Consider the following 144,179-nt stretch of genomic DNA (forward strand, 5'->3'; position numbering starts at 1 on the left):
GTAAATATTTTACTGAGCATCTTCTGAGTAAAAGTGTAGAATATATTTCTCAGGAGATTAAAATAAACCAATGTACAGTACAGACCAAAAGTTTGGACACACCTTCTCATTCAAAGAGTTTTCTTTATTTTCATGACTATGAATATTGTAGCTTCACACTGAAGGCATCAAAACTATGAATTAACACATGTGGAATTATATACTGAACAAAAAAGTCTGAAACAACTGAAAATATGTCTTATATTCTAGGTTCTTCAAAGTAGCCACCTTTTGCTTTGATTACTGCTCCGCACACTCTTGGCATTCTGTTGATGAGCTTCAAGAGGTAGTCACCTGAAATGGTTTTCCAACAGTCTTGAAGGAGTTCCCAGAGATGCTTAGCACTTGTTGGCCCTTTTGCCTTCACTCTGCGGTCCAGCTCACCCAAACCATCTCGATTGGGTTCAGGTCCGGTGACCGTGGAGGCCAGGTCATCTGGCGCAGCACCCCATCACTCTCCTTCTTGGTCAAATAGCCTTACACAGCCTGGAGGCGTGTTTGGGGTCATTGTCCTGTTGAAAAATAAATGATGGTCCAACTAAACGCAAACCGGATGGAATAGCATGCCGCTGCAAGATGCTGTGGTAGCCATGCTGGTTCAGTATGCCTTCAATTTTGAATAAATCCCCAACAGTATCACCAGCAAAGCACCCCCACACCATCACACCTCCTCCTCCATGCTTCACGGTGGGAACCAGGCATCTAGAGTCCATCCGTTCACCTCTTCTGCGCCGCGCAAAGACATGGTGGTTGGAACCAAAGATCTCAAACTTGGACTCATCAGACCAAAGCACAGATTTCCACTGGTCTAATGTCTATTCCTTGTGTTCTTTAGCCCAAACAAGTCTCTTCTGCTTGTTGCCTGTCCTCAGCAGTGGTTTCCTAGCAGCTATTTTATCATGACGGCCTGATTCACACAGTCTCCTCTTAACAGTTGTTCTAGAGATGTCTCTGCTGCTAGAACTCTGTGTGGCATTGACCTGTTCTCTAATCTGAACTGCTGTTAACCTGTGATTTCTGAGGCTGGTGACTCAGATTAACTTATCGTCCGCAGCAGAGGTGACTCTTGGTCTTCCTTTCCTGGGGCGGTCCTCATGTGAGCCAGTTTCTTTGTAGTGCTTGATGGTTTTTGCGAATGCACTTGGAGACACTTTCAAAGTTTTCCCACTTGTTCGGACTGACTGACCTTAATTTCTTAAAGTAATGATGGCCACTCGTTTTTCTTTACTTAGCTGCTTTTTTCTTGCCATAATACAAATTCTAACAGTCTATTCAGTAGGACTATCAGCTGTGTACTGTATCCACCTCCTGCACAACACAACTGATGGTCCCAACCCCATTTATATGGCTTGAAATCCCACTTATTAAACTTGACAGGGCACACCTGTGAAGTGAAAACCATTTCAGGTGACTACCTCTTGAAGCTCATCAACAGAATACCAAGAGTGTGCGGAGCAGTAATCAAAGCAAAAGGTGGCTACTTTGAAGAACCTAGAATATAAGACATATTTTCAGTTGTTTCAGACTTTTTTGTTCAGTATATAATTCCACATGTGTTGATTCATAGTTTTGATGCCTTCAGTGTGAAGCTACAATATTCATAGTCATGAAAATAAAGACAACTCTTTGAATGAGAAGGTGTGTCCAAACCTTTGGTCTGTACTGTATATTGTTTTTATATTACATTAATCAGAAACATAGGGAGCATATTTTGCAATATAGAATCCTTGTAAAAAATTTTACTTCTGTTTTTAAGGTGGTGGAAACCCAGATGAGAAAAAAAATAGAGCAACTTAAGGAACTATTTTTGGAAAGTGAGGATGTGTATAAGCAGATGATGGCCACTATGGGACAAATTACTGAAAGGATGACAGAGTCTCTCAACTCCCTCCAGAAGATTCAAGAGTCCCTCCACAGTCTTTCTGGTCCAGATGTTGCAACAGTTCTGGCAAAACTTAAGGTAACTGCTTAAATGAGTGAAAAACTTAATGACTACTGACATATTTGTTAACTTTTGGTGTTGTGTTGGGTAGGAACATAAACTGCTTAACTTACTTTCTGCTTTTTGAAACTTCCACCTGAAAAACCTCTTTAAATGTATGATATTTAAGATCTGTAAGCTGAACTCAGCAGCTGTGGAGATTAAGTAGGAGCCTTCTGTAATGGTAACATCTATCTCTGCAGGAATTATGTCGACAGCTCCACACTGAAGATGAGCAGGTGCATAGGTTGCTTGAGGATGTGCAGGTTCTGGCCTCCATAGCCAGTCCTGGGAGCCTCCAGAGTCTGTCCGTTAGTGGGATTCAGCTGGAGGAGAAGGTCAGAAACACCCATCAGCTCTTCTCTGAAGTGGAGGAGCAGACTGAGAGGAATATCCGACATCTTGACACGTAAGTTCACATTTACATTCAGCTTTAATGTTCTTGGAACACATGGATGTAATCATTTAAATGCCATTATGTACAAATTGAATAAGAATCCATATGTATCAGGATAATCTACCTCAGTGGCCACATTATTGTTTTGTTTTCTTTTATCTACAACGGCCCTAACCCTCCTACGTAATAATCGTACTTTCTAACAAAGGTGTAACTGCAATTTAGTCGTTTTTGTCTGAATTTGTTAAATTGGATGCTACGTGTTTTTTATATGCTTTTATGTATATTTCTTAATTAGAAAAGAGTTGACCTTGAAGCTGCCATTAATATTTAAACTTTTTACACACAAGCTGTAAAAACTAGAGTCTGACAGGAATACAGGTGAAATGGGAGATTAAAACAGAGCCTGGGCAAGTTGAACTTGTTTTTTGGACTAGGTCCTATTTTATGTAGCAAAGTCTTTCCTCTTTGTAATCATTCCAATGTATTGTATATTGTGTGATCTGTGGATTAAGCTTGTGACCTTTGCATGTTTTTTATGTGCTACAGGCTGCAAACAGAGAAAGAGCAGCTGGAAAAGTGGCTTCATGAAGCTGCGGAAAATGCACTGAAGGTGAAGGATTGTACTCTTCTACAAGAAGAAGCACTTCATCAAAGGTAAACTGCTCTGTAGTTTTTAAAGTTAAAAAAACAAAAAATCAAAATGCTGAGTTGTAACTAATCAATATTATTGGTTAAAATTTATATTTAAAAAAACATATACCACATGATTGACAGTGCTGCAATATATTGCATAAATGTATTCAAATGTACAAAATCATTAGATATTTAACTCATTTTCTTTAAACAAATATGACATTTGGATTAAATTTGTACCACCTTAAATAAATATTCAACTCCAGATGCTTCTGCTTTTGGCATAAACCATATTTCCGTATTTTTTAAATACGATAAATTACATTTACTGTAAATATTTAGTAAAACTATTTTATTTAGATAACCAGAGATGCTCACAACATCTGAGAAGTGTTCATGTAGCAAATGAAGAGCTTCCATTCAGCAATAAGCAGTGTTTGTAATTAAAATGTATGCCTCTATGACTAGAATTTGTTTGCCCCCTAATCTGCTTATTAAAAGAAAACCCCAACATGAGAAAGCTTCACTGTTTTCTCTTTAATCACATTGAGAGTCTGATTGATGGGTATATGACTATGATTTGTTTTTCTGTGCTCTGCAGAGGGAGGACAGAGCTTGTTTCTGAGCTTGTATCATCTTTAAGAAGCAGCAACCTTCAGCAGTCAGTGCTGCTGGAGCAGAGCTGTGAACTGGTTGAGCAATACCAGAACTTCTACACAAACATTGGAGGTGGCTCAGAAGAGGTGACACCCTCGCTGAGAAAGGATTTTGAAGGATTTCAGAGTTTGGTTAAATCCATTCAGTCATGGATTGAAGATCTGAGAACGAATGTGGACTTGTCTCTTGGGGAAAATAGTGAAATTAGGACTTCAGCAGAGCAACAACTTCATCGTGCTCAGGTAAGAAACGACAAGCCTTCTCAAAATATTCTGCAATAAAAAACATAAGTTTTTCAGTGTCATGTAAAGGTGTTTGGACAGCCTAAAATAACACAAAATTAACTGCCAAACTTTTTTAACTATTAGTTTTTCACCATTCAGCCTCTACTTTATAACGGTCTTTATAAGAGGCCATTATAACTGACGTTATAATACTTGGCCATTTGTGAATCTTATATGAAAAATATCACCTTCTGATATCAATTGAATTCACCTTAACCGTCTGGTGGCAGAAACCATAAGACTGACTTTCTGGCAGCAATGGTTGAGTTATTCCGGGTTAGGCAGGTATACCTACATTTTGCATAATAAATTATGTAATATTGATTGCGCCGTACTTCAAAAATATTTGTCAGCACCACCTTTCAGTCCTCTGTGAAATGTGGTGGGGGCAGCATCATACTGCGGGCATGCTGTTTTTCAGCAGGAACAGGAAAGCTGGTCAAGGTTGGTGGGAAGATGAGTAGAGCTAAATAAAGGGCAATCCTGGAAGAAAACCTGGTAAAGGTGTGAGACTGGGTGGGAGGTTCACAAAGACCCTAAACATATAGCAAGAACTATGGAATGATCTAGATCACAGCATGTTTGACAGAATGGCCAAGTCAAAGTACAGACCTAAATCTAACTGAAACTCTGTGAAGACTTGAATATTGATTTTGATAGACACTCTTGTCCCAGCTTTACTGAGCTTAAATTATTCTGCTGAGAAAAAATGGTTATAATTTCTTGCCAGTAAGTCGGACATTGGCGTGCCTTTCCTCCCCTGTCCTCATCTCTAGGATCTGCAGGGGTAGAGAACGAGGTGTGGCTGGGAAAGTGATTTTGTTAGTGGCTGCTTGACATTATGAGGATTCTAGCTGTGACTCCTCCTTCCTGGGCTGGACTGTTAGTTTAATGTTGTAGTTAAAGATGCTGAGTTTTCTACCAGCGTCTTTGTTTGTGTGCAGTTCAGAGTGTTTTAATCCATGGCTGGAGCACAACACATTTATTATTTCCTTCCACTTCACAATTACGGCTACTTTTTGTTGGTCTGACATGTTAATGTGAAAAATTTCAAGGAATATCAATATGTTTGCAAAGCTAAAGTTGGTCCAGCTTTTTCTAAGCTAAGTTGTATCCATGTACTCTGCATAAATGATACTAAAGTGACTCATAAGCTGAACAAACTGGGATTGCCAGTTAGAGTCGATGTACAGTAATCTGTTAAATAAACAGAGTCAAAGTGGCTTTCTGTCACTTCTCATTCTGCTTACATCTGAATTTTCGGAAACGTCTGTGATTTATTAAAAACTGTTTTATTTTCAGGATGTGTTAAATGCAACAACAGAAGCAGAGGATCGCCTGGAGGAGCTCAGAGTTACTGGAGACACTCTAAGCCAAAGACTGTTGCACAGAGAAGACCTGAAGCAGGAGGTTCAGGTGAAGATTCAGAAAACAGAAGAACACTGGAAGAACCTTTTAGAATTGGTTCAGCCTTATTACAGGTGACAAGAGCCAGAAATATCTCTTCAAAATCTCAGAATATTAAAGCATTCAAATTCAAAACACAAACAGTGGAAACAACACCTTCTGTATTATTAAGGAGCTTTTTGAATTTCCTCTCCTTCTGGTGCCATAGAGTGCTGCAAGATGATTTAGAGCTCACCTCTCTCTTCTTGACGAGTAGACAGGAGGCTTGCTACAGAGTGGAGGAGCTGCAGCACCAAGCTGAGCAGCTTCCTTCTTTATTCCCCTGGCCTGGCACAGCTGAGCGTGCACAGGCCTGCCTTCTTGCCCGTCAGCTGCAGACTGAATCTGATACACTGAAAGTAACCCTCATCAACCTGGATGAGAGGAGGATGGACCTAGCTGAGAAAACCAGGAACGCCATCTGGAAAGATGCCTCCTGGGATAAGTTAGATACCCATTGGTCAGCGCTTATGGCAGAAGTAAAGGTGAAAAGTTTTTTGTTGTGATCACCATGCAGTTGTGTTAATATGATAATGCATTATAGACTTATTTAAATGACATCTTTGTCATTGATTTCTCACGTTGTTTTTTTTTTTTTACAAGTTCACAGATCTTTTGAGGTTTTCATAGTCAATAACTGAGAACCTACAGATAAACCCACATATCTTAGTTTTGTTCATGCATGATTTTACTTTCTAACAAACGGGAGTTGGTCACCACACATTGATGTCAGACGTTGCTAAAGAGGCCATGATGAACAGGTTTAAAGTTGTTTTTCTAAAGAGCCTTTATAAAATGATTTGAAATTTAAACATTTGTAACATACCATTTTAGAAAAATCTAAGAGAAATATGAGTCCTCTAACTGTTGCCTGATCTGCCTGAAATGTCCACAGGGTTTGTGCACCAACCTTGAGAAAGGTTTGAGTAATGAGGAACACTTTGACCAGTTGCTGCAGGACTGCCACCATCATTTGACAACCCTTCATGAGAGGATGACAGCTTGCCAAGCCCAAAAAGACAACTCAGCTAGTCTGAACCCTGATGCAGCAGCCCTGGAGGTACGACTCTTCAAGACACCGTGCTCATTCTGTTCACGCTCACTTAATTAAACACATTATGTTCCTTTGATAATAAATCCTCAAATTAAGGGAGGAATTTAAACACTATTCCACCTATATCACACATTTATCCTTCTCTCTTTCCCCTTCCCAGGCTTTGCTGAAACAAGTAGCAGAAGTTGAAAAATACCTTTTAGCCCTTGAAACGCTCAGGGACTCCCTCACAGGCGATTCCACAGCAGAGGCCCAAGCCAGGCTTTCAGAGCAGGTCAGTGATCTCCAAAACCACAAGAGGGCGATAGAGTGTGGCATCAAAGAACAACTGGCATCCCTTCTACAGAATGAAGGACTTCAGCAAGTTAGGAAAGAAGCCTCCCTTTTACTGACAGATCTAAGTGAGCTTGCCAAAGATGTGGAGGAGCTTTTTGTGTTGGCAGATATCTGCCAGCTGACACAGCAGTGGTGTGCAGTACAGGTAACATTAATGAATGTTGTAAATTGTCACTATATCCCCAAATAACATATGTCAAAAAATACACGTGTGCTTTCAATAAAACAGGCATTTGTGTTTCTCAGGAGTGTGATAAACAGATGACAGAGTTGGATTTCAGAGTTAATGACCTGCAGAGGATGAGAGAAACACAGGAAACGCTTCCGGCTGATGCCACTTTTGCTGTCAGTGCTGTTGTGAAAAACTTCCTCAGGTACACTGTCTCAATTTATGACAGACATAGTTGTACAGTCATGTATTTTGACGAAAAGCAGATAATGCAATTTAGTTCGCTGGAAAAATCCAGCTTTAATTAAATTATGTTCCTCACTCTGTTGTTGTTGTTTGGTTAGTTTTTTAGTTATTCTAACAAAACAAATTCTTTAGCGCAAAGTTGATCAAATTTGCCTCTCATTAGGCTCATCAAAAATTACATAGCCTTCACGGCAGAGAGTAACAGAGTTCATAAATGATGTAGGTTCTGTTACAATAAGCAAGAGTAAATTCACTTTTATTACAGCATTTTTCACATGATTTTGTGTCCCAAATCTAGCCTCAGGTCTGTTTTTAACCTGAAGAAGCAAGGATGTGTAGAAGTAACTGCTGAGACAGTAGGAGGACTCATCGGAGATCTTCAGCAGTGGATCCAAACAGTACAAGTTCAGACATCATCATCCAGTCAGGTAAAATACAAACATGTCCATCTGTACGGTCTGAACTAAGCATAAGCCAGGTTGACATTTAGCAAAAAAGAAAATACCATCTAACAGTATATACACAAAAAATTAAGAAACAAATGCTCCTAAATTAAAACATTGCAAAAGTGATCGCTAAAGTTTGTAAGATTTTTGACAAAAACAGTCACATTGAAGCTTTTTCTTGATAAGATATTATTTAAATTTAGCTTCAGCTTCAACAGGCTTTCTGTGCTTTTGTCATTTAAAAAAGCAACAGCCTCAAAAAGCTTCTCTGGGCATACACTTTGTATTAATATAACATTACATTTTGTGAAGCTCAGACAATACCACAGATTTCTCTCAAAAGAATGTTTTTTTTTATTCTTTTATTTCATTAGGCTTTAAAATGCCACATTTAATACAAGAGAAATACCTCTCTTCTCCTCTTTATTTCTTGGTAAATATAAAAGACGGGATTTTGCTAATTCCAATTTGCTCAAGGTTTGCTTTTGGACTGTGATAAAGAACATCCATGTAGAATCAGGTATAAACAAAAGCACTGAACCTTATTACAAATAGCTAAAACAATTTTTATTTATGTTTTTGTTCTCTCATAGGCTGCTCTGGATAAAGGTTACCAGCTTCAACAAGCACTTTGTGATGTACTCGCCCAACAGAGCATTCTTATAAATTGTCTAGGAGAAGAAGTGACGACGACTCTGGTGAAAAGTGCTTCAGAGGTTCTGCGTGAAAGCCAACGAGCAAGTGACTCTATTTCTAAACACCTGGTGAGAATATTCTCATTTCAAGAATTCAACAGCTATATGCACGTAACATTAATATGTTGGGACAATTTGACAGTTGTTGTTTAATGGATTTAACAGGTTTGCCATGATCAAATGCAAACAGATATGCCAAACCGAGCTGGAACTGCAAATTCAAATTCAGACGTCAGAGCTCGAGATGCCTGGGATCCTATCTCGTCCACTGCAACAGACAAGAAAGACTCAGACAGTCACCAAGAGGGCAACAAAAGTGAAAACCAGGAAACGCTCAGCATTTTAACGAAACCGCAAACCTGTTTATTACAAGCATCAAAGGATGAAACTGACGCCACTAAACCAAATCAAGAAGACATCTCTTTTAGATGCACAACAGGGAGAATCATGGAGGTGAACAAAGAAGATGCTTTTTGTGCAGATAGCCTAGATGCTTTAGGATCAAAAGTGCCTCAATCAGCTTCAGGAGAAATTGACCATCAGACTTCTATTGAGTCAAAGGATGAGAATGGTACTCAAAGCAGTTTGCATGAGATAGTTTCTGGAAATACTACAAAGACTTTCATATCCAACTCGATAAACACTGAAGCATTGCACAGAGACTGTTCCTCAGCCTTGGTCTTAGATCTGTCTGATTCAGACAACCCCAAAGAAGTCAGTAAATTACCCAGTGTCACATCCCTAAGAGAATCAACTGAAGCAACCATTCCTGCCATTAACGTGCCGAATCTTCTCGTAACACAATCAGAGAGGTTTGATGCCTTAAATGAAAATCTTTCTGAGAGAACAACACAAGTTTTTACAGTTGAACCTGTGGTTGAGAGACAAAAAACACAGCAACTGGAAAACACTGGTGCCTACAGTCCAGATGTACTCAGGTGCAATCAGGAAGAAGAGCTCACTGAATTCCTCGAGAAGGCAACTAGATTTTCCACAGTTTCAGCCCGTCCAGAGTCAGACAAAACTCCAATGGAATCCTGCATAACAGCTGCACAACCAGAGACTTTTAAGGCAGGTACTGATGCAACAGAACAAGATGAGCATAGCAGGCAAGTTAGAGGAAGCCCAGATAAAGTGTTCACCGTAGTGTTGGAGCTGCAGTCATGGAACATACAACAAAGTGGATATATTGGAGCCAGCAGGCCAGATGGTTTTAGGTGGTCACAAGAAACTCAGCATGATAATACAAAGCTGGAAGAAACTTCAAACACAGGATTTCCTGAGATGAAATCAAGATTCTCACCCACTTTAGGCAGCCCGGATTTACATGAAAAAGAATCTGATTCTGAATCAACCCCCCTGGTCTTCGAACATGCAGAAGAGAAAGGTTTAAGTGGCCAATCAGAAAGCAAAGAGAATCATACAACCCACATAATAAACAATGGTGAGGCACTGACTCTGTCTAAATCATGTTGCACTGACACCAAATGTCAGGTCAGTGTTGAGCATTCAGCTGAAATGACATTCCCAGTCAGCAAAACAGAGGCGACTATCTGTCAGTCTGAGGGAAAAACTAAGAGCCCTGTTCTGTGCTCTGCAGAGGATTCGATGCCAAATCCAGATGAAACTGAAACAGTGAAACTAATTGTTGCAACTGACGAAAAACCACTCACAACTGCTCACGCAATGAACATAGGTGCAGCAGGTGAGGGGGCGGCACAAGGAGGAGCGAATGATTCTGGATGTACAGATGGGAAACACTATGCTATAACAGCAGGACAAGAAAATGCTTCTCTGCTAAATGAAGAAAAGAAATGGAGACGAAATAGAGTTCTGAAAGAAACGGTGTTGCCACTGGAAAAGGTAAGCTGGATGGATTAATGTATTATTTAGCACATTTGTTCTATTCAGTTTTTTACAGTGTATTACTTTGACAGCATTACAAAAATGTTTTGCATTTAAACTGTAGGTGATAAACAGTTTCTGTGTCTCTCAGCAACCTGCCTATACAAGCAATTTGGTGGTGGGGATGCTTCTTTTCAGCTGGGAGCTAAGATCATACTAATCTTTATGTGCATGGGCCCTGATCATGGCACTGTATTTACAGTCGTCTAGTTTGAGGATTGTTCGTTTTATGCCACATGATAGATAATCATGTCGATTTTTGACCCGATCCTCCCTTTGTGACCATCTTAAGGTCACCCTGATTATCGAGATGGCTTTACAGATAATCTACTGAGATATTCCTGCTGTGTGTGGTGTGTTAAGAGTGATCTAGTCTGCTTAGAAGGACCCCAGGACCAACATGTTGGATTGTCTTGGCCCAATCTCCTGGTGTGTGGTTGATGTATCTCGAGGACAAACAAACATGCAGCCTGTTGAATGTGACATGTAGCCAATCAGAAAGCAAGGTGACGAAGTTCCCCGTGAAAAAACAAACACAACTCACCTCCATATCATAGTGTAGCAAGTAGAGCCCCTGCTCACACTGTCTCCATTCCTTTAACCAACGCCTTTTCTTTTTGTAATGTTTTTTTTCTGTTAGAATTAGTCCACAAACTATCTTTGTTGCTTCTTCCTAATCAGCATGTTTATTTACTCTGATTTCATCTTTGATCTCGAGAGGTTTTGCAGGATATCCTGTCTGACTTCTGAATGTTTGAGAGTGAAATCTGTTCATGTGTCTGTACACCACACACTGTAGAACCAAAACTTTTATATCTACAGTTTTTTTATCGTCATGTGTAGCGTCTCTTAGGTTTGGAAAATTAACTGACAATTTTAAAACCTCGCCGTGTGAACCAGGCGTTATTTGGTTGGTGATGGCCTATTGTTACTCCTGTGAAAGCAGTGGACCAGCAAGAGCATTGTTGTTAATCCGACCAGAGCAGTTTGGGCGTGATGAAGTTGTAGCCTTGGTATGAGGCCTACATGGTTGGTTCTGCTTCATATTCTCAGACTAATCCACTCTGATGTGTGTGGAGACTGTCATGGTTAAGCTGTCACTGCCTCTACCAGGTGTCCCCAGGCTACAACTGGAACCCTGAAATACTGCCATCCTGATAATGAAGCATTACATCTCACCACTGGAGTTTTGCGCAGAGGAAATCTTCATCTGTCTGTGGTTCAGTGATTCTTAGTGTTTGTGTTATAGTCTGGTGTGAATGGAGCTTTAACAGGAAGCCATCACAGAGGCCATAATGTCCAATTCAAATCGGTGTAATAGGGCATTAATTACAAAGGTTAAAAATGACCAAGTTAAACTCTCTGTAACTTCTGGATAAATGTATTTTTTACGTATTGATAACTTGGATGTTGCAGATGAATACATCAAGTTGTCCTCAATCAACCTGTCCTGAAGCAAGGTTGTCTTTGACATTTACAAAGACATCTTGCAGTCAAGTATGAGTGAGAGACCAAGAGAGCACATAAATGACATTTTAAAGCTGTAATTTTATGTTAAATTATATGCTGGTTTTAGCACATTTTTGTTTTTTTCCTTCCCTTACTATTTACCATTTGAATGTCATCCATCTGCTAAAGTTCGTTTTGAAGCAAAAAGTAGCTAAGATTTTAGATAAATGGTAGACACGTTGGGGTCAATGCTAAGGAACATTTTTTTGAAAGTCTACTTCCTAACACCCTTTCCTGCCATAACAAAGTAGCTATCATTTCTTTCAGTTAAAGTTTCCACATGCATGAAATATTTCTTTAGGAATTTGTCAGTAAGACAATTTGTCATTACATCGTCATTCTTTGTCCCAGTTAACAAATGGTTTCAAACAGAAACCAGTTGTGAACTAAACCGTGGTCTGTTATATGACACCAGTTCATGTTTTAAAGTTACATTTTGTAGTTTTACCAGAGTTTCAGCTGGAGCTTCTAGCCTGTCTTCCTCAATTACAAATGCAAGTATGTGAAAGCGATGTAAGACATATTTGCATTTGAACAGCTAGACAAGTACCTGGTGTACAAGGGGTTTACATCGCAATTAGAGGAATTTCTGCTGTTGTGCAGGTTCAACAGAGAGCCAAGATGCACATGTGCATATATGAAATACATCCCTAACACCAGCAAATTAGCTTTGTGTTCTTTTGCATTTTGAATCTATCAGCTGACAAATCAGAGACCAAGAGTTCTCTTAAAGGGACAGGAACAGGATTGTAGTACTACTGTTTAGGATATCTAAATAGTTGTTTTTTTTCAAACAAGTAAACCTCTGCTACTACACAAGACCAAACAGATTTTACCTCTAAAAGTTCATTTCGCATACTTTATTTAAAAGAGACATCTTTAAGTATTTTTCTAATTAAAGGACTACTTATAACCATTTTTGAATTGCTGTATTTTCAACTTTCAGCAAAATCTAGAATCTAATTACTTAAACTAAAAATTATTTTTTAAATTAGGTCTTCTTTTAGGTTTTTTAGCCATATCAATATTAAAAATACAGTTTTTCCAAACTTCTAAAGTGGAAGATATTTTTTGGTTTTCCATTTCCTTGTTGCAAATCTGAACCATGTTTTCATATCCTGTTCTCACACCGTATAGAAACCAGCCACACTGCAAACCTTAGCGGTGCCCCTGATATTTAGCAAGGCACCTCCCTTTTTGTAATCTAGTAAACTTATCAGTTCATTTCCAGTTTTTGGTGTCAGTCTAGTCTGGCCGTGCTGTGAGAAATCTTATGTTGGTTTTATGTGATCAAAGGGAATCCTTCAGCCCCAGGGCACCCTACTCTTCCTCACTCACTCGGGCACATTCTTGTGTTAACTGTACTGACTCGCCTGGCCACTGACAGCCTGATTTGTGCCGTGGTGGAGGCGGGAAAAAAGAACAGGAAGCCCTGCTATTATCTGTGGACAAACATGGTGAAGAAAGGCAAAAATGTGATGCCACCCTGGCTTCTTTCTGTGTAGCCTCAGAACCAAGACATCATGGAGCCTGAGAGGACTACGCCAGGGTTACCATGTGATCCCGGTGCTGAAGACTTGACACATGGACCACCAGGAACCTACAACTACAGGTCCAGCTTGCAGGAAAGTTTATGTGAGATTCAGGGCTTGGTGGAGCAAAGTAGCCTGATAAAGGTGAGTAATAACTGGTTGTTAAACAGGTCTGTTGCTAAAATGTAAAAAGCTTCTGTTCTAAACTGACTGGATGAAAAAAAGAAAGACTGAATGAGTCACAAATGTTTTCACTTATAATTTTGTGTACACGGTATACACAATCTGACAATTGTATCTCTAAATGAAATACTTTTTAAAAATGTGGTTTGGCGACTTTAAACAAGTTCAGATCTTTGTTTCCAAATGAAGCAAGAAGGAATTTCTGAATGCATGTCGCAGTGAAGAGAAAAGAGTAAGAGTGTTTTGACTGATGTTCATGTATTCCCATGATGCTGCCAAAAGGAGTACCAACAGGAAGGATTTATGAGATAGAGCCATTTCCTGTGGGGTCATTAGAGGATCTAATCACACTTTATATGGACTGAGAGAAATGAACACAGTTATGTTAGAATATTTAAATTCTTTGTTTACCTTTACAAGATGTTGATGTTTTTGCTTTTTTTGATAAATTATCGCAATGGTATTACTTGACTTATTTATGTGTAGTCAATTGCAAAGGTATTTTTGCACAATTTGCACATCCATAAACGTCAGGATATTTTATTAGGATTTTGTGAGATATACCAACACAAAGCACTGCTTAACTGAGTGGAAAATGATTCCCGGTTTTCAAAATATTTTCTAAAAACAAAATCTAAAACGTGTGGTGTGCATTTTCATTCACCTTTGCTTATTCAATACTTTGTCGAGCTGCCTTTTGCTGCAGTTAAAGCTTTTTGTGTATGCCCATTTTTCTTACCTCAAATTTAGTAAGATCAAATGGAGCACATTTGTCATTATCAAATTAGGTTTGGGTTTTGACTAGGCCATCCCTTGGTAGGCTCGCAAATGTTCAATACTCTACATTTTCAAATGATGGATTAAAAATTTTTCTGTGAGATGTTCAAAGGTTGTTTCATCACCTAAACCTGCTTTAAACTTCTCAACAATTTTATCTCTAACCTGCTTGGGCTTTATGACCACGCAGGCTGTTTATTCACTAATGTTCTCTAACAAACCTCTGAGGCCATCACACAACAACTGGAGTTACACTGGGAATAAAGTACCACAACATACATTCTATAATTATGCGACCTTCAATGGCAATTTGTTTCACCTGGTTTTTTTAGGGGAATCGGAGAGATGGAGGTTTAATCCAAATGCAGGCTATGCATTTTAGATTTTTATTTGTAAAAAATGTGATAGTCATGTAGAATGTTTCTTCCACTTCAATTTTGCACTACTTTCTTTTGGGCTATGGCATAAAATCCCAATATAATATTTTGAAGTTCTTATTTGTAACATTCCAATGTGGAAAATTCCCATCATCTATATCAAATAATATGAATGTCACTTGCATTTCTTTAATTTAGAGAATGCCCCATATGGATCTAAAATGTTACCTGAAGTCCTTCCCTGGTGATGCAGACAGTCGATTAGCGCGGACAGTTCAACATATTCTGGCTTGCAGATATCAGTCAGCACGACTTAATGCCGCAGCTATGGCTAAACAGTTGGAAGAAGCACAGGTATGTGAAGCACATCTGAGTTATTCCATCAAAAAAGATATTTTATAAATGTGAATGAAAAAGAATGTTGTGACTGAAGATTTTATGTTTGCCTACTTTGTCAAACCTGTTGCCCTTAAAAAATTATTTTTTAATTTTACAGGGTCTGTCAATGGGTAAAGATCCAGAACTACTGTTAAATAAGAGCATTTCAGAAAGGCTGACTCGTTAAAACCATAAATTTAGAGCGAATTCACCTCTTTGTTGACAGTTGAGGCATAAACGTACATACAAGTATTGAAATGAAGACACTTAAAGTGGGCACCACTGTCAAGGTGAAACATGAAAAAGCAATTTTCAGTGTATATACATTGACCTCTACAATTAAAGGTGTCTAAAAACCGTCAAATTATTTAAATCTTTTTATTGGCACGGCATTATCTCACATGGAAAATTGTAGCTAAATATTTCAACCTTGCTGAGCACGTTTATTCAGTGGAAAAAAAATAACACACTAACAAATTATTATTTTTAATAAAACATTTATATAAATAAATGTAACTCCATATGTAACTTTTGCTAAGTTACAAGTGCGTAGGAAGTTGAATGTTGAACACTCTTCATAATGGGAAAGACAAGAGATTATGCCAATCAAATAAGGTAGATGTGCGTTTAGTTTCATAAACTACAAAGCTGCTACAAGAAAATGGCTACTCACCTAAACATGCCTATATCTGCAGTCAGAGAAATAATTAAAAACTGTAAAACTACTGGAACTGTTACAGTGAAGGCTGGAAGAGGCCCCAAGTTTAATTTGCCACTATATACAAGGAGCAGGGGCCAATAACCTGGCACTGTAGTAATATGGTCTTGTCAGAGATTGACTTTAATTTTGTACGTCTTTTTTACATATGTACTGTGAATTATTTAGAAATCATGTTCCCTTTTAATAAAATTTTAAAACAGCAGCAGCCAATGTTTACAAGCTACAAAAGCTTTTGCTTACAGAAGCAGAGTTAATTTAGATTTCACCAAACTAATCTTCAGCAATACGTTTCATCTCCTATTTATTGTGTTTATTGTAGGAGTACAGGCGATCTGTGCAGGAGCAAGTGGCTGCTATTCAAAGCAATACGACAAAGAATTCAGACCCAAACACTTTAGAAAGAGCTGAGGGAGAATGGACCTCAGCCCTGCTGGATGCCTCTGCCACCGTGCAGGTCAAAGCAGCTCAGCTGGATCAGGTCAAGCAATATCACATGCAGAAGAAGATCACCAGAGTTTTCCTTGAGGTTATAAGAGCGGAGAAGGAAAAAATGAGCCTGTAAGCAAACTGTTTTAAATTATCTTATTACGCCTTTCATACTGAACATGTGTTAATTTAACATCATTTTGTGTTGAATTTTACTTTTTTTTAGAAGTGCTTTGGGAAGCACTTCCATTCAAACTGAAAAACTGCATACACTGCTGCAAACCATGGAGCAGAAGAAATCAATGATAGATGATCTGCACCGCTTAAGTAGCCAGTTGTCAGTCCACCTGAGTGATGTGGAGAGTTCAGGTGTTCTTCCTGCTCAGCTCGGGGACATCCAGGAGGAATGGAGGCTCCTTAAAGGAAGCATCAAAAGAGCTTATCAACGGGCGTCAAATTCAGCAAATCAGTCAAAGCTTGTTTTAAAAGAGGCTGGAGAGCTTAAAGCCAAACTTCAAGCTCTTTTGAAATTTGAAACTGCCAACATAAGTTCTTTAGATTTAGTTTCTCTGACTGCAGACCTAAAAGTGTACAACCAACTCTACCTACAGTTACAGTCCCAGGCCAACGCACTCACACGTCTTTCTCTGGGTCAGAAGGAAAAGGATGCGATTGAAGAAAACCTTTATGCGCTGAAAACTTTGCTCGGTGTCACTAAAGAGAATTTCGGCTCTTTGGTTGAAAGCTGTGGGAGCGGATCTGCAAGTGAAATCAACAAGCAACTACAAGACCTGATCGTTTTGACAAAACAAGCAGAAAACCAATTTTTTGGGGGGAAAAAGTTATCTGTTTTTCCTGAGCAATCTTGTCCTCAGATGGCTGAAATGAGGAAATTTCATATGGAAACTTTGTCTAGACGAAGCAAGTTGCAAATGCAGGTTGCAGAGCTGAAAAATAAAGTTACTAAAATGGAAAAGGAAGACCATGAAGTATTGAAGACTATACACCTGTATGAAACTGTTGCAGACACCCTGGATTACATTCTTGAAACAATGAAAAAGGGCCTTGATGAAAGAAAGAAGGTTTTGTGTGAGTTTGCCAGCTTGGAGGGCTGGGTAGCAGAAATGCATGTGAAAAGAGACTCCTGCATCCATCTTGAGAATGCTGCAAAAGCTGACTTTAGTAAATTAGAACATTTGCTCAAACATCATCAATCAGCAACAGTAGAGTTTGAGAACCAACTCAAATTAATGGATGCACTTTCTGAAAGTTGCACAAAATTAGCCGCTGAGCTGAGTCCTGGCGAGGGCCGCTACCTCGTCAACAGGCTTTCAGGCCTTTGGGCAGATGTAGATGGACTGCTAGCTCATAAGAAAGCCACCTGCTGGGAGTTAGAGGAGATAATTCATGAGAGAACATTTTCTAATGAGGAGTTATCTACCATCCAGACTAACTTAGAGCAAACATGTGCTGACCTGGAGAAGCAGAAGTTCCATTTGACAAAAGAGACCCTGTCAATTATTACACATTTAGAGCACATCCTAATTAAGCATCAGTGGGAAGTTCAAGAGCTTCAGCATTGCCAGGAGGACCAGCGAAACTCTGTGCTTTGTTCCATTGGTGAACTACAAGACAAGTGCAAAGTTCTCAGAAAAAATGCTGTGGAACAAGACAGATATCTGCACCTCATAGGACAAATGGAGGGATCCATGGATATTGCCAAAAGGCAAATCCAGGAGGCTAAAAAGCAATCAGTGAGCATGGCTGAGAGGTTTAAACTGTGTCAAACATTGCTGGTTGAACTCGCTCTGGTCAACACCCAATGTCAAGAAGCAGCAGATCAGCTGGAAGTTATAGCCGATGAGTTGGATCCCTCTGAGCTTAATTCAGAGAGGGAAATGCTCCATCACATAGTGACAACGTTCAACTCCCTGGAGCATTCTGTCACAGATGATATCAAAGATCTGGAGGCCAAGATGTTGCCAGGTCTTCAGTTTACATTTGAGCTTCCTGCATTGATGGAGCTGTTACAGAGAGCTAAAGGGAAGCTGGGGGAAGCCAAACAAGTCAAACCAGATGAGAAAGCCATAGATAATGCAATGTTACAGTGCTGGGTCATCAGGAGAAATGTAGAGGCTGGGATGCGAGTGTTGGAAGGTCTGGCTCAGAAAGAGAGTGTTAACCTGGAGGACCACAGTGAGCTGTATTCTCTCAGGAATGCTGTAATGGAAGAGTGCCACTCATGGACGGTAAGCTAATTACTACATTTAATAGTTTTTTTGATTCATCCATTTGGATGTTTTTTTGAACATTTTGTATTTGTCCAACAGGTCAGTCTGTCTCAGGCCAGGGAATCATTGAAAGATTATCAGTGGGCTGTTCAAGGTGCAATTGGTTTCCTTCATAATGCTGAGGCAACCTTCTTATCAGCTCCCGGAGGGTTTTTGGATTGTACCCAAGAGCAAAGACAAACCCAACAGGCTTTAGAAGTTCTTGAAGATGGCTTTCAAGCTCATATTTTCCATCTTATGGAACGGGTGCCCCAACAACACTGCCTCTCATGGCCAGAGACTGAGCTCCTTCATATCAGCATTCTCGGCCAGTTGTTAGTTGGAAGAGCTGTACTGGAAGCTCAGGCAAAACTCAGACTGGAGTGCTTGCAAAGGTACTGAGGGTACTACATATTTTGATAGATATCTAAGCATACGTTTTTATTTTTATTGTATTTTTTTGATGGTTTTATTTACACTTCCTGTTATCTCAGATGTGGATTAAGACAAAAAACCCATAAAAAGTGGTATGAAGACATAAAACAGGAAGTCTTACAGTCTGAAGCCAAGCTTTCAGAATGTGCATCAGAGCAAGTGGCATCTTATGATGAGTGTGTGTCTCAGCAGAAAATAGCTAAGGTATGTCAGAAGTAGCTTTTTCTGCTGAAGATGGATCTGATAGAACCTTGAATTACTCGTTTAATTCAGGTCTAATCTCTTCATGAAGGTTCTGACGAAAAATCTTCAAAACCTAGCTGGGAAGATGGTTGACCTGAGAGCTGGATGTCCAATGCAGGGTTGTGGAGTTGGAAAGGATGGCGAGCTCGGCGCCCTCTGGAGGCGCTGGACGTCATTACGACGAGATGTGGGCCTCTTGTTGACACACACAGAGCAGAAGGGAGAGGAATGGAAGGACATCACGACAAGTGTGAGTGTTCTCATTCACAAATAATTTCAGGTAGAAGGTAATGGTAATGCAAACAAGTTGTTGGATTCCTATAATAAAGACACAATCTGCACTACTTGAGATATAAGCCAACTCTGTTATGACTTTTTTAGACTAAAGAAAGTAATCGATGTACAACATAATTATTGAAGGTTCCAATTTACTTTCCTTAGATCGAGGAGAGTTACAGCTATTTGGCCAGTCTTCAGGCTGAGCTTCCAGACCCCTCCACTGTGAGTTTCTCTCAAAAAGAACCCCAGGAGATTCTGACCCAAGTGGAGCAGCACCAGGCTGCTTTGGAACAGGAGCAGCAGGCTTTATTTTCCCTGGGACTTCGGCTCGAGCATGCTTTGGGCTTTTCCTTTTCTCAGGATTCCATCAGCCCTGAACCCTCAAGAAAAGCACTGGAAAAGATTGAAGAGAGCATCAGGAGGTGGCATTTGTTAAATATGGGTATTTAAAATGATAGAGACAGCTGTAAGATGGATGTTTAAACATTATTGATCCTCACAGCTTGAAGGAGAGAAACCTGCTTCTCATGGCTGCAGCAGAGGAAGAGCAGAAAGAGAGAGAGCAAGTTCAAAAACGAATACAAGATGTAGAAAACAATTTGTTTGCGATCTTACCAGAGCTGGAAATGAGTTCAAATCCAGGCAAAAAACAGGTCAGCTATTTTATTATGCTTCACCGGTTTGTAAACATAGCATTTGATATCTTTTAGGGAAGAAAACTTTTACATAAATAAAATGTATATATTAAGTTAATATTTTACTGGAAAATAAATGGAAAATTTAAACAATTTAATAAATTTAATGCATTTTGTGAAGATGATTTAGTTAAATAGAATCTGTCTCACCTTGTTTAGTGTCTCACATTACTCTTGTTTTTCTGCATAAAAAGGAGCTCCAAGAGAACTTTTTCTCTCTGAAGAGCCAACTTAAACATATAATGGACAGCCTGGAGAGCCGATATGCTGAAATCCCGTCTGATATTTCAAGCAAGATGCAAAATGTTGAACAATCTGTACAGAAAGCAGAAGAAATGGTGACAGTAACCTTCATCATTACTGGTGCATGCATTTTTTTTCGCCAAGACCTTTTTTTTGTAAATTACATGTTTCTGTTCAACAGCTTTTGGAGTGGGACAACCCAGTGAGGAAACTTTCACGAAGAGCGAGGGACCTGGGTTCTGGTCTGGAGAGAGTAAAAGCATTAATAGAGCAGAGAAGTCCAACAATCACAGAATCTCAACATGTCCTGAAGGTCTTTATGTATTGATTTTGTGTGTTTGTTTCTGTTTGCATGAAAACATTTTGATAATTCATTATTTCTTTAATATTTTAGGTCTTTTCCACATACTCAGATTTCTTTACCTGCTTTTTTTACCAATGGATTACACTTTTTATTCACTTTAGCAGACCTTGAGTAAAAGCAAGGTTTTGGACATACATTTTTTGCTTTGGATATATCTAATTACTTACAAAAAAGACCAAAGAAATGTAAACCAAATATGATCCGCATCATTGTGACAGAGCTTATGTATTGTCCTGCAGTGTGTGTGGGATGAATTGGATGAATGGCACAGCAGCTTAATGCTCCTTGAAAGTGAAGTGCAGGACCTTGCAGAGAACCAGCCAAATGAAGCCCAGCTTCTTATGGACCAGCTCACAGAACCATTACAGCTCTATCAGAATGCATCCCGGATGGCTGAGAACCGCACCACCTTCCTCAGCAAGGTTTCCTTCTTCTTGCATTACTTGTTTAGATATCTACCTGGAGCTCATGACATCATGCTCAACAAGCACTGAAAATCACTGCAAAGACATATAAAAGTGGATGCTTATGTTTTCTGCCTTTTCTCTGATGTTAGATTCCTGCCTGCCTTCAGGAGTTTGAAGACATTTCTCACAGAGCATCCTGCTGGTTAGATGAAGCCCAATCATGGCTCAGCGCTCCCTGCACGTTTACAACAGCCAAAAGTCTTCACAATCATGTCAAGTATTTACAGGTCAGAGGTCCCATGTTCCACACAAACTCTCTCTGGTTTACAAATGTCAAACATGTATTGTGCTATAACTTTTGACTTATATGAAAATGTTCAAATTCGATTCAGACTCATTAAAAACACAGAACAGTCCTTTAACTTGCCACCGAAGCATAAGCTTCACATCAGATACCAAATTCAGCATCATTAACCACCCTGCATACAAGCACCCCCAGTTGTGTGCAAAGTGTGCTGGATTTGGTCGTGGCATCCTTCAGGCCACGCCGCCCTGAGCGGAGAGTAATATTGACCATATCAACAACTGCCACTGGCTGTAATACATTATTTTAATTGTGTGATGCAGCAATTTCTTCAGACATTTTAATCTGGCTGTTATATTTAACTTTTTTATCTTCAATTTCTGAAATAGGTGGTCCTGGATGACTCCGAGAGGATCAGACACACCCTGAAGGTCTATAAATCAGTGCTGGAGGAGATCTCTGTTGTGTGTGACGTCAGCACTCAGGAAGAGAGGCTGGACCAAAGAGACCAACAGGTTCAGGAAATGCAACAGATCATCACTGAGCCACTCGACCAGCTCCAGGAAGCTTTTGGGGTAAAAATCCAAGATAAAAGAGATTGTTTATGTTTAGTCATGCTCAAGAAAACTTAATCATGATTTGAATTCACATGGGTTTAGACTCAAAACATGCTTAATGTGTATTGTTTACTAGATGTGAGGTTCCCAATCAATTAAAATACTTTTAAGTTGATGTCATCTTTTCTTTCAGATAGTGGACGTGGTTGAAACTGACATTAAGGCTATGGAGAAGAACGTCTCGCAGATCAGAACCATTTTAGACTCGCAGGAGAATGCAGACATAACACAGGCAGAAAAACTTTACCTTTGCGAGGTAAAACACAGCTGATGCATATCTGACTGTCCTTACCAGTATGGTTATGTAGAATCTTTGGTTTTTTATTGTTTGTTACTAATGGTTGATTAAAAACTGGAGTCTAATTTTTGCAAGAGCAAAGACTAGACAACTTCTGCATGATTGCCTGTTAATATTAGCTCCATCAGCTTGGTCAGAACTTATTACTTATCAGACATTTAAAGTAAATGAACACAAGCCTAAATTTAAAATATTATGTAACCTGACTAATATGGATACTTTCAATCTAGTTTAAAAGTGCAATTTATATTTTTAGGAGATCCTGATCCAGATTCGGTCAATGCAGAAGAGGTTAGAAGACCTGGAGACCTGGAAAGGCGAGATCCACCTCCCTGAAGGAGCAGAAAACCTTGTGGTCCTCTCCAAAGCCAGCCTGCTGGTTGAACAGCTGGATGAGCTGGAACAAATCACCAGGGAGCAAATGTCTCTGCTGGAGGTATGACTATACCCACCTGAATCCCACATCGTGTGTTCAAATAGGGATTATGTTATGTACGAACAAAAAGGGTAAAGCCAAAATGTTTGTGCAAAGTTGGTGCCTCTTATGCTTATATACCTAACCTTGGATGACAGGTTGGGATGGCAACAAAGAAGTAAAGCCAAAATTTGTGTCTTTCCAGTTTCCTCAAACAGTACAACAGATATCCTCTGCATTTTACTAAAACAAGTGTGGTAATTTATCTTTTTTTAATGCTCCTTTACAAACGCAGAACAAAAGAGAAGAAGAAAAACCTGAGAATCTTGATATTATTTCAGTTTCCGATTCTCCTGAAGAGATGCAATCCCTGGAGAACCCAGGACATAGACGCTTTTCCCAGGTAACAATAATAGCAATTATTTTCAGGTAAAAAAAAACAACTCACAATTAAATCAGTCATAGACCTCTGATAAATGCGAGTTATTTACTTCATCATTGTGTGGGAAATGTAATTATTTACTATCTTAAAAGTAAACTAATAAATAATGTTACACCAAAGTAACATGGTTTTAACCATTTAACTTTCATATTGTGCTCCAAATGTGAGTAAAATTATTTTAAAATCACATTGATCCATGAAAGAAGCACTGACTTAACGACACGTACACAGTGATTAGAAAGACAGATTATTGTTCCATTTTTATTCAGCTCACATGTTTGGTGGTTTATTAACTCTCATCCCTGAAATCAGGAGCCTTTTGAGGTGTCTTGTCCAGAGGAAGAGGAGGATGAGGGAGATGAGAGTTGTCATTCTTCTTCCTCTGACACACTAACATGCAGTATTCCAGAGGTAAATCTGAAAAATTATTGAAATATGAGCATGGCTCAATGTAGCTCTATCTTTGGGCTTCATTCGTAATGTCTTCATCTTTACTTTACATCTTCTGTTATTTTCATTCAACTATTTCAACCATAGCAAACACAAAGTATAATATTTGTATCCCTGAAGATGAATAAAAATGCTGTTTGGGATGAAAATGTATTTTCTTAGGCTTCTTTTTATGCATCTTTGTGTTTTTATTGACCTAATTATTTTCAAATGAAATTCAGGCATGTGTTCTTCGCTATTAATTAAATTAACCGATTGTTGCATGAAATGAAGCTGCACTAGACAGGTTTTTGTTCTACCTTATAAACCCACTCCTCCACTGTCAAGAGCAGCTGCTTAAAATGCTCCTCAGAAACCCCTTTCATCCATACACTCAAAATAAGAAGAGCTTATGTTCAAATAAATGTGTGGGCATGGACTTTAGTTGCATCTTTATATTCACAAATCCACTAGGACCTGGTGGAGACGATTAATCTTTTGGATGAGCAGAGGGAGGATATGTCTGAACTGAAGCCTCAGAAAATTGTGAAGGTACAAATATTGGACATGTCTTTAAAAACTGGTGAGATTTTAGACTAAAGTATTTAATTTGTCTTTCAGGAGGTGGAGAGCAAGGGTCATCAAGGAGAAAACTGTTCAGAAGAACCTGGAAACAGTATTTCATGTGTGAAGCCTGAGCTTGATGACTTTGGATCTCAGAATACTGGACCCGGATCTCCAAAACTGGGCTTTAAAGCAGACGTTTGCCAAACCTTCAGTTTTGAAACCGTGATGGATGATGATATAGATGATGAACATGTTACAGCAGCTGCTGCAGCCCAGCAAGAACCATCAAAACAGGAAATCTTTGACATCAAGCCACAAATAAGCTCCACTGTGGTGGAAGCTGTAGTGGGAGACACAAGGCTGATTCCTTCAAGACCTATAACTCCATTTTGTACCAAAAAAGCATCAGATGAGCTCATCGAGGAGGAAGATAAACATCTGTCTTTGTCCTCGGTTAACTTTTCACATCAAGTGAGTGCCCAAGAATAATTAATACTAAAAGTGATGCAACCTTGCCTACATTTGAGGTAAAATATGGCCGCTTTTGAAACCCGAATGCGTGAATATGGTTGTTTTTCACTTTCATTTTTAGGGTGCCTTTAACAGACTGAAAGAGCAAAAAGAAGTCAGTCCAAGTCCCTTTAGTGGTTTGACTGGATCTCAAAAACCTGAAGAGATTCCCAAAGCAGCAATTGGGTAACAGACTGCAAAAGAGAAAACTCCTGTTTGTAGATATTTTAGTTTGTTCAAGCATACTATACACCTGTCCTCATTTTGTGTCCCTTAGCTCTCCTGGTCATGAAGATGATGATGTGGAGAATCAGCGTTGGGGTCTTCTTTGTATCTATATCTCCAAAAAACTGCACTCCTTGAGAAAGATTTTGGAGGAGCAGCAAAACGTGATCAGCACACAAGATGGAGGGAAAAGAAAAAAGGTAAGAACATACAGGAGAAATATTTGTGGTTTGAGGATGCTGAGGTCCTCTATCACAAAGTACCAGTTTACACTACTTTTTAAAAAATGTTTTTCATCTGTTGAGATCCTGATTTCTGTTATTTGTATAAAGTTTTCACACATAAAGAGCCTTTAGCTACAAATTTAAGGTTGGCAAGGTGTGTAGTTGTGTAGGCCAAATAAAGCAGGGTTAAAGAAAGAGCAAGGGGAATAAATGAATCTATCCAAAACTCAAAGAAATGTCTAGAAGATGAATTACTATCAGGAATCACCCTTTATGTTTTTGTGCAGGTTCCAGAAGAAAGTTCTGTGCCAACAGGATTTGCTTCATCAGTTCTTCAGCAAATACATGACACCATCGCTATGCTGAGGCAAATGTTATATGAGGTACAAAGAGTTTAATCTGAAAATGTCATTCTCAAACTCTTTTGTAAGCTCTCTTGATTATGTCCAACAACCAAAATTTTATGAAATCTAACAAGATAATAAGGAAGCTATGATGATATGTAAAGGATTAATTAGATTTAATTTTGGACACTTTTATATAGCTGACAAGTGACATGCATAAACTAAATAATAGGGATTTAGCCCTACGGGGTTTCTTTAAGTTTACATAGATCCAGAAAAGTAAGCATTTAATAAATTACTTTGTTTTTTCTCCTGTAACTCTGATAGCAAGTTTGTATGAAACAACATATGAGTGTTTTTCATTACAGTACCTTTTAAATTAATTCATAACCCTTACATTTTTACAGTTGGAAACTTCAATTCATTTATTTGGGATATTATGTGACCATCAACAACAATTATGTGGAATGAAAGTGATCCATTGTCTACAAAATGTCTTAAATCTATGAAGTGTGGAGTACATTTCTATTCTGCCCCTTTTATTCTGATTAGTAAACAGTTAGTAAATTAGTAAACAGAGTCCAGTTATGTATCATTTAATCTGAGTATAAATCCACCTCTTCTTTGAAGGCCTCAGAACTTTTTTAGAGATAATTAATGAACCAACTGCATCATGAAGACTAAGGATCCCAGCTAGCAGGTCAGAGAGAATATTGTAAACAAGTTTAAAGCACGGTTGGTTCTAAATCAGTGTCACAAGCACTGAACATCTCACAGAGCTATTTTACAAAAAAGAATGGACATAAATTTCATTCTAAAAATAAAAAAAGAGACATCCTCAAAAGTCTTGCAGCTACAGCTGCAAATGCAACAAAAGGTGGTTCTAAAAAGTATATCCAGGAAGCCTGGATTTGTAAAGGATTTGAGAACTATTGAGACATTTTCTTCCACTTCATGGTTTTGCACTTCTTTCTGCTGGACTACCATTTGTGGTTGTAATGTGGCACAATATCAGTTTTAACAATGATGCATCCTTTCTACTTTAGTAAGGCACTAAAGATTAGTGGAGAATGTGTAAAAGTGACTGTTATCTTTGGTTATTCCCAGGTGAAATCCTCAGGTTCTTCTCATCCAGGGGTGAAAAAGAAGTTGTATGAGGCAGTACAGAGGGTCCTCCTTTGTGTCGACTCATCAGCCGACCTTTTGACTCACGATGAAACCATAGAAGAGGATCCTCAGTTGAGGCTGCTGCAGCAGGAGGTGGCTGTCCACCAAACTATTTAAGAACACATTTACAATTTTATCAACAAACCCAAAAAATCTGCTGTCTAAATAAAACATTTTATTTTTGTTTTTGTGATATAATTCAATTTTTTTATTTTCACCTCTGTGTTGAATTTCTACTTCATCAAATCCCTCTCTGATCAGGCTTCTTTGTATCTCTTCACATTCTGCTGCAGTGTTTATCAGCTCAATTGATCACTCTGGCTGAGCTTGTGGCTAAAGTGGAAGCGCAGATCAAACCTGATCTCCTGATGGAAGAATCAGATCCTCACAGCTGTTTGACATCCCTTCAGGACTATCTTCATACGGTCCAGCTTCTCTTCACCTCCTCCCACAATCAGCTGATTGAGCACTCAGGACTGCAACATCAGGTTTGATACGTTGCAAATTGATGCCAACCTTTTCTAGAAGTGTAGCCATGGGTGAAATGAAATACTCCTTTCAAAAATAACGGCATACCAGAAAAGCTGTGCAGGAGTTCACCCCATGATCAGCTTTTACAACCATCTTCGGCAGAGATAACAATAACTAACTCGTTTTTTTTGCATTACTTCATCTGTTTCTCGCTTTTTTGTGAAGGAATTTGGGACACTACTCTCAATAACATTACTTCATTTCAATTAGGTTTGCTTTATTTCTGTACAGCTCTTTTCAGGTCCCAAACATTCAATTAGGATGAGGTCTGGACTCATCTAGTTATCGTCCTGATGATGAACCGCTTTCAGCCAAGCTTTAGCTGTCTGACTAAGGCCCTCACATCTGCCTCTAGCCTACTTTGGCACACAGAGGAGTTCATGGTCCACTCAATGACCAAAAGGAAGCCAGTTCCTCTACTTCAGAGACAGTTGCTTCTTGAATGCTATTGCTGATGTCTTCCCTTTTGGAATTGTGTTGAGAGATATCTGTAACAGCGCTGGTGGTGCAGGGGATTGAGCGCACCACCCACGTACAGAGGTTTTGGTTCTTGACACGGCCCCGGTGGCATTTGCCGCATGTCTTCCCCCTCTCTCCACCCTCATTTCCTGTCTGCCTACTTTTACAAAGGAAATACTGGAAAAATAAAGGCCACCAGTGCAGGAAAATACATTTAAAAGAAACAAAAGACATATCTGTAAGATCCAGAGCAGCAAACTGCCAAAACATTTGCTTTGTCTATGATTAGTGTATCGATGCAGTGCGTTTGCAGTAGCTGGTTGCTACTTTCACACTTCAGTCTTCTGGAAGCAGCAAGTTAGGTGTTTAACACAACAGGAGCTGCAGATACAATACTTTTGATTTAATAATCTAACCCATTGCTTTAAGCTGAAATAATACCTTGTCAGAAACATCAACCAAATAATCCAGTAGTTTTTGATTAATGTTAAAATAAGAGTTTACTGTTAAGAACTTGCTAAGAATCAATGCCATGTTTTTTTTCTGTCCATAGACACTCCCCTCCAACATACCATGTCTCCTGGATGCATTTGACACAGGACAGTGTGAGATCTTCCCAAATCTAAAGGGTGCTCTCACTTTAGAGGTAACAGCAGCCACTGCAATTTAGCAGATTTGATCAGAACAACATTTCTGCAACAAAACTTGGGAAAAGAGGGTTTTACCAACCTGCTTCCCATTTTAATATATTTTTTAAACTTTTTCTGAATGTTCAGCAAAAATATTGTAAGCATTCAGGATTCATTTTTTAACCTGTTTCTGTATTCAGCTAAACATCTGCTCCTGTCTATCACCTCAGTGTGCGCTGGGCAGATATCTGAGACCGAGTAGTGGGGAAAAAGATGAACTACAACACGCCTCTCAATCCTTGCTTCAGGGGATAGCTCTCCTCTTGAAAGAGGGTGAAGAGAGTTTAACAGAAAACTGGACGAGCCATATTCCCAACCGCGGCACACTTCAAAATAGTCTCTGCAGACGAAAGGTATCCCATGATGCAGTTCTTCAATATGCTGGCAAAGCCCAGATTTAAGTTAGAAACTCTACTTTTCCTTTAAAGTTAAGGAAACCTCCAAGAGTTTATCATCAAGTTTTCCAAATGTCAGTAATCTCTTGTTTGTGAAATAATTTAATGTGTAATTTACTTTTGTCATAAACCCAAACCCTTATTATTTAGAAACTCCTCCAGGTCCTCAGATCCCAGCTGTCTTTTCTCCAGTATGTATTTCAACATGAACCCAATGCACTTAAGAGCCAAGGTGATGAATGGGTGCATCTGGAAGTCAGGGCCAAGGCTCTGCAGGAACGCATTCTGGAAGAAGTAGTGGCTTCTCAAAAGAAGCTTCAGGTTTGTAATGTTTGTTTGCTGAAGGCCATATATGTTTATGTACACATAAATGTGCACCTTTGTTGTATAAAAAATCTGTTCTGGGGCTTACTGAAATGCATGGGTTTGTGTTTGCCTGTGCTTTAGGACTGGATCCACTGGGATCATCTTTGTGGTCAACTTGGCAAGGTGTTGGATGAGTCTGAAGCCTTTATTAGCAGTGGAGAACCTGAGGGAGATGATGATAAGGAGACGGTAGAGCGAAGATTGCATGCCTGCAAGGTAAGTACTGTAAAAACTTTTTGTTATGTCTTCTCTCAGGTTGCCTACTTACTCCTTTTCCCAATAAAAATAACACAACTGATCTGAAAATACGGATTTTTGAGAGATAAAAAAACAGCAACAAAAATCAAACTAAACTTTTAAGAACACTGTAAAAGGAAAAAGAGGCACATATAAGAAAATACTACAATAGTGATAAAATAATAGCAAATAATGCAATATTTAAAATGCAAGAAAAAAACAAGCACAAAACAATTCACATTTAAAAAGTACAGGGCAATGAGATTGTAAGAACACCCCAAGCACTGCTTTAAAAAGGGGAGGAAATATCCTTATGAAATAATAAAACAATTTCTCATAAAAGTGTATTTTTCAGTCCTGGACATGTTGTTGTGTTTTCTGTTTTTTTGTTTCTTCTGGTGAATTTGTCTTCCTCCTTGTATTGTTAAACCAACAAAATAAAAATGCCATTCACATATCTACAAGTATAGAAATAGCAATTAATTGAATTATTCAGTATTAAACATATTTAAACTTTAGGAAGGGTCTGGATCAGGGCACATCAACATACCTTTGTCCACTATAACCATTTTTTCCAGAATAACTAGTTTATTGTTATGGTCTTTGAATTGTGATTTGAGGTTGATATAACTGAATTGTTTGTTAAGAAGAAACTTAAGTATTTTTTTCTGTGTTTTGAAAAGAGTTTATAAGAACTGTATGCAATTGTCAATGTGTCAGGAGTATTTAGAAGTTGTGCAGACAAGTAATGGTGTTCAAGCATATTAGTGATTGCTGAGGCTTTCATTGTTTAACTCATTACCTTCATGCTTTAAACCCAACATGAAACCCGTTTTACAGCAAGCTCTGCTCCAGTTGGATGAGAGCAGGACTGTGTTGGGAACGCTTCTGGATCACAGGGCGGTGCTGCAGGCAGAGCCATGGTTCGGTGCCTCAGTCAGACAGGCAGGGGGCGCGCTAGAGCTGCGATGGAAAGGTGCCTACAGACGTACTGAGCAAGAGGTCCTGCGACTAAGAAACATCCAGGAAAGCAGGGCCAGGTGGGGAAGATTCAGTATTACCAATCTGAAGCATGTATTCAGGAGGAAGAATAGTAGCATCCTATTTTACAAGAATCAGATATGTGGAAATATTATTGCAATAGACAGATATCAAACTTGGACCTCATTTTGTTAAGTAATCACGTTTAGCATAAATCACACCCCTTATATCAGTTCAGTTTGAGATTACTTATTATTCAAATTCAATTCAATTCAAATTCAAAATGCCCTTTATTAATCCCAAAGGGAAATTAAATGTTGTTGTAGCTCATATTAACCCTAACCCTATTATTCATAATTTATTGTATAACTCAGTGTTGTCTGGACTTTTTGCTGCATGGAAAAGAATTTGCAACTTGAAATCACTCATAGAGGCTGTAATTTTTTTGTGCTTTAGTAAAAACACAAAATAATTTTATTGTAAATTGTTTCCTTTTTACCTTCTCAGCATTTAATTTTTATAGGTTTGAAAAAGAGTCTCAAACAGTCAGTCAGTCATTTTCTACCACTTATTCCATAGTGGGTTATGGGGGAGCTGGTGCCTATCTCCAGCAGTCTATGGGCGAGAGGCAGGGTACACCCTGGACAGGTCGCCAGTCTATCTCAGGGCAACACACAAACAACCATGTACACACTCATTCATACACCTAAGGGCAATTTAGAGTGATCAATTAACCTAACAGACATGTCTTTGGACTGTGGGAGGAAGCCAGAATACCCGGTGAGAACCCACACATGCACAGGGAGAACATGCAAACTCCATGCAGAAAGACCCCAGGCTGCGACCTTCTTGCTGCAAGGCAACAGTGCTACCAACTGTGCCACCGTGCAGCCCGAGTCTCAAACATTTGCCTTAAAAAATAAAGTTCCAGAAAACGTATTTAGTATATTCCCAGCAATAAAAATGAAAATTATCTTCCAGAACCCTTGCTGTGTTCATGTTCAATGAATGGGTGCACCCACGTCTGTTTTTGAGTACAAAGGAGCTGAATATTAAACTTACCTTTTAAAAATTAAAGCAAAACAAACATGACTAATAAAAGGGAAATACTTTGTGTTGTACCTATCTTTTTCCATTTAAGAACATATACATTTCAAAATGTCATCTTAAAAATTACAAACTGTCCATCTGCATCAGCTCCATTTTCTTGAGGGCCAAATTTGTCTCCATTCTTGAACTGCACGTTGGGGCCACACAAGATTTTTCCAAGGGGGACAAATGGCCCTTGGGTTGCACTATAAGTAATAAATTTTACCTTACTTTTACAGGAATAAGTAATATCATGCTTATTTGCGATCTGTTTATTTTGTAGTGGCCCTTACATGTGGTAAGTATTCCATCAATAGTGTCTGAAGTTACAGTGACTTCACCTGTGTGTGGAGTCATTATTAATATCTTTGATAGCACTTCACTTGAGAATCCATTATGTGTATAATATGTTTACAAAGAGGAGCATCCATAAATCATGATGGTTAAGTTAACTGAGGACTTTTTAAAATCTGACAAAAGACAATTTGAAGCAGCTTAAAAACTTTGATCCTGAAAGAATCCAAGCCAGATAATATCACTGGGTTTCAGTTTGTACATTTGATAGGCACACAGCCTATCAAATGCCTATGAATATGAACTAAAAGTCCCCCTTAATGAATTAAAAAAGGTTTAAATATTAAGGCTGCATTTGACGTCACAAGGCAGGTTGTCTATGGGAGGAATTCATAAATTTCCTGTTCATCATATTTCTGAATTCATAACAACAGACCGAAAAAAAGTTAAAAGGGAAGTCAGGTTAAAAAAAAGCAAGCTTATCTTCTATTTTCATTTTTGCCTTTGGACATTTGCCAAAGTTTGGCTTTCCTCTGTCTGAGGGTGCCTTCATGTTCTGCGCCACTGGTTGATCTATCAGTCTTTCCTGTCCTCCCCACAGATTCCAGACTGACTTTACTTTGGTCAGTGAACGTCTCCTTGGTGCCAGCAAACACCTGAAGACTTTTTCAAACCTGGCAGAGTCCTCAGACCTGAGTCAGGAGTCTGTTCAAAGACGTTTGGTTGAGCTGCTGGTAAGGCTTTTATTTACTGCTCAGACGACCTTTGACCTGATTGCTGTCAGTCTGGTGCTTTAAGTTCCCAAGATTTGTTACAAGTATTAGTTTGTTATGATAAGCTTTGAACCATCTTCAGTTCATTAATGTTTCATTTTTTTTCTTTAAATTCATAAAAAATTAAATGTTTTTACAGTATAAAATGATCCATCCATCCATCCATCCATCCTCTTTCAATCTGTAGGTTCTATATTTAAAGCCTAGCTACTGTATATTCATTCAAATATTTGGGAATTTAATAAAAAATCTGCAAAGACCCTGTAAAAAACATGACAGACTACAGCTAAAGTATGCATTCATTCCTTCATTCATTGATAACTTTTATTTATACTGGTGAGTTTTATTGAGACACAATGTTTGAACCATCGGATGCTATAAAATGCAATACTTTAAATCCATGTATCAAGCTGGCTAGATCAAATAATTAAAAGCAAGATAAGATTTTATCAGGTGCCCTAAGTATATTAGGACCCAAAACAATGTTACAGACAGAGAAAAATATTTTTTCTAACGTTGTCAACTTTTTTCCTAGGACCTCTCGTTGGAGCTGGAAGCCACATTTGCATATAGGCGGTCAGTTTCCAACGAGGCCGCTCGACTTCTCCACCTAATGGAAGTTGATTGTCCTCGACTGAGAAGTCAGGTCTCACAGCTGGAGGCCAGCTGCAGTCGACTGACCTCTGACCTTTCCAGTATGCTGGAGCATCAGATGCAGGTTCAGCATTGTAGTTCTTGAAGAAACTAATGTTTAAATTAAAATTAAGAGAAATAGCAATGGTCACAGCTCCCTTTGAATCGGGAATGCGGCCGCCGTAGTGATCTTCAGAATGTGTCAAATTTCATGTAAGTGCTGTTTGTTTTCAGAAATAATTAGACACTGAGAACCCTGCTCTATTGAGGGGAGTATAAACCTAAACCCATCTGAAAAATACCTTTTGGGACAATCAGAGAGGGGAGGAATCGAAAGGAAGGTCACGCTTAATGTTTTCTCTCCATTCATCACCAATGACTGGAAACAGATATTTGGCATCACTATAATTAGTTGGATTTTGTCCGTTTTTTTCTTCTGGATGGTAGAGTTTGAAGTCTTACAATCTAGAAACCACTTCAGTAGATGATATACTGATCTTATCTTCCGAAGAGTGATTTAATAATGTGAACATTAACAATGTTCTCCTTAGAACAGACCAGATGTTTCATGCAGAATTACCTTGACTAAGAGCAATAAAATTAATGAAAAAAGCATCAGAAAGAATGGATGTTTATGTGAAATTAAAATCCATTAATGTTATGTTGAATTATGCTTGTTAGCGTCTGCTGGCTGCCCAGCCGCCAGTAAAGCTGCTGTCTGAACTGGAGAACTGGCTGAAACAAATGGAAACTCAACTGACCCAGGACAAAGAAAGAGTCCTCAAGGCCAAAAATGCTGCTGCAATGGCTGAAATTCTGCAGCACTGTCAGGTATTTCTGCCTCCTATTTGATTGTTTCATGAGTTTTGATTCTAATAGTAACTTAACAAAAGATTATTATTAGCTGGAACTCTTGTTTGAAGTTGATTTCCAGCTTGAAATAGAATACATGTATGTAACTTCTTTACATTTTGGCACTTTATTATCACAAACATAACTTAATTTTATTGGGATTTTATGTGATAGACCAACACAAAGTAGGCCAGACTGCAAAGTCTGAAAGGAAAACAAAGCAAGATTTTACAAATGAAAACGGTATTGTGAGCATTTTTACTCGGTCTCCCTGAATTAAAATCAATTTTCAAGTCTTGTCACAGATTCTATTGGATTTAGTTCTGGTTGAATGTTTAAGGTCTCTGTCCTGTCGGAAGGTCAACTGCTACCCCAGTCTCGAAATTATGACAAACTCAAAGAGGTTTTCCCCCAGGATTACCTTGTACTTAGCGCCATCCATCTTCTAGTCAACTATAACTAGCTTCCTTGTCCCTATTAAAGAAAATAATTGCCTCAGCATAATGCTGACACAACCATGTGAAATCTTAGTTTTGCAGACATAGCAATTAACATGTAGGTCAAAAAGTCGATTTCTGGTCTTATCTGACCAGAGCCACATCTTTCACAATTTATTCCCTACATGACAGCAAATGGGTCATTCTATGGTCCTTCACATTGCCCTGTCAACAGATTCACCCACCTGAGTTGTAGATCTCTGTGGCTCCTCTAGAGTCACAGTGGACCTCTTGGCTGCTTCTAAGATTAATATTCTTCTTGTTTAGGTGATCTGCAGTTAACCTGACCTTCCTTTAAATGTTTCCAGAACATTATCTGCCCTTCTGTGTTTCTTTTTACTCTATGATGCTGTTATTCACTAATATTCCCTAACTAACCTTTAAGGGTTTCATAGAGAAGCAGGATTTATTAAATCATACACATGCAGATGCTGTTTACTAATTTGGTGTATTCTAAGAAGAATGGTTGCACTGGATTTTATTTAGGATTTTATTGGTGGAAAGGGGGCTGAATGGACCCACAAAAATGTCTTTGTCCCTCAACTTTACAATTATGCGATTCTTTGTCATGGTCTACTACATAAAATCTCAAGACAAAAATTAAACTTTTTGTTATAATGTGACAATATGTGGAAAAAGTGATGATCTTAATTTATTGTTCTATGCAAAGTTTCAAAAGAAGGAAATTATTGTAAAATTAAAAGAACATCTTATTTATCACATGAATACGCGTGAAAACTGCTTCTTTTATGATTAAAAATAGATTCTTCATGCCTCTTATTTTGCAGGTGTTAAGGACGGCTGTGGACAATTGTCAGCAAGTCCTGGATTTGATGTCCCAGCTTGGTCCTAAAATGGTGGAAGCAGAGGTTCCGGCTTACCGATTGGAGCGCACAACCTTCGCAGAGAACCTTGGCAGCATCAGACTTCAGTGGCTGCTCCTTCAGAGGGAGCTGGACAGCCAGGTCAGTGCCTAGTTTTTAAAAATAGGAGGAATAATACTAGTAAGGGAGAAATAATCTTTAAAGCTTCTTGTGTTTTATCAGCTCATACATTAAATATATTAATATACATTTTATGAAACTGTGTGCAAAAACTCCATCTATAGTAACGACACAAATGAAACTGTCTTTTCCCTGTGTGTCATGCATTGTTCTTTGTTTATATGAATTGGCTCTACCTCTCTCTACTTTGCCAGATTCATGAAGTTGAACACATCTATCAGACTTGTGCAGAACGAGAGAGACATTTGCAGAGACTTCACAACTGGACAGAACAGCAGAAAAAGAGGCTGATTCAGTGGAGACAGCCCGCCAGTCAAACTTTGGCTCGCTCTGCTCTTCTAGAGGTGGAGGTATGATGATCGGAAGAATACAGATGAATGTATGTGTTGTGGAGATTTTCCTACAGTGAGCTCTTCTCTGATCCAAGGTGACCATTTGTTCTCCAGGGTGATGTACGTAGAATCCAGGAGGTTTCTGCAGCTCTGCAGGAACTGAAAAAAGTACGAGTACATTACGAAAAGGAAGAGAAGCTCCAGTGTGATGCGATCTTCTCTGACGAAGCAGAGAGTGTGAGAAATGCTTGTGGGGATCTTTATCAACAGGTGAAAGCAACCTCATGTCAAATTCAAACCTTTCCAGACCGAGTAGAAACCATGCTGACTAAGTATTTTAAAGGTCTGGAGTGGTATGGTATTCTGTAGCCCATCCATCCATCCATACATCCATACATCTTTCTATCAATCAATCATTCATTTCTTCATCCATCCATCCATAAAAAGTATATAATTTAGACTTGAGAAGTGTCCTGGAACCCTTAAAATCAGGGCCAGAATAAAGTGTTTTAAAGCGCTACAAGTTATGGCAAGTTTAAAATATTGTGCTGATTGTAAGACACACCGGCATCTTAAACACCTAAAAATCATTGCATTTTTAGTTAATTTTAAATTCAGTCCAACCCCAAAACATGAAAAGTGTAATGATGACTGAGACAGAGCGTATTTACATTTTAAACTCTTATATTCTGGCTTCCTTATCTGGTATTAGGGCAGTAAAATTACAAAAGAGGGAAGGATATCTATCAAAAAGTAGAACATAAAATCTCCAGACTGTCGAATTTTTATTTTATTTTGAATTACCAGTAAGTTTTGCTTCTGCCGTTTTTCAGATGGAAGATCTCAGACCAGCTCTCCAACAGACTGTGGAGAAGTGGACATGTTTCCAAAGAGCTCTAAGGGATTTTACCTTGTATACCACTAGGGTGCGCTGTGCCCTGCAGCACCAGCAAGAACCTTTATTCACCCCGCAGCAGGCTGAAGTATATTCAGACTTCCTCCAGGTGAGAAAGGGCTATCACTCAAAAAAACAAATAAAAGCTACAAAAGGATACATTTTATCATCAGAATCTTTTACAGTAGTTATACTATCACTTTTAAGCAAATAACCATAAGTCTGAAAGACTGAGCACATTGAAGGAGACAGTTAAAGAAGCCATAATAAAAAGCCATAATAAAACTTTAGTGTTTCTGAAGAACAGCAAGCTGTAACTGCAGTTAAAAGCTACTGAGTCCAGCTTTGACAGATTTTAGTAAGAGTGTGGGCCTTGACAGACTTCAAGCTGTCAACTCTTTTCAGTTCTCGTTCCTACTTTTTAGCAAAGAAAATACACTTCCACAGCGTGAGCATGAAAGGAAAAGTGTTTTTCATTTTACACAGGACCTCCAGGCAAAGGTGGAGGCAGAGGAAGAACAATTTTCAAAGGCTGTACACAAATCCTACAAGAGGCTTGTGGAGACTCTCCATGATGGATCAGCACAGCCACTTAGTGATCAAATAGAGGCGCAGCGAACAGGGTCAGTGGAGTAATATGGTTCACATGTTCAGATAAGGGAACGTTACTGTTAATGTTGTTTAATCTGCACAATTAATTTTTTCATCAAACTGAAAATATGTTCTTCCATCTGACCATCCATCCAACTGTTTCCCCATCTATCCATCTGAACATCTGTTTGTCCTTCCTTCCTTCCTATTTCTGAGCTGTAAATTATTCCTAGAACTTTTTGCTTGATAAAATCATAACACACTGATTAACAGATTACTTTTGTGTTTTCTACATCAGGTGGAAGGACACACTCCGGGAGATAACAGAGGAGCATAAAAAGATTAGAGAGATATTCTCCCTCTGGCATGAATACGCCAACCTTTCTGATGGCTTTTCTCATCGCCTGCAACACCTGTGGAATGAGTGGGAGGAGTTGTCAAGCTCTTCATGTGGAAATGATACAAAAGCATCAGTTTGCTCACTAAAGGTAAGTCTTGAGTGTCATTATCAAGGCTGAGGAGTTGCAATCACTTTAGAAACAGGACTCAGCCTTTAAACAAAATTGCAAAGTGATTACCCATTTAAAAAGACCTATGATTTATAATTGTTTCCATAAGTTCACACATAATGAAAAGTGAGGTTTTCCAAATACTAATTATACTCTGTTAATTTAATCTAAAAGGGTTTCCTCCATCTCTTTATGCTTCATCTGCTTAAAACTTGCAAGAGAATGCCCAAACACACAAATAGGCCCTTAAGGCCTGAATATACCAAGTACCAAAATTTTACCGGGATTACAGACTCTGTTTTTCAGCTTCAAATGCATGTTTTTTTTCAGTTTCATCCCTGCTTGACTCATCTGTTCCAGGTGCAGGTTCGGGGAGTCCATGCATTACGTTCACATTTTAATTAAATGTTTTTCTCAATATCTACTCTTCTATTCGTGGAAATGATGAGGTTGCATGTACTTCTATTGAGAAACTTCAATGATGGTCTGGCTTCAGTTGGTACACCTGACCTCTCTTTTCTTTTGCGTAATGCTGATGACGTGTTGTTTTGTCATTTGACCAAAGGAAAATGTTTTTGGGCTTTCATTTATATTTTTTTCCTCTCCAGTTCATTCCTCTCCAAATTGCACAGGAAGAAGCATTTTGATAAAACCTTTTACTGCATCAGGCTGCTTTACGAAAACAAGAGTTTTGTTTTCCCACAATGTTGAAGCATCAGTTTATTTTAATCTAACAGGTGGAAAGATTATCTAAACAAAAACTTTTATTTACTATTTTAACAAACCATTTTTAGTTGCTTCATATAAAGCTACATTTGCCCTTACCGTTTCTCTACCTAACTCCTCGTTTAACAATCTAGAGGTTGCTGGATGATGCTGAAGAGCTGCAAAACAATGCAGGAGATGTGCTGGCAGCATCCAAGGGACTTCTTGGACGACTTGAACCATTGTCTGCAAATTTAATTAAATCAGAAGCTAGATTGTTGACTCGTGATATTCTGCTGCTGAACCAAGTAATATCAGGAACAAAGAAAAATCTGGAGGTGAGATATTTTGAATTTCACATCTTAAACAATATTGTAGATATGTTTTATTTTATGTGTTGTCCATAAGTTAAATATTGCTTAATTCTTTCAATAAGTATTCTTCCCTATGTGCAGGAGGATTTGAAACAAGAGAGCTGTGACACATGTGATGCAGTCACTCTAAAGGTTTTCTATTCATGAGCTTCTCCTCTATATTGTGTTTTTTTATTGTACATCAACCTAAAACAATCTTCTTTATACTTTTGTACTTTGTCTTAAATTTTCAGCAGGTGCTTTTGGAGCACAGCAACATGATTCCATCACTAGTTGACATTAAAGCCATCAACAACGAGGAGATGGAGAGAGTTCAGTTACTTAACAGACAGTTGGTGGAAACCATTACTCAGGCAACAGATGAAAACAAGTAAGAACGCTTGAACTACAACTAATAATTATTGCTATCTATAATGCAAGTTATAATGAAAATTAGTTTGTTTGAATGCGCTATTTTAGAAAAACTGATAATCACAGCACTGTCAAAACTGTAAAGATAAAGACCTTGCTTTAATATTTAGTCATTTTGATCCAACACAGTTAAAGGCAAAGAATACTATCAGTTAAAACACCAAACAAACAAAGCAACAGGGTACCTTAATGTGCTCTGCAGGAAAAAAACAATTGTTCTGTCAATGACTCCACCCAAGGAAGAAGTGCAGCCAAGCACAAATTCTCAGATCTAAGCATGCTTTCTGTGGAAAGAAAAAACAGTGCATAAACATATATGTCGAAACAGCAACATGTTGCAGTGTAGATTAGTGCTATTTTAAATCACACCACTATATAGTTTATTAACTAAATTAGTCCTGTGTGTTTTACTTTAATTAAACAATCTAATTATCAATCTGATGTGACCTATTTTCCTTTGCCATTGATCAAGAAGTAATATACAATAAAATAAAAGAGGTTATCTGTTTTTCAGCACTGTAATTTGTTTCCTTCAAAGATAAGGGGATGTCACCCAAGGCCAGAGGCCAGAATAAAATATAACTGTATCTTTACTGATAAGAAACAAAAGCAACAAACTGGACTAACATAAAAAAGACAAACAACAAAAAATGCATAATCTAATTTATTGATCAGAGTTTAAAGGACTTTGGCTCGAATGATGAATGAACTTTTGGCAACTGATCAGTTAAATAATATTCAATTCAAGCTCTAAGAGCTGTAAGACCTTTCCAACGTTTCCTCAACTATGTGTGGAAAAGCCTCCTTTGGTTCTCTGAGTATCTAGCTAACTCGAAGTCCATTCAGGTAGATTTCCTTGTTTGTTAATTTGTGTGGGAGAATACGTCAGGCCTCTTCGTTCAGGGGTCACATGTTGGCAGCCTGCTCCAGTGACTGAGCGCTGTCTCTCTAGGCTAGAAAATATTCTTTGAGTCAGCCGTGGGGATCACTCCACAGAGGCGCAGCCCCCGCTTTATACCTGCTTCAGCACAGGTGTACGCTTGGTCTGATGTGACTGTCTACAAAATGAGTGAATTTTTTGCCTTAATATTAACAAATTGAAAAATAGAAAGCATCTTTCTTCTGAAGGGTGGGATGACAAACAGCATTTTTTTTCGTAACGAGTCACCCACAGGTGACATGTTCTTGTTGAAGTTGGGAGCTCTGACAGCTATCGATGCGTCTCTAGCTTGTCAGCTAGAAAAAGCTCCAAAATCATTAAGTCAAACACTACAAGATTAGAAAATGTAAACTTTCATTTGCAAAGAAATATTATAGCATGACAATAAAAAAAAACTTTCAATTCAAAATAAAATTACAGTCATTTACGGTGTAATTAAAGTTTCAACTAGCAATAAATTTAATGATTCCATATTTGATATTTGTTAGATAGAGTTTGGAGAGAAATCAAAGTTATTCCCTGGAAAAACACAATATACTGCAGGTGACACTGTGCAAGACCTGAAAGGGGAATGCTGTCACATTTTGGGGATCCCTCTATGTTACAATACTGGAAGAAGCAGTTTAAAAAACAGGCAAATATAAAATATAAATAATGTTAATCAAAGGTAACACCACAAATTTTTAAATAAGCCCTTGAGGCCAAATTAATGCCACATCACGTAAATTTACCTCTCTCTCTCTCTCTCTCTCTCTATATATATATATATATATATATATATATATATATATATCAGCATAACAACTGCCATAGCATCAGGTTCTGTGGAAAGGTGACTATTTGTCTCTAAAGTCTTTGTGTTCTCTTTTTTTGTTTTATAGAGTTTTGCATAATAAGCTTCAGAGCTCCCTTGACTTTCAAGAAAAATATGAAAAACTGAAATCTATCCAGGAGAACTTGGAGCAAGAATGGCTATGCAGAAAAGCCCTGAGTTACTCATACTTTCAAGAGATGCTGTCTGACCATCAGGTATAATAGACCTTACAAAGTTCTGTCATTTCTTGCATTTTACCAGCATTAATTAGAAGCAGTACATTTTTAACCCTTAGATAATCAGCATAGAAGAATTGAGATGCTATTATGTTATCTCTTAGTTATCACAGGAAAGTGAAAGATCTGTCCATAAATAAATAATTGTTCTACACCAAACTGGCATCAGAGCCAGTACCGGTAATTAAACATAGCATGCCTTTTCACTGTGTAATCATAAGCTAATTTGTTAAAAAAGGCAGTGAGGAATGAATGTCCTTATGGTCTTTATCCTGGTGTAACTTACTCCCACAGAAGCTTCAGGCTGAGGTCATAAATGGGCACCAGCTCCTTCAGGGTCTTCTCTGTGATGCAATCAAGTCCATGGAAAAGGAAACTGGTGAGAAAAGGTAAGAAATGGTGAATATCCTCAAATGAATTAGAAGATCTTTAAATACCTACAGTTGTCTTAAACTGATTCAGGACTTTTAGAAAAAGGTGTGTTTGAACTGAAGGGAAGGTAGATGGATAGAATTTCAACTAAAACCAAAAATGTGATGATTGATTAGCATGTCATTTAGGGAAATAAGCATTGAATCCCTAAGAAAAATAAGCCTTAGAAACCCTTATTAGATATCACATATAAATCCTTTAGATAGGTTTTTGCTTGGCAGCTCAATAATTGAGCTCCATCTGTCTAATAGATCCTGGTCTATTAGACTGACGAGGCAACTTCATGACTTTAATTTGCTTCTTAGCTACTCCTTTATTGCCATTGCAATATATTTCCAGTCATTATGATGTAGGAATACCCATCCATCACCCATCTTCAGTGTCCTGGATAAATGAAGATGCCATGATTTAAAAATGTTTACTTTGGGTTTTTCTCTGTTCACGATTATGTTCTTCAGGTGGTGTTTTTGTTCATTCTGTAGGTTTAGTTCCTTAATTCTTGTATTCTGATCATGATGGACGTAAGTTGATGTTCTGTAAGATTTTTCCGATTTTTTAGGTCATACTCAGCAGTTTTCCTGCCCAAAGTTTTATTCTTGACTCCTTTGACTACAACACTTTCTCCCAAGACCTACTTAGGTCTTACAGATGTTCACTGGAAGTAAATACAGGTACTTTCAGTAGAACATGGCTGCAACTGTTTAGTTAGTTATACCATTTTGTGTGTTATCAATAGTGTTCTTGGTAAAAGTGGCCACAACTGCTTTTAGGCCAATAAAAAGCTCCACCGAAGTCGTTGTGGACAGACAGACTCCTCACTTTTCTCATGATCATCTTTACCCAATGAGGAAACATCTTACATGGCACTTCAGAGTCAGGGTGGTTGGTGCTCATTTTATGTTTCGTTCAATTTCACATATAAGTGCACCAACAGTGGTGCCTCTCGCACCAACTTCATGCTGATGGTTTTGTAAGCCATTCCAGCCGTGTGCAGATCTATCCCTATTTATCCCTGACATGCTTTGACAGCTCTCTGGTCTTGCCTTTGGCGTTGGAGAGGTTGGAATGTAAGAAAGTACTTTGTGGACAGGTGGGATTTATACAAGGAATCAGTTGAGATCAGGAGCATTGATTGCTTAACTTATCTGTGTGGCACAAAAATGATCTATTGGGGCCAGAATTCAGAATTGTTTATCAGAGATCAAATGGTCATTTCACTCAGTGAAAAGAAAACATTTTGTTTAACTTAATGTAATGTCTTTTTTTCTGGATTCATCAATGCTCACTATATAACCATCTGCTCTTATTATTTTAATTTTGTGGAATTGCCAAATGTATGCATTTGGGTTGATTTCAGGGATTTCTCCAAATAAAATGGAGAAACCTAACCTCTTTTCTCACTTCATATTCAGATCTGAGCTTATGGTTCAAGTGACCTATCTAAAGAAGAGCTGGTCCAATTCTGTTGCTCTAGCTACATACAACTGGACATTAACAAAGGAGCATCTGCAGCAGTGGAGAATATACCATTGCGGCTTGAAATCTCTGAAGAAGCTGTTTAGAGAAGTGGACCCTTTTCTGCCCCCTACAGGACCATGTCTTTACACGGTGCAGCAGCTGCAGAACTGCACACATGTAAACCAGGTCAGTGTGCTTGGATATAGATCAAAGTGAAATCTATTATTTTAATTATTTGATATGCTATTGACAAATGGTTCCTTTCCTTTTCCCTATTTTCCAAAGCTCATTGAAGACGCTATAAGTCTGCACTCCTCTGTGTACACCCAGACTGTTGAAGCAGGAAAACATTTGTGCGAAAATGTGATAGAGTCAGAGAGTCAGCATCAACTGCAATCAGAGCTTCAGGATTTACAGAAAGTCTGGGAGCGAACCAACTTACTGCAAAGAAGGAATAAAGATTTGGTTAAGACCTCTGTGCAGGTAACACTCCTATTTTGTAAAGAGGTAATCCACTCCGAAGCAATACTATAAAATAATTTTCATAAGTTTCATTTTTAATGTAAGCAAAAACCTGACAGTGTTTGTACACTGATGGAGGTTTCTTGTTAAAAAAGAGTTTTCCTTTCCACTGTCGCCACATGCTCGTTCAGGAGGAGTGAATGCTGTAAAGTCAGTGACTTAATACAATCAGCTGGGAACACCTAGACAGAAAACTTTGTTTCTAATTGGCATAATAACCTGAACTTGACTACATTGTTTTATAACTATGATTGAATTAGAATGTATTTGAATTACTTTGAATTTGTCTGCTTAATTTGAATTAAATTGACTTAAAATACCAGTCAAAAGTTTGGACACACCTTTGTCATTCCGTGGCTTTTCTTTATTTTTGTTACTTATTACTGTGTTGTAGATACATAGTAAAGACATCAAGAGTATGAAGCAAAAGTAAATAGAATTATGTAGCAAACAGAAAATTGTGAAATGACTCAAGACATTTTTTTAGATTCTTCATAATAGCCCCTATTTACAGTCTCGAAGGAGTCTGCCAACATTTCAGATTCCAGCATCTGCAGACAGACAGATTGAAAACAGAAAACAGGACAGAACAAGGCAGCTTTTTGGGGCTCTATTCAGCCTGCCTGTTGTCTGATTTATGTCTCAATTTGCTCTCCTGCAGCCCTACTGAACCAGAGTCATGTCTCAATACAGTTTCCATTTAAAATATATCTCCTCACTTCATACTTTACAGAGTCTATAAATTGCTGACAGTGAATCTTTTGACTCAGTAACAATTTCCACACCGAAGAGTGCTGTTTGCAGCATGACCTGGTAATGCTTAGTATGTGTGTTCACGGATCACGATCACTTGTCAGGACCTATCAAAGTGAAAATCAGCTGATTCCGGTCACCAGGCAATTTCTCCTTTCATGTTTATTATAAACAGTTTTCATTTCTCTTGTATGTCTATGCAGAATCCAAAGAAACTGTAATATTTGCTATTATTTCTGTGTTTCATAAAAGATTTGACATGTAGGTTGCAGCTTTAAGAATACACAATCTGAAAGGGAAAATATGCAGTACTAACATTGCAGTAAGATGTGTCAGCTTTGTGTGACCCCAATCCAGGACATTATCCCACCCAAATACCCCACTGGCTGCAGCATCCTGATCTCCCTCTGGCAGTAGATGAAACAGCTGGTTACCAGTGTCATTCCATCACAGCTACACAGCATTGTGTTGGGATACCCTGATCATCATAGCACTCCCCTCCTTTATACAAATGTAAAAACAAAGCTGCAGGGCTTGCTTTAGTACTAGAATAGAAACAACACTTACTTTTGCTGATATTTGGTCAAATCATGATCGTTTGTGAATAATTTGACCTGGGTATCTGCAGGTCTCTTTTTATGTACTGTGTGACGAGTGGCATCTTGAAAGATGTGGTCAGAAAATGTTAGCACTTAAGATGATCCAGTCCAGGAAAGGAAATCCTTCACAGCCACCTGTCAAAGACCCAATCGCAATCTAGGAAACACTGACTGCTACTGATTTAGCCTATCTTTTTAAAGGCCTCTCGTTCGGTGCTTCTACTGAAGCCAGCGGATACACATAATCCCCTGTAGATATATGGGCCATGACTTCATGTTCGGTTTGCTGTTTGTGTTTGAATACAGATCGATTTCAAAATGCTTAAAACAAGCACCAAATCATTCACTCACTATTGTGTATTATTTTCTATTGGACAGGCTTATTTAAATTTGTGAGGTATACAAATTGTAGTATATTCAAATCATCTAATGAGTTGACAATGATCTTCTCAATGTTTTTCTTTATAGATGTGGTCTCAGAGTCAGGAAGCCACACTCAACATTTTGTCTGGATTGGACAAGGTGAGCCATCTGCTTGCACAGAGGCCAGTAGAACCAGAAGAGGAAGCGCATATCCAGGTGATTTGGTTTAGAGAATGATTGTGGACTGGTGTTTTTGGTGCAGTGATTTGGTGATAGAGAACCATTTATTACCCTGCCAAAAAAAAGGAAACCTGTGGAATTGTGCCCATTTTCATTCATAAATTACTTATTACACAACATTTGTATATCCTTAGCATAAATATATCACTGAAATTGTCTAAATGTGTTGACATCACATCCCTCATAATTATACAGGAAAGAAAGAAATGAACCATTAAATTACTGTTAAGAGGAAATGCCAGTCATCTATAGTGCCTTGGAATAGTATTCATATTTTTCTTTTTCGTGTAACTTCTTTACATTAGATGAGCATATATTGGAACATGGCTTTGAGGTGGAAGCAAAGAACTTCCACTTCACAGGAATATTTTACATATAAAAATCTGATTTCCTGAACTTTGACTGGGCCATTAGAATACATGGACATACAGTATCTCACCATGTGAGTTCACCACTCACATGTCTGGAAATGTTTTATTATATCTTTTCATGGGACAGCATTTAATACATGACACTTTGATACAATTTAATTGCTCAGACCATATGCCGCACACTGCATCAAACTGGTCTGCATTTCTGTCGTACCAGAAGGAAGCCTCTTCTAAAGATTATGCACAAGTCTGAAACAGTTTGCTGAAGACTAGCAGAATAAGGACATGGATTACTGGAACCATGTCCTGTAGTATGATGAGACCAAGATAAACTTATTTGGTCCAGATGGTGTCTACAGTGAGTGGCGGCAACCAGGTGAGGAGTACAAAGACAAGTGTTTATTGTCTACAGTCAAGCATGGTGGTGGGAGTGTCATGGTTTGGGACTGGATGTGTGCTGCCGGCTGTGGGCAGTTACAGCTCATTGAGGGAACCATGAATGCCAACATGTACTGTAACATACTGAAGCAGAGCATGACCCTCTCCCTTTGGAAACTGGGCCACAGGGCAGTATTCCAACATGATAACGACCCTAAACACACCTTCAAGACAACCACTGCCTTGCTGAAGAAACTGAGGGTAAAGGTGCTGGACTGGCCAAGTATGTCTCCAGGCCTAACCCTACTGAGCATCTGTGGCAGGAGAGCAAGGTCTCATAACATCCACCAGCTCTGTGATGTTGTCATGGAGGAGTGGAAGAGGATTCCAGTGGCGACCTGTGAAGCTCTAATCAACACCTTGTTTGAAAGAGTTGAGGCAATGCTGTAAAATAATGGTGGCCACACAAAGTATGGACACTTTGGTCAGAATTTGGACATTTTTACTTAGGGATGTACTCACTTTTGTTGCCAACAGTATAAACATTAATGGATGTGTGCTGAATTATTTTGAGGGGACAGCAAATTAACAATGATATACAAGCTGTACACCGACTATGTTGCATTGAATTAAAGTGTCATATCGTCAGTGTTGTCCCATGAGGAGATATAATGAAACATTTGCAAAAATGTATGGGGTGTACTCACTTTTGTGAGATTGTGTACTTTTATTTAAAAGTCTATATTCTGTGTGAAGGTGTATCTCCGCTCCAGTCTCAAGTCTTTTGCAGCATTGCCCTGTGTTTAGTCCTATCTGTCTTCCCATTAACTATGACCAACTTTGCTGTCCCTGCTAATGACAAGCATCCCTACAGTCACCAATAAGTTAGGTGACTTCTACAAGATTACTGATTACACTGGATTTTACTTAAGGATTTCATTTAAAAGGCTACTGAATACAAATATGCACTACACTTTTGGATATCTTTATATAGAAAACAATTTGAAAGCTATGTATCCTTGTCCTCCTACTTTTTAGTTATTTTGTTACGGTCTAGCATAAAATCCCAATTAAACACAGTGGTATATGAGACTGTAATGTCACAAAATGTAAAAAAGATTTGGAATTATGAATACTTTTGTTAGGGACTGTAGGTATTTAATGCAAATTTGGTTTGTTTATCTTAATATACAGTATATTGATTAAGCAACATGCACCCCTAAAGGAAGAACATAATGTGATTCAACATAAAAAATCTCTCTATCTTTTACAGAAAATTTAAAAAAGACAGTTAGGACAGTTGTTCATGTCTGTGTTGGACTTTTTACATGATGCTTAAATATTCTTTCAATTTAGAAATGACTTTTTACTTTTAAATTTCAACTCATTTTCTAACTGTTACCCTTTTTTTACATTAAAAATTACCATTTAAATCCCCACATTCCCAAACATTTATTATAATGTTTGTTGGCAGAAGTTCTCCACCAGTTGCTCTCCCCAGCCTTTCAGTTACCCCCCCCCCCCCCCCCCCCCATTCCCCTTATTTAATGCATGATGCTTTCACTCCCCTCCCCCCCTTTTTACCCCTTCTACCCTCCCCCTGTCCCATCCATAGCCCTTTAATCTGGATGGTCGGGGCAAACCCAAGCGAGATGTAAAGCAGCTTGGAACTTGTGCATAGCTGTCTGCTGACAGTGCTGCATGTTTCTGTGTGTGTTATGCAGGAGACTGAGCTCTCTCTGCAGTGTTTGTCCGGCGGACTGAGGGAACTGGCCACCATGAGGACAGACCTGTCCCAGTATGTCGTGGCAAGTGACTCGGCTCTTCTGGATCAGCAGCTTGAACTTCTCCACGTTCAATGGGAAGAGTTGTGCATGAAGGTGAGAACAAAACTAAAAACAAGGTTTTTACAAATAGTTTGAGGTGGCAAACTAGAGAGGTACAGGTGGAGGAAAAAGTTTAGGGAGGAGAAAGGGAGGGAAAAGTTGCTGGTTTCTTGATGGCATCCAGCAGCACAAAGCCACAAGAACACACACACACAGACACACACACACACACACACAATGGTCACACTGATTTGTTTGATAAAAAGGCACCGTGTGCAGGTTCTTGGAGGGAAATCAGCAACTTTGTCAGATGTACTTTACGTCTTAACAGTTTCACTGCCATAAAATAACCAAAACTTCAGTTTACAGCTATGGTTAAAGGCTAATTTTATTATTAATTAATAATGTAAATTTGCTTCATTGTGTCAGCATGCAAGAAGATTTAGTCCCTGATTCCGGCTGCCCATCATTCCTGCCTGTTAATCCTGTCATTATAACATTACTGAAGGTAGCTCCACGCAGGCTCACATTCCTACAGTTAAGGCTTTTGGATTGAACACAACAGCGTGTTTGTTCTCTAGAAACCAGTGCTTACTTTGTGACAAGCGTCGGCATGTTTTGCCAGTTTTAAGGCCTTCATAAGGTAATTCATACTGGTACTAATTGGGCTCTCAGTTAGCGGGGCTGCTTGCACCTGCTCTCTTGTTGGCAAGAAGTACTCAGATTCAGAAGAGTTGCCGTGTGTACTTCTGCTTGATAATGACTTGATTGGTGTTTATTTTTTGCTTAAAACATAAAGTATAAATTTCTAAAATATATATGTTTGTTTCTATTAGGAAAAATGTTCGTCACTAATTGGTCAAAATACCCAAAACAATATTTTCAAATAATCCAATCCTTTCTTGATATCACAGGGCTGTTAAGCTTAGTTTGTGAAGTTGTGCTGCTTATTAAAAAAAATGACAATTGAAAGTATTTTTATGTTACGTACAGATTCCACTTCGCAGTTAACAGGTTGCAGATTTTAGGGGCGGAGGTATTTCATGAGCAGATGGCCTGGCTGGCCTAAGCGAGATTCAGGGGACCTGCTCTATTGTTCCCAAGGCAGCACATAGTCCTCACAGGGTGACCACAGCCCACAATACATCCTCAATTCTTCACAGTGCAGAAGGGCCATTTGTGTGTGTGCATTAATACCAAAGCAGGGCTCATTTTAAAAGAATAAATGTTGATGATCAGTAAAATAGAGCAGCTCTAATCACAGCCTTCATAAGCCCTGAAACCTCTAAAACATCTACCCCCCTTGTTAATTGAATAAATAACTGTACTCTCCTGGTTAGATTTCTCTCAGTTGATTACTGAATCATAGTAAAAAATACTGAGTAACATGTGAGCGCATTTGATGCTCCTATGGTTTCACTGGGTTTAAGCTACAAATGTTTCTTTTTTTTCAGTAGTTCACGAGGGTCATTTGGTTATCTTTTGACATGTACAATGCTTGGATCTTCAAATCCTTTGTTTGTGCATTATATTTGGGTCACTTTGTTTGTTGAATGCATTCCAGGGAATATCCCAACAAATGAGCCCACTGCCGACTGGACTCGAACCATTCTGGAAAAGTCTAGAATTTGCTTTTAGTGTTTTGTAGGTCTGAATCAGTATTATAAACAAAAATAAAGAGATGGAAAAATATATTTTGGGCTTCATTCCTCATTCTATTGTCTAAAATGTCCGTCCATCCATTTCATATTTAAAGACTGACCACAATAGAAATATTTCCTATACATTCATAATGAGCTATTGTAATTATACTTTTTTTTTTATATAAAAGGCCCAAAAAGAACAGACAACTCTACAACATATGAATCTGGGAAAGTATGGAAATTGGACAAAAAAATTTAAATGAACACTTTGCATGAAATAGTTGATATTGCACAAAAATAAAGCAATGCACATATGTTGGTATTCAGTATTTACAACATGTAGAAAAATAGCAGGACCTATGACTGACTTTAGTTTGGCTTGCACTAGTGTTTTTGCAAAAAAAAGGTATTTGTTTCTCAGGCTGAAAGAGCCGGCATTTCACAAACTGCTTACCTGCCATCAAGGATGCAGAAATTGACATAAAATCTAAATGCCTTTGCTATCACATTCCCCCAAGGTGTCCTTACGCAGACAAGAAATAGCCGACCGCCTCAATGCATGGACCATTTTTAATGACAAGAAGAAAGAGTTCTGTGATTGGCTGACTCAGATGGAGAACAAGGTGTGCCACAGCACAGATCTGAGCATCGAGGAAATGGTGGAGAAACTGAAGAAGGTATGGAGTTATGGGTCCATTATACCTTAACAAATGAGATTTCTAATCGATATTTAATCTGTTGTATTGGCACTTGTGTCTGTACAGGTCCTTCTCAAAATATTAGCATATTGTGATAAAGTTCATTATTTTCCATCATGTCATGATGAAAATTTAACATTCATATATTTTAGATTCATTGCACACTAACTGAAATATTTCAGGTCTTTTATTGTCTTAATACGGATTATTTTGGCATACAGCTCATGGAAACCCAAAATTCCTATCTCACAAAATTAGCATTTTTCATCCGACCAATAAAAGAAATGTGTTTTTAATACAAAAAACGTCAACCTTCAAATAATCATGTACAGTTATGCACTCAATACTTGGTCGGGAATCCTTTTGCAGAAATGACTGCTTCAATGCGGCGTGGCATGGAGGCAATCAGCCTGTGGCACTGCTGAGGTCTTATGGAGGCCCAGGATGCTTCGATAGCGGCCTTTAGCTCATCCAGAGTGTTGGGTCTTGAGTCTCTCAACGTTCTCTTCACAATATCCCACAGATTCTCTATGGGGTTCAGGTCAGGAGAGTTGGCAGGCCAATTGAGCACAGTGATACCATGGTCAGTAAAACCATTTACCAGTGGTTTTGGCACTGTGAGCAGGTTCCAGGTCGTGCTGAAAAATGAAATCTTCATCTCCATAAAGCTTTTCAGCAGATGGAAGCATGAAGTGCTCCAAAATCTCCTGATAGCTAGCTGCATTGACCCTGCCCTTGATAAAACACAGTGGACCAACACCAGCAGCTGACACGGCACCCCAGACCATCACTGACTGTGGGTACTTGACACTGGACTTCTGGCATTTTGGCATTTCCTTCTCCCCAGTCTTCCTCCAGACTCTGGCACCTTGATTTCCAAATGACATGCAGAATTTGCTTTCATCCGAAAAAAGTACTTTGGACCACTGAGCAACAGTCCAGTGCTGCTTCTCTGTAGCCCAGGTCAGGCGCTTCTGCCGCTGTTTCTGGTTCAAAAGTGGCTTGACCTGGGGAATGCAGCACCTGTAGCCCATTTCCTGCACACGCCTGTGCACGGTGGCTCTGGATGTTTCTACTCCAGACTCAGTCCACTGCTTCCGCAGGTCCCCCAAGGTCTGGAATCGGCCCTTCTCCACAATCTTCCTCAGGGTCCGGTCACCTCTTCTCGTTGTGCAGCGTTTTCTGCCACACTTTTTCCTTCCCACAGACTTCCCACTGAGGTGCCTTGATACAGCACTCTGGGAACAGCCTGTTCGTTCAGAAATTTATTTTTGTGTCTTACCCTCTTGCTTGAGGGTGTCAATAGTGGCCTTCTGGACAGCAGTCAGGTCGGCAGTCTTACCCATGATTGGGGTTTTGAGTGATGAACCAGGCTGGGAGTTTTAAAGGCCTCAGGAATCTTTTGCTGGTGTTTAGAGTTAACTCGTTGATTCAGATGATTAGGTTCATAGCTCGTTTAGAGACCCTTTTAATGATATGCTAATTTTGTGAGATAGGAATTTTGGGTTTTCATGAGCTGTATGCTAAAATCATCCGTATTAAGACAATAAAAGACCTGAAATATTTCAGTTAGTGTGCAATGAATCTAAAATATATGAATGTTAAATTTTCATCATGACATTATGGAAAATAATGAACTTTATCACAATATGCTAATATTTTGAGAAGGACCTGTATAAACCGTCGGTTAGTGGGGCAGTAATATTTAACTTTTGTATAATAACTTATTTTTTGTAAAACCCATACTTAATAAGTCAAATGTAAATTGTGTTTTTCAGGTTTAATATGTCATTCCCCCATGGTAAAGTATGGTGAAGTCTTTATAAGTCATATGATTTTCACTTTTTTCATCAAACACAAAATAAATTCAGAATTGAAGCATAATTAAACCTCAGGTACAATAAAAAATACTAAAATTTGATGCTTTCATGCAATAATTATGTGTTGCATTTTCATTAAGAATAGTTTTCCTTTCAGTAACTGAGAGCTTTTTGACCCTCTGCTCCAGTCACGAATTAAGCAGCATGGTTATTAAGAGCTATTAAAATAAGATGGGAATATTAGTCACATGACGCTAAGTTGCAGGTATTATGCTACCTAAAAGAGACACTTACCGTTAAAAGGAGTTATTAAGAGCTTCATATAATATGTTCGGCAAATAGAATGAGGGGAACATTAACAAGGAGATATACACCTTTTATTTTTTAAAGATATGTCTTTTTTTCCAAGGTGCAATTTTGTGAAGTCTTAGTGAAAGTTGGCTTTCTTTTCTTTTTGGCTTTTCATCTTGAACTTCTTCCATTTTCTTGTAATTGTACCAACAGCTGTTGCCTTCTCACCAAGCTGCTTGGCTATTTTCCCATAGCTCATCCCAGCCTTGTTCATGTCTACTATTTTATCCCTGATGTCCTTACACAGCTTTCTGGTCTTGGCAATTGTAGAGAGGTTGCAGTTTGTCTGATTGAGTGTGTGGACAGGTGTCTTTTATACAGGTAATGAGTTCACACAGGTGCAGTTAATACAGGTAATGAGTGGAGAACAGGAGGGCTTCTTAAAGAAGAACTAACAGGTCTGCGAGAGCTGGGATTCTTACTGGTTTTTAGGTGATCAAATACATATGTCATGCAATAAAATGCAAATTGATTACTTAAAAATCACACAATGTGATTCTCTGGATTTTTGGTTTAGATTCTGTCACTCACAGTTTTAGAGTACCTTTGATAAAAAATTAAAGACTTCTCCATGCTTTGCAAGTGGGAAAACCTGCAAAATTGGCAGTGTATCAAATATTTGTTCTCCCCACTGTACATGTGTTAAAGTGGCATAGTCAAAGTTCAAACCTAAATGTAATTAAGACTCTTTGGTAAGACTTGATAATTAATGTTCATTGACACTTTCTATCCAGTCTGCCTGACTTTGAGCTGTTTTAGAAAGAAGATTGGCCAAACATTTTTGTTTCTAAATATATCAAGTTGATAGAGACACAACCCAAAAGACTTGCAGTAGTAGCTGCATTGAAAGGTGGTGCTCTAGAGTAAACATGCTTCTCCAAAGTATTGACTTGGAGGCTGAAAATAAAAGCCTGCCACAATTATCAGATTTTTGTGGTCAAGGATTTTTGAAAATAATGTATCCCTGACAGTTTCCTGCTTATATGTGTTGTTTTAACAGTGGCGTTTGTGTTTGTAATGTGACAAAATGTGGAAACGTTTCAAGTGGTAAAAACACATAAAGCACCCTGAAAGATGCTATTAGGCACAAAAAGTATTTTTTTGTATTGTATCTCTATTTTAAGCTCACCTTCATCGACGTGATGTTCATATAGCTGTGATTGCGTCATGTGTCCACAGGACTGCATGGAGGAAATCAACTTGTTCAGTGAGAATAAGAGCCACCTGAAGCAACTGGGAGAGCAACTGCTGTTAGCCAGCGACGAGGCCAAGCAGACCCAGGTCTGTGGATCTCTGCAGGAAGTCAATCAGCGATGGCACAACCTCTTTCAGCACATCGAAGCCAGGTGAGAGCAGACGCAGCGGGATATTGGGTGTATATATATCAACTCAGCACTTCACAAAACACTTGTGCCATTCTGTTAGCACTTTGCAAAGATAAACAGTAAGATGTCGGCTGAATTGTCAAATTGTGTTTCTGTGGCTACATGAATCAGACTCTTAAGTGCTGCTCTTTAAATTTACATCATTATCCTGTCGGAACAAGCACCTGAAAGGTGTTCAAAGCCACTCTGCAGCAAAAAGCGTAATTAAGGACTGCAAAGCTTTAACTAGATTCTTGGAAGTAAACAATAGCTTTTAAGAGTACCCATCCACCTGCTGTTTTAAGCTGTGCCTAGCAGCTGTCAGGGATGCATGGCCTCTCGTGTACAGACTGCAGAGGTTAAGCCCCTGTGTTGTCAAACTGTTGCTACCCCCCTCAAACAGATGGGCAGTCCTGTGGAAGAGCAGGAGGTACAGACATAACCCCTCCAACCCCACACACCCAAGCTTCCACCTCCACCAGAAGGAGGGGCTAGCTTGGGCTCAGACAGGACCATATGTCCACAGGTCCTCTTTAACGGGCCCCACTTTTTCTAGCCGTCTTTGGGAGGACCCTTGATAGGATATGAGGGGTAAGTTTGTTTAGTGCTGTGAAACTATGTACCCCCTACAGAGTTCCTCTGTTTTTGCTTTTTTGTCACACTGAAACATTTCAGATCATGAAGAGGCTTTGAGTAAATACAAAATGCAGTAATCAAATGATTATATCAAATATTAAGGTGCAAATGATATCCATTTATGGAAGATGTTGCCCCCTAACCCTGGTTGTTCCACTCTTTGTGACAATAACTTACATAAAACGTTTCCAATAACTGCCTATGAGTATTTTACATCGTGTGGAGGGATTTTAGTCCTTTCCTCTTTATAGAATTCAGGCAGATTGGAGGGTTTTCAAGCAGGAACACATTTCATTTAAGGTCATGCATGCTTGTTTGGATTTGATTAGCAATTGAGTGGTGGACTTGATGGTTTGCTTTGGATCATTGTTAGCGTGATTTACCCAAGCGTGCTTGACTTTAAGTTCTCATACTGATGGCCAGGCATTCACCTTTAGGATCATCTGCTAGAGAGCCTGTCGCAGCTATGCAGACCCAAACCATCTCATTACCAACACTTTGCTTGACTTTTACTTTAGTTAGTTTTACACCCATCCCAAAACATTCCACTTTTGTCTTGTCAGTTCACAGAATGTTTTCTAGGGATCATCAAGATGTTTTTTTGGCAAATGTGAGACAGGTCCAATGTGTTCCTTTTGGGCAGCAGTGGGTTTTGCCTTTTGGTTTTGTAACAATTTCCAGACTGATGACTATGTTTAGCCAAATTTGTTGTCAAGGCAAGGCAAGTTTATTTATATAGCACATTTCAGTGGCAAGACAATTCAGAGTGCTGAACATGAAAAAAAAGAAAAAGAGACATAATAGGAAAAGTACATTGCAGTGGCAAAGAGGTAATTAAATAATTAAAGAAAATAAAAACATAATAATTAAAAAGATGATAATACAAAATAAATTAAATAAAGAATGAATGTTGATAAAAAAGTGAGAGGAAAGTTGGACTGAAAACTTAACTAATAATGTTTAGATGGCACAGTCAAAGGCCACTTTAAACAAATACGTTTTTAATCTTGATTTAAAGCAACTTAGGGTTTCAGCGCTTTTACAGTTTTCTGGGAGTTTATTCCAGATTAGTGGAGCATAAGAACTAAAAGCTGCTTCTCCATGTTTGGTTCTGGTTCTGGGTATGCAGAGTAGATTTCAGGCAGAATACCTGAGAGGTGTGGGTGGTTGATACACTGAAAACAAGTCTGTAATATACACTGCTCAAAAAAATAAAGGAACACTCAAATAACACATCCTAGATCTGAATGAATGAAATATTCTCATTGAATACTTTGTTCTGTACAAAGTTAAATGCGCTGACAACAAAATCACACAAAAATCATCAATGGAAATCAAATTTATTAACCAATGGAGGCCTGGATTTGGAGTCACACACAAAATTAAAGTGGAAACACACTACAGGCTGATCCAACTTTGATGTAATGTCCTCCACGTGCCTGTATGACCTCCCTACAACGCCTGGACATGCTCCTGATGAGACGGCAGATGGTCTCCTAAGGGATCTCCTCCCAGACCTGGACTAAAGCATCCGCCAACTCCTGGACAGTCTGTGGTGCAACGTTGGTGGATGGAGCGAGACATGATGTCCCAGATGTGCTCAATCGGATTCAGGTCTGGGGAACGGGCGGGCCAGTCCATAGCTTCAATGTCTTCATCTTGCAGGAACTGCTGACACACTCCAGCCACATGAGGTCTAGCATTGTCCTGCATTAGGAGGAACTTGGCCAACCGCACCAGCATATGGTCTCACAAGGGGTCTGAGGATCTCATCTCGGTACTTAATGACAGTCAGGCTACCTCTGGTGAGCACATGCAGGTCCATGCGGCCCTCCAAAGAAATGCCACTCCACACCATTAACGACCCATTGCCAAACCGGTCATGCTGAAGGATGTTGCAGGCAGCAGATCGCTCTCCACAGTGTCTCCAGACTCTGTCACGTCTGTCACATGTGCTCAGTGTGAACCTGCTTTCATCTGTGAAGAGCAAAGGGCGCCAGTGGCAAATTTGCCAATCCTGGTGTTCTCTGGCAAATGCCAAGCGTCCTGCACGGTGTTGGGCTGTGAGCACAACCCCCATTTGTGGACGTCGGGCCCTCATACCATCCTCATGGAGTCGGTTTCTAACCGTTTGTGTAGACACATGCACATTTGTGGCCTGCTGGAGGTCATTTTGCAGGGCTCTGGCAGTGCTCCTCCTGTTCCTCCTTGCACAAAGGTGGAGGTAGCGGTCCTGCTGCTGGGTTGTTGCCCTCCTACGGCCTCCTCCACGTCTTCTGGTGTACTGGGCTGTCTCCTGGTAGCGCCTCCAGGCTCTGGACACTATGCTGACAGACACAGCAAACCTTCTTGCCACAGCTTGCTTTGATGTGCCATCCTGGATGAGCTGCACTACCTGAGCCACTTGTGTGGGTTGTAGAGTCCGTCTCATGCTACCACGAGTGTGAAAGCAGCACCAACATTCAAAAGTGACCAAAACATCAGCCAGAAAGCATCGGTACTGAGAAGTGGTCTGTGGTCCCCACCTGCAGAACCTGCAGAACCACTCCTTTAAAAGTTTTCCCACTGTTGTCTTTTCCATTTGAACAACAGCTGTGAAATTGATTGTCAAACAGTGTTGCTTCCTAAGTGGACAGTTTGATTTCACACAAGTTTGATTTACTTGGAGTTATATTGTGTTGTTTAAGTGTTCCCTTTATTTTTTTGAGCAGTGTATTTTGGTCCTTAGCCATTCAGTGATTTATAGACTAACAGAAGTATTTTAAGCACAGTTCATTCATTCTTAAATTGGGGCAGTTTCTATTTCATGTTAGTTTAGATGCCTTACTGTTTTAGGTTAATAAATGAAATCATCATTTCCAACCTGCTTTTTGTATTTAATAAGGTATTACAATTTGCTTCATGATTTGAAATAGTAAAGTGTGTCAAGAAAACAAACAGAAGAAAAACGGTAAAGGAACAAATACTTTTTTATTGCAATGTGTGTCTTAATACTCAAAATGAAGTCACAGAAATATAGTTTATGATGGTAATAACTGAAATACTGAATGACTGTGTGGTAAATTTGCAACTAAAATTGGCAAACATTCCTAATTAAGGGTGTGTGTGTTGGGGTGGGTGGGGGTGGGTGGGGGTGGGGTGGGGGTAAAGATTTGTTTCTGTGACTCTTTAATTATGCTGGCTTGTTTGGTGCAAGCAACATAAATTGAACAAAGCAGATCTTCACTAAACAGCTCCATGAATACAGTGAGAGGAATGAATGTCAGCCGGAGTTTTATCTCTTTGAAACTCTGGGCCCTCCTGTGGTCAGCTGTACTTTGTTATCTCTGCTCTCAAACCATATATCCTCATCCGCAGCTCTTTTCTGCTTCATTTTCTCCATCCCTTCTGTTCATGTCCTTTTCCTGAGCGAGCGCCCCTGCCCGGGTTTTGTGTCTTTGTTTGGTCTCCACATGAAGCTGCTGGCCTTTGTTAGGCTGTCAGAGGTGGAGAGGGAAGCGAAGGGAGAAAGAGGCTTTTTAGTTGTGCAGGATGGTTACATCTGCAACAGTGGAACAGTGTATTCCAGGAATAACTTACACTGGTTGCATTGTGCAGTAATTACATCAATATAAGCATCTAGTTCTGTCTGTCCTGAGTCCTGAGTACTAAATTCATTTATATCATTCAATGCTGCCTTTAAAAAAATAAAATAAGCACATCTTAGAAAATTAGGGTCAATGAATTAAGTGGTATTACAAGGGAAGTGTGTCAAAATTTTCGATTGAAGCAAATTTTTATAAAAATATTTGAAAGAAGAAAATCTGCTGATTAAAACATTAAATTATCAAACTTTTTGTCCTTAGATGTTTTTAGAAATCCTTGAAATATCTTTGTGTTGTTAGGGCTGTGGCTTATTTGCAGAATTATATCTTTTTAATTACCCCTTAGTAAGATATTGTCCAAGTCAGACTTTGTACTGACGTTTTACACTGAGAACCTTTCAACAGCAAATAGAATATGTCTGCTAAATGTTTTAGTTTATTTAATGATCAGTAACTTCCTCAGATCAGTCCAGACTTTACGAGAGTTCCTGCACAGTCTGGAAAAGATTGGAAAAATATAGAATTTTTTAAATTATTTTCCAGGATTGGATTAGTCTGGAAAAAAAACAGTATAGAAAAATATTAGTGTTTCTAAATCTATCTGTTTTATTTTCTAATGTTAAAATGTATCCGTCTGTCCGTCTTTCTCCCCACCTTCTTTCCATCTTTCCCTCTTCCTATTTTTTTGGTCTCCATGTTGTTTTCCATCTATCCCTTTATTTCCACATTTCTTTTAGTCTTTCTTTCCATGTTGTCTTTCTGTTTTTCCATCTTTCTGTCTTTTTCTATTTATATCTTTCTTTACACGTCTTTCTTTTCCTTCCTGTGCATCTTTTTTTTATCGTGCTTTGCATCTTTTTTTATTTTCATCTTTTTCTCCCGCAATAATTTCCATCTTTGCTTTAAAGATCTAGTTTTTCTATCTGGGGCCCAACTTTGATAAAATATCTGCTGTAAATTCAGAGCAAACTGTTGTTTTGCAATGAAATAATGGTAATCCCCGTCAAGATTCTCCATTTTTCAGCATTTTAAATTGAAGCTTACCAGTACTTCAGCTTGAGACCAAATACTTACAGAACAACACTATAGTGTCAGAGTAGCCTGAGGTTTGGACCATTTGAGTGACAAGAGCTTGGATCTTTTACATTAGATGGAGGCAAATGCAGCTTAACAGTTTCCAGCTCAACATTAACTGTGAGATGATCCAAACATCATGTTTGTGTTACAAAACGTTTAAAAGTAAACTACTTTTTTCTTTGAAGATATAAAGGTCAAAATGCATTCCAGGCGATACGTTACACACGCAGCAAAAGTTGGGCCCCTTTAAATTGTTCTTTTATCTGACACTTGTAGTTAGAGCTGCGATGTTCTAAAGAAAGTGTGTCTCTGACCGGCTCAGCTGGATGTTCACAGAAGAGGAACGACCAAATGAGAGAATTAACTCAAATTCAAAAACCCGGCACACTTTAAAGCTTTAAAGAATCAAGAGATAGCTTTTATAGTCCACTGTGTTGCTATGACAACAGTTAGTGTGGAGCTTTGTGTGTGTGCGTGTGTGTGTGGTGTGTGTGTGTGCGTGCGTGCGTGCGTGCGTGTGCGTGTCTTGTAGTGAAAGATACCTGAGAAGCATGTACAGGTCCTTCTCAAAATATTAGCATATTGTGATAAAGTTCATTACTTTCCATAATGTCATGATGAAAATTTAACATTCATATATTTTAGATTCATTGCACACTAACTGAAATATTTCAGGTCTTTTATTGTCTTAATACGGATGATTTTGGCATACAGCTCATGAAAACCCAAAATTCCTATCTCACAAAATTAGCATATTTCATCCGACCAATAAAAGAAAAGTGTTTTTAATACAAAAAACGTCAACCTTCAAATAATCATGTACAGTTATGCACTCAATACTTGGTCGGGAATCCTTTGGCAGAAATGACTGCTTCAATGCGGCGTGGCATGGAGGCAATCAGCCTGTGGCACTGCTGAGGTCTTATGGAGGCCCAGGATGCTTCGATAGCGGCCTTTAGCTCATCCAGAGTGTTGGGTCTTGAGTCTCTCAACATTCTCTTCACAATATCCCACAGATTGTCTATGGGGTTCAGGTCAGGAGAGTTGGCAGGCCAATTGAGCACAGTGATACCATGGTCAGTAAACCATTTACCAGTGGTTTCGGCACTGTGAGCAGGTGCCAGGTCGTGCTGAAAAATGAAATCTTCATCTCCATAAAGCTTTTCAGCAGATGGAAGCATGAAGTGCTCCAAAATCTCCTGATAGTTAGCTGCATTGACCCTGCCCTTGATAAAACACAGTGGACCAACACCAGCAGCTGACACGGCACCCCGGACCATCACTGACTGTGGGTACTTGACACTGGACTACTGGCATTTTGGCATTTCCTTCTCCCCAGTCTTCCTCCAGACTCTGGCACCTTGATTTACAAATGACATGCAGAATTTGCTTTCATCCGAAAAAAGTACTTTGGACCACTGAGCAACAGTCCAGTGCTGCTTCTCTGTAGCCCAGGTCTGGGGAATGCGGCACCTGTAGCCCATTTCCTGCACACACCTGTGCACGGTGGCTCTGGATGTTTCTACTCCACACTCAGTCCACTGCTTCCGCAGGTCCCCCAAGGTCTGGAATCGGCCCTTCTCCACAATCTTCCTCAGGGTCCGGTCACCTCTTCTCGTTGTGCAGCATTTTCTGCCACCCTTTTTCCTTCCCACAGACTTCCCACTGAGGTGCCTTGATACAGCACTCTGGGAACAGCCTATTCGTTCAGAAATTTCTTTCTGTGTCTTACCCTCTTGCTTGAGGGTGTCAATAGTGGCCTTCTAGACAGCAGTCAGGTCGGCAGTCTTACCCATGATTGGGGTTTTGAGTGATGAACCAGGCTGGGAGTTTTAAAGGCCTCAGGAATCTTTTGCAGGTGTTTAGAGTTAACTCGTTGATTCAGATGATTAGGTTCATAGCTCGTTTAGAGACCCTTTTAATGATATGCTAATTTTGTGAGATAGGAATTTTGGGTTTTCATGAGCTGTATGCCAAAATCATCCGTATTAAGACAATGAAAGACCTGAAATATTTCAGTTAGTGTGCAATGAATCTAAAATATATGAATGTTAAATTTTCATCATGACATTATGGAAAATAATGAACTTTATCACAATATGCTAATATTTTGAGAAGGACCAGTAGGTTAGTGTAAGCATTTTGTTTGTCTATCATTTCTTCTTTTGTTGATTCCTTTTATTTTTTCCTTTTTTTCACTTTTTCCTTTCCTGTCCCTTTGTTTCTGTTATTTTTTTCTCCATTTATTTTCCTTGCCACATTCTCTTTTGTCTAGTTTTTTTCATCTTTTCCTCTTTTATTTGCTTTTTTTTCTTTTTCTTTTTCCTTTCCATTTTCTTTTTTAACTTTTTCCTTTTTTCTTCCTCAGTTTTCTATCTCTTGGTATTTTTTTCTTTGGTCTTTTATCTCTTCTTTTTCTTTATTTTTTCCTTTTTTCTTTATTTTCCTTCATTCTTTCATTCATTTTTTCTTTCTCTTTGTTGTTTTCCTTCTTTTCCCCCTTTTTCTACATCTCTTTCTTGTTTCTATATCTTTTTATTTCTTTTATAATTTTGTATTCCTTTTTCTTTCCTTTTTTCTGGCATCCTACTTTCTTGGATCTTTTTTTCAGAAATATTTTAAAGCAAATCATCAAATGCTCACCCAACCACTGCATCTCTTCCTTCTTCTAATAAACTACTCATTGATTGTGTTTGGCATAACTTGGTCATTAAACATGGAGAATGAACAGGAAAAGGAACATATACAACTGGATACAGTTAGGTCACTAACCATAAAGATTGGGAGCTTATAAATGTTTCAAGCATTCAGGACATATTTGTGACTTTAAAGAGGTTTGTTGAACATAGATGTTTAATGTTAAAGTTACCAAAATAGTGATCGTATCTTTTTTCAGGGTGAAGAAGCTGAAGGAGACCCTGGTGACGGTGCAGCAACTGGATAAGAACATGAGCAACCTCCGCTCGTGGCTTTCTCGCATTGAGGCCGAGCTGTCCAGACCAATCACCTACAGCGTTTGCCATGAGAAGGAGATCCAGAAGAGGCTCGCTGAACAGCAGGTACATGTTTAAATCATACTTACTGTCGTGTTGAATGAATTCCATCTCCTTTAATCCATGAGGTCTACAGACTGATCTAATACCTGCTTTTGTGTATGTGCAGGACCTGCAGAAGAACATCGAGCAGCACACAGAAGGTGTAGCATCGGTCCTCAGCCTCTGTGATGTTCTGCTGCAGGATGAGGATGCTGCAGGTGGGTCTGAGGCAGAGAGCGACTCGCTGCAGGAAACCAGCCGCAGCCTGGACCAACGATGGAGGACCATCTGTGCTCTGGCTCTGGACAGAAGGCTTAGGTGGGTGCAAGAGCAGTTATCCAAGTCTAACTGCGATACTGTTTAATCTTTGTACTGAATAGCAATCCTGGGGGAAATTGTCTGCCATATCTGCAGATATTAGGATGTTTTTAGCAAACTGTTTTACCTGTTCATAAAAAACTTTGGATGAGATTAGTAAACAGTATAATTCTATCATAAGTCAAATGCATTTAGAAGAGAGCTACCTGTTTTATCTAGTAAAGTTTTTCAGATTGGATTTTATCCCAATTCAACCTAATTTATGAGTACCAAAGATTCCAGCAGCCACAAACAGTATAACAGCAACATGATGTGTTCTTGCAGGATCGAGGAAACTTGGACTCTCTGGTGCAAGTTCCTCAACGACTACTCCCGCTTTGAGGATTGGCTCAAAATGGCTGAGAGAACTGCTGCCAACCCAAACTCTGCAGAGGTCCTCTATTCTGTAGCCAAGGAAGAGCTCAAGAAGTTTGAGGTCAGTTGCTTTCATGGTAAACTCTTATTGTTCTGGATAATATTTAGCTGAATGAGAATTTAGCACAGCCTACAAATAATAATAGTCCCAATGAAGATTTGGATGTCTGCCCTTTTTTGGTTTGTGTGATGGAGATTAGGGGCTCCATCCCTATAAGTGATTATTGATATTATATTTATTTATAGAACAAATGCTGTTTGTTTAGTTTTATTTCAGTTATAGTGATATTTAGTTAAAACATTCTTTCAGGCAGAAGGACTGGCCATCCTTTGACAGGGGGAATGTGGGGAAATGTCAGGTTAGTTGTTGAGTCTTACCTTTGGGTGTGTCCCCTTGGTAGGGTGGAGCATACCATTGTCAACTAAGAGGGGAGGTGCTCTGCAGAGTTAGATTAAGTTCAATTTAATTTTTGATTGATTGTAGATTAGTTTAGTCTAATGATTTGCATGCATGTAAACATGTATTGGTACCATTTATTGTTTGTGTTAGGTGGGGTGAATTGTTGCGGTATATTATTTCTTGTTTTATTTTGTCACCCCTTCAGCTGGTATGAATGTTGGAACTACCTTAAGGTAGAAAGACAGCTTCTTTGTTCACGGTGTGGGTAGAAAAATGTGACCTGCAGTTTCAAATAAAAAGCCATCTCAACTGCATTCTGTTGCCTCGCCTCTTTCCCGCACGCAGAATGATCCGGTGGTCGATGATGACAGTTTGTTAAAGTATCTTTTCATCCTAGTCATATGCGATTTAATTGGATGTTGTCATTCTCAGTCAGTTGTATAGCAATATTTACACACATGTTGATTCACAGTGCTCTCCTTGAAAACTAAGAAAAATAAATCAGAGACTCACCTTAAAACCATAAAATGCTATAAAAGAACCACAGTAAGATTTAAGCATCACATAAAAAGAAAGAAATGATAAAATCTGTGGGATTCTGCAGCACTTCTTCAACCTTAGCCTGGCCCAGTAGAAGGTTCCGGTGTTGTGGAAGACCTCCTGTCTTGTTCCGGTGCCAAAGAAAACTCACCCATCAGTCCTCAATGACTATAGACCTGTTGCCCTGACATCTCACATCATGAAGGTCCTAGAGAGACTCCTGTTGGCCCACCTGAGTAAGCAAACAGTAAACCATCAGGACCCTCTTCAGTTTGCTTATCGCTGTGGAGTTGGAGTTGAAGATGCCATCATACACCTGCAAACCCACTGTCATCTGGACAAAGCCAGTAGCACTGTGAGGATCATGTTCTTTGATTTCTCCAGTGCATTTAATACAATCCAACCTGATCTGCTTTGTCAGAAACTCCAGAAGACTCAGGTGGAGGCCTCAACAATCTCCTGGATTAAAGACTACCTGACAAACAGACCACAGTTTGTGAGACTGAAGGGTTGTGAGTCTAACCAGGTAGTCAGCAGCACAGGAGCACCACAGGGGACTGTACTCTCACCATTCCTTTTCACTCTGTACACCTCAGACTTCCAGTACAAGACACACTCCTGTCATCTGCAGACATACTCGGATGATTCTGCAGTCATGGGGTGGATTAGAGATGGACAAGAAGCTGAGTACAGGAAGGTGGTGGACCGCTTTGTGGCATGGTGTGGAAACAATCATCCCAATTTAAACGTGACTAAAACAAAGGAGATGATTGTAGATTTTAAGAGAAACAGGAATTAGTCAAAAACTATTTCTATCATGGGAGAAGAAGTGGAGGTGGTGGAAGAGTATAAATACCTCGGTGTTCACCTGGACAACAGACTAGAGTGGAGATGCAACTGTGAAGCCATCTACAAGAAGGGACAGAGCAGACTGTACTTCTTGAGGAAGCTTAGGTCCTTTGGTGTTTGCAGCAAGATGCTGCATATCTTCTATAAGTCTGTTGTGGAGAGTGTGATCTCTTCTGCCATCATCTGCTGGGGAAGCAGCATCAGAGCCAGGGACTTAAAAAAGCTCAATAAGCTGTTAAAAAAGGCTGGCTCAGTTCTGGGGACTCCTCTGGAACCTCCGGAGATCATTGTGGAAAGACGGATTCTTCATAAAATGAAGAACATTATGGAGAACCCTGAGCATCCTCTTCATGAGACTGTCTTACAACAACAGAGTGTCTTCAGTCAGATGCTTCTTCAGATCTGCTGTAAGACGGAGCGCTACAGGAGATCCTTCCTGACCACAGCCATCAGCATCTACAACGGCTCTTTGAGGAAACCTTTATAATGAGCTACAACAACATTTAATTTCCCTTTGGGATTAATAAAGTATTTTTGAATTGAATTGAAATATAAACTTAAAACAAATTAAAAGCTAGGATATAATATGTCCATGGTAATAATGACCTGATAAATCTTTTTCTGGTGACCTTTATGGAGAAGCTATAGTAAACAGTGATGTTTTCAGTCCTGATTTAAAGGAACCAACAGTTTCTGCACATCTCAGGTTCAGAGCTCAGGAGAATAGAAACTAAATGCCGCTCAAAGTACAATGACTCGCCATGCAAACGTTAAACCTGTGATTTTCCAGGCTCCATGATTAAATTAGCTAGAACAAAAAACTTAGTTGTTAAGCTTACATTAAGCATACATTAGTTCCCTTATTAGCTTTGATGCATGATTCTTACATGTGTGGATTCTGATTATTTACTAAAAACTCAAAATTTATAAATCTGACTCATTTAATAAATGTATAAGTGACACTTAAAATACATAAAATCATCTGAATAAGCAATTATTTAAACAGACAATATGCAAATTAAAATGTTCATGTGGAAAAACACATAAAAGAATAAAACAGTTTTAGCATAATAGTCAATGCTGTCATCGTAGGACGCAGAATAAAGCAGGTTAACAGCAGGGTAGATGCAGCAGGCTTGTAGCAACAACAGGCAGAAATAATGATGGGGAGGGTGCAGCAGGCTGGAGCATGCGCCTGGTAGGTTCAATTAATTGTACATAATGCTAGAAACAAATTGCTTTAATGATTATATTGCAGGGATGGTATAACTTGAGCATTAATGTGTGCATCAAAGAAAATTCATGAGTTGTAAATGTAATAAATACTTTATTAGTGGTTTATTATCGTCATTGTTTTGCATATGTATTGAAGGAATTTATATTGGAAACACTATCCTTCATTGAGCATTTAGATGGAAGTAAAGACATAACTACAGATTAGTGGGGGAATGTATGGATTGTGTTTAAATAATCCAACTGCAATGGGTTTAAGAGCATTTTAAAAGGAGCACACTGAAAGCCTTCTACAGATTTAATAATACTGGGTTTTTTATTTAGGGTTTCCAAAGGCAGGTTCATGAGCGGCTGACTCAGCTGGAACTTATCAACAATCAGTACCGCCGTCTGGCCCGGGAGAACCGCACTGACCGAGCTAGCCAGCTCAAAGCCATGGTCAGAGAGGGCAGCCAGCGCTGGGACAGCTTGCACCGTCGAGTATCTGCCATCCTACGCAGGCTTAAGGTATTACAGTGTAACTTATGGATATAACGTAATACGTCTCCAAAGAATACAGTAATACGTGTTAACAATGTGTTTGTCGTAATGATTTTAAAAGTACAGGGTTTCCTGAACTGTTGAGCTAGTGAGTAATTTTTTACACCCATGTCAGAACCTAAAATTGAGGTTATCACTATAGAATGCGTTTATATTCTGCTTGCTTCCTCATCTTCTTCTCCATCTTCCATTCATCTTTTCTTTTCTTTCTCAGTATTTTACCAGCCAGAGGGAGGACTTTGAAGGCACCAGGGAGAGTATGTTAGTTTGGCTGACTGAGTTGGACCTGCAGCTCACCAACGTGGAACATTTCTCAGAGAGCGACGTCCATCAGAAGATACAACAGCTCAACGTGAGACACACATTAACGTTAGGGATGTCCTCATTTCTAGAAACAAATCTCAAGTGTCAGCTGTATTGCCCTTGAAGGGGAATTTGTCAGACCTTTAAGCCACTGGTTTCATCTTCAAGCTATGCATATTGGCTTAGGGAGGTTTCTCTTACGGCTCATTTCTAGAACACTTTAAATAAATTTCACAAACAGGAATGTGTTATTGGTTTGGTTTTCCTGACTTGATCTCTGTACGTCAATTCATCTTCCGACAGGGTTTCCAAAAGGAGATCACCCTGAACACTGAGCGCATTGACGGGTTGATAGTGTTTGGTGAGGCTCTGATCCAGAAAAGTTCACCACAGGATGCAGCTCTGATGGAGGATGAGCTGGAGGAACTTCACTCCTACTGCCAAGAGGTTTTCAGCAGGCTGGTCCGCTTCCACCAGCGCCTGAGCCAGCCCCTGGTGAGGTGGACCACACACAAGCTTATCTTCTTATACAGGTCCTTCTCAAAATATTAGCATATTGTGATAAAGTTCATTATTTTCCATAATGTCATGATGAAAATTTAACATTCATATATTTTAGATTCATTGCACACTAACTGAAATATTTCAGGTCTTTTATTGTCTTAATACGGATGATTTTGGCGTACAGCTCATGAAAACCCAAAATTCCTATCTCACAAAATTAACATATTTCATCCGACCAATAAAAGAAAAGTGTTTTTAATACAAAAAACGTCAACCTTCAAATAATCATGTACAGTTATGCACTCAATACTTGGTCGGGAATCCTTTGGCAGAAATGACTGCTTCAATGCGGCGTGGCATGGAGGCAATCAGCCTGTGGCACTGCTGAGGTCTTATGGAGGCCCAGGATGCTTCGATAGCGGCCTTTAGCTCATCCAGAGTGTTGGGTCTTGAGTCTCTCAACGTTATCTTCACAATATCCCACAGATTCTCTATGGGGTTCAGGTCAGGAGAGTTGGCAGGCCAATTGAGCACAGTGATACCATGGTCAGTAAACCATTTACCAGTGGTTTTGGCACTGTGAGCAGGTGCCAGGTCGTGCTGAAAAATGAAATCTTCATCTCCATAAAGCTTTTCAGCAGATGGAAGCATGAAGTGCTCCAAAATCTCCTGATAGCTAGCTGCATTGACCCTGCCCTTGATAAAACACAGTGGACCAACACCAGCAGCTGACACGGCACCCCAGACCATCACTGACTGTGGGTACTTGACACTGGACTTCTGGCATTTTGGCATTTCCTTCTCCCCAGTCTTCCTCCAGACTCTGGCACCTTGATTTCAGAATGACATGCAGAATTTGCTTTCATCTGAAAAAAGTACTTTGGACCACTGAGCAACAGTCCAGTGCTGCTTCTCTGTAGCCCAGGTCAGGCGCTTCTGCCGCTGTTTCTGGTTCAAAAGTGGCTTGACCTGGGGAATGCGGCACCTGTAGCCCATTTCCTGCACACGCCTGTGCACGGTAGCTCTGGATGTTTCTACTCCAGACTCAGTCCACTGCTTCCACAGGTCCCCCAAGGTCTGGAATCGGCCCTTCTCCACAATCTTCCTCAGGGTCCGGTCACCTCTTCTCGTTGTGCAGCGTTTTCTGCCACACTTTTTCCTTCCCACAGACTTCCCACTGAGGTGCCTTGATACAGCACTCTGGGAACAGCCTATTCGTTCAGAAATTTCTTTCTGTGTCTTACCCTCTTGCTTGAGGGTGTCAATAGTGGCCTTCTGGACAGCAGTCAGGTCGGCAGTCTTACCCATGATTGGGGTTTTGAGTGATGAACCAGGCTGGGAGTTTTAAAGGCCTCAGGAATCTTTTGCAGGTGTTTAGAGTTAACTCGTTGATTCAGATGATTAGGTTCATAGCTCATTTAGAGACCCTTTTAATAATATGCTAATTTTGTGAGATAGGAATTTTGGGTTTTCATGAGCTGTATGCCAAAATCATCCGTATTAAGACAATAAAAGACCTGAAATATTTCAGTTAGTGTGCAATGAATCTAAAATATATGAATGTTAAATTTTCATCATGACATTATGGAAAATAATGAACTTTATCACAATATGCTAATATTTTGAGAAGGACCTGTATAATGGAGCATTGATTCTTCAGTTTCCACTACATCCTAAAAAATTGTTTTATGTTCTTCACCTATTGTTTCATATGCAACAAAAAGCACTAATACATTTAATTTCCAACTCTCACCTTATATTATATAAAACAATCATGTAATGAAATCATGTGTATTTTACATTTATTCAGTAAAAATAGTGAAAACTGGATATAAGATCCAAGTAGATGGGTAACTGATGGTGGACAGATCATGTGGGAAAGAATATAATGGACAGGTGGGATTTAAAGTTTGGCAGAGACCTGATTGTGTGGATGTCCTGTCAGAGTGTGTCCCCAAGTTGGAAAGCAGCACAGCTACAGAATCTGGGTTGGATAGTTGGGCAAATGGTACAGAGAAAAGGGAAGCTCAGGAGGAGCAACGCTAACCACTGCTTATGGTTGAAGGACCTCAGCGAGAAACGGAGAGGCAAGTTGTTTTAGGAAGCAAATGGACTGGTAGCCAATGGACTTGTTTGGGGAAGGGATGGATGTGTTCAGACGTTTTTCGCAGCAAGGTTTTGATACAGTTGGAGAGGAGGTAGATGATGATAAGGAGGGGCACTTGGACAGTGCCCTGGGACACCCTACTGTTTACAGCTGGGGGTTGGAAATGAAAGTTATTTAACTGAACAAAATTTGTAAGATCAAGTGTTGTAAGACTAAAACCTTTTATAGGGGTTGTTCTTGATAATACATACATATATTTCAGACCTGTGGAACAATTCTCTATGATTTTAGATAGGTAAGTAATGTTTGAGATGGGGTGACCATGGGAAACAGGCAGTTCCACCACAACTGTAAAAAGATAAGGTTGATATAAAGATGAACTGATGGAGATTAGGTAATTGTCAGGGTGTGACATTTTGGACTTTTGTTTGTGGTTTTGTATTGTTTACATTTCGTCCATGTGTTTCTAGTTTGGGTTTTGCAGTCTGTTTATTTCCTTTTGCCCCTTGTTAGTTTTGTTCCCTCTACCGCCTCCTAGTGTGTGTTGTGTTTCTCTCTTCTCGTTTTAAGCTTCTTAGTAGTTGCTTTCTTTTTACTTTGTGTGATATTATTATTATTATTATTATTATTCTTGTCTTCCTTGGATTCTTTAGTTTAGCTCCTCATTTAGTATCTCTGTATTTATTTATGGTTAGGTATTTGTTCTCTTTCCAGCTCTTCCTTATAGGTTAGTTTTAGTTATTGTTTATTTTGGTTTGTACATATTCTGGTTCTCTCGTTCACTGTTTCTTTTCCAGTCAATTCAGTCAGTGTGGTTAGGTTTATTTACTTTTGTATTCAGGTTTTCTTTATGGGCTCTTTGTTTGTTCTTAGGTTGTTGTTGTTGTTCCTATGTTCCCTCTAGTTTCTCTATTTACTTTAGTTTATGCTTATTCTAGTTTTCTTATGCCCTATTTGGTTATTTATCTTTGTCTACAGGTTTCCTTAGGTCTGTGTCTCTTTATTGTCAATCAGTCCCTTCGCCATGTTTTAATTTATGTATTAGTTTCACCTGCTCCTTCTGCCTTCCTGCTTCCATGTCTCACCTGTTCCTTGTTTCTTTGTTTACCTGCCCTTTTGTTATTCCTCAGTATATTAGTTGGTTTTGTGTCATTGTGTTTGCTGGTTCCTCGCTCACACTCGCTACCCTCCTCCATGCCATGTTCCTGCAGTGTCAGCTTCGTGAGTTTTTGGATTCCGGCTCTGTGTTGTACCTGCAGTGATTTTGTTACGTTTTTGACCCTTTAAATAAAGTTTAGGATTTATTTAAGATTCTGCTTCCAGGCTCTTGTCTGCACTTTGGTCCACCCCAAAACCCCACCGTGACAGTAATGTTTCATGCCACTAAGATCTGACCAAGTTTTGAGGACAAGAGGATTTATTTTACAGATGGAGGACACTTTGTGTTTATTAAAATGCTTTTAATGTTTTGATCTTAAAATATAACCAATATTTACAAAATGAATGTCTTCACAATACTTTAATACAGGGTAATAATTATAAAGTAGAAAAAAATCTGCCAAACATTTTAACCAGAATCAAAGACATTAAAAGATAGAACATAAATGATCAAATGACTTTGAGTTAATGGTGTTATTGTTAATTTTTGACCAGATGATCAAAGAGGAACTGGACACCTCTGATCTCACCTTCTCCCTGGAGTCAAGCCTGGAGCTGATTGGTCGACCATGGCTGGGGAGGAGCCAAATAAGTCTGCCGGCCACACCCACCCACCTTCTCAGCTCTCCTTTGGAGCGTTCAGGGCGGGAGACTCCGGTGAGCGTCGACTCCCTTCCTCTAGAATGGGACCACACCGGAGATGTTGGAGGGTCATCATCACATGAGGATGATGAGGAAGATGAAGATCACAAAGATGGCGGGGCTTACTTCAGTGCACTGTCAGGTAAATAAAATGATTTTATTTAAAAAGTAGTGTTAGGGGTTTTATTGCTTAAGAAAACATTCACAGAACTTTTTTGTTGTGATTGCTGCATTAGCCAGGACCAGAAACCATATTCTTAAGAGGAATTTTCCCAGTTCATTATTCTTAATAATTAGAAAAATGTCCCATTAATTCCACTTAGTCCTAATATTCTTTGGTTATAAGAAAAACATTGACAGCGCTTTCATAAAAATTTAAATCTAAGACTTGGAAGCTAAATTATAAGGGCCCACTAAGCCATCTTTCTCCACCACGTTGATGTTGACTGAAGTCCAGATGCAATGAAGCCTCAAATGCTTTATGAGGCTTCTCACTGGCTAGACTCGCTACACATCTTCATGTTCTGTGTAGTTAATCCACCTACACCTCTGCGTCTCAGGGTGCAGGGGACGTTTCCAGGAAATATCTTCCAATAGCTTCTAAATTACATGCATCCACACCGCTGCTTGGAGGAGTGTAATCCCTTTTTCATTATAAATTTGTCGACAATGCACAGCATCATGTTTTAAAAACAAATAGTATATCAGTAGAAACACCTCAAATCAACTGTCAAGCTCAGTGGTGTAGGACTCTTAATTTTGACTTGTTTTGGAAAATTACTTTGCAATCATTGACTTTATATACAAACGTATTCTAGAAAACTCAAGCCCGGCTGAGTGAAAGCAAATGCTTTTGCCAAACTGAGTCTTCAACAGGACAGTGATCCAAAGGCTACAACACAATGGCTGGAAGATAAATGAAGGTGCAATGGCCTAAAGTTAAAGTCGTGACTTCAACCTCATAAAAATCCTGTGGTGGGACAGTAAAAGAATTGTGGAAAACTAATGTCCTCAAACCTCTGTGATGAAGATGATTATGCCCTCAAAACTCCAGAACTAAAACAGAACAGTTTTTCTGGCCTGACAAAAGATTTTTTGTAAAAAAATTGGGAGATCACAAAAAAATATTCCTTGATCATTTACATCATCCAACAAGGATGTGTTAACAAACAAATTTTGTTTTGCAGTTTCAAGTAGATCTATGGCTTTTCGTGATTGTTCTTGGAGTACACCAGAAGCCACAGAAGCTCAGCTGGATCCAGAACGACACACTGAGCCCACTCTCACCAGCACTCCTCTAAAGCAGGGTTATGTATGTCTCAAAGTGTAATACAGCCTATGAGGGCTCCCTGCTGAGCCAGATGTCAGCTCTGAGAATCTTTTTGTGTTTTTCCAGCTGCAGCTCATGTCCCAGTGTAGCGGCAGCATCGAGAACATAAAGAGAGTCTCTCTGATCCTCGATGGTGATGAGGAGCAGCCGGAGGAGTTCGGTTTGACAGGACTGAATGCCTCAGACAAACAGTCGGGTGAGATTCCCTTGCAGAAGCCATTATTTTCTAAGAGACTGTGCACTGTGAGGGAGGACCCAAAATAGACAGCTGGCAGAAAGATGCTCAAATAAAAATGATTAAAAGAAATAAGGTAGTACATTATATATAAATGCATCCAAAGGCATGCAGTTAATTCATCAGTTCAAGAAAGCACAATGATATATAACTTCTACCAACCAAAAAAAAACTCTGGCAGAAAACTGTATGAACTGTTATTTTAACTTGTGCCTTATTTTCTCAGAGGTGAATATGCAATCAACAAGTGAGCTTTTGTTTTATAGGCTGTGGGCTAGAATATCTTCGGATGTATGATATAAAGTGTCCTTAACAATTATTGGCTCCACTGTTTAAAGATGCATAACACAGTGTGCCATTGCTCCTACCCACTGTTCAAAAGGGGAAAGAAACTTGAACATGCATTCAGGTAAGGCAGTAGTGTGTTCATCTTCATAAGTCAGTAAAGACAAGACAAGAAAATTGGTACTTGACCAACTTAGGTATAACTACAGTCAGAGCAATAATTAAGAAACGACTGCGACAAAAATGCTATTGACACTTCTGCTGAAACCTTGGTCAGATGAGACTAAAATTAAGCATTTTGGCAACAAACACTCCACAATGTGGAAAATCACTTTATGCTTAGAGTAAGGTATGTCATTGAGTCTGTGATGCTGTTTAAAAGGCCCTGGGAACCTTGTTACAACTCTTTACAATTTGATTTGAAGTAAAACTGAAAATGCACAACCAGTGGGTGTTTCTTTGAAATTATAATGCATAGCATATGGCCAAATCCACAAAAAATGGTTCACCTGACACAAAATTAATCTGCATGCAAGATCATCTCTGTCCCTTGACCTAAATCCTAGAAAAACTTGATGGGTGAGCTGATGAGAAAAACAGGAGAGGATCCAAGTATTTTGAGAGAGACTGTGCAAAGAGCAATGGCCAAAGATCAAGCACTGTACGTTCCACTAGTACTTTTCTATTGGCAAAAGGAAGTTTCACAAACTATGAACAGAAGGGATGCCAATAAGTGTGACACCAGTAATGTTTAAGACATTCATTTCTGAGTATGGGATTTTTTGAATTAGTATGGTCATTTTTATGATTGGATTTTTCTCTTGTTTTTATACTTTCTAATTAATCTTCTGCAATAAAACATTAATTTATTTTAGGCGTTTTTACAGATCTTTAATAGGAGTACCAATAAGTGTATAGAGTGCTGGAGTTTCTTAACAGGTTAGGTTGTAACAATAAACCAGGAGATATTTATGTGTATTCAGGTGTGATTGAACGCTGGGAGCTGCTCCGGGCCCAGTCCAGGTGCGATCAGTCTGGCACTCAGGATCCTCAAAAGATAACATTTGACCTGGACAACATTGCTTCCTGGCTAGAAAGCGTGAACCCTGAGCTGGAGCACCTCCTGCAGTCCGAACCAACAGGCAGTGTAGAGGACATGGAAGCCAGGACCAAAGAGCTGAAGGTAACGATGAAGTCTGAATAAAACAGATTTTGTTTTCTCTGGATTAAGTTTAAGGTGTTTTTATCCTTGTTTTCTTTTTTCAGGAAATGGAGAAAGTGTTTTGCCACTACAAGGCCATCATCCTGTCTGTCAACCTGCGAGCGAAGGAAGCTCCAGAACTACAGGAGACACTGGCGAGGGTGAACAGAGAGTGGAGCAGAGCTTGCACAGGACTGCAGCAATGGGAAAACAGTCTGAGGAAGAAGCTGATTTGCTGCCAAGTGAGAAAAAACGGCAAACATAAAGCAAGGAAGCAACATTACCGTTTCAAATAAGGAAGATTCATTGTCGTATTAGAAAATATCTTTGCCCTCCTACGAAACTTTTTAGGATCTCTCTCGCTGTCCACCTTTGTGATTTAATGAAACCACACCTTAATGCAATTAAAGTTTAGCGATGTATTTACATTTCTATGAGCCCTTTGGGTTTGTTTTAAAAGTTGGTGGAACTGGTAAAAATTGTAAACATGTATATATATTTGGTATTTCTATACCAGTTTAGTGCAGAATGAAACAAATTTAATAAAACAATGAAACTTTGAACTAAATTGGTCCAGTGTATTGGGTAGGAAGGGATCATTTTGATGCCAAAAATTTTTTAATTTATTCCATGTTTCTTCTATCAGTAATTAATTTATAATACATGATTCATTTTTTACTAAATTATAAATAAATCGATTGATAAAATACCATAAATAACTAATAAAAAAAAGTATAACTCTTCAGACTCAGCTCACAAAATAAAAAGAGGACATAATAAATAATAATGAATGTAAAAATCTCTTATAATTTTCTCTTAAAACGGAGTAAAAACACAAAATAATTTACAGATTAAACTTGGATAAATGCAAAACTATAGAAATGAGTTCAGTTTACTTCAACACTCTCAGCTGCCTCCAAGTCTTTACAGAATCCGCTCCAGAAGTGAGGACCATAACGGTAAATCGAGTCCTAAACCGAAAACCTTTGGTTTAATTGAAAACCTGCTGACAGAAGACCTGAGGGGTTGAGAAATATTCATAAACTAAAAGCACCTGTGTTGAAAAGCATGGATAGAAACTTCAGTAACAGAGCACTGCAAACAACTAAGAATGAGGCTGCAGAACCTTTTAAATAGATATCAAACATGCGAGGGCGAAAGCTATAGAATAAAACAGCTGGAAAAGATTAAAATCATGTTTAATTTTTGCCACTTTTATTTCTTTAACTGTACAGTGCTTTACCATCTGCTGCATCTTCTCAGCCTGGTAACAAGAGACTGGCAGTAATGGCCCCTGGATTTGTCAGATCTTTTGTAGATATTGTTAGCTGTAGGATCATTAGTTTTAGATCATTTGCCCACTAAATTGCTCACAGAGAGGAAGCCGACTTTCAGTTTTTAATTCAAAAAGCCTGTTTCTCCCATTTCTATTCAAACCTACATAAGATGCTTGATCAAGTGTAAGAGTAGCATTACACAACTTTTATAGACATCTTATATTATATAATGCTGTTGTCAAATTCCAAAAACGCCTCATAAACAATAAAGCATGTGATATTGTGTTTTTGTACAACTTTCCAGTAAATGTAGGACTTTAATGATGTTAAAGTTTGTACCGCAACAAAATAAAGTTTTTTTTCTGTGCAGGAGTTTCATGAAACTCTTCACTCTCTGCTGCTGTGGCTGGCTCAGGCAGAGAGCAGATGCTACGCTGTGGACCTAAAGCACCCAGAAACAAGTGTCAGAGCACTGCAACAACAAGAAAACACACTAAGGGTGAGCATGGTCATTTATCAAAAGGGATTAACAGATTCAGATGAGAAATCAAGTGTTAAGACATGTCTCCTACTGTTTGTGCTCTGCAGGATTTGCAGGAGGAGCTGCGGTGCAGGCAGCCTCAACAGGCCTCCCTTCAGGCTCTTTGGTCTCAGCTCCAGCCTAATGATGGTGCAGAGGAGAGTGATGAGGCCCAGGAGAAGCTGCACGTGACGGGTAACAAGCTGAGGCAGCTCACGAAGAAGGTGGATCAGGACCTCAGCACCCTGCAGCAGCGCCTGTTGATTCAGGATCCTGGGTGTGCAGCTGCAGACACATCTCAGGACACATCTCAGGAGGCTACATGTTTAAAGACAGGATCTTCTACTCAAAGGTGCATGCAGAGAAGGGGTGTTTTTGTGCAGTACAACACAGTGGAGTTAGAGCCTTTTTTATTAACTCCATTACTGTTTTGCAGGCAAAGAAGGGAATCCTCCCCACCTCGATCGTTCTTCTACCGCCTCCTCCGGGCCGCCTTCCCCCTCCAGCTCCTGCTGCTGCTCCTCCTGCTTCTCCCTTGCCTGATTCCTCTGTCAGAGAGCGACCCCAGCTGCACTGTGACCAATAACTTTGCCAGGTCCTTCTATCCCATGTTGCACTACACCAATGGCCCTCCGCCTACCTAATGGCAGTTTGTACTGAATGAAAGACATTTTATCAAGAGGACATGAGTGACCTTTCAGGACAAGTATCAGCCAAAGTAAAAAAAAAACAACCTGAATATTTCTTTATTTGGCACAAATATTAACATTATACAGTGTGTTTATACCCCTTACACTTTCTGACATTTTTAAACATTACAACTAAAAGCATCAAAATATTTTATGGAAATAAGTGCACAACTCTGAAGTAGAAAATGTTCTGCAAATTAAAATCTGAACCAATTAATACTTTGTAGAACCACCTTTCTCTACAATTTCAGCAGCAATTGTGTTCTGGTATGCATCTACGAGCTTTCCAAATCTAGAGAATGAAATGTTTGTCTATTCTTCTTTGCAAAATAGCCCAAGCTCAATCAGATTGTTTGGAGAGTGCCTGTGAACAGTAATTTTAAAGTCTGGCCACATATGGAAATTGGATTTAGGTCTGGACTTTAAGTGGATCGTTCTAAGTGATCTTAACAACTCTGTGGAAGCTCTGTCTGTATACTTTGGGTCGTTGCCCAGATGGAAGATCTTAAATGTTTAGCAGCTTCTAACAGTTTCCTAAAGGATTAACCTGTATTTAGGTTGATTCCTCTGCACCCTCAACTCTGACCAGTTTCTCTGCCCCTGCTGAACAAAAGCATGTCCACAGCATGATGGTGTCACCATCTTTGACTGGATCGATAGTGTGTTCATAGTTTTCCACCACACAAAACATTTAGCATATAGGCCAAAACGTTAGATTTTTGGTCTCATATGACTAGAGCACCTCCTTTCTCATGTTTGCTGCATCTCCTGCTTGGTTTGGGGCAAACTGCAAACCGAAACCCTGATGGATTTTTACACTCTTCCATAAAAGTCAGATTCTTTGTGTGCAACTAATAGTTCTCCTGTCAACAGATTCTCCCACCTGAGCTGTGGATCTCAGTAACTCTTCCAGAGTTACCATGGGGCTTGTTGCTGCTGCTTGTTCACAATTGTTCTCTAACAAACCTCCAAGGCCTTTAGAGAACAGCTGTATTTATACTGAGATTAAATCACACAGAACTCATTTCTAATTAGGTGTCTTTTGAAGGCAATTAGCTGCTCTGGATTTTGTTTAGTGGTGTTGGAGAAGGGTCTGCTTAAACACGGACACCAAACCTATTAGAGTTTTGATTCAAAAACAACTTTGAAGACCATGCATCTTCTTTTCCCAATTATGCAGAACTGTGTGTCGGTCTCTCACCTAAAATCTAAAAATAAAAACACACTGAAGCTTTTAGTGGTAATGTGACAAAATGTGAAAAAAGGGGCGTGAATGCTTTGGCAGCAGATTCTCTTATTAAAAAAGTATTACACAAAATGATTACATCGTTTTAAACAATGGTTTGATCGATAGTTGCTTTAAGATCAAATCCCTTTTCTCCCAACATTAGATTTTATAAATACCTATTTATACTTTTTTCATTTGTAATTATTTTACTTGAGACAGTGAGGATACTGTTAACATTCGGAGGCAAATAAATCCTTGTATTTATTTAAGTCAAAGAAAATACATTTCCAACCTGCGAAATTGGGCAAGGAGAAATCTTTGGAATATGGCACTGAAGTTAAAAAGGCCTGACTGATTTTGAAAACAATGAATGCTTATATATATATATATATATATATGTTTTTGTTTTTGTGGAAAACCACTTTAAATCATCTCTTTATCCATCAGATAGTGTCATGCTGTTTGTTTACGGGAAACACCACAGAAACTGATGCTGAAATATTGTTTTATGAGCTACTTCTCATATTCCAGATGCAGAAAGACTGATTTTTACAACTAACTGATTGAGCAGGATAATCATGAGTGCCAACATCACCGTCCACCACATGAGCATTCGTTTTTCATCGAATTTGCACTGTATCACAAACCGTTTAGGTTTTTCTTTACAATGAAAAAGAAACTGAGCTCCATATTGCGTGTTTGTGTTATTCACTCAACATTTCATTGTTTGATGTTAATTCCTGTTAACCTGAACTCCAAAGGACTTTAGTTTACTCCAAATAAACAATGTGTACTTCCTTCCTTCTATGGACTCTGTTTTTATAAAACTGAGGCATCTTTAGTAGACATATACACACATACATCTTCTGATACTTTAGCAGGATGTTTATGTACAGAATGTGATGTTTATTTATGACTGATGGCTCAATGCTTCTGCTTTTCTGCTATTAAATCCTGTTTGTCTTAACTGGATAGCTTTAATTCACTCTCAGTTTGCCTGATGACATTATATAATCATACAGAACATGAACAACCATGATCAGCCTCTAAATGAACATGAGAAGACAAACTGTAATACACATGTCCTGGTACCTTCTTTTCCATGCTGCCTGAAAATGTTTAGTGACAAAAAAGCCAAACAAAAATTACAGGTTTAAACATTTATTCATAAATGTTTTCAACAGAAATAAAACTTTTTTTTTGTCAACACAGTGATACTACATTTGTTTTAGGGTGACAAAGAGCAATCAGGGAAAAGGTGCAAGGCAGACGTCCAGAGACCTGTTTGTGGTTAACAATCCTAAATATTCAAGTGATTGTCAAAGCTGCAAAATATCACAAAACTCAGTTTCAGCTGTTTCTGACATACAAACATGTTTTTTTCCCTAATGCATGGATGGAATGAAAGTATATCACAAAAAAGAATAAAAGGCATCATATTGATGAAACAGCCAATGTTGGATGTCAATAAAAAAAAATCTTTAAGTGTAAAAGAACCATTTATACAAAAAAAAAAATGTTTTCCTCCAATTCTGCATTTGTCCATGTAAATTTCCTCATTTCTTTATTTTTTTCGCCAGATGTAATCCTTTTTGTTCCACTCCAATCAATCCATACATGTGCTTTGCTGTCACAAGAAGAAAGGTCTTGAACCATCACAAAGGAAATCAATATTTAATGAAGCACGGATGGGCGTGAACAGGTGATGAAACGCACCCTTCAGTGATTAACTGGATGTCTGTTGTAATGCGCTAGAAAAGATAGCATGCCTGCTTTTAGGCACAGGTGAGTTTCCATTTCCACTTTTACATTCTTGTAAAATCTTCTGAATGCCAACAAAATATTTGCCAATGAAATGGTGGAAATGCTGACTTTCATCAGTATTTTAAAAGGCACATATCTCTTTCAATGCAACAGTTTGTAGATGGTTTGGACACTTAAGTGAATACAAATTTAACACATTTTTGGTTAGAAAGTGCATAACAGCAGCACACCTGCAGATTTAAACTCAATGAGTATATAACATATGTCCTATTTTGCCAATAGCTGTTGTCATTTTGCTCTTTGTGACTTCGTCAGCTGCATCCACTGTGCTAGCCAACAAGCCATGCAGCTTCATTTTGTAAGACCAATTTCTTAATAGTGTAGTCTAGTTTTTTGTGCATTGCTTGCAAAACTCTATTATAGGCTGTGCTCATATTTGCTTAACCAGTAAAATCTGGATTTTTGTTCTAACAATCAAAGGGTTTTTCATTCATTACAATGACATTCACAGTGAAAAGTGTGCATATGTCCTAATTGTGTTATGTGACTTGCCCTGTACTCAGATAGCCGTCTTTGTGGGGGAAAACTGAGCAGAGAATAGCTAGAAAACGACAGACATCATGACATTAAAAGTGTTAGGTTTATTAAGCAAGAGGACAACTTTTTTCTGCAAGCTCTCTTGAATCACACTGAAATATGTTACAAGTTGAATTGTTGAGTCATATCAAAATAGGGAGAAGATGCAAGCTTACTAAAGAATGCAGCTGGATGTCAAAGCCAGACATTTACACACACTTTATAAAAACAAATAACCTTTTTTGTCTGACACCTAATCAGACTAAACTTTTCCTGTTTCAGGTCAGTTAGGATTATCAAAGTTATTATGTTTTTAATACAGTGTATGTAAATATCTGGTTTCAACTCTGTTTAGAAACTATATCCATTTCAGGTGAGGACCTGTTGGACCATTACAGTTGTTCTCTTAAACCAGTTACTCCATTCTGAAGGGGCATAATAAGGCTGCCCTGCAGGAACCCTGCTAGGGACAAAACTGCAGCCTAAACATGGCATTCATTTTATTAACTTTAATGTGTCTAAGGTGTTTGATTGGGACTGCTTCTTAGCAAATGCAAATTCTTAACTCTGATTAGTATCAGGGAAGAAAAAGTCTTGATTGAGGCGTCCGTAGTTTAATATACCGTAGATCCTCAGACCCAATAATCAACCTAAGTGGACTTGTCCTGAAGCTAACTGCAACCTCTAGCCTTTATTGAAGAAATAAAGTCCTGGTTTGTTGGCTTTTTACACAGATCTAAAGCAGGATAGATTCACAGTTAAGGTTTCCTCAACGGACCCCTGGTTGTCTTTTTAGTGCTTCATTTGCTACACCTCTGAATCTGATAAGGCTCAAAGATAAAAAACGCTCACAGTTTTTACATACAGTAAGTGTGATATACACCATTTACATGGAGGGCAATTACCTGTTAAGAGAATACTGCCATGCAAAAAGCACCCAAATAAATTACACTGAGGTGCCATAATGTCATTGCCGTTTTGGTTAGATTACAGTTCAAAGTGGTAAATCTAAATGTAGTCACTGACTGAATCTAGATTTATTAAAGCATAGCTTAAAACTAAAAGAAAAATGTCTTAATTTCTGCATAAAGTGACTTTTATGGAAGTTGAAAAACTATAGAAAGAATATCCAGTTTAGGGAAACAGGCTAAAGGGCAAAGCAGTTCACAAGGCTCCACACGTCTAACATGCATGTTATAGATCATGCTAGTACCCTGAGGAGATATGGGTTACTGGACTAGGTTTCATACCACTCTGAGGTGGGGTACCGAGTCTGACTGACTTGTTTCTTTCAGTTGGTCATTGGTTATAATTTCCTAGGCTTTTTAAACGGTCTTATCCGTTTCCAAAGTTAACTCAATGAAAGGTTCCAAAAATACCAGATGTTTAATAGGATAGGATCCTAAAAGGTGATTGCCTAAAATAATATTTTATTGGTTGGATCAAGCTATAATAGCACATTCTCTCAGGTCGTTTCCTGGATTTAGTTTTTTAAGGATATCTGTTTTAGATGAAGCGTATAGCAGAGTGTCCTTCAATTGTCTGTTTATTTTTAAGTGCACTCTTCTGTAGAAACATACAGTGCCTTGCGAAAGTACTCGGGCCCCCTTGAACTTTTCAACCTCTTGCCACATTTCAGGCTTCAAACATAAAGATATAAAATTCTAATTTTTTGTGAAGAATCAACAACAAGTGGGACACAATCATGAAGTGGAATTAAATTTATTGGATGTGTCAAACATTTTTAACAAATAAAAAACTGAAAAGTGGGACATGCAATATTATTCAGCCCCTTTACTTTCAGTGCAGCAAACTCACTCCAGAAGTTCAGTGAGGATCTCTGAATGATCCAATGTTGTCCCAAATGACTGATGATGATAAATAGAATCCACCTGTGTGTAATCAAGTCTCCGTATAAATGCACCTGCTCTGTGATAGTCTCAGGGTTCTGTTCAAAGCACAGAGAGCATCATGAAGACCAAGGAACACACCAGGCAGGTCCAAGATACTGTTGTGGAGAAGTTTAAAGCCGGATTTGGATACAAAAAGATTTCCCAAGCTTTAAACATCCCAAGGAGCACTGTGCAAGCAATCATATTGAAATGGAAGGAGTATCAGACCACTGCAAATCTACCAAGACCCGACCGTCCCTCTAAACTTTCATCTCGAACAAGGAGAAGACTGATCAGAGATGCAGCCAAGAGGCCCATGATCACTCTGGATTTATTTGTTAAAAAAGGTTTGACACATCCAATAAATTTCATTCCACTTCACGATTGTGTCCCACTTGTTGTTGATTCTTCACAAAAAATTTTAATTTTATATCTTTATGTTTGAAGCCTGAAATGTGGCAAGAGGTTGAAAGGTTCAAGGGGGGCGAATACTTTCGCAAGGCACTGTAAATGTAAACCAGATCTCTTTTTATGTCTGGATCATTCATGAGTCAGACTTCAAAGGATTAACAAAGCAAAAACAAACAAAACTATTTCTTTAAAAATCGGCAAAGAGTAGACCGAACAGAGTGAAAGAAAAGCTTTAGTCCAAAGAGAAACTTTAAAAGACCTTTGGAAAGTCTAGAGAACTGTTGAACAAGACCACTTTAAAATTACATGAATATTCTGCGTTCTGATAAAATTATGTATTACATACATTAGTGTATTTAAATTACACTACAGTAAAAAAAAAAAAAAACAGCTGCGAGGAGTGGTGTGGAAATCTATTTGTGGTTTTAAGTCATTTGTGCAGAAATTTTAAATATTTCAAAGAATTTCTAAACCTTGAAGAGCTTAGACACATGCAGCTGTCAGAAAAATGTACAGTGATGTGAAAATAAATTTGCATTCTTACAGATTTCAGGTTTCTGTTTTTTTTAAAGCAAACTTACATGTTGCAGATTAAATAGATTTTGATATATGACAAATATAACCTGATATAATAAAAAATGCAAATGATAATTAAATTTTATTAATTAATTAGAAAAAAGTAAATCAAACCAACCTAGTCTTATGTGAAAAAGTAACTTCGCCCTAAACCTAATAACTGGTTGTACCACCTTTGGCGGCACAGTCTTGTACATCACCAGGAATTATCTCCCATTGTTTGAAAAACTGTTTTAATTCAGACACAAAGGGATTTCAGCATAAACACACGGTTTAATGCCACATTATGTTAATCAAACATACATGTTTAAGTTAGACTTTGACTAGGCCATTCCACGATTATCTTTTTATTCATATATAGGTGGACTTTATTGTCAGTTTGGGATCATTTTTCCACCGGTGTAACTTATGTGCGCTTAAGCATAACATCTCAAGTACAGCGGTTCTGGTTAGGTGATTTCTTGATTCTAGGTGTCTGGCAGTAATCAGGCCATGCCATGGCGAGTCATACCGAACCAAACAAATGTGGTTAGTTTTGATTTTTCATGGGGAACTTACTTTTTCACATAGAGTCAAGTTGGTTTGAATAGCTCTTCCCCTTAATAAAATCCTTGCTATTTACATGTACTCAGGTTGTCTTAAATGTTAAACGTTGTTTGATCCGAAACGTGACCAAAACGTCTAGGCATAGGTACTTTTCCGTGCCACTGTACATTACAGTGAAAGCTGACTGATCCACAATGACTGGTGTGATGTCATTTACCTTAAAACTGACAGTGACATGTTTAGGTTCAGAAGATGCAAGTACTGATGCTCCATGTCAAATTGCTAGTGTGAAACAAAGTTCCTGGGTAGTGGAAAGAAAAGAAGCCAAGTCTGGTCTATCCTCTTGAGCTTTACCTTTCTGCATTTAGAGAACTCGCCAGAAATAGTGGACAATGTGTTAAAGATTCACTAGAGATCAAGCAGAGAATCCAGCTCTCAGTCTTTGCAGATTGTTCCTAAACAGCATCAGCCATGTGAGCTTGGTTTTTTTGTGTGTAAGAAGCAGTGAGAAGTCAATTAATTCTAATCTGAATAATGGGTTTCACCTCTGACCCCAGCGCTGCTGGGAGTCCAGGTGTTTGAGGGGCCACTGGCAGAGCCGTGGGCCTGGCCGGACGCCACCTCCGACAGATCCGTGGACTCCTGCTGAGCAGGCCGGCGAGGGAGACGGGAACTGTGCATGATGTGAGCATCCAGCATCTCCAACAGCAGGTCATACAAAGGCACCATGTTTTTCATCTTCATGCAGTGCAGGTGATCCATACCTTTGTTACTGCACATTGGATACAGAGATGTGAACGTGATGTCTAGATGACATATCTACAAATAATAAACAATACCTAGTGCTTTAAAAAAGTATTAGACCTTGGGAAAACAAAAACTGAAATGCATGGTGTTTGGGATTTCATGTGATTAAGCAACATAAAGAGTTGTACATAATTGTAAAGTGGACAAAAAACAGTAGAAAAGTCTGAGAAGTCAGTAGTTTCGTTTTTTTTATTCAGTCCACCTGAGTCAATAGTTTGTTGAACCACCTTTCATGCAATCACAGCAGAAAGTTGTACCAGATTTGCATTTACTTTCTTCTGAACAGTGTCTGTAGAGCATTTTTCAAGTCTTTCCACTGATTCTCAATTGACCGTTGATTGACTTTGATTGGGCCATTCTTAAACTTGAATATGCATTGATCTAAGTCCTTCTATTGTAGCCCTGGCTGCAACAGCCTCAAACCAATTTTTTTTCTAGGATTGCTCTTCATTTAGTTCCATCCATCTTCCCATCAACTCTGATCAGCTTCCCTTTCCCTGCTGCAGAAAACCACCCCTACAGCATGATGCTGCCTGCCACCACCATTTTTTGCTCAGGACAATGTGCAGTATTAGTTTTCAGAGCAGCTGCACACATTATACATGCTAGCCGTGAAGGCTTTGGATTTTATTTAGGGGTATCCGAGTAAAGGGGGTTCAATGCAAATCCACTTTTATTTGTAAAAAGTGTAGAAAGGTATGTATCATTCTCCTTCCACTTCACAATTTTACACTACTTTGTGTTGGTTTATCATGTAAAAAACTTAAAACAAACTGAAGATGGTGTTTGTAACATGAAAATAATAAGAAAGGTCCAAGGGGAATAAATACTTTTATAAGGCGCTGTCAGTTTTTAAGACTATGGCAATACCCGCACTTTAGTTCAGTTTACCTGACATGGCGGATGTGTGAGAGCAGCATAAGAAGATGGGCGAGACGGGTGTACTGTTGGCGGAAAGTAAGTCCGCTTTTGGCGATGGCCCACACCAGAGCATCCGTTACGGCGTCCAGGAGACCCAGCAGTTTGGAACGACTCTGCAGCTCCTCGCTACCTTCCGATGAGCTCATGCACATGTCTGGTAACACAAACAAGAATACATTGAGGTCCACAAATTGCAATAATCCAAGTAATAAAGATGGCAGATGGACAATAATTTACCACGTTTTATTACACTATGGTTATTTGAAACTAAAATTGTGAACGGAAAAGCAGACAACTGTCCCTCATTGGCTGTGACAGGAAGGCAATCAGTAGAGATGCATTAGGTTGAAACAGTGAGCAGCAGAACCTTCAGGGAAAAAACTGGCAGCTGAACATGATTCCTGTGATCAAATAGTGCAATTTTATCAAAATGCTGAGCTGTCATCTGAAATATTATTTCCAACTGCTAATTATTATTAGCAATTTCAGAAGAGTTTAAATGCTGCAATGCCAATAAAGATGTTTCTGTCCATTACAACTGAAATAATCCCAAAGCAGTTTCTAATGAATACATTTTCTATATATATACAGGTCCTTCTCAAAATATTAGCATATTGTGATAAAGTTCATTATTTTCCATAATGTCATGAGGAAAATTTAACATTCATATATTTTAGATTTATTGCACACTAACTGAAATATTTCAGGTCTTTTATTGTCTTAATACGGATGATTTTGGCATACAGCTCATGAAAACCCAAAATTCCTTTCTCACAAAATTAGCATATTATTAAAAGGATCTCTAAACGAGCTATGAACCTAATTATCTGAATCAACGAGTTAACTTTAAACACCTGCAAAAGATTCCTGAGGCCTTTAAAACTCCCAGCCTGGTTCATCACTCAAAACCCCAATCATGGGTAAGACTGCCGACCTGACTGCTGTCCAGAAGGCCACTATTGACACCCTCAAGCAAGAGGGTAAGACACAGAAAGAAATTTCTGAACGAATAGGCTGTTCCCAGAGTGCTGTATCAAGGCACCTCAGTGGGAAGTCTGTGGGAAGGAAAACGTGTGGCAGAAAACGCTGCACAACGAGAAGAGGTGACAGGACCCTGAGGAAGATTGTGGAGAAGGGCCGATTCCAGACCTTGGGGGACCTGCGGAAGCAGTGGACTGAGTCTGGAGTAGAAACATCCAGAGCCACCGTGCACAGGCGTGTGCAGGAAATGGGCTACAGGTGCTGCATTCCCCAGGTCAAGCCACTTTTGAACCAGAAACAGCGGCAGAAGCGCCTGACCTGGGCTACAGAGAAGCAGCACTGGACTGTTGCTCAGTGGTCCCAAGTACTTTTTTCGGATGAAAGCAAATTCTGCATGTCATTCAGAAATCAAGGTGCCAGAGTCTGGAGGAAGACTGGGGAGAAGGAAATGCCAAAATGCCAGAAGTCCAGTGTCAAGTACCCACAGTCAGTGATGGTCTGGGGTGCCGTGTCAGCTGCTGGTGTTGGTCCACTGTGTTTTATCAAGGGCAGGGTCAATGCAGCTAGCTATCAGGAGATTTTGGAGCACTTCATGCTTCCATCTGCTGAAAGGCTTTATGGAGATGAAGATTTCATTTTTCAGCACGACCTGGCACCTGCTCACAGTGCCAAAACCACTGGTAAATGGTTTACTGACCATGGTATCACTGTGCTCAATTGGCCTGCCAACTCTCCTCACCTGAACCCCATAGAGAATCTGTGGGATATTGTGAAGAGAACGTTGAGAGACTCAAGACCCAACACTCTGGATGAGCTAAAGGCCACTATTGAAGCATCCTGGGCCTCCATAAGACCTCAGCAGTGCCACAGGCTGATTGCCTCCATGCCACGCCGCATTGAAGCAGTCATTTCTGCAAAAGGATTCCCGACCAAGTATTGAGTCCATAACTGTACATGATTATTTGAAGGTTGACGTTTTTTGTATTAAAAACACTTTTCTTTTATTGGTCGGATGAAATATGCTAATTTTGTGAGATAGGAATTTTGGGTTTTCATGAGCTGTATGCTAAAATCATCCGTATTAAGACAATAAAAGACCTGAAATATTTCAGTTAGTGTGCAATGAATCTAAAATATATGAATGTTAAATTTTCATCATGACATTATGGAAAATAATGAACTTTATCACAATATGCTAATATTTTGAGAAGGACCTGTACACAGGGGTTGGACAAGGAAACTGAAACACCTGGTTTTAGACCACAATAATTTATTTGTATGGTGTAGGGCCTCCTTTTGCGGCCAATACAGCGTCAGTTCGTCTTGGGAATGACATATACAAGTCCTGCACAGTGGTCAGAGGGATTTTAAGCCATTCTTCTTGCAGGATAGTGGCCAGGTCACTACGTGATACTGGTGGAGGAAAACGTTTCCTGACTCGCTCCTCCAAAACACCCCAAAGTGGCTCAATAATATTTAGATCTGGTGACTGTGCAGGCCATGGGAGATGTTCAACTTCACTTTCATGTTCATCAAACCAATCTTTCACCAGTCTTGCTGTGTGTATTGGTACATTGTCATCCTGATACACGGCACCGCCTTCAGGATACAATGTTGGAACCATTGGATGCACATGGTCCTCCAGAATGGTTCGGTAGTCCTTGGCAGTGACGCGCCCATCTAGCACAAGTATTGGGCCAAGGGAATGCCATGATATGGCAGCCCAAACCATCACTGATCCACCTCCATGCTTCACTCTGGGCATGCAACAGTCTGGGTGGTACGCTTCTTTGGGGCTTCTCCACACCGTAACTCTCCCAGATGTGTGGAAAAAAGTAAAGGTGGACTCATCAGAGAACAATACATGTTTCACATTGTCCACAACCCAAGATCTGCGCTCCTTGCACCATTGAAACCGACGTTTGGCATTGGCATGAGTGACCAAAGGTTTGGCTATAGCAGCCCGGCCGTGTATATTGACCCTGTGGAGCTCCCGACGGACAGTTCTGGTGGAAACAGGAGAGTTGAGGTGCACATTTAATTCTGCCATGATTTGGGCAGCCGTGGTTTTATGTTTTTTGGATACAATTCGGGTTAGCACCCGAACATCCCTTTCAGACAGCTTCCTCTTGCGTCCACAGTTAATCCTGTTGGATGGGGTTCGTCCTTCTTGGTGGTATGCTGACATTACCCTGGATACCGTGGCTCTTGATACATCACACAGACTTGCTGTCTTGGTCACAGATGCGCCAGCAAGACGTGCACCAACAATTTGTCCTCTTTTGAACTCTGGTATGTCACCCATAATGTTGTGTGCATTTCAATATTTTGAGCAAAACTGTGCTCTTACCCTGCTAATTGAACCTTCACACTCTGGTCTTACTGGTGCAATGTGTAATCAATGAAGACTGGCTACCAGGCTGGTCCAATTTAGCCATGAAACCTCCCACACTAAAATGACAGGTGTTTCAGTTTCATTGTCCAACCCTTGTATATACATACACACTCCACTTGTAAAAGTAAAACTGTTGGACACGGAAACTCAGGCGACAATTAAGTGCTACTCTGCCGGATAGGACTCGGTAAAAAAAGAAGAAAATAAATTACGACGTGGTTCCTTTACATGAGACAGGCCTATGCTTGAACACTTCTAAAAATTTTTTAACATCTTCATACTAATATTGATCTTGTGAATGCTTTATTGTGAACTAACGCAAATTATGTGATAAAACAATGTATACTTCAGGGCAGAGCCACCTCAGGATAATAAAATCCTGACTGAAGTCACAGTGGGTTTTTCACAACTACCCAGCCATTCCATCTATGCGTGGAGTTACTTGACTTCATGTTGATCCACAAGTGAAACATCCAGCTATGTTCCATCTGTGACCTTACCACAAGCTTATGTCTGCCCACACAAACATTCTCACTCACTGGAGTTTAGGAGGATCATAGCCTTCAGGCAGACGTATTCCTCCCTTGTCAGCTTGAGTTCTCTCACTCTGGACGTGGCCGCTATTAGCATGTCAAAGATCTCCATGAAGCCCTGGACACAGCTCCCCTCCTCTCTGCCACACACAAACACAAACATTTATCCAGTGTCCAAATTCTGATATTTATGCAGAACAGCTAGACCTTGAGGATAATGTATCTCTCAGAACGAGAGAAAAAGTGGCAAATGTCCAAAGAAAAGGTTAAAAGACCTTTAAAAAGCCTGGAGGGTCATTTTAAAAGATTATAAGAAAATGTGGCTCCATGAATCAAAGCAAAGACGAAATTAGGGGCGAAACTTTTGCATTGTGTTGTGTGTCAATATCTGTATGAATGTAACTGAATGAGATTACTTTTGCTGTGAACTAATATATATTTGCAGTTTAAATCCACTCATCATGGAGATAATGTCGAATTGGGTGCACAAATTTAAATTCAGGGCAGATTTTCTCTAATCCACACAGAATCAAATATACACATACTGGCTCAATATATATGCACATACACCTCCAATATTATTTAGTTAGATGTCCTTTAGCAAGTTGCACCTCAACAGCCAGCTTTGTTGTAGCATTCAGCAAGCTTCTCTCATAACTGTGGATTGGATATTTGACCATCTAGAATGAGTTCTACCAATTCTTCAAAGCAGAATTTGTAGAAGCCATAAAATGGTTACTTCCCTTGCATTGACCTGGCTTTTATTCATAGTCCAAGTTTCAACAGGGTGGAAGTCGGGGCTTTAGGCATGGCACTCCAGAAGCCTAATGTTTGGCTGCTTTACCCATTCCAAAGCCAGTTTTGATATAGAGTCATGTGAAAAAAAAACAGAAAACCCCATTAAATATTCAGCTCCTTATAAGGATGTGTTCACATATCAATATCAAATCTTAAAGTGATTTAATTGCACTTACACAACTAATAATAACCTTTTCCTACTCACTACCCATAAATTAGGACACCTTTCGGCCCATTAGCTAGTCACATGCCTGCTGGTTGAACTAACAAGATGCCTCTTCTAGTCATGTATCTCTAACATCTTCTGTGAGATGTTTGAGGGGTTTCTGGGTCCCAGGACTTTCCTTTCCCAATTCTCAGCCAGTTGTTGGTGGATTTACTGGTAGGGTTTGGGTGACTGTCAAGTTTTAAGGTCCAATTCTGCTTCAGCTTAATGCTTTTAATAGATGCACTCACAGTTTCCAGGTACTGTCTGATACACAGTAGAATTCATGGTGCACTCCCAAACAATGACACTTCTACCACCATGCTTCAATGAGGTTAATTTCAAAGAATGCTATATTTGGTTTATGCCAAAGGTCCTTTTTTTTGTTGGGCAGCTTATTAAATTTAAGACTAATCTGTCCAAAAAATTCCAGAATTTCTGAACTTTCTACATCTGCTTTGCCAAACTTTCGTCTTGCCCTCATGTTTTTCTTAAAGAGTAAAGGTTTGTTCATTGTGGACCTCCCATGAAATGTTAAACATGTGCAGTCTTTCTAAATGAACAGGAATGCCGTTTCACACCAACTGTAGCAGGAACCTTGTTGTCCGCTCTCAGGGCAAAGCTGGAATAAATGTGTTGTGTCCCGATATGTTAGAAACATAAATGCTGTTGTGTGGTCTCCAGTTTTTTTTTAGTTCACATGAGACTGTGTTTTTGGGATTGTTGTACCCTTACTCAAGGATTGGAGCCATCTAACCCAAACTACCACCCTCATATGAAAGAAAGTTGCTTAGAATGTTCACCCAGGCTCAAACCCATCATAAAATGAAAGAAGTTAGAAAAGCAGCTTGACTGTTTACAGTTTAACAATGGCATGGACTAAGAGCGTCCGGAACAAGAAAGAAGTGATTGCTCCAAAGCTGACACCGACCAGCTAAAATGTGCAGCTGCACAATTGCAGAAGCCAAATGCCTTTTGTAGACATGTCTTATCTTTAGAGAAGACAATAATTTGGCCACAAAAACAAACGTGTATTTGTAGGAGTCAAGGTGAGGCTCTTTTTAGGAACACTGCATCAACTGTCAAGCACAGTGTTGGTAGCATGGTCCTGTGGGTCTGTTTTGCTTCCATTGGTACTGGTGAGTTATACAGGTTGGTGGGAAAATGAAGATGTATGATGAACTCCAAATTCTTGAAGTTCATCTTAAATCAACAGCTAGATGGATAACATTTAGACACAATTCAAGGTTACAAGGTAATAATGATCCTAAAAACTCATCCAAGCCCCTTTGGAAATGATAAAGCAGGATAACATTAAGCTTCTGTAAGGTGTTGACCTTGGCACCTTGAGAGATGCCGATCTCATTTCCTATCAGAACAAATTTCAGGGCCTTGCCAGAAAACCAACAAATTCAAATGAGATCTGCCATTTCTGTCAAATGTAGTGGTCAAATATTCAGCCAGACCTATGTCTGAAGCTTGCTGACGGCTACATAATATGTGGATGAGGTGTAAGTTGCCAAGTGATGACAAACCAAATGTTATTAAGTGCATATACATTTAAATATTCAAAAATATATAAAAAATTCAAACTTGTGCACCTAACTCTGTTTTTGCAAATCAGTTATCGGCCTTTGTTGTATAATCAATCCACATTGGTAAAAGAATAACTAAAATGTCTCAATAGAAACCAAAACCATATGACGAAACCTTTGACCATATCTGCAAATTAACGAAAAAGAAATGATGTAAAATAGAAAAAAAGAAAACTTTAAAATAATAAATTAAAAAAATGAATCAATGTATTAGCTGTACCTGCTTAGGCAGAGGTCCGGCGAGAAGATTAGTTTCCCTGGATGGTCCACTGACCTCCACATTAATCCCATCATCAGCACCTCCAGCCAGCAGCACTCCAACAGGTGGACCTGGTCCGAAAGACTGAGTTCAACAAACCCTGAGGAGTGGATTAAAAAAAACAACAAAAACAAACGTTTAATTTAATTTCTCCTTTCTGTCCCAGATGGTGTCAACCACTCCTTAAACTATAGGAATGAGAAAAACACCACCAACAAATATGAGAATACCTAAGTAATTAAACACATCACAACTCAAAACTGATGTAAACAGACACAGAAGTCTAAACATTGACATCTTATAGTTCTATCATAAGCACAATTCAACACTATGCTCAAAAACCGCATTCAGTGCCACAGGAAAACAGAACCTTTGAATGCATTCGTCAGCTGCACATTCAGGCTGCCGGCTGTGAATTAGAGCTATTTAGCAGGAAGGAATTAAGGTCGTTCATCTTCATTGACACCAACAAATTAGTGGTCTGTTGATAGTCTGAGACCATTCTTTGCTTTGAGGCATAGCGAATCATAATGCTGGAACTGCACATGGTCAATGACATACTTAGACGGTCTGAGGCATTACAGTCATGACTGATTGGTAATGAATATCCCATAATTTCTGAAGAGAACATTTCAGGCTCCAGGCTTTCACAACTACTTAATGCTTTAAATTTGGCTTTCACAAATCCAGATTCTCACATAGTCCTTTTAAAAAGTGGTCTTTAAAAGTTTATTTATGCATATTTAGAACCTTTTTCACTCAGTTTTAAGTCAAAAACTGACATTACCAGTGAGTCTGATGAGGAAGTACACAGAAACAGCTCACATTAAGGTAAATGGTTAATGCGTCATTTTATTTTCCGGCTGAAAGTGTGCAAGTCGGTCAAATGTCATCTGTTCCGAACTTTGATCAAAGATTCACATGAAACAGCTCAGTTTTATGTTTTGATTTTAGCACTGTTTTACAGGAGCAAGGTTCACACGCTAGATAAAGCCGAGACGATGGCTGTATTTACCCGAGACAGAAGTCATATCTGTTATTATAAAAGTAAGATCTCTCCACTGACAAATTAAGACAAAATATCTCCCATCAATAAAGCATGACTTCTTATATTCACAGCATGCATGATGGATGGATGGAGATGGAAAACAGCTGATGAGAGAACGAGATGTTAAAATATGTCTCCATCCTTTTCCAGTTTTGTGTCTCCAAAAGTAAATATAAAAATACACAAAAAAATAAAAAAGGATCATCTGTGAAACTTAAACCTTTCCTCCCTGTTTAACATTGTGTCCTACTTTTGGAATGTTTTTTCACATCATTTTATCTTACCTCATCTGCTCTGGTCTAAAAATAACTGAGAACACACTAAAAACAAAGGAAACCACTCTGCCTTGGTGTGAAGCTATGTTATCTACAATATTCTGAAAAGCTATACTACAGGTAATCTTGAACAGTTTAAAGTAAATGTTTAAACAACAGCTACTTATTTTAGGAGGACTCAGCCTTCTCCTTTTTCTGTCTCCTACATGCCAAGGTTGGAGCATTTAGAGAGAGGGATTTTCTCTTTGCAAAATCTTTCTAGATAATTCTAATCTAGATCCTCTAAAATGCTCTATGGTGCTGTTCTCCAACAGTGACAGACAGGGAATGTTTTACCTCCCTCATCATCTTCTTCACTGTGCATCTTTGTGAAGAAAGGCTGAGAGAAATGGACATTTATGTCATATTTAAACCTCAAGGAAACAAGAAGTCATAAATTCTTTAATTGAACATATCTAGAAACTCTGATCAATTAAAAAAAAAGCAAAGTTTGAATTAAAAAATAATTTGGTTACAGTTATTTTACAGGAGTTATTTATTAACAAGGGGCTTTGTTGTAAACTCACGAGAAAAAGAAGTTATATTTTTCTTAAAAAGCTTTTATATTACGCTATGTCAATACATGTCTTTACCAGGGGTGCTAATAAATGGGTTCACTGTATATTCTGTTCTTAGCTTGTTTTAATCAACACTGGAGCTGCTGACCCATACCTGGAATCTTTTTGGCCCAGCCGATCATGTGAACAAGTTCCTTATCAGCCAGGTTTGTAAGCGACATCATCACGTCTGCTTCCGTCAGTGGCCTCTTCATGTCCTTCATGAGGTAGATGTCTGGAGGCTCTGCCTCAATGATTCGCTCAATCAGCTGCTCGGGGGTCAGTCCAGGTTGTAAAGTCTCATTTAATTGGCTCTCTACTGGGCTGGTTAATACCTTGGGTCGGTTTATTCGACCTTGGGAGGACAAACGGGTCACACGCCTCACCAGCGTGCTCCTGCAGTTTCCACGCTCCTTCCGGATACCTGCAAAAAGAGAAGCTACAGTGAATTATTTCTGATGTTTCCTTTGCTCTGTTAGGTTTTTGGCCTTTTGTCCTTTGCAGATTGATTAAACGAGGGGGTACATACAAAATGAAATAAAAATTCTACTCAGTTTGGAGAATCAAGGAGTGATTCTTTTTTGAAATAAGAATGCAAAGCTGTACGTAGAAGAAACCAGAAGAATATTTTGAGCTTCTGGCAGAGCATTTTAAAGTACATTTTGTTCAGCTCCTAGTCCTGAAAGTTGCCCCAGAAGTTCCACAGTGAAAGCAGAATCCTAACAGCAAAGCAAGGAGGTGGGAGTGTGATGGTATGCGTGCAAATAAAAGATGACATTTTTACATTGTACTGTGAGCCTCTGCATGTTTAAAGAAATTACACAAAAAAAGTCTCCATCCTGCAGAGACTAACCTTAGGGAGAATATTCCTCCATGACAACAGCCAATGAAAGCAAACCAAAGATGCCTCAAAATTTTATAAAACATAAAAATTTGAACAAATCAGCCAAATTCAAAGAAACATTGTTTTGGTTCATAAAAAAGGACAAAATTCTGGTAGAAAATTCTGTTTTTACTGAATAAAGTTGCAACTGTATGGACTAGTTTTTTTTCCTACAGCACAAAGTTTCTACACCAGGGGTGTCTAAAGAATGGGTAAAGGTCCATGTTTTTAATTATCCATGTTTTTTGCTTTCATTTTAATTTCACAGTAACGACTGCCACAAACATCCTGTGCCTTTTACTCAAAAGCAGACTTAGTGTACAATAGTCATTGATGTACCCTCAGTTTACTGTAATTCATTTCAAATTTTTTATTTAACCTACAATTTTAGTAGATAGTTATGAAATAAAGCAGATAACACATTAAATTCGATTACTGAAATATTTTTGATGTTTCTCCTTTAAACATGTCGCATTAGATTTCTTGTGATATTCCCACATTTCCTACAGAAAACAGAGTAATACACTGTTCATTTTGATAGTGTCATAAATTTTACGTAAGTTTTTACAGATTTCTCCTGTTTCAGAACTTGAAATTCCTTCTGTTAGCTTTATTTGTAAATTAAAAATGTTTTTCAAGCAAAGCAGATTACACCAGAAATCCTTTCCTGTAGAATATAATGTTGGATAATAAAATGCTGGGAGTAAACAAAACAACAGAAAAAGCCCAACGTACCACATTTGGTCATGCCAACTTCGTAGCATTTGCGAAGGCGGCATGCTTGGCAGCTCTTGCGTCGGTTCTTGTCTATAGTGCATTGATTGGTTGCTGGACAGATGTAGTCGTTATGTCCTGAAAACAAAAAAGTGCATTTGTTACATTATGGTCAGTAAAAGGAAAACTAGCAGTCTGTCATAAATGGGAAATGATGCCCTTTATTCTTTCCTTTCCCAACAGAGGAGCAAGAAGAGATAAAAGCAAAATGATTATAGAGGAACTGGGTTCTGACAACGTTTCCAGACTCAATCGAACACTTTTTCAGTCTCAAATTAGCAAAGTTCCAAATCCAGTTTTGACCTACCAAAGCTGATAACCAAAATCAGTGTTGTACACTGATACAGTGATGTTTATTTAGCTGTTTATTGAAGCTGAAGCTCAATTTTCTTCTTTTTTCTGATGTTAAATTAGGCAGACAGGAAGTGAAACTAATTCAACACTTGTAAACATGGGACTGACAATATTTTGATTGATTATTGGTCTCCCCTCCTTGAACCGCCCCCTTAACGTGCTGGAGGACTTCGAGTGCTCGAATGATCCTAGAGGCTATGTTGTCTGGGGCTGAAATGCCCCTGGTAGGGTCTCCCATGGCAAACGGGCTCTAGGTGATGGGTCAGACAAAGAGCGGTTCAAGAACCCCTCATGACGACTACAAAATCGAGGTACGTGACGTCGCCCGGTACGGCGGAGCCGGTGTCCCACCCTGGAGCCAGGCCTGGGGTCGGGACTCGCCAGAGAGCGCCTGGTGGCCGGGTTGCTCCTCGCAGGACCCGGCCGGGCCAAGCCCGAACGAGAGATGCGAGACCATCCCCCAGTGGGCACACCACCTGCAGGGGGAACCGTGAGGGACCGGTGCAAAGAGGATTGGGCGGCGGACGAAGGTGGAGACCTCGGTGGCACGATCCCCGGATGCTTAGGCTGGCTCTAGGGACGTAGAATGTCACCTCCCTGGGGGGGAAGGAGCCTGAGCTTGTGCGGGAGGTCGAGAGATATCGACTAGAAATAGTCGGGCTCACCTCCATGCACAGCGTGAGCTCTGGAACCCATCTCCTCAAGAGGAGCTGGACTCTCTTCTACTCTGGAGTGGCCCACGGGGAGAGGAGGCGGGCTGGAGTGGGTTTGCTTGTCGCCCCCCAGCTCAGCCGTCTAGTGTTGGGGTTTACCCTAGTGGATGAGAGGGTCGCATCCCTGCGCCTTCGGGTTGGGGAGAGGTCTCTGACTATCATTTCGGCCTACGGTCCGAGTGGTAGTGCGGAGTACCCGGCCTTCTTGGCGTCCCTGTCGGGGGTGCTGGATAGTGCCCCTCCCGGGGACTCCATTATTGTGCTGGGGGACTTCAACGCCCACATGGGAAACGACAGTGACACCTGGAGAGGCGTGATCGGGAGGAATGGCCTCCCCGATGTGAATCCGAGCGGTGTTTTGTTATTGGACTTCTGTGCTAGTCATGGCTGGTCCATAATGAACACCATGTTCAAACATAAGGGTGTCCATCAGTGCACTTGGCACCAGGACACCCTAGGTAGGAGGTCAATGATCGACTTTGTTGTTGTATCATCAGACCTTCGGCCGCATGTTTTGGACACTCGGGTGAAGAGAGGGGCTGAGCTGTCCACTGATCACCACCTGGTGGTGAGTTGGATCCGCTGGGGGAGGGGAAAGCCGGACAGACTTGGCAGGCCCAAGCGCATAGTGACGAGTCTTCTGGGAACGTCTGGTGGACCCCTTGGCCAGGGATGTATTCAACTCTCACCTCCGGGAGAGCTTTGACCAGATACCGAGGGATGTTGGAGACATAGCATCCGAGTGGACCATGTTCTCCGCATACATAGGGTCCGAGTGGACCATGTTCTCCTCATCTATTGTCGATGCTGCTGCCCGTAGCTGCGGCCGTAAGGTCTGCGGTGCCTGTCACGGCGGCAATCCCCGAACCCGGTGGTGGACACCGGCAGTAAGGGACACTGTCAAGCTGAAGAAGGAGTCCTATCGGCTGTGGTTGGCTTGTGGGACTCCTGAGGCGGCTGACGGGTACCGTGGGGCCAAGCGTGCCGTGGCCCGGGCGGTGGCAGAGGCAAAATCTCGGACCTGGGAGGAGTTTGGTGAGGCCATGGAGAAGGACTACCGGTTAGCCCCAAAGTGATTCTGGCAAACCGTCCGGCGCCTCAGAATGGGGAAGCAGTGCTTCGCCAACACTGTTTAAAGTGGGGATGGGGAGCTGCTGACCTCGACTGGGGACATTATCGGGTGGTGGAAGGAGTACTTTGAGGATCTCCTCAATCCTGCCATCACGCATTCCCTAGTGGAAACAGAGGCTGGGGACTTGGGGTTGGTCTCTTTCATCACCCAGGCTGAAGTCACCGAGGTGGTTAAAAAGCTCCCTGGTGGCAGGGCTTCGGGGTTGGATGAGATCCGCCCTGAGTACCTCAAGTCTTTGGATGTTGTGGAGCTGCCATGGTTGACAGGCCTCTTCAACATTGCGTGGCGGACAGGGACAGTGCCTCTGGATTGGCAGACTGGGGTGGTGGTCCCCCTTCATAAGGAGGGTGACCGGAGGGTGTGTTCCAACTACAGGGGGATCACACTCCTCAGCCCCAGGGGACGGCCCAGGACACGCTGGAGGGACTATGTCTCTCGGCTGGCCAGGAATTGGGAGCAAAAACACTGTCTTTAAATGTGGTAGCATTGTTGAGCTGCTTAAGCACGGCCGATTTGGGGTGCTTTTTCAATGGAGCTTAGGGTTGCCCAGGGACATCAAACAGCTGCTGGCTATGTGGAGATGTTGCAGCGGGCGTCCCTCATGACTGACGGCCCTCGCCTGTGTGGTAATGACTGGGTTTTTCCACAGGACACTGCTGCAGTTCACAATGCCGGCCCGACAAAGAATTTCTTCCAGGAGAATAACATCACTCTTTTGGACCATCCTGCATCTAAAACCGATTGAGAACATTTGCTGATTGATGGCAAGAGAAGATTACAAAAATGGACATCAGTTCCAGACAGTGGATGCTCTACATGAAGCCATCTTCAATACTTGGAGCAACGTTCCCATTAGCTTTCTGGAAACACTTACAGGGGTTGGACAATGAAACTGAAACATCTGTCATTTTAGTGTGGGAGGTTTCATGGCTAAATTGGACCAGCCTGGTAGCCAGTCTTCACTGATTGCACATTACACCAGTAAGAGCAGAGTGTGAAGGTTCAATTAGCAGGGTAAGAGCACAGTGTTGCCCAAAATATTGAAATGCACACAACATTATGGGTGATATACCAGAGTTCAAGAGGACAAATTGTTGGTGCACATCTTGCTGGCGCATCTGACCAAGACAGCAAGTCTTTGTGATGTATCAAGAGCCACGGTATCCAGGATAATGTCAGCATACCACCAAGAAGGACGAACCACATCCAACAGGATTAACTGTGGACGCAAGAGGAAGCTGTCTGAAAGGGATGTCCGGGTGCTAACCCGGATTGTATCCAAAAAACATAAAACCATGGCTGCCCAAATCACAGCAGAATTAAAGGTGAACCTCAACTCTCCTGTTTCTACCAGAACTGTCCGTCGGGAGCTCCATAGGGTCAATATGCACGGCCGGGCTGCTATAGCCAAACCTTTGGTCACTCATGCCAATGCCAAACGTCGGTTTCAATGGTGCAAGGAGCGCAAATCTTGGGTTGTGGACAATGTGAAACATGTATTGTTCTCTGATGAGTCCACCTTTACTGTTTTCCCCACATCCGGGAGAGTTACGGTGTGGAGAAGCCCCAAAGAAGCGTACCACCCAGACTGTTGCATGCCCAGAGTGAAGCATGGGGGTGGATCAGTGATGGTTTGGGCTGCCATATCATGGCATTCCCTTGGCCCAATACTTGTGCTTGATGGGCTGCCAAAGACTACCGAACCATTCTTGAGGACCATGTGCATCCAATGGTTCAAACATTGTATCCTGAAGGCGGTGCCGTGTATCAGGATGACAATGTACCAATACACACAGCAAGACTGGTGAAAGATTGGTTTGATGAACATGAAAGTGAAGTTGAACATCTCCCATGGCCTGCACAGTCACCAGATCTAAATATTATTGAGCCACTTTGGGGTGTTTTGGAGGAGCGAGTCAGGAAACGTTTTCCTCCACCAGTATCACGTAGTGACCTGGTCACTATCCTGCAAAAAGATTAGAGTCCTTTTTTGACACTTTGATTTCTGTTTTAAGGTGGTTTCCAGGTGTGTTGAGCAATAGTCTTACACTTTTATTCAGCTAATAAACAGCATATTTCAGTTAAATTATTGTTTTCAATAAATTGTCTGCTCAACATTTTTTGTCCCTTGCTTGCATTTCTTCTTTTAGCACAGTTAAGCTCAACAGAAATTTCTTTAGATCCAATAGTGTAAATTTTTGCAATTTTGTTTTACTGGTCTTAAGATTTTGATCAGGAGTGTAGATATTAGCTGTAGTTGATGCATGTCCTATTTTGGTAAATTATACCCAAAAAGCTCAGCATGTCTTTCCTTAATGGAAAAACAGTACATTTGTTCTAAATATTCTACCAAATACATACAGCAGCCTCAACATTTGTTATTTATTATCCTACTTAGTAGGGAAAAACATCCCACATTATGAAGTAATTGATTTTAGTAAATTCACCTTTGCCAAATTGGCACCCAAACCCATTCTATCAAACAAATATATTTGAAGTATTCCAGGAATACAGAACTTCTAATTAATAATCCATAACTTCCTGATTCCTGTTATAAATACGACGTGACACAGAGGCCCAGTTTTCCTAGCCGCATTTCAAAAATACGACAAAATCCTAACAGGTGACAGCAGGATGAAGTTTTCCTGTTCCAAAAATGAATGTTTAGAACCTAATGAGTTCTATATACTTTTAGAATTTAGTGTAACAGCATAAAGTAAATAGTTTGGTTGTTCCATCACAAAATCAAAGACGTTGCATTTGTCATGCCTGTAGTCTCACCTTGGATGCTCCTCTTGAAGAAGGCCTTACAGCCCTCACATGACCACACTCCGTAGTGATACCCTGAAGCATAGTCATGACACACGGCACAGAAGTGGAGGTCGGCCTTCCCGCCTGAAGACACCATGGCCTCCTCGTTCTCCTGCGACAGTCTCCTCGCACTCTTACTAACAGATACTTTCAAGTCATTATTTCTCACCAACACAAACAAAAAATAAAGATCCACCTAATAAGAATTTCTATTTAACATTACCACTAAGATTACACCAGTATTTCTGACTTAATGAAGCTCTTTTTAGGCTGGTAAATAATGTAGGAGAGAGACCCAAACTTAGTTTTCATTGGAAATTTAGTAAACTATGAACTTTAGTCAACTAACAATTCTACATCTTAAGGAAAGGGATATGTGTTATTAAATGTTTTTGTTCCAAATCAAAAGTGTACTGTTTATATGTATTTAGCCCTTAATAGTTTGTAGAGCCAATTTTAAATGTTATTAAGTTTGTGAGTATTTTTGGGGTATGTCTCTTCAAACTAAGTATTTTTAAAAGGTTGAGATATTTGCCCATTTTTCTTAGCAGAACAGCTAAACATCAACCATATTGTGTGGTGAGTATCTATGAACATTATTATTCATGTTTTGCCACATATTCTCAATCTGGATATTCTGACACATAAATGTTATAGTGCTGGTTGTCTGTAGGGTCAATATCTGCTGGAAGGTGAACCTCCACCCCAGTCTGAAGTCTTTGGCAGCCTTGAATAGATTTTCTTCCAGGATTGTCCTGTACAGGTCCTTCTCAAAATATTAGCATATTGTGATAAAGTTCATTATTTTCCATAATGTCATGATGAAAATTTAACATTCATATATTTTAGATTCATTGCACACTAACTTAAATATTTCAGGTCTTTTATTGTCTTAATATGGATGATTTTGGCATACAGCTCATGAAAACCCAAAATTCCTATCTCACAAAATTAGCATATTATTAAAAGGGTCTCTAATCGAGCTATGAACCTAATCATCTGAATCAACAAGTTAACTCTAAACACCTGCAAAAGATTCCTGAGGCCTTTAAAACTCCCAGCCTGGTTCATCACTCAAAACCCCAATCATGGGTAAGACTGCCGACCTGACTGCTGTCCAGAAGGCCACTATTGACACCCTCAAGCAAGAGGGTAAGACACAGAAAGACATTTCTGAACGAATAGGCTGTTCCCAGAGTGCTGTATCAAGGCACCTCAGTGGGAAGTCTGTGGGAAGGAAAAAGTGTGGCAGAAAACGCTGCACAACGAGAAGAGGTGACCGGACCCTGAGGAAGATTGTGGAGAAGGGCCGATTCCAGACCTTGGGGGACCTGTGGAAGCAGTGGACTGAGTCTGGAGTAGAAACATCCAGAGCCACCGTGCACAGGGGTGTGCAGGAAATGGGCTACAGGTGCCGCATTCCCCAGGTCAAGCCACTTTTGAACCAGAAACAGCGGCAGAAGCGCCTGACCTGGGCTACAGAGAAGCAGCACTGGACTGTTGCTCAGTGGTCCCAAGTACTTTTTTCGGATGAAAGCAAATTCTGCATGTCATTCGGAAATCAAGGTGCCAGAGTCTGGAGGAAGACTGGGGAGAAGGAAATGCCAGAAGTCCAGTGTCAAGTACCCACAGTCAGTGATGGTCTGGGGTGCCATGTCAGCTGCTGGTGTTGGTCCACTGTGTTTTATCAAGGGCAGGGTCAATGCAGCTAGCTATCAGGAGATTTTGGAGCACTTCATGCTTCCATCTGCTGAAAAGCTTTATGGAGATGAAGATTTCATTTTTCAGCACGACCTGGCACCTGCTCACAGTGCCAAAACCACTGGTAAATGGTTTACTGACCATGGTATCACTGTGCTCAATTGGCCTGCCAATTCTCCTGACCTGAACCCCATAGAGAATCTGTGGGATATTGTGAAGAGAACGTTGAGAGACTCAAGACCCAACACTCTGGATGAGCTAAAGGCCGCTATCGAAGCATCCTGGGCCTCCATAAGACATCAGCAGTGCCACAGGCTGATTGCCTCCATGCCACGCCGCATTGAAGCAGTCATTTCTGCAAAAGGATTCCCGACCAAGTATTGAGTGCATAACTGTACATGATTATTTGAAGGTTGACGTTTTTTGTATTAAAAACAATTTTCTTTTATTGGTCGGATGAAATATGCTAATTATGTGAGATAGGAATTTTGGGTTTTCATGAGCTGTATGCTAAAATCATCCGTATTAAGACAATAAAAGACCTGAAATATTTCAGTTAGTGTGCAATGAATCTAAAATATATGAATGTTAAATTTTCATCATGACATTATGGAAAATAATGAACTTTATCACAATATGCTAATATTTTGAGAAGGACCTGTATTTAGCTTCATTCATGTTCCCATCAACTCTGAGCAGCTTCCCTGTGCGTGTTGAAGAAAAATATCCCCAAAGCATGATGCTGCCACCACTTTGCTTCACCATGGTGTATGGTGTGTTCAGGATGTTGCATAGTGTTAAATTAAGTAAATTTTTGGTCCCAGAGATCCTTCTTCCACATGTTTGCTGTATCCGCCACACGGCTTGTGCGCCACAATTTTCAGAATTTTATTTATGAAAAAAATTTAAATGGATTTATCTCAACATTTTGTGTTGGTCGATTGTATATAAAAATAACGCATAAAGTGCAATGAAGTTTGTGGCTGTAGACAAAAATGTGAAATAGTTCGAGGGGTGTGAATACTTCTGGAAAGTCATGTATTTTCAGTGTGTTTGAAGTGTTTACCATCCTACCTGCTGGTTAAAACGCTCTCCCACGGGTTCTGAACAGCCTGGCTGTGCTGGGCTCGGGCCTGGGAGCGGTGCAGAGGTAGGGAACCTCCCACATGGCCACGGCTGGGCCAGAATAAGGAGGCGCTCAGTGACTGATGGACCGAGGGACAGTCTGAAATGCCTTGACTGGTGTAGCTGAAAATTGTTGGACTGTAGAAAGGGATGGGGGTGAACTCGTGGCCCAGGTCGGTGTATGGGGCCGGGATGCAGATGGGCTGGCAGGATTCATGGGTCAGACCAGGAGACAGGATGCAACTGCCAACTCGACTGGAATCCACCTCTTGGAGCTGCAGGAGGGGCTGATGCTTCTCTGGAGAGGTAGCAGCAGCCATCGCAACAACAGAAGCTCTGAGTGAACCCTACAAATACTACATCATTAGCAAGAATCAACTATTTCCTTTTTATTTTAGTGAATTACTGAAGTTAGAGGAAGCCTTGCTGTTGTTTTGGCACTGCTTAGATCAATATGTCAGGAAATATGTGTTAGGAAAGATCATCCAAACGGAAGGGGATGCTTAGTGAATCCAGACCAGAAAGGGTCCAATTTAACTCAGAGAAGTTGTGACGGTCGCAGCGAAGTCCAAGTGCAGCCAGAGGTCCTGCTTTGTGGATTGCCACCACATGATTCTCAGTAGGAGATCTGAAGGTGTATCAAGAGATTTTTACCCTGAAGAAAAAGACAAAAACACACTGCCTGTAGTAAGAATACTCACAGGAAATTATTAGTTTTGTTCAATTTTATTTAAAGCACATTAACTTTGGAAAATCTTTTATACATCCTGCTACATAAGCAATTTAACTGGACTGGGTGGAAAAAAAACTGCGAAAAATATTACTAGTTTCCATCTTCTATTAGGCACACTTAACAGCTCTACTTAATTTGCCGCTAAATTTACTAACAAGATACTAAATAGTATCTAGTATCTTATATCTATAAATATTTAATATACTAAAAATGCAAGAGATTTAAGATCAACTATAATTCTCCTAATTGTGTTGAACATTGTAAGCTATAGATGGCGCTCGATCTTCGATGGTTAAATGAAGAGACAACTTGTATTTTAATTTCTGGAACCTCCCTGACCTTGACTCTTTAAGCAAAATAAAATGCATCTCTATTCGGATTCTTGCAGCCTTCTACATATCTGTGTTAATGTACTACATCTAAGTCCTGCAATATGGCAGACAGGAGGGCCTTGCGGACATCAGAGGGGGGACCCAAACGTTTCACTGGAGTGTCCTGTTGGTGTGCCATAGACTGGGACACCACAGTTAGTACGAAATGCTGGATCTATACTTCTAACTGGCACAGGCAAGCAAGTCCATATTACTGCCATACTGGCTTCTTTACACTTTACACTGGGAGTGTTTTTGAGTAGATTTTAGGGATTCTTTCTTCATTTCTAAATCTTTACTTGGGCTCACTATCTAGGTGACATTATAACTTTACATTTTTAAAACTTATGGTTGGAAACCCCCTATTTGGACTGGTTTTTAAACCTAAATAAACATTTGTTTATGTTTTTGTTTTGTGTCATAGCTTGTTTTAGGAACAAGAGATTAATCAATTTTAGCCAATGTAGTATGAAATATGAAGTTTAGGACTAGAACTTGAATGCACCATCATGGCCTTTTACAGCCACATATTGTAAGAGTGCAAACAAGGACAAACTGACTCAAAAACCCAGAGATACTGAAGAATTAAGCTGAATGTAAGGCAAAAACCCACAAAGTTTTAAATCATAATCATTCAGTGTTGCTAAAAAGTATTTTTTTCCCCCCAAGCAATTATCAGTGGAAAAACAACTTGTGACAATTATCCTGCTCTCATGAGATAACGACTTAAAAAAAAAAAAAAACATGTACCGCAAAAATGATTATCTGCAGCTGGAAGTGGAGGAATTTTGTCTAAAGACATTTTGTTGGGGGAGGGGGGGGATTGGATCCGAAGTATTTTACACTGATGAGGTATTCCCCAAAACACAGATTGTGATTTGTTCAACCTTTAGTTGTAAAAACATGGGATTATTAGTCTACATTAAGGTTTAGCTAAAATTTGTGCTGCACAATATATTTCAAATTTATCATTATCACCGCACACAATATGTATATCAAAACACTGTAAGGACTGCAACAATGTGAGCACATTTTTAAATACTTGGCATTCAGGCTCTCTATGCTTTTAATATATTTGGTGACGTTTGAATAATACCGTTTGATTAACACAGCATAAAAGGTTTCAGAAGGCAGAGAGATTAAGTCATTGGTTGTTGTTGAGATGGAAATTATTTATTTATTTTTTCTCCCAAAATTTTGAGTCTTGAGTTTTTTATGAACCAAAAGATGGTACATTAATAAATGTAGTACATATCAAAGTCCTGTATAGTATAAAGGAGCTGTTAGTTTAGTCTTCCATCACCAAAACACAGCAGAGTGAATCATTCCTACAAGGCAGGAGTTTGTCTTCAGTCAAAGTTGGAACACAATGTCTCTACTTTCTGGCTCAAAGCCCTCAACTGCAAGTCATTTAAATATTTTACCCCAAAAAAATAATTAATCTTTGACAAATACCAGAGAAATTCTGTTCTTTCCAGTCAACAAAGCTCTGCAGAATTGGTTGGAGTACGGATAAAATGAGTTCCACTAATTCGATACAGAACATTGCAGGTAATCATGGATTAATTTGGAAGCTCTGACAAAGTATTTTCTTTTCTTCTAATATTTTATGCCATGAATTAAACCAAATCCAGAAACATCCTTCTTACAGCTGTGAAAACTCACTGAAAATTGGCGCCATGTGAGAAACACAAATATTATTGAAGCTCATTCACCCTCACCCTCCAACACATTTTACATTGAAATGGTCCAAAGCAAACTGTGTAAAACAAACAGACAAATAATACTTCATTATCACTTTTTTATATTTTGTCAAATCAGGGGTGCTAATTTTTTCATAGAAATCCATCACAGCTCTTCAATAATATTTAGGTCCTTTTAAAAATCAAAAAAAAAATGTTTAACCTATATTCACAGATGATAATCTATTTGAAGACTTCCCAACATATCTGCCTTGCGTGTGTTAAGAGTTTTGGAAGGATCCCAAGGCAATGAATTTTAAAAAAAAAAGTCTGCTTATTTGAACTGTATAATATTTTCATTTCCTCAAATCATGAAGCCACATGACACTTTATTACAGGTATTTTCATCAAAGGCAATAAATCCCTAAAACCCACTTAAACATCGAAACATGGATGGTCTCTGAAGGTTGTTTGAGGTTGCATCGGAAACAGTGAAGCTTGAGGGAGCCTGGAGGCTGCACTTGTCATAATTTACTTGTCATGCTGTTAGGAGAAGCCATGTCATCACATCCAACAAAGAGGGAGGAGTAGGACAAAAAATGTAATGTAATATAAACTTTACATTAGTTGCAGTGCAGTTCATAAAACCCTATTTGAGCTTGATAGCCAGAATGTGACCAGTTTAAAGTGATCAGCGGAAAAAAACACTGATATATGTCAACAGAGCCCCAACCAGGACAAAATATTGCTTTGCTAGATGGTGTGTTCGGTCATGGCGTTCTGCACAGAAAGCTCTGTCATTTGCATCATTTCCTTCTGCTTATAGGCTAATAAAAATACTGCGATTCCTCCTCGACGTCAATGCTGAAACTGATGGTGGATCAGTAAATCTACGGAAACTCTGCAGATTTTAAGCAAACACTCCAGCACAGCTGTGATAATCTATCAATAGTATATTCTGATAGTATATTAAGACCATAAAGCAGCAGGGAAAGAAATCAGTACCATTCCACTTTAAAGGGGATCTTAATACTGTTTGTGCCAGTGAAGCTTGCACCATTATAAGTGCCCCATTAAAAAGGTTGCACCAAAGTCAAACCAAAATAGTGATTACAGCCACAAGCTGAAGTAGGATAAAATAGGATAAAGATTCTTGTTTAAGGAAAACACCGTGTCAGAGTATTCAAAGTTATCCACATTGGGACAATTTAATCATACGGCATACACAAGAAAGCAAAAGATCTGTGAGAATCTCCAGTGAGTAATGACCTGTACAGCTTTTCTTCTGTTCTTTTAAAACGACTTTATCCTCGTTTTGTTTCTGCTACAGGAATTAATTAGCATTAACTTTAAACTAAAAATACATCAGTGAGGTGTTCACTCTTTTTTTACCCAATATTTATTCACATATAGAGGTTTATTGTGTAGATGTTTAGCCCTCCTTCTGTTAAGCCAGCAACTGATTTGGTTTTAATTAGTGGTGACTGCAGATACTTTTAAAACACATGGATCTTCACTCAAAATGATCTAAACAACCATCTCATATGATGCCTGGCATGATAAGGATTAATCAATCTCCTCGATGTTCCGAAGAGGTTTTAATCATTTTTTTTCCTTACTTACACAGTGATTTAAAGCAATGAAATCACAGTTTGCGATATTCAGTTTCAAGTTTAATTACACGGTTTGTTGGCTTATCTCTTTTTACTGAACGATGTGGAAAGATTAAAGAGTGAACCACAAAATGTAAAAAAAAAACATTAAAAAAACAGATTGATAAAACGTTTTTGGTAATATTCTCAGTTCAACCCCAAGACATTTCTGAATCAGAACGCAACGTCTAGTTTAGCATCAGAGCTTGCAGTGACCTTGTGCCTGCAGCCAATCGTCTTCCTCCTAAAACACTTTAAGAGTCAAAAAGATCCTCTGTCAAGGTTTTTTTTGCCTTCTGCTTCTTTGACAACAGCTTCAGGCTAAAAGCAGACGTGGATGAGTTTTTGTTTCTTTTGAAGGCAAGGTCAGAGCTTGCCTTCAAACTTCCTCGCTGTCACAGTCTCTGGGAGCTGGCAGCCCACTGTGGGAGAAAAACTCCCTCGTGCTCCACGCCGTTGCTCATCCTGCTGCCATTAATGGCTCACATGGAGCTGTCTCTAGAAAAGCTGGTAAATGTTACTCTGAGACTTGAGTTTTACATTTTCTTCCTCCTCTAACCTTTTACAGGAGAAGAGACATTAAGTGGGAGGAAAACGGGACCAAATGTAATACAAGAACAAGTTTAAGGGATGTTAAACCTTAAAAGTCAAACGTAATGTCTTTGGGTCTGTCAAGCTAAAAAACCTCAGAGTGACAAGAAACATTTAAATAGTACACTTTGGATAAGTTATCTTAAGGTCAGAGAAGAATACACTTATTCTCTTGCTTGCTTAATTACTTAATTAAATCAAATATGCTGCTTGTTTTTTCACTGCATTACAAACTCAAAACCACGTCGTGCAATCAAAACACATTCTCCATATATGTTCTGGCTGATATACCTCCACATCCAAGAAGCATGAGGCCCTCCAAAATCACAAACAAACTCACATCCAAGTCATAAAAAGCTAAATCTGTAGTCCTCCCGGCCATTAGCCAGATTCCACAAAAGCTCAAGGCCGTGTCGTTTTCCCATCCTAAAAATTTCACTGCCTCCTCAAAATCCAGTCGGAAGAGAATGTGGAGCAGCTCTCAAAGTCCTCTTGTTTCTATATACAGCCATGATCCTATAGTGGAGATGTGAGAGGACAAAAAGCTTAAAAAAACTACAGGTTAAGTCAAGAGGAAAAACATTGTTTACATTAATACAGCATCACCACCTTCAGGGTTTTTTTTTTTTTAAATCCGTGTCATTTTCAGCACATCTAACCAAACTCTAAACCCTGATGAAGCTTTAGGATTTGTTGGTACAAAATGAGCATTAAAAGATTAGACAAAGATGTATGGATTTAAGCTTTATTGGCCAATTCCAATAGGAGCTGCAACTCTGATGATAAAAAATACATTTTTGAACATCTGAACTAAATTCAAAGTTTGATTGAGTTTTAAGTTAAACATTTAGCAGGAAAAAAAAGCATTCCAAAGATCACCAAGTTCAAGATGACTTCTCTAGAAATTTCTCACTAAATGGCTCCGGTTTAGTGACACATTTATTTTTACATATGAAAAGTGGATCTCCAATAAAAACCAACTTATAAGCCTTTTCATTTCCCTCTACCGCCTAAAAATAAAAAAAAGACAATGATTTTACAAGCCCCCAGAAAATAGCAAGATTGTGCAACATAATACTTTACACGAAGACAGGCTTAATTGTAATTTAATGGATTTACAGCTTGATGTCACTGTTAAACTATTAAAGCAGGTTTTATATCAACTGCTTAAGTGACAGCCGGTACATTAAAGGCGACCCCTCGGCCTATTTATTACTCATTTATTGAGTGTGCTTTTAAGATTTTCCTTTATGCTGATCTGAGTCACTTGCCTTCAAACAAAAAATAAAATACAAGCAGAGACTGCACAGTATTATAAAGATGCAAAGCTATGGGCTAATTTTAATGAGCATATCTATTTCTACAGAGCCAGAGTCAGCAAAGTCCTCATATTCATCATAACTACAGGGGTTGGACAATGAAACTGAAACACCTGTCATTTTAGTGTGGGAGGTTTCATGGCTAAATTGGACCAGCCTGGTAGCCAGTCTTCATTGACTGCATATTGCACCAGTAAGAGAAGAGTGTGAAGGTTCAATTAGCAGGGTAAGAGCACAGTTTTGCTCAAAATATTGAAATGCACACAACATTATGGGTGACATACCAGAGTTCAAAAGAGGACAAATTGTTGGTGCACGTCTTGCTGGCGCATCTGTGACCAAGACAACAAGTCTTTGTGATGTATCAAGACCCACGGTATCCAGGGTAATGTCAGCATACCACCAAGAAGGACGAACCACATCCAACAGGATTAACTGTGGACGCAAGAGGAAGCTGTCTGAAAGGGATGTTCGGGTGCTAACCCGGATTGTATCCAAAAAACATAAAACCATGGCTGCCCAAATCATGGCAGAATTAAATGTGCACCTCAACTCTCCTGTTTCCACCAGAACTGTCCGTCGGGAGCTCCACAGGGTCAATATACACGGCCGGGCTGCTATAGCCAAACCTTTGGTCACTCATGCCAATGCCAAACGTCGGTTTTAATGGTGCAAGGAGCGCAAATCTTGGGCTGTGGACAATGTGAAACATGTATCGTTCTCTGATAAGTCCACCTTTACTGTTTTCCCCACATCCAGGAGAGTTACGGTGTGGAGAAGCCTCAAAGAAGCGTACCACCCAGACTGTTGCATGCCAAGAGTGAAGCATGGGGGTGGATCAGTGATGGTTTGGGCTGCCATATCATGGCATTCCCTTGGCCCAATACTTGTGCTAGATGGGCGCGTCACTGCCAAGGACTACCGAACCATTCTTGAGGACCATGTGCATCCAATGGTTCAAACATTGTATCCTGAAGGCAGTTCTGTGTATCAGGATGACAATGCACCAATACACACAGCAAGACTGGTGAAAGATTGGTTTGATGAACATGAAAGTGAAGTTGAACATCTCCCATGGCCTGCACAGTCACCAGATCTAAATATTATTGAGCCACTTTGGGGTGTTTTGGAGGAGCGAGTCAGGAAACGTTTTCCTCCACCAGTATCACGTAGTGACCTGGCCACTATCCTGCAAGAAGAATGCCTTAAAATCCCTCTGACCACTGTGCAGGACTTGTATATGTCATTCCCAAGACGAACTGACGCTGTATTGGCCGCAAAAGGAGCCCCTACACCATACAAATAAATTATTGTGGTCTAAAACCAGGTGTTTCAGTTTCATTGTCCCACCCCTGTACATGTTGCTATCATCTAGGGATGTAATGATGTGAAAATTTACTAATTTCTGTATTATCACAATTTTGTCAAAAGAATTTTAAATATTCAAAAAGTGTAATTAGAGGTTTTAAGTAAATTCAGTAACAGTAAGGCTGACATCATTAATGTAATTATCAAAATCCTCATTATAATCAGCAGAATTTGTAATAGGATTAGCAGCAATGTCATTTTATATATAGTAGGAAATTAGACCAGGAAAGTATTCTTAATTAAATGAAGTCACATTAAAATGATAATCCACAATGTGCCCAACATTCAGACTCAGAGTGAAAAAAAAAGGATAGTATACGCAATTTTATTCTCTTTAAAATGTAATATTTTAAGTTCAGAGTGCAGAATATTTATACTTAAGGCTCTCATTTTGGAGGTTCGCAAGACGTTGGGGGTTTTTACTATCGTTTATTGTAATTTTATTGGGTAAATTTATTGTATTAAAAAGGGTAAAACTAACAGTAGAAAATCTGAGCATGGTAATCATTCAACTGGTAATTGCTTCATCCTGACTCCCATCTGGTCACAGATGCATCATAAAACTAACCGGTACAAAGGTTCATTTGTCCTCGTTAGTATGAACCCTAGATTAGATGACTAGATTTGCCAAGTTAAAACTACTGAAGCCTTTATTTGCATCCTGGATGTTATGTATGAGTTGCTTGGCTTTTATATTTGTCTTGTTTTAAGGATTTTCTTTTTCTTTTCTGCTGGCTGCACAATAAATTTGTCTTTAAGAATAATAAAGTTTACTTTGAAACTCTGTCAAGCACTTGAATAAGATTAATCATGTGTCAGTTGAGCTCCAAGAGTTTTCTATTGCTTATTTGCATCTTAAGTCAATGGAAAAACAGGACTTGGAAGTCATCTCCCTGGAACATAACCACAACATCAACTGGCTGAAATCCTCAACTTTTTGCAAATTGGAAGAAAAGAAACCAACCAACAAGGACCAAATTGGAATGTGTGTAACTGACTTTGGATCTGTTTATATAATAGCATTGCATTTCTGAACATAAATTAGATCAGCTTGTTTTGTAAAATGCCCTGAGACGGCGTTTGTCATGAATCGGCGCTGTATAACTAAAGCAAATTAAACTAAGCATGATCTCAGTCACTGAAAAACTTCAACCTCAGATTAGACTTTAAAAAGCTGTTATATATTTTTTGACTTTTGGTTGACTTTTCACAAGTATGTGCAAGGAAGAAGAAAAAAATAGATCACTTTGTGGTGGGACAACCACTAAAGAGAGAAAGTAGAACAAAGGTTTGTTTTCACACATCCATTATACAATATTTTAACTGAATAAACAGCTTTTGCAAATCAGACACAATAGTTTATTAGTCTTTCCCTGCAGAAAAATAAGAGTTCAATGCAAGAGAGGCAGCGGGGATGGAACGGGCAAAGCCGGCGAGACAATAGAGATGGAAGTGTTATTTAATTTATTCTTCTAGTATTTATTCACAATATTCTGCATCTTGAAACATTTATCTAACCTCAGATTGAAATCTCCAAGCTTACATTTTACCATTGCCAGGTGCCGCATTTTCAGGAGCAGATGTCTGGCAGCCTGCATCACTGGAGGACTTAACCATGCACGTTGAAGTAACATACAGCAGGATTTTATCGACTGTGAAAGTATGCGGCCCCAGAGGAGCAGTAGATCTTGTAAAGGGTCCAGTCTGAGGAATAGTTTTGGTCTCAACGGTAAGTGGAGAGTTAGGAAATCCTCCAGAATTCAGAATATCTGTTGTTATGAAATAATAGAAGAGTAGAGCTGGAGTAGCGAAATCTCCAAGAATATTCAGAACTGTAACAAAATAAACGTGTAGAGCAAAAAAAGGAAATAAAAATAAAATACAATGGAAGTCCTTCATAAATCCATAAAGAAACACACATTTCTAAACTTCAAAATAACTTTAAAAGTACTCAGACTCCAAGTGCGTACTCTTGATAAAACAAACATATTCATCGTAACTACTCAGATGGATATGCAAAGAAGTACCACAATACTAGCATCTCTTTTTATGTGCTCAACACTATGATATAGAGTATTCTACCAGCGGTAAACAGGAACCCTTTATAGTTTATTTATAACAGATAATTCTGTGCTTTATTTAAATATTTCCACCTTCTGTGATTTTTTGAAGTTTTAATACTTAATGCAGAAACATTTAGCGTTTGTTGTGCAGCCGTGAAGGATGTTTGATTAGAACGAAAATCAACATTCAAATGACTACATTTAGAAAATAAACATCATCAAATAAATGTTAACTTATTGCATTTTAGTTATTATTTGTGACAGTTAAGCTAAAAGTAAAGAGTTAGTCACTGCTAATATATATATATATATATATATATATATATATATATATATATATATATCCCCAGATGTGAAACTGTAAAATTTGCCATCTTTTTATGTTTGCAAATATATAAATGGAAACTGCCTGAAAACAGATAAATGGCACCAAGCTGACTCCAAACAATTGAAAAGAGAAGTCGCAGGCAAATAAAGGAACAAGTTTAGAAAATGTGTACCCATCTGTTAAATCACTGCTTGAACTGATTGTAATGCCACTGAAGGAATGTTGTATTAGGCAGCCTGCAGGTACATATCACAACAGTTGGGCTGTTTACACACAATAGTGCTCCCTTTAGACCTTCTGCAATTTCAAACCAATTCTCTAAACACTGTAGAGTGTTATTAAACACAGAAGAGATCGCAGCTTTGTTATTCTGGAGTTATTTGGAATCTGTAAATCTATTTTGTACTTAAAAGAATTCTTTCAAAGACAGCTCAAGGATCAGCTGAGATGCGCTAATGATTACCGAGACCACCAGCCTGACCTGTTGCATGAGTTTACTCTGCCACCTGTAAACCTGACAGATCAGATCAAACAGAAACAGTTTCAGGCCTTCAGGATGAAGCCTGATTAACTCACCAGCTCCCTTCTTCTCTCTGAAGGCTGTTTGTATAACTTTAACAACCCGGAAAATGTAATTACCGCTCTCCTAGAAGCTCCTGTTGCGGACAAACATCTCAGCCTGAGCGCCTGAAGTCGTGCTGCGGTGTTACCAAAGTGTGAATGTGGGAACCGCTCCGGTCCGAGCAGCACCAAGTCCAAACGCGGAGTCGCTGTAGCTTGCCGGGCTGGTCTGACTTAAGCAAGTTCCAGCTCACAAGCTAACCACCTACTGCCTTCAGGGAAATAAATTATCAGAAGCTGGACGGTGTGGGGTGAGCAGGTTCTGGTTTGGTTCCTTCAAAATAAAATTAAGTGGAGCACAAAAGTAAACCGAATTGTTGGAAGACTCTTGTTTCCTTTAAAAAAAAAATAACAATAAAAGAAGTTGTGGAAACCAAAACTTTCTTTTATGTATTCTTTATGTTACTGCTTACCAAATATGGCAGCTTCTGACCTACGACATAACTGTTACATTGACATTTCCTGTTTAAAGTATAAAAACGTGTATAATGAACATATAGCCAGCCTTAAGTAACTTTACATATATTTTTTAGCTATTTATGACAACGTTTCTAACATTCTGGTCATCCAAGATGAAATTAGTGATAGAGAAAAGTATTTGCCTGCTCAAAGAGGCACACTTAACAGTTTTAATTTATCAAATACATTTCAAAATCAGAAAAAGAACTTTAATAACAAAAAAAAGAATGTTTAAAATGATTTTAATTATTACGTAGAACTAATAAGCTATCAATTTATTAGTCTGAAAAGGGTTACAATGCCATTTTTGAGGCTTTGGGACTCCAGAGAACCACAGCAAGAGACATTATCCACAAATGGAGAAAACATGGAACAATGGTGATCCTTTCCAAGAGTGGCTGGCCTACCTAAATCCTCCCAATATCAAATCAGTGACTCATCCAGGAGTTCAGAAAAGAACCCAGAACAACCTCTAAAACAGTGCAGACCCCACTTGCTTCAGTTAAGGTCAAGGTTCATGATTTAAAAATAAGAAACAGACGAGGCAAAACGGATACTTAAGGGGCTATTCCAAGGCAGAGACTGCTGCAGACTAAAAACAAAACACAAAGGCAACACAAAGTGAGAAGAAACAGGTGGAGGCTGTAGACAAAATGAGGTGGCACAGGTGAGTAGAATCAACTTGAATGCAAGGTGGCAATAGCTGAGAAAACCCAAGGAAAATATCTAACAGAGATCTTACAGAAATTCCAAGAACACGAGAAGGAAGCAAACACTAAAGAATGAACTAATAAGGAAAACACCTAACAATAACAAGCGTAAGGAATTAAACTTAAGAAAGCAAGACCGACATAAAGAACAAAGTAAAGAATAAAGAAATGGTCAAAATACACACAAAATATACATAAAACAAAATCAAAACCCAAACAGCTCAGGGTTGTGACAGTTTGATTATCTGAATTGTGTTAGTGTGACAAAACAAACAAAAATTCAAGAAATTTGTAGGGTGGTCAAATACTTTTCATGACACTTCATCAGACATCACAAATTGAGTTAATGTTTCACAGAACCCCTCATGACGACTACGAAATCGAGGCATGTGACGTCGCCCGGTACGGCGGAGTTGGGGTCCCACCCTGGAGCCAGGCCTGGGGTCGGGACTCGTCGGAGAGCGCTTTGTGGCAGGGTTGCTCCTCGCGGGACCCGGCCGGGCCAAGCCCGAACAAGAGACGCGGGACCATCCCCCAGTGGGCCCACCACCTGCAGGGGGAACCGTGAGGGACCGGTGCAAAGAGGATTGGGCGGCGGACAAAGGTGGAGACCTCGGCGGCCCGATCCCCGGATGCTTAGGCTGGCTCTAGGGATGTGGAATGTCACCTTGCTGGGGGGGAAGGAGCCTGAGCTTGTGCAGGAGGTCGAGAGATATCAACTAGAAATAGTCGGGGTCACCTCCATGCACAGCGTGGCTCTGGCACCCATCTCCTCGAGAGGGGCTGGACTCTCTTCTACTCTGGAGTGGCCCACGGGGAGAGGCGGCGGGCTGGGGTGGGTTTGCTTGTCGCCCCCCAGCTCAGCCGTCTAGTGTTGGGGTTTACCCCAGTGGATGAGAGGGTCGCATCCCTGCGCCTTCGGGTTGGGGAGAGATCTCTGACTATCATTTCAGCCTAAGGGCCGAGTGGTAGTGCGGAGTACCCAGCCTTCTTGGCGTCCCTGTCGGGGGTGCTGGATAGTGCCCCTCCCGGGGACACCATTATTCTGCTGGGGGACTTCAACGCCCACGTGGGAAACGACAGTGACACCTGGAGAGGCGTGATCGGGAGGAATGGCATCCCCGATCTGAATCCGAGCAGTGTTTTGTTATTAGACTTCTGTGCTAGTCACAGATTATCCATAATGAACACCATGTTCAAACATATGGGTGTCCATCAGTGCACTTGGCACCAGGACACCCTAGGCAGGAGGTCGATGATCAACTTTGTTGTCGTATCATCAGACCTTCGGCCGCATGTTTTGGACACTCGGGTGAAGAGAGGGGCTGAGCTGTCCACTGATCACCACTTGGTGGTGAGTTGGATCCGCTGGGGGAGGGGAAAGCCGGACAGACTTGGCAGGCCCAAGCGCATAGTGAGGGTCTGCTGGGAACGTCTGGCGGACCCCTTGGCCAGGGATGTATTCAACTTTCACCTCCGGGAGAGCTTTGACCAGATTCCGAGGGATGTTGGAGACATAGAGTCCGAGTGGACATCTATGTTCACTGCATCTATTGTCGATGCTGCCGCCCGTAGCTGCGGCTGACGGGTACCGTGGGGCCAAGCGTGCCACGGCCCGGGCGGTGGCAGAGGCAGAGGCAAAACCTCGGACCTGGGAGGAGTTCGGTGAGGCCATGGAAAAGGACTACCGGTTGGACCCGAAGCGATTCTGGCACACCGTCCGGCGCCTCAGGAGGGGGAAGCAGTGCTTCGCCAACACTGTTTATAGTGGGGGTGGGGAGCTGCTGCCCTCGACTGAGGACATTATCGGGCGGTGGAAGGAGTACTTCGAGGATCTCCTCAATCCTGCCATCATGCATTCCTTGGTGGAAACAGAGGCCGGGGACTCGGGGTTGGACTCTTTCATCACCCAGGCTGAAGTCACCGAGGTGGTTAAAAAGCTCCGCAGTGGCAGGGCTTCAGGGTTGGATGAGATTCGCCCTGAGTACCTCCTGTCTTTGAATGTTGTGGGGCTGTCATGGTTGACACGCCTCTTCAACATTGCGTGGCGGACGGGGACAGTGCCTCTGGATTGGCAGACTGGGGTGGTCGTCCCCCTACACAAGAAGGGTGACCGGAGGGTGTGTTCCAACTACAGGGGGATCACACTCCTCAGCCTCCCTGGTAAGGCCTACGCCAAGGTATTGGAGAGCAGAGTCCAGCCGATAGTCGAACCCCGGCTTCAGGAGGAACAGTGTGGTTTTTGTCCCGGCCATGGAACACTGGACCAGCTCTATACCCTCTACAGGGTACTCGAGGGTTCATGGGAGTTTGCCCAACCGGTCCACATGTGTTTTGTGGACCTGGAGAAAGCACTCGACTGTGTCCCTCGTGATGCCCTGTGGGGGGTGCACCAGGAGAATGGAATTGGGGGCCTTTTACTAGGGGCCATCCGGTCTCTGTACAAGCGGAGCAGGAGTTTGGTTCGCATTGCCGTCACTAAGTTGGACCTGTTCCCGGTGCGTGTTGGACTCCGGCAGGGCTGCCCTTTGTCACCGGTCCTGTTCATAACTTTTATGGACATGATTTCTAGGCGCAGCCAAGGGCCAGAGGGGGTCTGGTTTGGGGACCAGAGGATTTCGCCACTTCTTCTTGCAGATGACATGGTCCTGCTGGCCCCCTCTAGCCAAGACCTACAGCCCGCACTGGGGCGGTTCGCAGCCGAGTGTGAAGCGGCAGGGATGAAAATTAGCTCCTCCAAGTCCGAGGCCATGGTTCTCGACCGGAAAAGGGTGGCTTGTCCTTGTAATGGAAATTCTTTTATTAAGTGTTCCAAAGTGTGTGACCTTTGGGTTACCTCACTTCTGTGAACATCTGTGTTAGGGAGTAAGCTGTAAAAGCCATTATCAGAAGTTTAATGGTCCAGACTCATCTTTTAGGACAATGTCAGGAAGGGCAGTTGGGTCTGTTCCTAGATAACCTTGTCACCTTTGAACTCAAGAAGGGTTTGGGTCATAAAACACAGACTCTTTGCAGTTGAGATAACACTGTCATGTTCTGGTATAAATACTGTGTGTAAATGTTGATCGGGGCTCTGTTTCACTGACTAACCTCAGTGTCAGGGTCTTCAAACGCTGAATGCCTTTGAATAAAACTTATTAAGACAAAGTCCGGATTTTCTCTTGTTATGAGTCAACTTCTACCCACTTTGATAAGAAAATTCCACAACATCCTCTTCAGGTTGGAGGGGAGTTCCTGCCTCAAGTGGAGGAGTTTAAGTATCTCGGGGTCTTGCTCACGAGTGAGGAAAGAATGGAGCGGGAGATCGACAGATGGATCGGTGCGGCTGCCACAGTAATGGGGGCACTGTGCCGGTCCGTTGTGGTGAAGAGAGAGCTGAGCCGAAAAGTGAAGCTCTCGATTTACCGGTCGGTCTACATTCCTACCCTCACCTATGGCCATGAACTTTGGGTCATGACCGAAAGAACGAGATCCCGGATACAAGCGGCTGAAATGAGCTTCCTCCGTAGGGTGGCCTTGCACTCCCTTAGAGATAGGGTGAGGAGCTCGGCCATCCGGGAGGGGCTCGGAATAGAGCCGCTGCTCCTCCACATCGAGAGGAGCCAGTTGAGGTGGCTCGGGCATCTATACCAGATATGCCTCCTGGACGCCTTCCTCGGGAGGTGTTCCAGGCACGCCCACCGGGAGGAGGCCCAGGGGACGGCCCAGGACACGCTGGAGGGACTATGTCTCTCGGCTGGCCTGGGAACGCCTTGGGCTCCCCCTAGAGGTGCTGGAGGAGGTGTCTGGGGAGAGGGACGTCTGGGCGTCTCTGCTGAGTCTGCTGCCCATGCAACCCGGTCCCGGATAAAGCGGAAGACGACGAGTACGACGACGAGTACGAGTGTTTCACAAATCATGACCCACTACAAAATAATTTGGCCCAGTTTGGCTCTTCTATTTATCGCAGTGTATAAGGTCATTTCAATCTAAGATACAATAAAGAACTGAAAATATATATGTTTTTGCTTTCACAATTTTTAACCTTTATTGCACAAATCACAATGTGTGGCATCTTAATATATAATGTTAAAAACATCTAAACAAATACAAAATATTAGTAAAAGAATGTTAAATGTCACAAAGGAGATAAGCACTTATAAATGCATAAAATAACTGTACCAGGGTGCTGTTGTTAGCACTGTTGCCTAATAGAAAGAAGAATGGATTCGAATGCTAACCAGGGCATTTCTGCATGAGGTTTGCATGTTCTTATGGATGCTAGCGTTACTCAGAGTCCTCCAGCTTTTCCCACAGTCAAATAACATGTATTTTAGGCTAATTGGCTTCTTTAAATTGCCCTTAGGAATGAATGTATGCATGCATCATTGTGTGGCTCTGTGATGGCTAGGTAACCCCTATGTGGCCTTGACAAGGATAAGCAGATTTAGAGGATGGATGGATGGATGGATGGATGGATGGATGGATGGATGGATGGATGGATGGATGGATGGGACAGTGACAGTAAACACTAAAGATACTGAAGGTGGTTGAGTTTAGGTATCTGAGATCCACAAGCTAAAGCAACACTCAGAATGCAAGAGAGGGAAACATCAGAGTGTAGGTAGGAAAGGGAGAAAGTAGAGTCAGAACAAGACAAGTGTGAAAAGTTTACTAGGTGAAAGTGAGACATGCTGTGATGTGCAGTTTGGACATGGTGGTAGGAACAAATATTTAGGACACATAGTTTAAGAGATCAATAATTTAATTGGAAGTGTCCGACATGGACAGGGTTAGAATTGTGACAATTAAGGTTGAGAAGTTTGGAAAGAAATCCACAGACACAAGACTGAGATGGTTTGTACGTGATGGTTAGTTGATGTATCAGACCTTTTATGGAGGAGGAAGAAGAGGAAGTGAAAAAGAGTGCAAAGAAGCTGAATGGATGATATAAAAGGACCGTCGACCTAGTAGTTGTAAATTTAAAATGCAATGTCATTCTAACATGTGAGGTCATTTATTTCTTTTGACTTCTAAATACAATAGCTCTCACAATTATTGGTATACCCAGTGAACTGAAAAAAGGCCTTCTTCGGTGCTTAGTTTAAGAGCATACACTCATTAGCATTAGATTATTGTCTTGTTTTTATTTATCTATTTTTCCTTCTAATAGATTTGTCTTTCAGCTGCATTGTACACGACAAATGCCACAATACTTGTGGAAAAAGTTTAGAAAGAATTTCACATAGTTTCATTTTTACATAACAAAAAATTTGCATTTTTATGGGGTGGGTATACTTTAGGGAGTCTGTTTTGGTATCTGTTGACAGATTACCATCAACAGTTTGTCCCAAAAATACAGCACTGCTTTTTTCTCTATTTTATCTTATTGTTCAAACTGATTTGTTTGGGTTTTATCCTAAATGAAGTGAAGGGTTTTATGTAATTTAAATAAATTGCACATTCAAATATATGCAACTGCAATTTTAAATTTAAAGTCATCACTGTACAAAGAATATATCAGTAAGATGCAGTTAAAACATTCTCCTGTAGTAAATTATGGGAGGATTTAGTATTTGTTGCTTTTATTTTGAAGGAAAGTACGCAACTTCTTGTGAACTTGCTGAGAGAAAGTCCCCTAAATCATCATTTTAACCGCACCTTCCAGGTTAGTGCGTCATCACCACCCAGTACAAGTTGTTATGTTACGTCAGAGTTTAGTGAACCTTTATTACAGTTACTGCAGTATGGAAAATCTTGTGCTTTGTAACATATCAGTGTAAGGTAAATATCACAAGTCAATTCAGTATTTACGTAGACCCGTTTTAATTTTAAGTCTTAACCGCTGAACAATAAGACAAAAACCAGTTGTATTCATTCTATATGGTTTTGACAGTTTATACATTGTTTTCTGAAGACAGGAGCTTGTTGCAGCTGAAAACAAGAAGGCACACAACCTCCTCACCTTGGCTGAGAATAGGCCAAACAAAGCAGCATGTCCTTTTAATCTAGCTCAGGCTGCAGAGCAGCTGCACCTTTGCAGTTTAAGTGGATAAGACAAGCCCATTATTGAAGACAAGGAATTGTTACATTTGACAAAAACTCACAAATCCATTAGGGCACATTCAGTTCAGCATTAAATGACCGCATTCATGACGGAAATCTGTACTCATTAGCACAAAGTTCAGAAAGAAAACTGCTTATTTATCTACAGCCAAGTTTGAAAACAGGGGAAACAAACAATGACCCTCATGCAATGTCTCATGCGCACACATCGTCTGAAGAGTAATGATACAAAGATGTTTTTTGGCAAAAAACATCTTTGCATCAAGGAAGGGTGTGTGTGTGTGTGGGGGGGGGTTGTTATTACAAGATCAAGTGAGACCATAATAATCAACAATAATCAGTTATAATTTCACTAACTACCAGAGCCAGAGCTCATGCCTGGATATGAGCACAAATACTTAAGTTGCATTTATTCAAATCTAGAAAGCTAAAAGCAGAAAATTATAAGGAAATTTGACTGATAATAATGAAAATGTGAGTGCATAGTTTTGCTTTAGATGCTTTCGATTGCCTTTGATGCCTTCAACTCTGGAGTACTCTGGATCTCAAATTTTAGCCAACATAACAGCGAAGTGGATTCAGGAATGGCTTTTCAGTGTCATTAAAAGATCTGGACTTAAATGCAATTGAACGCCTAAAAATGGCTGTCTGTTGATTTTGCCCATCCAACCTGACTCAGCCTAAGAGGATCTGCAGAGAAGAATGGTGTAAGATACCCAAACAGAAGTGTCAAGCTTATAGATACATACCCAAGAAGAACTGACACTGCAATTTCTGCCACAGGTGCTTCAACAAAATATTAAATCATGTGTGTGAATCCTTATGAATGTATTTTGTTTAAATGTTTACTTATCTTCAAGTTTACAAAAATGTGTGGGCTTTTGTCTACATTATTTTTAAGCAATGCTATGCTTAACTGGGTTTTAGATGAAGTCTATAAGATAAAATAAGGAAAAAGTGAAGTAGTTTAAATACTTTCTGGTGATTCTTTATGTTTGGAGCTGCTGTGCTGATGCAGCATTAATCTTGAGCGCTACCTCAATATAATTCCTGATGTAAATAAATCTATAATATCAGTGTATCGGCACCTAATTTAAAAAACCTGCTTATGCATGAACAGAAGTGGTAAGAAACAAGTTAAGAGAAAAACAAGATCTTCCTCCAGCTTGACAAGCAGATGTAATACAGACTATGAAGCCTAATTTACTATGGTCACTCTTGAGCCCAGAAAAGCTTTTCTTCAGACTCTCTCTACACCTATTTTCCCTGGACTGAAAGAGTGTATTTTCTGTGTGTCAAAGACAATTTTCTTCACAGATAAAAAAGAAGCTTTACCTAGTCATGAAGCACTGCCACACCTGCCGAGATAATCATTAAGAATTATGATGCGCTCATTTCTCACCTCTCAAAATCCAATTTTGGTGATTACACATTGTGAGCTTGAAGTCTATCAGAGCTGCAGAGGCTCATTTGACATTACCTGGTAATGGATTACAATCTTTACAGTCTGGCAGAGCTCAGATGAGCGCTCTGCAGGTTTAAAGGTGTAAATTGTGCCAGAAGATCTGACAGGGCCTGCTTCAGTTTTTCATCTGGTTCATGCCCAAAGAGGCAATTTGGCCCCTAAAATTGGGCTTTTAACCATCAACTTTCAAGAGAGAACATAACTAATGAGCGTTTTCAAAACCTGATCTCAGTCAGAAACACACTTACAAACGTGCAAACATGCCAAAGTTTTGTTTTTGTACCTTTGTGCCTTAGATGCATCAGACTATGCTGAATTATTCATTTGAAGCATTTCCTTTTATAATTTGCTTCATCCACAAGTAATGTGTACAGGTGATGTTTTTGTTTTCTAACACAAATGAATTAAATTTACAAGCAAAAATACAAAATAAATCCCCAACAATAAACTGAAAAAAACTTTAATGAAGTTAAATTAATGGGAGGGCATCTGCTGACCCCCACATACCTAGACTCTGTTTTATTTTTGTTTCAGCTGAGAATTTTAGACGTTTAAAGGAAATTTAAATCAGGTTTTAGTATCTTTTATCTGTTTTCTCCACTTTTAATCTCTGGTTTTTAAGTTCCATTATAGGGTTAATGCAAATACATTTTAAAACAGTTTTAGTACATGTATTGTTTCATGGGTTTCTCAGTGGTTGCTCCTCTTTTTTAAATGCATTCTTTCACATAATTCATCTCTGAAAGTTCACAACTGATCTTTATCAAAGACAGAGTGTTTCTCTTTGTGTGCAAACATGTTTGCCGTTGGATGTTTGCTTTCAGCCATTCAGGAAAGAAATGCAAGCTGGCTTATACATTTTGCTTTTAGATGCCCCAGTAAGTCATACTTGTTTTGATACATTCAAAGCCAGTAAATTAAGCTCCTAGCTTGACAAAGCCTCAATCATGTTTAATTGAAGGTAGATCATTTTTTTTGTTTCAGATTTTTTCTGTCAGTTCAGGCATTATGTTTTCGATGAGTAGAAAAATAGTATTTATCTATTCATTTTTAATTATTTATTGCAGTTACTCGTCTCACCAGTTTAGCAAACAGGAGTTTAAAAAAAGTTTTTATAAAAAAAAAAAAAAAAAAACATAAAATAAAATAACTTATCTCAACATTCAACATTTTGAAGCTAATGTAAAACCCCCTTAAATCTCAAATTTATGAATGAAGTAACCAACTCCTCTCCTCTTCTTGGAACATTGCAATACATAGCAATGCAGAGGTAGACTTGGTAGTGTATTTCAGATCATTTTTCTGCTACATAACTAAAGTATGCTAGAGCATAAGATCACAATCACATTTTCCCTAGAGATTTTCTGTTTGAGAGCAGAATTCATGGTTCTGTGAATTATACCAAGAAGTCCTGGTCCTAAAGAAGCAAAGCAGCCCCAGATGATCACACTAACATCACTGTGTTTACTATCAATATGAAGTTCTTTATGTTTACCATGCCTGCGCCTAGCATTTATATAGCTGTAAACAGCTATATAAAATGTTTAAATCTAGAGCTTCAAATTTATTACGTTAATACATCAGATGACAACAAAACAGTCATAAATAGCCTAATGAAAAAATGGCTGGAACTCCAGAAGACATGGATCAGTAAGGTAAAGGTAAAAGGTGGTTCTACAAAATATTGATTTAGGGGGCTGAATAGAAATGCACGCCACAGTTTCAGATCTTTATATGTCAAAAACAAATCCTGAACATCAGGCATGATTGTCCTTCTACTTTCCAATTATGCACTGGTTTGTCTAGGTTTATGACTGAGAATTAACAGGAAAATGTCTAGAATTTTTAGATCTAGGACTGTTACTGTCCTGGTCCACTGGAGTCAATTATTGATTTGTTGCGTTCCTCAGTCTCTGAGATAACTCTAATTTTTGGCAAAAAAAAAAAACACCAGAAAAAATTGTAAGTCTTAGTGATAAAGTATTTTTCTTTATTTTATATCCTCTGAACTGTGTTAAAGAACAAAAAGTAAAATCTTTGTTGAAAAATATATCTTAGGAATGTGCTTTCTATATCAGTTGAAAATCTGACTTGTTGCATCCTTTTGTGTTGTTTGCATATTTGTTTCCACTGATAAATAAAAACAACTTAAACAATAAAAATCTAAATCCATTTATTTATTTTTCAAAATTGCAATACATGGATGTATTTCCTGAGAAATTTAAAATTTGGTCCAAGCAACGCAGAGGCAGGCAATGATAACGAGTAGTACATGTCAGCAAACACAATTATTTGAATAGTGTGTTTATGTGTATGGAATGATATTTGATGCACAGGCATATTTTTTTTAAATGTGTTTTTTGGTGCGGAAACAGCTGGCACACAGAAAGAAGAAGTCCTTTGTGCCCTGGGAGAGATGAATTTATTAGTAAGAGGAACACATAAGGTTATGTTGCCTTCAGAACTTATAAACCCAAAGAGGTGACCTCCAGTTCACAGCTGGCCCCTGACATCTATTTATGCTTACATTGTAATTTAAACTACAGTAAACACCTAAAGTTTATGTTTGGTGCTAAAACTGCAAAGGGCCTCTTCAGGGTCAATGTTCCAAAATATGTTCAACTTTGCAAGCTGAACTGTAAAAGCCTGGCAGCATCACAGGACACTCAGAAACATGTTAAAAATCTCTTGATGAAAACAGACACATCAATAATCTTCAAGAGTGCTGAGAACCACAACAAGAAATCAAAGTTGCCTGCCCTCCAGGCTGCCAGGGTCTTGTCAGGGTCAGAGGTTCATGGTGACCTCTGAGTTACGGGACAGTGCAAGCATCACATGCTGGCAGCTTTGTAGAAGTGAGAGTGGGAAGTTGGAGCTCTTATTGTGGCAACCTGGCACATGAGGTGACAGTGAGGGCACTGCTTTGCATTTTGGGTAGCCAGCTTTTGACACCGATGGAGAGTATAAATGAGCTCAATTAAAAGAGATGCATCATGGGAATGCCTTCAATTTCATTTTTATTTTTACTTTTCATAGTTCCATTTTTGCATCAGCTGCATTAAGTACATCTTCTAGTATTAGACGTTGTCTTGGAAGAGTAGTTACAATTTTTGACCTTTTTTATATTTTGTCACATTACAGCCACATATTTTATGTATTTTATTTTGATATTGTTTAATAGACGAACACATAGTAATGCATAATTGTGAAAAATCAAACAAAATCATACATGGCTTTTTGACATTTGTTACAAAAACACTTAAAGTGTGATAAACATATGTATTTAGACCCTTTTAATCTGATACCCCAAAATAAAAATCATTGCAACCTGTTCCTTACGGTGTGTCATTTTAATCTTGGTATAAATACAGCTGTTCTGTGAAGATGAGTGTGAAAACTGCATCATGAAGCTCAAGGAACCCATCAGAAAGGTCACACAGGGATAACGTTTAAAGCAGAGATAGGTTATAAATCAATATCACAAGCCATCACTGACAGTAGTGGAAGTTCTGGCATAGAAGAAGACCAGCAAGGCTGCAACAGGTTTGAACAGAGGTTGGCTTTCCATCTGACAGTGATGCCTAACATACAGCCAGAGCACCAATGGAAGGATTTAGATCAAATATTTATGTGTTAGAATGGTCCAGTTAAATTCCAGACCTAAATCCAACTGGGAATCTGAGTCAAGACATGGAAAATAATGTTCACATGTTCTCCATGCTACCTGACTAAGATAGAGGTATCTTGCCATGAAGAATGGGTAAGCATTCGAGTCTCTAGATGTGCAATTCAGGTTATAATATAAATGTGAAAAAGGTTGAAATACTCCCAGAGAACACTTTTCTTGCTGAATGTAAATCTAAGAATTGTCAAAAAAAGGGGTGCCCAAGTCCAGTCATAGAGAGCTACCATACATGCGTCCCTTCTCCAACAGAGATGAATAAAATAAATGACTCATTCTCTGACATTTGCAGAGCTGAATAGCATGCTGATGGGTGAATTCAGCCATTTGATTCAGGTGTCTTGGAGAAGGGATACATCCAACATTTGCAGGGTAATAGCTCTCTGGGACTGGACTTGTCAGCCTGTCATTATTACATTTTTTTCCTAACTTTTTACAGATACAAATTAACCTCTGGTCCTCATCTGCATCAGAGACATCCTTCAGTGAGGCATCATCTTGTAGGTACACATCCATCCTAACACAACCTAGAACTCACTAGTGAGAAGATATTGCACATGGCCAAGGGAAGCGGTATTCCCCACAAAGAGATGGAGAGTGTCACTGGAGTTTCCCAGGTTTCCCTCCTTGACCTATCAGCCCTGCAACCAGATGGCAGATAAGTAGAAGACAAGGAATGGATAAATGGGTACTTTTTTCAACATGACACATCTAACCTATTTTTAAGACTTTTTCCAGATTTATAAACCCTTGTGGAACCTCAACCTTTCCAGGGCTTCTTGTGGCTTTCATTTGAAGACTGTACCCTGAAAATAATCTTTCTTTCATTGATGCTATCTAATCATCTGTTATGCTTTTATATGCACTTCTCAGGCACATTTTCCTTAAGACGTCAATGTCACAAATTTTATGACAGTAAGATGTGTCATGAAAGTTTTAGTCATGACTCAGGAGTAAGATAGCGGTCATGGATTTCAGGTAAAGTTTATGCACAGGGAGAATATCAGTGTGAGTCAGTTCAGAAATCAAAAAAGGAGATTTTGTGAAGCAGAATAGAGGTAATCAAACCGCTTCAGTCTGCTGCTTTATTCTTCAAACTGAAAAAATGAAAAAGGGCAGAGTCAGGATAGGGACAAATACAAATCGTGCATATGTGTCGAGTGAGCCACTGAATATTTCTGCCACATGTACATAGACAGGTATTCAATAGCAGACCAAAAAAATTATGTAAAACAGAACATTATCACAGTAGGAAGAACTACTGAACTGCTTGCTATTTGTGACCTTAGCCTAATGTTTGAAATGTGCAAAGAATATATTTATTTTACAAGCCTTAGCTGCAGCTTTACATGGCAATTGATAAATCTTAAGCACATTTTCTTCTTATATTCCTCAGACTTTTTTTGTACGCTGTTCCATTAAAGGTTTAAAACATATTTTATTGATCAGAGTAATTAGTTACTCATATGTTATTGTGTAATTTTTCCAAAGAAGCTCTTTTGGAACATTTAATGTAAAGCACGCAGATGCTATTAAAAGTAAGACTCTAGCTCTTTCATAACTATGCTTCTGTAAAACAGAAGTAGCTTTTAATTACTAATTATTACTATTACTATTATTAAATTCATATATGCTGGATTCTGGGACTCAGTGCAGCCTTTAAAATTTCTTCAGAAGTTTTCTTTCAAATTTTTGATTTATATGTGGAAGGCCGACTTAGTTATCTCAAATGCTCTAAAATCAGCTATTTTTTTTTTCAGTTATCTTCACATGAAGCATTTTATCCAGAAAATAATAATAAGAACATGTCTACCTCTTCTAGCTTTTCCGTATTTCAACAACTGACCACATTCTCACATTTTCAGTTTGTTAATAAATGACGTACTTCTATTTTGTACAAATATTATTGTGCTAATTCCTGTGCACTTGCAGGCCTCAGGTGATTGTAAGTGCAGAAGAAGAAGAGTGGTAAGCCTGTTGGTTAGAGGTATTATTTATTTATTTATTTATTAATGAAACAATTTGTTTAGTTTTTTTGGTTATTGAAACAGTATTTTGTAAGTGTAGAAAGATAAGATTTCTCGTTTTATTCTTGTTGCTTTTTACAGAGCAATATTCTGTGGAAAACCCCTTTTTTTCTGTAAAGCAATACAACAGCGCAACCTACGAGTCCAGCCTAAAGAAAAGGATCAAGGGTTGTAATGGCGTACAAATGTGCAGATTTGTGAAAATGTCATGAACTGGTCACACTGCTCCATCCAAAGCTTTCTAAATGTACTTTATCCTAATCCTCATTTTATTGGTTGTAGTTGCTGCTTTCAGTTTCAGTAATAATAACAGTTTTGGCACTTAAAAGCAATTAGGTGGAAATAGTAAAATGTAAGGTTTGCATTTAAACTGAATATTTAACAAAAATCTAACTTCAGCCTGAAACAGTTGGCCTTGATTGCAAAAATTACCATGTTATATGTCATTAGAGCTAAAAGGATTACAATTTCAGATGTTTCTTACCCAATTAATTTGATTTGTTTTTAGGGCGCTAATAAGAACATAAAACCAGATCAAATTGGCTTTTGTGGAAGAAATGTAGATATGAAGTTGAAAATTTAAATGCCTTTGGTATAACCACATGAATCAGATCTAGAAACAATAAAAGTGGAAGAAAATGCATGAAAGGCCAATATTTTTTATTCTATTTATTCATCAGTGTTTTGGGTGCATTTGACAGGAAAAAAAAACACTTTGGTTGGTTTTAATGTTCTATATGTTGGCAATTTTATTGAAAGCAAAAACCCAAATTTTATTGTTGGTGCTTATACAGAATTGCTAAAGCCAGAGAGGGCCTGGTGTGAATAAAAGTAAATGAAAAGGTATTGGTAACAATAGATGAAAGAATGAGAGTTTAGCCCGACAGGGAAGGATAAAGAGAGAGAGAGTGTGTGTGTGTATGTGTGTGTGTGTGTGTGTGTGTGTGTGTGGGTGATTAAAAACACACAGCAGAGAAGAAAGTTTTCATCGATGTGTGTCAGACTTTTTTTTCGCTGATGCTGGTTTCCTGTAACAGGCTGAAGAGGGTTATTTATTGCTGGAGAGCTCCGTGCCTCGCATTCTCTTTCGGTACAATTTGTGATGTGGGAGTAATGCCGTTCTTCCGAAAAGCAATTAAAACCATCCAGGGTTTAAAAAAGTAGAAAAAAAACAAAGAGAACGGAAAAAAAACAGCCTTACAGCCCACACCTTTTTTTTTGTAGAATCATGTTTCCTGTCTCTTATTTTCTGTAGGTTGTGCACATCCTCCATACATCTTGCAAACACAGACACCTGTCCATCTCTTGACCCATTAAAAAGGCTCCATCTGATTTAATTCAGCTAAATAAAACATGTATTTCTTCAAATTTCTTTGCCGTGAAATGCTTAAAAATAAAGTCATTATGTTTCAGCTTGAGCAAAGTTATAAAGCTTTTTAATGACCTTACTCTAGTTTCATTTTGCAAATGAATCATGCATCCCTCTCTGCCGCTCCAGATGAGTGTGGGGAAAGAGATAATTTAATGAAATGTTGTTCCGTTCCATGACCTGTTGCTTCTCGACAGATTAAAAGCTTATTGGCCCACAGTCGCACTGGTTCTTGGACTCACTAAAAGGCAGCATCGGCTTCAAACACTGAGATCAAAATACATTATGCTGATCGTTAATGTTTTGTTTGATTCTGATCATGTTCAGATGTCACAAAGTTTACTATGGTGTACTTTGCACTATAAGGAGTGATAGTTTTAGGTTCCTGGCAGGACTTAAAGGAAACTTTTGAAGATGTGAAATATTGCAGAGTTCCCCTTTAGACTGTCAAATAGACGTGTAACATAAATCTGTAACACTAAGTGTATCCATCCATCCATCCATCCATCCATCCATCCAGTAAAATATACAGTGCTCTGTAAACAGATTTCTTGCTTTTTGCCACATTTGAATATTTCATATCATCATACTAAATTGTATGACCAAGATGGCATAATTTATCTTTAATTTAAAAAAGGGGGCAGATTGGAAACCTGTGTGAAAATTACTAACTAATTTTGCCATATTTGGCATTTTTCCATATTTTTCCATCTTTTACATCACTGTGGAGGAGTTTCAGACAACTCTTGAAGAATTGACTTAATTCAACCACACGTATGTTATGTGTCATGATCTGTGGGTGTTAAGTGTTTCTTAATTTCATATTATGATTCTATGTCCTTATTTTCTTGTTTGACTTGTTGGATGTTGTCTTATCAGTTCATTCCTTTGTGTTTAGTTCTTAGTTTAGTATTTTGCTTTGTTTTAGTATATTCTGTGAGATTTCTTCCCTGTGTTCCTCCCTGTCTGCCCCTGCTAATTATTTCGCTCCCTCAGCTCCCTGTTTTAATTCTCATCAGCTGTTGCTCATTCTCACTTACTTGCCCATCCTTTATCTCCATTTTCTTCCTATATATATTTATATAGGAAGAGAGTTGAGAATATACTGTTTGGTTTTCCTTGTTTGTTTGCTGAGATTTCCCCTTACCCTACTCCATGTTTTATGCTCCTCTGCCTCAGGATTCATACAGGTCTCTTCCAAGTGTTCCCTGTGCATTTTTGATTTTTCTTTACTAAACTTTTCACCCAACATGTGGCTCCCGAGCTCCTGTCTGCACTGTGGTCCATCAACTCAACGCTTTGTGACACATTAGATGCTTTTTGAGCATGATGAGCTTCTTTGAAGTTATACCACAATCCAGATTTGGCTACTCCAAACCATTCACAGGTGCACTTCCTAGTGGGTTTTGGATCATTGTCCTGAAGGATGACCCAAGTGCTCTTCTGCTGAAGACCACAAACTGATGGTTGGACCTTCTGCTTTAGGATTCTCTGCCAGTGGAGAGAAATCATGGTTCTAACAATTACAGAAAGACACCACCTCCTGGGAGTGGTAGCCAAGTGGTTAGAGTGGAGCGCTTGTGCTTTGAAAAGGTGACAAGAACCCTGGTTCGACTGCCACTCTTGGAACTCTCTTGTTAATGCCATGTCTACCCAGTCTCTTTTTTTTATACAAACTGGGCCTGGGTGTGACTAGTTCTCCAAGCTTTCCATACAATGTGAAAAGGGGAGCAATTGCTTTTTGCCAGGTTGGCAATAATAATAATACTAAAAAGTATTATTATTATTATTAATAGAAGTAGTAGTAGTAGTAACAGACTCAGTTGCAGAAGTTGTCATACAGTTATAATTTTGTTCACTTGAGGGCACCAAAGGTGTATTAAAATGATTAGATTGTTAACTATTATTAAATTGAATGTTGTTAACTTCGGACATATTTTTGGCGACTCATAGTATTAAGTAAGTAACTGTTAGTCCGTTGCTCCTACTTACTCTTCCTTATGTTTCCCAGCCAAATCACAGTGCATACCAGCAGTTTGGTGCTGAGCAAAAAACAAAGGTTTGTTCATTAAAATGCTTCACATAGTCAGAGTATGCATGCAATGCTGTATTTTTTAAAATCCTAAATATTATTGCAGTGAAAGTGCTCATACTGGTTTAATACCAGGAATCATACAATTAATGAATAGACCTTCCTGGAATAAAAACGAATCTGATGTTCCTTTCTGGTTTTAGCAATTTACCTTGGTCTAGTGTCCGGGGTTCACCAATTGCATCACTGATGTTTCTCTCAGCAACCAGTGAAGCTTTTAACAAATAGGCTATAAAAAACATAATTCAGTGCCTGGGCTCTGTGAAATGGCTGGTAGGCACCCAGCTGGTGAGCACAAAGGGGCATTTAGAGGCTAAATATTACTCCTATGTGTTTGTGGAGAGCAGAACAGACCAACATCTCCACAACAAATATTCTATCTAGAAGATGAACAGATTAGGTAAGATTGAATTTACAAATAGATTTAATAACTGGTTTAATTCTCTTGCTTTTGGAGCAAAACAGTACAGTCTGCTTTATTGTAAATCTGAGCGTAAAAGTCAAAACAAAAACATTGTATTTGTATTTTAAAAGGTTAACAAGAACAGCAGTAATAATTACATGATTCATTCATTCAGTGCTGATAAGCAGCTCACACTTCTATATATTTTCTAAGTAAAAGTTATTTCTTTCTCTCTATCAGTCAGAATGATGCTACTATTTCAAACACTCTGGGTTCATTTGAAGCTGCAAGGTCCTTGACTGTATAGATTTGCCCTTATTGATGAGGTCAAAATGTTATTTACTGACAGCTTTACTCCTGACAACTCTGTTCTTAAAGTTTGTTTCCATCTGTCTGTTTTCTCTTTAGTTTTGTTTTAGTTTAAGCACAGATATGACGGGCTCTCTTTTAATGCAAATGCAGATAATTTAGTATGTAAAGAGAAGTTGGTAATATGTCTGAGCCATGGCACCTTAAAATCATCTCATTTCTGTTTTAGACAGCAATTAACAGTTTTGTTTTTTAGGACAAAATTCATTTTATGCTGTAGTTTTTAAATTAAACGACAGTGCCTCCTAGTGGCTAGTTTTCCAACTTACACCTTCGTGTGGAACAACCTTTATTTACCCACAAAGACCTGATTAAAAGGAGGGAATACTGTTCCTATCCAGACAGTGTAGAGTGCCTCATGCCTTCATAGGTTGATAATGATGAGGATCCAGAGAGAACTACAGTGAGGATGAAACAGGTAACATGCTGAAAAATCTTCCCAATGTGTTTAGGCTTATTTCTACTAGATTATTTCCAAATTTTTTCAACAAAACCTAAAAAAAACGATTTACTTTCACGTCATGTTAATACTTACTTTATGTTATAATTTATAATGTTACCAAATTTTATTGCATTTTTGAGGGGAACCACTTCAACGCTTTAGCAAATATTTAAAGTAATAAAATGATTCTTTGTAAAACCCTGACGACATTATCATCATATGAGTATCAGACCATCAGCACCGGTTCCCCCCAAGGCTGTGTTCTCTCTCCTCTGCTCTTCTCCCTGTACACCAACAGCTGCACCTCCAGTCACCAGTCTGTCAAGCTTCTGAAGTTTGCGGATGACACCACCCTGATCGGACTCATCTCTGATGGTGACAAGTCCGCGTACAGATGGGAAGTGGACCATCTGTTGGACTGGTGCAGCCAGAACAACATTGAGCTCAACGCTCTAAAGACAGTGGAGATGGTTGTGGACTTCAGGCAGAACCCAGCCCCACCTGCCCCCATCACCCTCTGTGACTCCACAATTGACACTGTGGAATCTTTCCGCTTCCTGGGAACCATCATCTCCCAGGATCTCAAGTGGGAGCCAAACATCAGCTCCCTCATCAAGAAAGCCCAGCAGAGGATGTTCTTCCTGCGGCAGCTGAAGAAATTCAACCTGCCAAAGACTATGATGGTGCACTTCTACACAGCCATCATTGAGTCCATCCTCACCTCCTCCATCACCATCTGGTACGCCGCTGCTACAGCCAAGGATAAGGGCAGGCTGCAGCGTGTCATTCGGTCTGCTGAGAAGGTGATTGGCTGCAGTCTACTGTCGCTCCAGGAACTGTACACCTCCAGGACCCTGAAGCAGGCAGGGAAGATTCTGGCTGATCCCTCCCACCCTGTTCACAGACTCTTTGAAACTCTCCCCTCAGGAGAGTTTCAAAGAGTCCGGATGGACCGCACCAAAACCTCACGCCACAAGAACAGTTTTTTCCCATCTGCCACCACCCTTGTTAATAAAGCCCGGAAACCACCCTGACACTCCCCCCCCCCTTTTTTTTTTTTTTTTGCTGACAGGACACCTGTAACCTGCAACTCTATGCGTTACATTAACGCTCAGCTTGGACTCCTGCTTTACTTGCACTGCCATACTTGCACAATGATCACCTGCACTGTTGTACCGCTCTGGCATCCTATACTGCTCTATACTTACTCTCACTCACTTAAAACTGTGCACATATATTTATATTATATTGTAGATATGTTTATACTGTTTAATTTGTATTGTATTGCACCGACTACGCCAAAACAAATTCCTTGTATGTCGAAAAACGTACTTGGCAATAAAGCTTTCTGATTGTGATTCTGATTACCCCTCCTTGAACCGCCACCTTAACGTGGAGGAGGGGTTTGAGTGCCCGAATGATCCAAGAGGCTATGTTGTCTGGGGCTGAAATGCCCCTGGTAGGGTCTCCCATGGCAAACAGGCTCTAGGTGACGGGTCAGACAAAGAGCGGTTCAAGACACCCTCATGAGGATCACACGATCGAGGCACGTGATGTCGCCCAGTATGGCGGAGCTGGGGTCCCACCCTGGAGCCAGGCCTGAGGTCGGGATCCGTCAGAGAGCGCCTGGTGGCTGGGTTGCTCCTCGCGAGACCCAGCCGGGCCAAGCCCGAAGGAGAGACGCGAGGCCATCCCCCAGTGGGCCCACCAAATGCAGGGGGAACCATGAGGGACCGGTGCAAAGAGGATTGGGCAGCGGACGAAGATGGAGACCTCATATCCATCCCCGGATGCTTAGGCTGGCTTTAGGGACGTGGAATGTCACCTCACTGGGGGGGAAGGAGCCTGAGCTGGTGCGGGAGGTCGAGAGATATCGACTAGAAATTGTCGGGCTCACCTCCACGCACAGCGTGGGCTCTGGAACCCATCTCCTCAAGAGGAGCTGGACTCTCTTCTACTCTGGAGTGGCCCACGGGGGGAGGCGGTGGGCTGGGTTTGCTTGTTGCCCCCCAGCTCAGGCGTCTCGTGTTGGGGTTTACCCCAGTGGATGAGAGGGTAGCATCCCTTCGCCTTCGGGTAGGGGAGAGGTCTCTGACTGTCATTTCGGCCTACGGGCTAGGCGGTAGTGCAGAGTACCCGGCCTTCTTGGCGTACCTGTCGGGGGTGCTGGATAGTGGCCTTCCCGGGGACTGCATTATTCTGCTGGGGGACTTCAATGCCCACGTGGGAAACGACAGTGACACCTGGAGAGGCGTGATCGGGAGGAATGGCCTCCCCGATCTGAATCCGAGCGGTGTTTTGTTATTGGACTTCTGTGCTAGCCACGGATTACCCATTATGAACACCATGTTCAAGCATAAGGGTGTCCATCAGTGCACTTGGCACCAGGACATCCTAGGCAGGAGGTTGATGATAGACTTTGTTTTCGTGTTGTCAGACCTTCGGCTGCATGTTTTGGAGGGGCTGAGCTGTCCACTGATCACCACCTGGTGGTGAGTTGGATCCGCTGGAGGAGGAGAAAGGCGGACAGACTTGGCAGGCACAAGCGCATAGTGAGGGTCTGCCGGACACTTCTGGCAGAGCCCTCGTCCAGGGATGTATTCGACTCCCACCTCCGTGAGAGCTTTGACCAGATTCTGGGGAATGTTGGAGACATAGAGTCAGAGTGGACCATGTTCTCCGCATCTGCTGTTGATGCTGCTGCCCGTAGCTGCGGCCGTAAGTGCTTGTTGCGGTGGCAATCCCTGAACTCGGTGGTGGACACCGGCAGAAAGGGACGCTGTCAAGCTGAAGAAGGAGTCCTATTGGCTGTAGTTGGCTTGTGGGACTCCTGAGGCGGCTGACGGGTACCGTGAGGCCTGGGAGGAGTTCGGTGAGGCCATGGAGAAGGACTACCGGTTGGCCTCGAAGCGATTCTGGCCTCGGTGATCAGCTATATACCCTCTACAGGGTACTCGAGGGTTCATTGGAGTTTGCCCAACCGGTCCACATGTTTTTTGTGGACCTGGAGAAGGCATTTGACTGTGTCCATCGTGATGCCCTGTGTGGGATGCTCCAGGAGTGTGGAATCGGGGGCCATCCGGTCTCTGTACAAGCGGAGCAGGAGTTTGCTCCGCATTGCCGGACCTGTTCCCGGTGCATGTTGGACTCCGGCAGGGCTGCTCTTTGTCACCGGTCCTGTTCATAACTTTTATGGACAGGATTTCTAGGCGCAGCCAAGGGCCGGAGGGACTTGTATATGTTTTGAAACCCCTGCAAAATTATACTTGTTTTTTTAGTGTCCCTTTATCACGCTACAAACACCTTGCCTTTTTAGTTTAGTTTCACATAAAAAGTTTGATAGATAATGAACAATTATGCTGTTTAAAAAAGTAATGAAAAGGGTGGACATCTATATTATATTGAGCCTCTCTCACTCACTCACTCATTCACTCACTCACTCACTCATTCACTCACTCACTCATTCACTCACTCACTCACTCACTCACTTACTCACTCACTCACTCACTCACTCAGAAGTCTACAAATGGAGCAGTTCAGTGAACTGTAGAGACACTAATGGGATTCCTGACAGTATAATTTAACAATGAGATTGATGCTTTTTGTCTCCCTCACATCTGCTGCTGCTTTCCTCAGTTCACAGCCGCTCTGCTGACACTCATCCATCATACAGAATCATCACTCCGCAAAGCTGTTATAACGACTAATTTGTTTTCCCCTAATTCGGTAACTGTCAGAAATCCACATTATTATCTACACTTTAGCAGACTGGGTATTCATCATTTCACTGAATAAATATCTATACTGTTCAGTCTGAAAACAGCAATAAAGAAAAATTAAAAGAAAGAGAAAAATCTTAAGCTTATTAAAATCAATACTTACAAAACGCATTAACAACACAAAAATCCAAAAATATCTCAGTGATGAAAAACAAAAGAATTTAAAATGAAATGATTCAGTACATAAAAAGATAAAGATTTTGTCCAAAGTTAAGTTGAGAAAACATATTAGATGATCTTTCCACTGCCTTCAATGTTAATATTACCATATCATTTTGTAAATAGTGTATCTCTTAATCTAATTTGTGACATCACAAGTAAATAATTCAGTTTACACTTTAACTAAAGACACCTGATTAATTTGAGATCATTACTTAGTGGACGTATGAGCCCACTAGGTGTCACCCTATAGCAGAATGTGCAGAAAAGCACATTCTGATTAATATGACAAAGAAAATTCAGTTTGTTCTGTTCTTCCGACTGCATGTGATGATATTTATGATGATTGATCCATATCGTCCAGAGCCCTGGCTCTTCTCTAATGCTCTCTTCTCTTTAGCTCACCCCACAGATTTTCAAAAGAAGTTAGGTCTGAGGACTGAGATGGCCACAGAAGGAGGTTGATTTTGTGTCTGACACACAACATCTGTGTTAATTTGATCATATGTTTTGGATCATTATTTTGCTGAAAGACCCAGTGATAACCCACTTTCACAGCCACGTTCAGCGATGGTTTTTGTTACAATTAATATTGTTCGCTGCCCAGGGTGACACAACCCAGAGGAGTGGGTGGAGGACACCACAACAATCAATCATCTCTGTTGTCAACAAAGGAGGTTTCTATTGCTTTTTTTTAGCTTTTCCAATTTTTGGGCAGGGGGCTATTGTCGCTGAACCTCATATCCGACTTGCAGGTAAACATTTGGCACTAAATTAATGAGCTTTTCCCACGTTTTCTAAGGAGTCTGGACTTTATCATAGTCTGGACTTTATCATCTGGGTTTCTAAATCTAAAATTAAAAGACTGATCAAATCTGAGCTCAATTATTCTACACTGATTTACAAATCTGTTAAAACACAGTTTGAAATATAAAAATGTGATTTATGGATAATTGTTTTTAACACTTTTTCTTAATAGTGATGTTCAGATTATCTATCCATCTGTCTGTCTATCTGTTAAGAAACCAATCCATATTTCTTTAGGTCTTAGTGATTCTTAAAATTATATTTAAAAAAAGCTTACTGTTTTTGGGGGCATATACCTTATCTGGGGAGTGGGTTGTTTTAGTTTTTGTGCAGAGTGGTGTGGGGGTTGGGATGAGGTGCTGAGGGAGAGTCTTTCTCTGGGTGCCATTCGTTCAAGAATTGCCGCTGCACTCTAAAGGAAGAGACACAGGCCCACAGCATGACAGATCCTCCACCATACTTAACATTGGGCTGGAGGTGCTTTTCTACATCCTTTATTGCCAAAAAACTCAGCCTTAGTCTCATTTTATCAAAGTAAATGATTTCAGTTTAAATCAGCAAGTTTTCTCCCAAATAACTGGTTGGCATTTTCACATTTTCACATTTGCCAAAAAATAGTTTCCACTATCAACATTACTCATAAGTTATTTCTACTGCAAATCATTTAAAAAGCATTTTGTAATTTGGGTTTTTGGATTAAATTGTATTAAAATTTTACTTTTTAGCAATGTCAAAAGACAATTTGTATTAAGGAAGATCATTAATATCTGATGAATACATTTGTTGGGGCTTGGTGACTGGGAGTTGAAGTTGGATTTGTTATGTAAAAAAGTTATTTAAAGTGATACTTTTACATTATGAACACATAAATGTTCAAGTGCTTATCTGAATGCTTAAGACATTTTTTTGGCACTAGTGGCCTTTATTTTTTTTTGACAGTAGGTAGACAGGAAAGTGGGGTAGACATTTGGCAAATGTCGCCGGGTCCAGGACTTGAACCCGGGACAGCTGCTTTGAGAACTGAAGCCTCTGCATATGGTTGTGCGCTTAACCCCTACACCATCAGCACCGCGCCTGCTTAGCTGTATGCTTGAATAAAGATAATGTCCCTAGCCATAACAAAAATTCCTGAATGACCTGCTATGCTTTTTTGAACCTAAACAAAAATGTACACTCTGATCCATGCAATATTACCCTTTTAACCACCTGTCTGTTCTGATTACAACCTGCAATCAGCAGGAAGACCCACACAGCATCACAGATAAGCCTGCTGCGGCTGCATGCTTGCGACTTGCTGCTACGCCTCTGTGAGGCTTAAGCTGCAGGTGCACCAGTTAATACAAAGCTAATTATATTGAGCTTCTGTTGAGTTGACATGATTATAATTAAAACAACTCAGATGTTTCTTCCATTTGAATTTAATTTGTATGGACCGTGTATCTAGAGCAGGGGTCTGCAACCTGTGGCCCTGAAGTCACAAGTGCCTCTTTGGACCCAAATCTGTCTTAATTCTCAGGTTGGAAACTACGCATGTGTTTTTTTGTTTTTACATTTTCCACATCCCATAGAAGAAAATGTTTCCATCTTCTTTTTTGCTAAATCTTCATGTTTTTCTTTATTTTAAAAACTAAAAAAATGAAATCAAAATGTCATGTAATAGATATTTATCAAAACTTATAAGCTGCTCTATTTGAAAAGGTCATGCAACATTTATAGCTCTAAATGAGATTTATTTAGCGAGACTGAGGGGAAAAATGCCTCTTTGGATTGTAAAGGTTGCAGACCCCTGATCTAGAGGGAAAAGCAAGTCAACCACATTGGTAAATCTAACAGGCTCAGAAAACTCCCCAGTTTCTTCCTCATTTGTTGACACTGCCTCTGGTTAACAGTTAACCTTTTTTCATGCTTGATTTCATGGTACTTCTTGAAAAGTATTTCTGCCTCTGAAGTCTGGCAAGAGTGATGTAGGATCCACTGCAGAAACATCTCTGTTACACTGTGTTGAAGTCTGACTGATTCTCTGCAGCTGCCGATTTATTGCTGAGCAACAAAGAAAGGCTTCCTTTGTGTCCTGGTATAAAAGCCAGGAATGTTGGACGCTCCATTAATTAGCCACTTTGTTGTGCGGTTGCATGGGGGTAGCAGTAATGATTAAGCTAACCTGTAGTCACAATAACAGAGACTAAAGAGCAGAGTTGTAGTGTAATGGCTTTTCTCTTTTAGCTTTTATTCAAAGGAGGTGTGCTGCACAGTTTTACAGTGGGGGGGAGATATAACAACCTAAAGCACAGCATTCACACCTTATCTAGATGCAGAAATTAACTATATTTAATTTAGGTAATTTATGTTGCTGCAGCCACCATAGTGATATCATTAATCATGCATTTATTAGCATTCATCATCTTCACTGATGCAAAAATGAGTTTAAAATAAGACAAACAGAATAAAAAAGAAACAAACATAAACAAAATTAAAATCCAACAAATAAATTTAAAACTGTATTAGATTTCTGGAATCACAAAGTAGAAATAAGTACACATTATCTGTTTTTTTATGTTTTTTGTAAGTTTTGTCTATTTAGTTAATTTATTTCAGTAACACATTGTAGAGATTAATTACACACAGACCCATGTTTTCAAGACTTTATTTCTGGTAACTATGACGATTTTCAGCTTACAGCCGATGAAAACACGACATTTCCGATTAGAATTTTATATCAGACCAATTAAAAACACAGAAATGTGGATTTAATGAAAAGTAGATTTAATACATGCTTAAGGGTTGTTCTTTTTTTAAAGGTACTCTCAATCTGACAAATGAGGTGCATCAAAATGCATATATTCATTTATTGAATATGACTGTATATGTATGGACGTATAATCACAATAAAGTCTCTATTATATAAGATTACACAAGCTAAAACAAAATAATATGCTACACTGTGGTGCAGTTTGTAGAACTGTTGCCTTGCAGCAACCGGGTCTGACTAAGGATCTTTCTCCATGGAGTTTGCTTGTGTGGGTTCGTTACATGTACTCCGGCTTCCTCCCACAGTCCAAAAACATGACTGTTGAGTTAACTGATCTCTAAGTTGCCCTTCAGTGTGTGTGTGTGTGTGTGTGTGTGTGTGCCTGGTTGTTTGTCCCGTGTGTGTCTGTGTTGCCCTGTGATGGACTGGCGAGATCTCCAGGGTGCACCCCGCCTCTCTCCCAATGACTGCTGGAGATAGGCACCAGCCCCCCTGCGACCCTGCAAGGATAAGCTGGGTCAAGACAATTTATTGACGGATATTTTAACCTGTGACCAAGCCTGCAATACAATGGGGAAAAAGGGACAAACATTGTGGGAAGAGTATATGTTCCTTAATTTAAGAAAAACTAATTTTATCTTTGCATTGACTGATTTATTTTCCGCTGAAGCCTAAAGAGTTTGTTGGAATGACTCAGGAGAGTATGTTTTTACATAAAATGAAACCAAATAGTCTCGTCTCAAAAAAAAGGCTGCTGGCAATAGTTGTACAGGTTGTTGTAGAACAGTAGGGGGCGGTCAAACTGTTCACATGTGCAATAAATGGCAGTATTAATTGTGGGCACTAAAGTTGGAAATTAATACATCTCAGAAGAGTCTCCTTGCATGTTACATATGCTGCAGTCTGTAACTGCATGTTGACAGACATCTCTGTCAACACGTCTCTGTTATGGAGACACAGCAGCCTCCTCCTTCTCTGTCATGATCTTTGGGTTTTGTTAGCTTTATCTTGCTTTTGTGCTTATTTGCTCTCATGTTCATGTTGTTTATCTAACCCTGGTCACTACCCTTCAGTTTACCGATTCCTTAATTTAATTATTACCTCTTCCCCTTTACCCAGTCACATGTATTTAGTTGTTCTTCATCAAATGCTCATGTGCCATCTTTTCTTTCTTCCAATTGTGTTTTTTCCAATGTTTTGTTCTGGTTAGTGTTTTTCTGTGTGTGTTTTTTGATTTCCTGTGTGGTGACATTAGTTTTGATCAAAGTTAGGCACTTTGCAAGCAAAGCTTTTTTTTTTACTGTTATTTTAAGGAACTTCCAGCAATATTGCTTAAGACTGAAGGATTTTCTTTGGACTTTTGCTTTTACCACAAATTTTTAGTTTTCTGTTTGTTAAACCTCTTAACTCTGACTGAATCATTCAATGGATAGAAATGGTCCTAATCACAAGGGAAGAGCTAGCCAATTTACCAAAGAACCAGTTTAACATTCAATTATTAGTCACTTTGTTACTAGCAGTCTGATAAGCTGCAGGAGGTTGCCTCTCTCAGGACCATTTGTCCCATGTCTTAAAGTAAATGGTTTGGACTGTATTTTCTTCCATCAATTATAAAATTAATATAAAAAAAAACCCCAAAAAAACAGCGGGATACCAAAATGTCCATTTCCATTACAGGATTTCACCAAAATAAAAAAGCTAGTGCTTCTGCATGGGGCACACCTGATGTCAAGGCAGACTGCAAGTGACGGTACGTAGCGAGAATAATTGTTAGCAAGGAAGGTCGACACATGGTTTGGGTTTCAAGGTAAAATGTGGATCATAATGCTGGACTTCAAACATGTTCTAGGTTGGATTTTGAAGGATTGCATCCAATCAGACATACTTTTTACCTGAAGCGTTCTAGCTGCAAAAGGCTTTAGTCATATGTTTGAGCCCGAATATAACTTTTATGATTCTTGAGGTATTATAGATGGTAACATGAGAGAGAGGCTGAAACAAGTGATGACAAGGACAATGATTGTCTTCAAAGCTAAAGGTATTTTGACTGATTTCCTCATCTAATCTCCATTCATAAACACTGTATTCTTCTGCTTTTGCCTCAATTGAGTGACTTCGTATCACAGCTGTTAAATAAATGATTTACAAATCTACTATTCAAAAAATTAAATACTCTACAAAGTGCACAAAACGAGTGGATGACTTAATTTTTTGTTGGTGAGGGGGTTTCTGCAGCCGTACAGAACAGTAACCCCCGATAAAAAACCAATGGGTATTGAAAATCCAAATATTTGAACTTTGAACTCTTTAGTTGCGCTTAGCCATAAAGTTGGTATGTTGTAAGAGTGGTTTTATAGAGGGTAAACAACACAGTTACGTGAAAAATTTTGGATATGGCACATGCCGTCCCTGTGCAGAGACTGAACAGGAACAGCATGTGGCTTGGCGGTGCAGCCAGTCCCCCATGTGTGGAAACCATTGGTCCTCGACAGAGAGGTCAGGGATTCAAGTGCTGACATTGGGACCTGTGCTGCGTCTCTTTCCCCAATTATCTATCTCTACCCATTTGTTGTCTGAAACATTTGGGACACACTAAAGGCCACTAGTGCCACAAAATCAAAAAACAAAAGAAAGAGACAGGACCTGTTATGGGAGGTGTCCATGATGAAAACAATTCCTCTCCAAGAAAAAACAAAGGGCAGACTGAAGTTTGCCCAAGCTGTTTGAGTCAAAGCCCAGATCTAGATCTCATTGAGATGCTGCAGGGTGAGTTCAAACAGGCTGTACATGCAGGAGAACCCCTCAAACATCTCAAAGCTGAAAGTGAGAAGACTTTCCTCAGACAGGTGTCAGACTGGTTGGTGGCTACAAGAAGTGTCTCCTTTCAGCTAAACAATGTAAGACTGAGATGAAGGGGTAGGGTGTCCTAACCTTTTCCTCAGTTAGTATACATTTTTGTTGATATGGTTTGTTTAATGAGTAAACCAAAATTAATGTCAGGTGTTTACCTGTAATGTAATT

The 144,179-nt window shown here is 39.6% G+C and overlaps 3 protein-coding genes across 5 annotated transcripts; 2 read left to right on the forward strand and 1 right to left on the reverse strand.

Moving 5' to 3' along the window:
* Positions 1–19,227: 19,227 nt before the first annotated feature.
* LOC124882463 (nesprin-2-like) lies at positions 19,228–20,458 on the forward strand. Its single transcript, XM_047388875.1, has 5 exons — positions 19,228–19,392; positions 19,584–19,843; positions 19,924–20,074; positions 20,311–20,393; positions 20,440–20,458. Exons 1-5 carry the CDS (start codon positions 19,228–19,230, stop codon positions 20,456–20,458), a joined length of 678 nt encoding a protein of 225 aa, XP_047244831.1.
* A 1,384-nt stretch (positions 20,459–21,842) lies between these two features.
* Positions 21,843–79,000, forward strand: LOC124882109 (nesprin-2). Its single transcript, XM_047388284.1, has 51 exons — positions 21,843–22,009; positions 22,185–22,307; positions 22,606–22,785; positions 23,060–23,167; positions 23,519–23,617; positions 24,110–24,187; positions 24,257–24,673; positions 24,795–24,898; positions 24,990–25,137; positions 25,449–25,544; positions 26,613–26,765; positions 26,966–27,160; positions 28,216–28,308; positions 28,522–28,704; positions 28,897–29,067; positions 29,194–29,328; positions 30,190–30,389; positions 32,315–32,447; positions 33,022–33,204; positions 33,801–33,950; positions 35,257–35,433; positions 35,667–35,822; positions 35,919–36,074; positions 36,638–36,808; positions 37,186–37,322; positions 37,589–37,778; positions 38,660–38,842; positions 38,960–39,010; positions 39,112–39,248; positions 41,111–41,258; positions 41,574–41,668; positions 43,124–43,355; positions 43,455–43,652; positions 45,512–45,622; positions 48,120–48,275; positions 50,383–50,541; positions 53,913–54,079; positions 62,291–62,453; positions 62,557–62,747; positions 63,072–63,222; positions 66,508–66,690; positions 66,938–67,075; positions 67,330–67,521; positions 71,291–71,579; positions 72,625–72,749; positions 72,834–72,963; positions 74,271–74,470; positions 74,554–74,730; positions 76,136–76,264; positions 76,354–76,637; positions 76,722–79,000. Exons 1-51 carry the CDS (start codon positions 21,959–21,961, stop codon positions 76,927–76,929), a joined length of 8,184 nt encoding a protein of 2,727 aa, XP_047244240.1. The 5' UTR covers positions 21,843–21,958; the 3' UTR covers positions 76,930–79,000.
* A 4,181-nt stretch (positions 79,001–83,181) lies between these two features.
* On the reverse strand, positions 83,182–114,817 carry esr2a (estrogen receptor 2a). Of its 3 annotated transcripts, none has more exons than XM_047388286.1 (10): positions 114,620–114,817; positions 109,243–109,418; positions 103,823–104,528; positions 101,018–101,184; positions 95,999–96,115; positions 94,496–94,804; positions 92,423–92,561; positions 89,611–89,744; positions 85,666–85,849; positions 83,182–84,739 (listed from the first exon to the last, which is right to left on the reverse strand). In XM_047388286.1, exons 3-10 carry the CDS (start codon positions 104,191–104,193, stop codon positions 84,490–84,492), a joined length of 1,671 nt encoding a protein of 556 aa, XP_047244242.1. In that variant the 5' UTR covers positions 104,194–104,528; positions 109,243–109,418; positions 114,620–114,817; the 3' UTR covers positions 83,182–84,489. The 3 variants fall into 3 exon arrangements, with proteins under 3 accessions (XP_047244242.1, XP_047244243.1, XP_047244241.1); XM_047388287.1 differs by lacking the exon at positions 114,620–114,817 and adding an exon at positions 114,557–114,572; XM_047388285.1 differs by lacking the exon at positions 109,243–109,418.
* Between the last annotated feature and the right edge of the window lie 29,362 nt (positions 114,818–144,179).

This window comes from Girardinichthys multiradiatus, chromosome 15 (assembly GCF_021462225.1).
Source record: "Girardinichthys multiradiatus isolate DD_20200921_A chromosome 15, DD_fGirMul_XY1, whole genome shotgun sequence".
Classification (NCBI taxonomy): domain Eukaryota; kingdom Metazoa; phylum Chordata; class Actinopteri; order Cyprinodontiformes; family Goodeidae; genus Girardinichthys; species Girardinichthys multiradiatus.

What these genes read in the sequence shown, in the direction of transcription:
- LOC124882463 (XM_047388875.1), top strand. Translation starts at nt 19,228, where the DNA reads ATGGTTGACCTGAGAGCTGGATGTCCAATGCAGGGTTGTGGAGTTGGA. An exon ending in GGAAGGACATCACGACAAGT is followed by an intron (nt 19,393 to 19,583) that starts GTGAGTGTTCTC and finishes TACTTTCCTTAG; the next exon opens with ATCGAGGAGAGTTACAGCTA. An exon ending in ATTGAAGAGAGCATCAGGAG is followed by an intron (nt 19,844 to 19,923) that starts GTGGCATTTGTT and finishes TGATCCTCACAG; the next exon opens with CTTGAAGGAGAGAAACCTGC.
- esr2a (XM_047388285.1), bottom strand. Translation starts at nt 104,193, where the DNA reads ATGGCTGCTGCTACCTCTCCAGAGAAGCATCAGCCCCTCCTGCAGCTC. An exon ending in CCGGACCTCTGCCTAAGCAG is followed by an intron (nt 89,745 to 92,422) that starts GTACAGCTAATA and finishes TGTGTGTGGCAG; the next exon opens with AGAGGAGGGGAGCTGTGTCC. An exon ending in TATGATCCTCCTAAACTCCA is followed by an intron (nt 85,850 to 89,610) that starts GTGAGTGAGAAT and finishes TTGTGTTACCAG; the next exon opens with ACATGTGCATGAGCTCATCG.
- LOC124882109 (XM_047388284.1), top strand. Translation starts at nt 21,959, where the DNA reads ATGCAACAGATCATCACTGAGCCACTCGACCAGCTCCAGGAAGCTTTT. An exon ending in ATTCCCAAAGCAGCAATTGG is followed by an intron (nt 24,899 to 24,989) that starts GTAACAGACTGC and finishes TGTGTCCCTTAG; the next exon opens with CTCTCCTGGTCATGAAGATG. An exon ending in GGGAAGAGTTGTGCATGAAG is followed by an intron (nt 48,276 to 50,382) that starts GTGAGAACAAAA and finishes CATTCCCCCAAG; the next exon opens with GTGTCCTTACGCAGACAAGA.